The sequence below is a fragment of the Hippoglossus hippoglossus genome, chromosome 7 (genome assembly GCF_009819705.1).
Source record: "Hippoglossus hippoglossus isolate fHipHip1 chromosome 7, fHipHip1.pri, whole genome shotgun sequence".
NCBI classification, from domain to species: domain Eukaryota; kingdom Metazoa; phylum Chordata; class Actinopteri; order Pleuronectiformes; family Pleuronectidae; genus Hippoglossus; species Hippoglossus hippoglossus.
The window spans coordinates 6,622,765-6,760,241 of NC_047157.1; the positions used below are offsets into that span (position 1 = coordinate 6,622,765).

General features: G+C 40.2%; 5 protein-coding genes, 1 long non-coding RNA gene and 1 other non-coding gene across 14 annotated transcripts; 4 read left to right on the plus strand and 3 right to left on the minus strand.

Moving 5' to 3' along the window:
- Positions 1–15,180: 15,180 nt before the first annotated feature.
- Positions 15,181–15,252, plus strand: trnaq-uug. Its single transcript has one exon. It is a non-coding gene; the product is annotated as a tRNA-Gln (tRNA).
- A 266-nt stretch (positions 15,253–15,518) lies between these two features.
- On the minus strand, positions 15,519–44,369 carry calcrl2 (calcitonin receptor-like 2). Its single transcript, XM_034591754.1, has 14 exons — positions 44,232–44,369; positions 30,753–30,810; positions 29,311–29,482; positions 25,170–25,277; positions 24,737–24,849; positions 23,943–24,034; positions 23,319–23,448; positions 22,968–23,121; positions 22,622–22,682; positions 22,207–22,273; positions 20,609–20,827; positions 20,123–20,164; positions 19,245–19,572; positions 15,519–17,259 (listed from the first exon to the last, which is right to left on the minus strand). The coding sequence occupies exons 1-13, from the start codon at positions 44,279–44,281 to the stop codon at positions 19,273–19,275; spliced, it is 1,566 nt and encodes a 521-aa protein (XP_034447645.1). The 5' UTR covers positions 44,282–44,369; the 3' UTR covers positions 15,519–17,259; positions 19,245–19,272.
- Positions 44,370–47,116: 2,747 nt separating this feature from the next.
- Positions 47,117–73,156, plus strand: itchb (itchy E3 ubiquitin protein ligase b). Of its 3 annotated transcripts, XM_034591735.1 has the most exons (25): positions 47,117–47,276; positions 52,585–52,676; positions 53,317–53,458; positions 55,632–55,756; positions 57,048–57,182; positions 58,066–58,111; positions 58,212–58,393; positions 58,893–59,065; positions 59,111–59,178; positions 59,641–59,736; positions 60,030–60,204; positions 60,438–60,507; positions 61,435–61,519; positions 61,658–61,786; positions 63,204–63,276; positions 63,980–64,051; positions 65,214–65,302; positions 65,932–66,091; positions 66,212–66,345; positions 67,149–67,289; positions 67,824–67,944; positions 68,110–68,214; positions 68,918–69,014; positions 69,328–69,400; positions 70,581–73,156. In XM_034591735.1, exons 2-25 carry the CDS (start codon positions 52,607–52,609, stop codon positions 70,678–70,680), a joined length of 2,661 nt encoding a protein of 886 aa, XP_034447626.1. In that variant the 5' UTR covers positions 47,117–47,276; positions 52,585–52,606; the 3' UTR covers positions 70,681–73,156. The 3 variants fall into 3 exon arrangements, with proteins under 3 accessions (XP_034447626.1, XP_034447625.1, XP_034447627.1); XM_034591734.1 differs by having other exon boundaries at positions 58,893–59,178; XM_034591736.1 differs by lacking the exon at positions 53,317–53,458.
- Positions 73,157–74,224: 1,068 nt separating this feature from the next.
- On the minus strand, positions 74,225–84,526 carry znf341 (zinc finger protein 341). 5 transcript variants are annotated; one of them, XM_034591732.1, is made up of 17 exons: positions 83,483–83,561; positions 82,267–82,377; positions 81,608–81,798; positions 81,184–81,333; positions 80,226–80,516; positions 79,879–80,062; positions 79,342–79,435; positions 79,169–79,259; positions 78,761–78,941; positions 78,296–78,546; positions 77,552–77,760; positions 77,216–77,312; positions 76,996–77,128; positions 76,171–76,282; positions 75,909–75,979; positions 74,795–75,219; positions 74,225–74,755 (listed from the first exon to the last, which is right to left on the minus strand). In XM_034591732.1, exons 1-17 carry the CDS (start codon positions 83,511–83,513, stop codon positions 74,570–74,572), a joined length of 2,808 nt encoding a protein of 935 aa, XP_034447623.1. In that variant the 5' UTR covers positions 83,514–83,561; the 3' UTR covers positions 74,225–74,569. The 5 variants fall into 5 exon arrangements, with proteins under 5 accessions (XP_034447623.1, XP_034447620.1, XP_034447621.1 ...); XM_034591729.1 differs by having other exon boundaries at positions 74,225–74,761; XM_034591730.1 differs by lacking the exon at positions 83,483–83,561 and adding an exon at positions 84,508–84,526 and having other exon boundaries at positions 74,225–75,219.
- Positions 84,069–92,815, plus strand: e2f1 (E2F transcription factor 1). Of its 2 annotated transcripts, XM_034591759.1 has the most exons (8): positions 84,089–85,127; positions 85,169–85,467; positions 85,723–85,822; positions 86,802–87,021; positions 87,176–87,328; positions 87,693–87,807; positions 88,682–88,955; positions 90,168–92,815. In XM_034591759.1, the coding sequence occupies exons 2-8, from the start codon at positions 85,216–85,218 to the stop codon at positions 90,407–90,409; spliced, it is 1,356 nt and encodes a 451-aa protein (XP_034447650.1). In that variant the 5' UTR covers positions 84,089–85,127; positions 85,169–85,215; the 3' UTR covers positions 90,410–92,815. The 2 variants fall into 2 exon arrangements, with proteins under 2 accessions (XP_034447649.1, XP_034447650.1); XM_034591758.1 differs by having other exon boundaries at positions 84,069–85,467.
- Positions 92,816–93,056: 241 nt separating this feature from the next.
- Positions 93,057–93,524, minus strand: LOC117765309. The gene is made up of 2 exons (XR_004614546.1): positions 93,392–93,524; positions 93,057–93,344 (listed from the first exon to the last, which is right to left on the minus strand). It is a non-coding gene; the product is annotated as an uncharacterized LOC117765309 (long non-coding RNA).
- A 1,824-nt stretch (positions 93,525–95,348) lies between these two features.
- Positions 95,349–104,166, plus strand: LOC117765293 (protein-glutamine gamma-glutamyltransferase 5-like). The gene is made up of 15 exons (XM_034591744.1): positions 95,349–95,400; positions 95,926–96,120; positions 96,747–96,983; positions 97,529–97,647; positions 97,749–97,877; positions 97,981–98,158; positions 99,352–99,487; positions 99,731–99,834; positions 100,043–100,282; positions 100,487–100,522; positions 100,843–100,902; positions 101,375–101,599; positions 101,744–101,904; positions 102,622–102,761; positions 103,749–104,166. Exons 1-15 carry the CDS (start codon positions 95,364–95,366, stop codon positions 103,903–103,905), a joined length of 2,154 nt encoding a protein of 717 aa, XP_034447635.1. The 5' UTR covers positions 95,349–95,363; the 3' UTR covers positions 103,906–104,166.
- Positions 104,167–137,477: the final 33,311 nt, after the last annotated feature.

Sequence of the window (137,477 nt, forward strand, 5' to 3'; positions counted from 1 at the left end):
TCTCTTATACTACTTTTCCTCTGCAGTCCCAGGCAGGTTGATCTTAAAAAGAGAACAGACAAACAAAGAAACAGAGAACAAACAAACAGACGATAAACTTACAGATATAAAAAATTAAAAAAACATACACGCTGAGGCAGAGTCCACAATAAGCAATTAGTAAAAAATTGACAATTAAAAGGAGACAAAGAAGGCAATTAGATTAACAATAACAAGACTATTCCAGATGATGACATATTCAGTAACCATTGTTTTACAGAAGTGGAGAATGAGTTCAAGTTGTGATGTTTTTTAGTTCTATGGGTACAGTGTTCCAGGTATGTGCTGCTCGATAGGAAAAGGAACTTTCTGTGGTACTTTTTCTTAATGATATTCTACAATCCCGTTTGGTGGTAGCTCTTGTTGATGAGTCAGTTTGATGAACTTTAGTGGAGGGGAGCCAAGCCATGAAAGATTTTGAATACAAGTAAAATGTCTGCATATTTGACCATATTTCCCAACTCAAGAAACCATATTTTGTTAAAATTTTACAGTGATGAAAATAATTTGGTTTCTTATCAAAGGTTTTCAAAGCCTGCTTAAAAAGTCTTTGTATAGAATGCACAGTGGTCCCACCAGTCTGTGTCCAGCTAGTGAGACAGTATGTGTGACAGGATCATGGCATACAAGTAGAATTTTGATTCCTAAGTGGATAAGTTATTTTTTATATGTCTGAAACTTGATGAATTAAATTTGATTCTGTTTGAAACTTTTTTAACTTAAGTGAGTTGTGAATGTATTATTATACCTAAATGTTTTTGTTCATTCACTGCTTCTAATCTTCTTCCTGCCACAACATCAGGTTCTGGGTCTTCAGTAGCAGACTTTGAGAAAAACATACACACATTTTTGCTAACATTAAAGGTTCAGTGTGTAGAAATTAGGGACATCTAGTGGTAAAGTTTAATATTGCAGCTGAATTCCCCTCACCTTACACTCCCCATCCAAACATGAAAGAGAACATGTGGTATCCTTCAGTTTTCATAAAAACTCAAAAGGTGTTTAGTTTGTCCAGTTTGGGCTACTGTAAAAGAGAGGACCCGCTCCTGATGTAAATATAAAGTATTTAAATATAAAGGGCCCATTCTAGAGTAAAGAAGAAAAAAAAACTCGTAAAATTTTGATGAAACACACTAGTGAAAACATCAATAGGATAACGTTACATTTAATTTCTGCCAATAGATCCCTTTCACCTAAATCTTACACACTGGACCTTTAAGATGTAGACATGAGCTTGTTAACCAATTAGAAATATTGACCATTGCAACTGAACGCTCCTCTGCAGCAGCCTTCTTATTTTTAGCATGCAGATAAATGACAGTGTCATCAGCATACATCTGACACATTAGGTGGACAAACTTCAGGTAAGTCGTTAATATAAAAACAAAACAGAGGACGTGTGGAGCCCTGTGGTACACCAAAAATGATTGTTGACTCTTTGTGAAGTTTTATGACCCATAAGCTCACGTTGTTTTCTGTCTGTAAGGTATGATTTTATCCATCAAATAACATTTGCTGAAAAATTCCACTTTGGTAGCTTTGCAATTAAAATATCATGATTGACTGGACCAAAGGCTTTCCTGAGATCAAGGTAGACAGCCCCAACCACTCCTCCCTTGAAGAAAACAACTTGCAATATCAATGGAATCATATTTTCTGCTATTTTTGATACTGCAGGCAGGATGCTAACAGGTCTATAGTTACTAACATGCGCTCAACTGATTGGAAAACTGGTGTGATTATTGCCGTTTTCACACTGTGTCATCTAACTAGAAGGTCAGTGGTTCGATCCCAGTCTTCCCCATCTGCATGCCGAAGTGTCCTTGGGCAAGATACTGATCCCCAAATTTCCCCTCATAGAAAAAATGTGCTGCCCATAGATGCACTTTATGAATGTGTTTCATCAAGACTAGAAGAGCATTATATAAACACAATACAGACCATTAAGAAAAAAAACAGGTTCCGCTCGTTGTTAACAAGAGGCACAAGCGTATTGACGAGTCAGTGCACCCCCCCCCCCCCCCCCCCCCCCCCCCGATTGTCATGCACAGCTCTGTTTGCTGGCCTGAACATTAGTCTATTCATGAGCAGACGCATGTGACACATCACAACATCCTGAGGCACATGCTAAGCTCCAGGGGTTAAAGAGGGAACAGAGCATGTGACTGCAGGATCATACATGAGCATTAGAAAGCACGAGTGATGAGATGGGTTGTTACTGACTGTGTGTGTATATATTTTGTGACTTATACATATTGGCCTTTGGTTAGCTTTTATAATATTGATACAGCTGGTATTCATCTGCATGAGTGACACAGCCCATGGTTCATATCCATTATTTGATCTGAGTTCTTTTTAACAGAATTTTGTCTGAGCAGAGAATCTTCTGCTGTGTAATTCTTGTGTGAAAGGGAAACTCATGACCTATTTGTGCATACATTCTCCAGAGTTCATGACTGAAAATCTCATGACAGCGAAAGCTAAAGGTTTTAGTAGATTATAACAGATTATGCAGTTGATAATAATTTAGTTTTGGTAAATAACACAATAGTAAATATTTGATTCTGACATTTTTATGCTAAACCTTCCCTGCTTACACATTTTATAATGAGAGGATTTGCTGTTTTTTTCTGTATCACTGAAAAATCAGACAATTCAAAGTCCCTTGGTCTCTGGGAAATGTACTTTGCACATAATTCTGATGTTTTACTGAATCAAAAGTCAACCAAAGGATCTAATGTATATGTGTTACACCAAATGAATTCAATAGACTCTTCTCTATTGTCTTCATCCTCTGAGTTTGTGCAAGCAGATGGCTACTATAGACAGTCATATGAAGGGATTGATGGATGGATGGATGGATGGAAGGAAGGATGGTAATGTCTGTGTGTGTCTATGTCTGTGTGTGGCCGTAAATTGCCGGGACCTCCCTAAAAGTTTCCCCTGCAGTGCTGACGTATACTTCCCCTCTCATTTTTGTTCATACTCCAAAAAACTGTGGGCTGTTCTCAATGTTTTTGTTCTCTTTCCAAGACAACAGGTGCAAATCTGTCTAAGCCCAACTGCTTTCTACATTATCCTGCGTAACTTCTCCAGAGGGAGCGAGCAGCAAGGGGGAGGATTTTAAGAGGAAGGGACGACTTGAAAAAGTGTTGGTTTTCTCCAGCCAAAGCCAAATGGAAAACTATTCACTAGGTATGTGTCCCCTCAAGTCAAGGGAGCATATGTAGTGGATTTGTTCACATACATACAGTAAGTATGTGTTTCTTCTTTGTGTGGCATGTGCTCAGATCTCATGTTTAGGAAAAAAACAGAGGAAGAAGAAGAAGAAGAGGAAAAAAAACATAAGCTGGCAACCCTGAGCGTAAATGCCTCGGAGCCAGGGTTATACATAGAAAATTACACACTGCTGTGCCAAGCCCTCCTGACTCAAGCCTGCAAAACCAGCAAACACAAACATAGACATACTCCACACAGATACGCAAGCACATGAAATGACACGGGCATAAGGTATACAGTCACACACTCTTACCAAAACCAAGAAAACAATCATCACGAGCAGCACCTTTATCACATTTACACCCCGGTGAAGTTCTGCTGCTGCTATGCAACCATGCACCCAACTGCTATGTAACGAAAGACGACTCGATTTTAATTTTTCAAACGCAGAGTTTTCAGAACCTGAGAGGTAAAAGCAGGAGAGGCAGGATTCTTCAGGCAAAGCAATAAGCTCCCTGACATGCTCAACCTAAATCTTTCATGTGAGAGGGGAGAAGGGAGTTGTTTGAGTATGTGTGTGTGTGTGTGTGTGTGTGTGTGTGTGTGTGTGTGTGTGTATGTGTGTGTGACAGGCAGGGCAGAATAAAACGAGCTTGGTCATTCTGTAAATTGTCAAGTTATTAGGTAAAAGCAATCTGGAAGGAAGTAAACTACAGCATGAGCTCTTGCGTGTAAATGTTTGATGCAGACTAATTTAGCTCACATTTTAAATGTAGCACACACAATTCGACTAGGGGGAGACAGACAGAGAGAGGATAGACCGTGCTCTTAGCTCCCCAACCTGCCTTGGGTAAATGTTTGACTAAGAGTGTCCCTGCTTGTCGTATTTGTTGCACGCTAGTGTGCAGAGGAGGCCCAAGGAGGGGGGAAGAGACACTGTTGTCACTTAGAAATCAGTCAGTGGGATAAGCACGCACAGAAATAACCTAAACCGAACTCTTCACCGACACCTCAGTAATTATATCACCTTGCTGTTCATACTGTGCATACACTCCTATTTACAGGGCCGTAATCACTTTCAGTATGTCTACTTGTGTGGTTTTTTTATTTTATTTACATAATCACTCCTGTATGTACTTACTCACCAGCCCACTGCAGACATACTCTGTTATGAATTGAATTGCTTACTAATGCACTTGATGTATTGCTCACTTACACAATGTACTTACATTTAGTGGGTCTTCACAGCAATTCTAAGTCGTCTTGGTCACAAACTAATCATTTAACATGCTGATGGTGGAACTTCATTGTAATTAACAGCAGTGGTTCTTGGGACATTTCATTACGACACTGTAAAAACAAAAACTTGAAATTGCTTGCTAACTACAATTTTAAAAGTAAACAAAGAACATTTAATGGCTTTGTAAACTTGGTAGTATTTTCGTCAGCTAATGTATCATTTGTAAAGATACAATACTTCACTAATGGTGGCAAAACACAAAACTGTAAGTTTTGACCAGAGTGGAGGCCAGGGAAGTTAAAAATGAGGTCAACCGAGCAATTTTGCAGCGGTTTCTGTCCACGTGGTTATGCTGCGTGAATTTTGCCGCAGGGTCATTTTTGTCTCCTTTGTGTACTCACATGATGTTCCTGAATATTTGCCAGTTCTACTCTGAAAAAAAGAGGAGAGACTACTGGTTATAGTGCCAACAACTGCTGAGGTGTACCTGTTGTGGAAATGCCGGCGAAGCCAGCACCGTCATGTGCCGTTCCACAAGATCATCCGGAGGCGCACACAGCACGGGGAATTCCACAGTTTCCACAAGAAGCTGTGTCTGGATTGCTGTCGTTTCCAGCACTACCTGAGGCTGACCAGTGGCCAGTTTGATGACCTAGCAACATAACTCAAGCTTAGTAAGCGAATGATGACAATTTCAAGTCTATCGTGTAATTTGCACTGTTCTCTTCACTGATTCACATCTATTAAAGTCTTTGCATTGACTTTGTAGGTGAAATTTGCTTTGCGTTGGTGTGAACGCACCTTATTCCACATTCCGGAATACACCAGTGGCAAACCTATCTATCTATCTATCTATCTATCTATCTATCTATCTATCTATCTATCTATCAAATATAGCCTCAGTTGTGAAGTCTCATGTTGCAAATGTGTTTAATTATTTTATATTCTTGCAATCTTATGTGTAATTTTCCCCCTTAAAGGCCTCTACACACATAAAAAACCTCAATGTAAAGAAAATAAAAAATAATACGCATTGCTTCAGCTTTAAATGCAACCACTGACAAAGGATCAGAAGCAAAAAAAGTTTAAAAGCCCTAACATGCATAGACTTGTCAACTAACGTCCATTAGCACTGCTGGTGCTTTATATCATAAATGGTGAAACAGGATCTGGATGTAATATCTCAGATCTCTAAATATCCTGGAGTTTCCTTTGAGTGGTTGCAGGGGGTCACACACCCTGACTTAAGAACCTGCCAACCTCAAAGTAATCTCATTGTTCTGGGTTTCAGTGGAAAGTTAACATCTCATGACGGACTAAGAAACCACTAACTTCTTGTAATTTGGGAGCAGAAAAATAGAAACTCTTTAATCTCAATGGAAATTTCGGACATTGCTTGGGGGCTTTTAGTGCCTGCAGAGTCCTGCATGGACCTTTTACAAATCAACAGCATGAAGTGCAGTGGGTAGTCACACAAGTCTTAAAATGCTAAAATGAGAACATAAACACTGTTCTTCTGTCAGCAAACCCACTTAACCGTCCCTAACCTGGGATGGATTACGGCCCAAGACTTTCTAAGCCAATCAGACAAGACGAATCCCTGGAGAAACTGTTACACTAGCATTTCATCCATCCAGATTGAAAGATCAGTGTAACGGTTTTTGAGATTCAGTGACTTAAATTACTATGACTAAAAAGTGTTTTTTATATATATACAGTTTTATTTTTTGTTTAATTTAGCAAATGAATAGATTAATTGACCTTACATACAATGATCTTGTCATCTAACTTTGCAAGACACCGGCTAACTTTGGCAGTACTATCGACCTTTTCCACATTTTGGCTTGTCATGAAACGACCCAAGAATAATTGGCAACATCAGTGCGAACTTCATTCCATTTAGGTGATCTAGTTGCATACTGCTGGCATCGTGCATGCTGCCTCAGTGGCACAGTTTACTTAAACACTTAATAGAACTGATCCATCTTTAACCACAGTGGTTTCACCACTCCTCTTCAAGTCAACATTGCCTTTATCAGGCCTGTAGCCAGATATGTATTTTATTTGAAATGTCCTTGAATACGGAGGACTTTTGATGTGCTTATTGCATTTATCTGTTATTTTCATTCAGTTGAGTCTGCGCTCGACATTTCGTCTGGTAGGTACATTGCTAGAAGCTGTTTTCTAGAAACAACTGAAAACAATTTAATATTGAAAAAATTCCTCCAACACATAGCATTTATAGACTGTGTATAAAGATGAACGACATGACCGCTCCCCAAAAGTGAAGCCCAAGTGTCTTGATTGCCATTGCTATCTCCTCCATGTTAGTGGATGGGACATGGACCAAACAAAAAAGTCAATGTACAACTCAAATACATTTATCTCGAAGATGGTTTCTGTCATTTTAGGTAGTTCTTATCACACTGGTCTGTGTTCAAGTGTTCATTTTTCTGATAAGTTTGGTTTCAATTAGTTATTTGATGCTATAGCTCAGTACCGCAACTCCATCTCATGCTCACTACAGCCTCAGACTCAAAAAAACACACAAGATGGCGGCGTTCATATCCGGGATACTTTGGCTTCATTTCGTGATAGTGGAAGGAAGTGGAGACTTGTCGTCCATCTTTATTTACAGTGTATGATATCATCTCAGTCAATCTTGCATATGTTATATTTGTTAATAAATGCACTGTATAGTTTAGTTTTTTGTAAAGTATATATCAATAAAAAAAAATATTATAAAATGCACATATACATGTTTTCTTGCTTTGTATGGCTTTCCTTAAGTCTCAGTTTTATTTGTCTGACAGTCTTGCCATTTCCTTTTCACACGCAGACACAGACACACACACACACACACACTCAGCCCTTGCTTACAGTATAAGCCTGTCTGTGGGAGTTCTCCCTGGTACAGTATGCAGTCTGTGGGTTTTATCAGAGGCGTCCCACCTCGGGGGAGTCTGGGAGCGAAAAAACACAGCTTCAGACAGATTTAGAGCCCTTTCTGCTCCCCAGGAATGAATGAGCCGTGTTTGTGTTGTGTGGTGTTTGAGTAGTGCTCTTTTTCTGGAGCGAGCCTTCCATTGGTAAGTGGCTCTTTGAGTGTGAGGATGCATAATGACGCTGTTGGATAAAAGTTTGTCAGAGAACTGACCAAATATTTTCACAGTGAAGACACTGATTTGTGTATATTCTTTAAAATTATAATAATCAAAAAAGAAAAAATGAAATAGTCTATGACCCCTGTCAAAAAAACAATAACAACAATGTCCTTGTGTTTTCCCAGCAGACTACCTGCAGTATACAAAAAAACCAAAACACAGTTAGGCCCAAGTAGCTTCTTGGCACCAAGGGAAGTCCTTTTTTCCTTTTTCCATAACTTTTGTTTTCTGTTTTTTTTATAACCTCAAATTTAATTTAATGCTAAGTGATTAGGAATGAGGGCAACATTAATGTGTCAGTTACAGAATCAATATATTATATATACATACATGCATTTACAGTATATATACATACATGCATTTACAGTATATATATATATATATATATATATGCAGCATTTAAGTGGATGGATGAAGCAGCCATGTGCACAACAGCTGTCTCTGTTACAGAACAGTATGTCTTCTTAAAATATAGTTCAGGACCCAGAGTAGGTCACAGGCCTTTTCCTGGTATGTGACTCAGATTAAATTCAGTTGGGCAAGCCAAGACTCAGACGAAATTGAAAGCAGGTAGCTCATAAAAACCTCACCTTGTGTGGGTTATTTATCGTTTTTAACACATGGTTAGAATTGAATATGTTTATATACTCTATAGTCTATGTATAAGGCTTTTTTTTGGTTATTTGATAATGATGCATGTGGTTCCAATTTGCATGTAAGCTTTGTGAATCGTGAAAGATTGTAGGCCTTTGTCTAATTTTACAGTGTATTGACACATGGTTATGTATATACTGTACTTTTATACTATGACATAAACCTAAAACAGTATTTTGTCCCATTATGCATGTTTAGGATAAACACCATGCCCTTCATGCATTATACACATCAATGAGATGACATCTAGTCAAATGACTGCACAAATGCTGTAAAATAACTTATTTAGAAGTTTTAAAAAAGTGAATGATTAAATGGATTTCTCCACCAAAGAGTTGTTTGTTGGTTTGTTTGTTTTTCAGCAGGATTACGCAAAAACTACTGAATGGATTTCCACAAAACTTGGCAAAAGGATGGGACATGGGCCAAGAATGAACCAATCAAATTTCCATTTATTATTTTCCTATTTTTTTTAACATTTTAATGGAATTCATGGACCTCGATGAAAAAAAGCTGGCCCATTTAGGAGAGAGATATCTATAAATATGTGCAAATTACTCTGAATATAAATAAAAATCCAGATGAAGTGGACTTAAAGGTGATGTCATAGGCGCTGAGATTTTTATAGCTGTTGTACAGTATCAAATAGGGCTGGAAACCTCTAACTGCCTCCAATGTGTGGCTGAGATAATGTGGATCCAGTCGGTACTCAACAGTTTGTAAGTATTTCCAAAAAAACATGACGGATTTGGTGTCGAATTTAAAGGGGCTCTTGGGCCTTGGCAGAGGCTCTACTGAGTACAATTTAAATCAATGTAAGAGAATTACTGTCAGTAGGACCATGTCGGGACGCTTCCAACACATTTGAACAGTTTGAGCAATTCTATCAAATTTTTTCAACATATTAATTTAAAGATACAATGAATCTATAGCATGTATCTATATCACAGTTCAATCTATTCAATATTTGTGTTGATGTAACCACATCTCATCAATCTGTTTTATCATCAAGTTCTGAATCTGATATTAATGCTTCAGGATGCCAGATATTGATTGTGAGCAATATTACAGTGGAGAATTGTTACTTCATGCAGCCATGTCATGTTGGCTTTTAAACAATAGATACACTTTTTAAAGTTATTTGAGTCATTTTCTCCAAAGTCTGAAACATAAAAAGTTCAGTGGTCTTTGGGCTTAAAATGTGGAGACATAAAACACTTTTTCAGACTATAGTATGCACACAATGAGCAACTTTGAAGGAATGTGGCACCCTCTTGAATATGGTTTCACGTTTCCTTCCCACATTCACACTTGTGGTGAAAAAAGTGTCAAACAGAAGGAAAGTACTATTATATGTGATAATTACCTCTGATGGCAGCAGTGGCTGCTTTGTAGCAAAAGTACATGTTTGCTTTGGATAAAACAGAGGGCAACCTTCTAAATAAGCTAAAACATGTGCTAACTTGATTTTAATTTAAATGTTCCCCTTTACTAATATTTGATAGAAACTGTTTCTGAATCAAATGGTTGCTGAATCAAATTGTATTAAATACCAGGCTTGGTTGTAGCTGCCGATGTGGCAGGGTTTAGTTTCAGGTCCTGACCACAACTCACAAAGAGAAGTGTCAGGGTGGGTTCATCGTGATCCTTTCAGAGCACCGCTGCAGCCTTCTAGTTTGTACATCGATTACAGCACAGAAAGTACATATATGAGACAGCTGTAACAAAAGAGGGCAGAGGTGCTGGACAGTGGCGTGACAGCAAGGCACTGAGGCAGGAACCAAGGTCAGTCCTGAGTCAAATTAACCACAGTGATGAAGGTCACTGTTTACAAGGAAATCTACTGCACTGTTGTGTTTCCAGTGTCATGTTTGTATTAGATTATTTGATTAAAAATACTGTGTGGTCCTTGCAGAGAATTTGCTGTGATGTACAGAGATGGAGATGATACAACAATAAACTGCAAAAAAAAGCTTTCAAGTGATGGTAAGATGAGTCTCAAATTGTCAACATGAATCCAAACAGAGTAAGTTAAATACAGAGGAAAAGTTAATTCAGCTTTAATTACTCATCGATTATAACTGAATAGAATTTGTTTTGGGATATTTTCAGGTTAAATCCTTTAATAATAAGACAGACAGACAATCCCAAACTGGGAAATTCCATTTAATTTCTATTCTGTCTATTTTGCTCTCAGTTGGGTCTTTGAATGTTTGTTAGTAACATAACAAAGACAACCTGACTTTAACCCAAGATAACAGCAAAGAACATACAAAATAACAACAACCGACACATTGTCTGAGGTTGTGATCTCTGGACAGGAGGTTGATCTTTAGGTTCATTATGATTACATAATGATTGTGCTGTGATGATCAGTGTGTTGTGACCTCCACTTCTCTCTCCACCAGAGTTGAGGTCGTCACCTGACAGTTCTCCTTTGCTTTACATCGCTGCTGCAGAAGTCAGACGGGGTGAGTTGCGTGAGAAGAGTACACTGAGTGACTAGATCACATGTGACAGAAATGCAGTGAGGGAAGTTTGCATGTCAACCGGCGGTGAGGGAGAGGAACGCGGGGGGAGATGGAAAGAACAAAGAACGGTGGAGATCTGGAAAACGCTGAGGGAAAAGGGCAGTCACCGCCTGGAGGAACTGAGGACAAAATGGAAGAGCGGAGGCGGGTGTATAATTCTCATACAGGCTACTGTAAATTGCCAATAAATCATCAGAATTTAAGAGATAACAGAGGAAAAGAGACTAAAGAAAACTGATTTGACCAGGAGGTTAAAAAGAAAGAGTCATGAGACGGGTGTCGCCATGAGATTCAGCCGACTGGAATTAAAGAGAGAGCGAGAGAGCGTCAGTATGAGATCAAGAGAGATTATACAGTAAGATTGAAGGTGAGAAGGGGGCAGGGGTCCATGGGCTCTAATCTGAGGCTGTGCGTGCTACACAAGCGCTATCTCTGCCTTGCTGCCATGCTCAAGTCAGGGTGCAGGATTCAGTCAGAGCATTTACAGCATTACATTCACACCCACAGTCAGAGCCAGGTCCCAGTGTAGAGCCGAGAAGAGAAATGGCATGAGGACACACCAGTAGGCAACACTGGGGTGATGTTAATATTAGATTAATGCCCCCAGTGGATGAATCCTTCTGACTTCTCAAAGTACCAATACAAACTAATCAAGGCTTCATCTTCAGCTAGCAAATGTTAAAACATGCATGCCAATCTGCAAACGGTCGACATGACAGCCCCCGCAAAGGTGAAGCCAAATCATGTTGATCGCACCTAGTGGTTGGTCAGTAAGTTGGTTTGTTAAGTTATTCTATGCTATAAAACGCCATGATTGACAGCTGAGACCGACTCACGATTAGTCGAGTTTGTGTATCGACGAGACCTTGATATCCCGGCTCCACACCAAGATCACTGCTGTACAGACTCTGGCTCTAAATGACATAAGAACTGCAAGATGGTGGCATACGTACAGTATTCTGGATATACAGCTTGAATGGTGTAGAACGGGAGGAAGAGGAGAAGAGTCGACCATCTTTATGTACAGTCTTTGTGCGAAACCAGGATTGTGCCTGCTCGTCTTGTTTACCTTTGCTTCCACTTAACATTTGAAATCTTAAAGCAGCAACCACTGACATTGAAACAAAGCTTTTAGTTTTACATTTAATGCAACACTGATGTAAAAAACAAATGATTTAGACACGTTGAGAAGAGAATGTCCTGATTCACCTACTGCATTTAACAAGCTTTTAAAACCATTAACGCTCGCCACATCTTCTAATACGTATGTAATGGGTAAAATCACTTTTCTTTTCTCCATTTCCTCTTTCAGCGTAATTGTCTCCAGCAATAATGTTCAGGCAGGCACTATTATCTCAATGTTCCAATGGTCTATGATTAAAAATGACTGGCATGTCTCTTTCAAGCATGCACTTGATGACTTTCTTGTACTGATCTTCTTGCTCTGGTTCTCAAAATGTTGGCGCTGTTAGCTTTGACTTTTTAAAACTTCATGAGAAAAAAGGTAAAACTTCTTATACATTGCATGTGTTATGTTAGTTTGTATCGATAGTAGAATTTATGCAATATTTGTTTCCAATATTGTAAATAACAGTTCCACCCCTACACACACACACACACACACACACATACATGTACAACATATCAATTTGTTGGCTAAAGCTATATTTTCCTATACAAATATATAAAGATGTCATGACATAGAGATGTACCAAACGTTTGACTCTAGCAAACGCATTGGCCCTGACAGGTCCAAGACAGTTTGAAACACGAGTTGGCGTTATGAGCTGTGTTCAGCCTATAAAATGTAGATTATCTTAAATTTGTTAATAAATGTGACTTTAGAACCAGCTGTGTTTAATCTAATAACACATTATGTAGTTTACAGCTCAGAAACATAGTTGCGTGCAGTATCTCTTTAACCTTTAATTCAAATTTATGGATGTTAAAGAGAAGAAGCTTTAAAAAGATCATCTGGTCTATTCTGATTTGTATCTGTGCAGTGACAGGACTTGTTTATGGTTTTGTAAATCATACACTTGTCCTAACTGATTAAAAGATTTAAAGTCAACAGAATCTCGAAGTGGACCAAAGGTGAATCCAGAGTCTCACTGACCAGTGTTTTGTTTGGACTGTGCCCTGATCAGATTCTGGAAACATTTTTGTAGCAAAGACAATAAATCAGTGTCTTAGTAGGTAATTACTTTAAAAAGAGTACAACATTTTCTTTTGCGTCCTCGTGCTTCTTTGGATCTACTTATGTGTCCTGAACTGTGGCTTTACACACAATCCACCTTATCCTCCAATTAGGCAACAGTTGAGATTATCAGGAAAATAGGATTTAGGCCAAATTCAACAGACTGTGATTAGAGGGTGGAAAAGAAAACAGAGACTCGTCTACCCTGTGTGTGCTTATGTACACAGCATGTTTGTTTATATGGTTTAAAATCACTTTGCGCTCTTAATTAGTTTTCTGGTGGAAGTTTCCCCATAACACTGGTAAATATGAACTGCTATTATTATTTTCTTACACAGGATTGATTGTTTGGCATAATTTTGTGAAATGATAAGTGACATATAACTCTTGTGAGGGAGATTGAAAACTATTTTTCATTCAATATTAATTTCTCTGTGTGTGTGGTTGACCCACTTGCAGCAGCATAGGATGAGCCAGTAGTGACATTCTGTAAATCAAACAGCGTAGCATCCTACCCGATTGATTTAATTCACATTCCTACAGCCACCACATTGATTAATCACCAATCCTGTGTAGCTGGTGTGTGTGGGCGTGTGTGTGTGTGTACTGATCTTTAATGGGGCTAAAGGAGCAGCAGGCCAAGTGGATGTGGTGCGCTCACATGTTGGGGATTGTGATGACAGAGCTGAGTGTGTGTGCATTAAGCTGTGAGTATAGACTAAGCTGCAGGACATGAGGTTAACGTATCCTCACAGCACCTCTCCCCTCAGCTCGGGCAGATCGAGCTGTATGGGCCACACTAACAGTATACAGGCCGTACAGGCAGAGCGGCCGAGCCACTGGGCTCTGTCGCTTCTCTGACTGTAAGTGACAGTTGACTGTGGTTATCTAAATGTATTTCAGATGATCATAAAAATACAAATACATCCTGTAAAAAGGATGTGGTGTAAATAAAAGCAGAAGTGCTAAGCTTATAGTGTAACCAACATTTGTGGAAGTATATACACAGAATGCATTGAATTAAAGATACAATGATAATAATAACATAATAACTTTATTCATATAGCACATGTCATGCACTTTTTGAAGACCAATAACGGAAATAAATGATCTAATTCTAGATCTAGAGCTCAATTGAAAAACATCGATGATATAATGGAAATAATTATAAGATTTACCCCAATGTACCTTCACATCTCAGACGGATAGATAGACAGACAGATAGATAGATAGATAGATAGATAGATAGATAGATAGATAGATAGATAGATAGATAGATAGATAGATAGATAGATAGACAGATAGATAGATAGACAGATAGACAGATAGATAGATAGACAGATAGATAGATAGACAGACAGATAGATAGACAGACAGATAGATAGACAGACAGATAGATAGACAGATAGACAGACAGATAGATAGACAGATAGACAGATAGAGAGATAGATAGATAGACAGATAGATAGATAGACAGATAGACAGATAGATAGATAGACAGATAGATAGATAGACAGACAGATAGATAGACAGACAGATAGATAGACAGACAGATAGATAGACAGATAGACAGACAGATAGATAGACAGATAGACAGATAGAGAGATAGACAGATAGACAGATAGATAGATCCTCTGCTGCCCCCATGTGACAGTTTCTATCAGTACACCTCTGCATTAACACGACACCATATCTGTGTCGCATTTAGCCACAGTAAGAAAAAATGTAACTCCTGATGTTTTAATACTTTAAAATGCGTCGTCCATGTTGCTAATGCGGATGCTAATGTTATTGACGTTTAGCAGAGCGGAGGGGGCGACATATCTCTGCGTACTTTCATACTTACAGTTGGGCTATATTTCGTTTACAATGGCGTGTACGGTTAAAATGAACACGTACATTGACTTACGCAGCATCAACATGAGTTATCTTCGGTATCTTAACATTAGCGTGGAACCATTCATGTTTAACTTCTTTTCGAAGCCACCGAGCACCAAGCGACTCCAACGTTGCACATTTATTCTAACGTTAAGATTATACGATTGATGTCCTACGTGGTTTAACTACAGTTCCAGTAAAGAAAGACGTTGTATATTAAAGAATAAATTGTATAAACTGAACCCGATAGCACCAATTGGTCCCATGGTGTAATGGTTAGCACTCTGGACTTTGAATCCAGCGATCCGAGTTCAAATCTCGGTGGGACCTCTCCTTTTTGTGTCTACATGTGACAATTACAACCTAATACAGTTTTATAACACAGTTTTGTAAGAAAATGTATCTGCAGAGTTCCTGGAAAGAAGTAAAAAGATAATATTCTGCTGTCAAATTAAGTGTAAGAATATTAAATAGAAATGGAGCTGCAGCTGTGCTGAGGTTCAGTAAAGTGCTATTTATCAACCTTGGTAAACAAAGTGTCTCACTGTGCCAGACATTAAATGATTTCATTATGAAATACAACTCACACTGAATGCCACGGTCCAAACAACTTTATTTCCACACGTAAATAGCAATGTTAAATACAGTAAAATTCTTGAATTAAAGGTTTTTTTTGGGGACATTTTATTGGAATGTTTCTTGAATTAATTTGCAAACATGTCCGTGACAACTGTTTCTCTACTGGGCAGAAGTGTACAGGGGTACAGGGTCGGGCTTCTGTGGAGAATGTGTTGAGAACCAGTTTATTTTTTAAACAGATGCTTCTCTTCTCTACTGAGCTGATTTCTCTCCACAATTACGGTTTATTCCCCATCATCACAATACCCTGTTGGATCCACACGGGAGCATTCGTGTTCCTACAAGATTGTGCATAGAGGACATCAAAATATATGTGCTCTAGCTCTTGCTTAATAATCCAATGAATATTGAAATTGGTTCTGCACTGACCCGCAGAACTAGCCTTTTTGATCAATAATAATAATGTTGTTTATTTATGCATTTTATTTTAAACTTTATTTTACAAACTAAAATAAACAGTCAAACAGCCACAACCTAATATAAAATAATATAGAACTTCACAAAGCAATTGGAACATTATTACAATAAAGACATGACAAATCTTGGAAAGTCTCCTTCCAATGTTGACCGAAGTGGAGTTATATAGAAGAAAAAACAAATTTGGCACAGTCTTGTGTCTGTAACAGCTCTATAATCCTCAGCCAAACCTTTTAAAAATGTATTTCTTTATGTGTAGCTCTACATTTCCATCGCATTAAATCTCCATATCAGATTAAGATCCACTGTTATATTACAATAAAAATGAAAGTGTGTGAAACTATAAATATGTTAGAGGGGTATTGATGAAAAGAATATGTGCAAACACAGTTCAGAATAGATTATTCCATACATCGCTGTGTTTCTGAACCTCCTATGTATACTATGTTGTTACTATGTTTAGTGTCTTTCACACCACAGCTCCATTATTTCTCTGTACTTCTCTACTGACACTGGAAATTAGTGTTACAACTCTAATGTCTAACTATATAATCTAGTTCCAGGTAAAGTAAATAGGTTTGGAGCAGACCAGGCTTATAATTCACTACACACTACTTTACATAAACATTTGATACTTCCAAAAATGTCATTGATACATTAGGCTAAAGTCTGACAGCTGTGTAAAGAAACCATGAAAGCCCTTTCAACATAACATAATTCATATCTGCCAAAGCAAACATAGTGATCATGAACTGCTTCAGTGATAACAAGGAGATAAAAAATGTCCTCTGTTCTGTGTCCAAACTTAACATTTGACTGCCAAGAACTAGTTTTACAACTCAAAGCTGAGGTGTGAATATCTCTGTGAATATCTCTGTTCAATGTTGGTGCCTTAAAAAAACGGGTTTTCCGGTCTGCAAGAAAAAAGAGGTTGTTATAATGCCTTAATTGTATACCTTTTAAGCTTTGATTTACCCAACAAATTCATTTATAGTACTTTTGAAATTTAAATGATTGATTTATTTGTTATTATTTACAGCCCATACCTACACCCTATCTGTTTTCCTATGAGTGACTGCTGCTCTACTTAACTTTAGCTGCAGAGTTCCGCTGGGTACTTTCTTCTCTCAATCTTCAATGCTGCTGTCTAATTTAGTTGTATGCAGCTCACTGAATCGCCTGATTTTATTTAACTTAATAATTACTCAATTGATACCTTTGCCTGTTTCTTTGCTGAAAAGATGGTTGCAATCAGTAGTCAATTCTCTGAGGGCAGAGCACCTGCAAGATAAACATAGCTGATCATTTCCTTCATTCACTACTTACTGAAAACACAGTATCAACACAGAAGACACTTAGTCATCCTACACATGTCTGCTTGAATCCATTCCTACCAACCTCCTCTAAGCCATTACTCCTACCATGGTACCAGCAATCCCACATATGATAAATGCTTGACTGGCTGTATGTTTACAGGCTTTAGTAACACCTCTGCTCTAAAAGCCTTGACCCCGCTCAGGTTGAGAACTATCTGTCCGCCTTGTTGCTTAATTATTATCTATTAGGCTATTGAAAGTGTGGTTTTCCAACAGATCTGAGAATTACTCTTACTCCTCTCAATCCGAATCCATCATTCTCTAAGAGCGACTGCACCAGTGAAAGAGTTCTGTTTTCTGTGACAGAAGTCCTAAGGGCAGCTACAGCTGCGGTTCAGTCCTCAGTTCTTAGCAGCCTTTGACAAGGCAAACCACCACATCCTGCCATCCGTATTCTCTGATAATTGCATCCAGGGAAAAATTGCATTCTTTGTTTGAATCAAACTTCACCGCATGTTTTTTTCAGAGTCATGGCAAGGAAAAATGTGGGGTGCCCCAAGGCCCTGTGCTGGGCCCCCTCTCTCCACATTACACTCCAGTTCCTTGGGTCCAGTGATTTGCTCACAAGGCTGGTTACTCTCAGACATATCTACATGGATAAAGAAACACCAGCTTCAACTAAATCTCTCTAGGATAATATAGTTATCAAAATTAATCTTTGACCTCAACCAATGTTATGAGGAACCTGGGTGCCATGATTGATGACCAGTTATCCTCTTCTGATCATGTTGCATCTGTTTCCTGGTCATGCCACTTTCCACTGTACAACAACATCAAATAAATCAGGGCAGGCCCTACCTGACTCTTGGTTGAGACCATGGCTATCCCTTACCTCAACTACTGACTACTACAACGCCCTTCTAGTGGGTCTGCCTTCACGCACAGTGAAACAATAACAGATGGTCCAAGATGCAGTGGCATGTCTGTTCTTCAATCTGCCTAAAAGATGGCATGTTACTCCACCAGTCATTAACCTCCACTGGCTAGCCATGGCTGCCCAAATCAAATTCATAGCACTTCTTCTTCTGGCATTGCCATTCCTGCACGCAACCTACTCACAGTCCAGACTCTGATTGTGGAAGGAGCTATTAAATGCTTTGAGAGCAGCAGGGTCCCTCTCCACCTTCAAGAACCTATTGACAACTTGTCTAATACTCCTGACAAAAGTACCTCATCTCCTTACACCTCGAACACCTACTCACACTTACTGTGCATCCCATGTCCTGATCTCCTTGCTCTTTGTCTTATTGAACAGATTTCGTACTTAGTTTTATCCCACACAAAAGCCTCTGCCAATTGAGTTCATGTAAGTTCAATGTATCTTAATTATGTGTTAAATTGGTTTTCTTTTTCCCCCTGTTTTAGCAGACAATATTTATTTCTGTGTTGCTTTTGCTTTTGTTAACACAGTGGAATGCAGTTTTACTTCTCTGAAAACAGCTAAGAGGTGGATGCTGGGTTTCCTTCAACCGATGATTATCTTTTTTCTAAAACAGTGCGTAAAAGTATATGTGTGATAACATCAATGGAATATGACATTCATTGGTCAGAGTGGTGGATGAGCAAAGCGTTCAAAGACTTCATAAGGCAACAGATTTCCTGTGTACAGCATACAGGTCTGCATCTGTGATATCAAGACTGCTGGTTTGGGATTTGCACCTTTCTCCTTTCTACTATAAAACAAATAGTAACTTAATTACATAAATCGAGCAACAAAACATAGTCATATACTGTGATTATACGACACCGTGATATAAATCAATCTCCTCAGTTCTTACAAGTCCAAAAACAGTTGCCATAAAAATGTTTGTGCTTGTGTGTGAACACCACATGCTCTTCAGATATTATCTACACCCTCCAAATCAGTTAACCTTTATTTTGAAAATATACCTGCAACCTCAGTCATTCTCTGTCACCGTCAGATGTCGGTGGTCTCCGGGTTGTTGAGCATGTCCACCTCGCCATTGTTGGAAGTGTTGCTGTTCTTTTTCTGCCCGTTGGCTCTCTGCTGCACCTTGGACAGGGAGAGGCCGCATTCATTTTGGTCAGAAGTCGAAGCAGAAGGCTGCTCCATGCTGATGGTGGCGCGGCTCGTCTCAGTTATAGAGGAGTTGGTTTGGGAGTTAAAGTGGTTGTTGGCGATGGGTGTTTCTCCCCAGCCAGTTTTGCCCCAGGCAAACCTCCGCTGAGCCCACTTCCTCTTCAGTGCTGCCTGGGCCTGGAAGACAACAACGAGTCAGAATCAAGATCAAAATCCGAATCAGCTTTATGTGTGCACATACAGGGAATTTGACTCCGGATTAGCATTGCTCTCAATCTACTTACATAGTAAACAACAGTTAGTTAACAATAGTGCAAAAAATAAAAAAAACACAATTAATACAAAGAGTGATGAATGGGAAATGAATCCACCAGGACTCTAGTGTGTACAAATCAGCTGCTCTGTATGATTACACTGGAGGTAAGTAGTGCAATAAAGAAAGGGTTTAAATAAAATCATCAATGCAATTTTGTTTATTCTTCTTTTAACAAGTTTTTGTCATGATTCTGCCCTCTGCCTATTAACTTGTGAAGACTGTTTATGTTACTGACTTTCTGGATTTGTGTTCTGTGTTTGGTTATTGGTTTGCACTCTGAGTTCTTTGTTTCCTTTGGTTTGCAACATTTACCTTATCTGGATCAAAACAACAGATGTACCTGAAATCTACTTTAGTTTCTAGCAGTGAATATTAACTTTGAAAATATGCAGTATGACAGTTCTAACATACCTCATTATTGCAGAAACAGAATATAATCGCCACCAGGAGTCCCTGCAAAGTGAAAGTGATAATACAGAAACAGATGTCAGTAAGCATATCTGTAAATGATAACTAGAAATTAAGAAAATCATCAGGTTTATTTGACAAACATGGATGCATGTATTCATTTTTCACAGGATTCAGCTGTACGTCCAATTTCTAAACACATGTGGCACTTTCGTATTCAAATTCAAGAGCAGAGTGGTTATATCATGCTTTAGTGGAAATGGATGAAAGGGCTCTTTAGTTTGATGTAACTTACTTAAAATGAGTTTCAAGACTCCATGCCAAATACCAGCCGAGGAAAAACAAAATTGACCAAAATATGCAGCTTATTAGCGTAAAAGTAGCTGTTGTTAACTGCACAGTAAGATTTAATCTAATACCTCCTTGGTTTGAAGGGGTCTCTATGACATCAGCCCTTGGTACAAACTCTCAGTTTACTATTGACTTTACCTGGAAGTGGCTGAAGATATTTACAAAGAAATCATAGATGGCGCGGCTAATGCGACCCCCTGGCCTCCAGGGTAAAAGGATGAACTGGACTCCCAGCAGAGGGATGAGGATGAGGGTGGCTCGAACTGCCTTCATGTAGGCCGTGGACTCAGCACAGTGGGTCCCCTTCAGCTTGGTGATCAGAACTCGGACGATGTTCAGGAGAAATAAAAAGTTCACCTGGGTGAATCGATAGTGGGTGGGTGAACAGTCGGGTGGATAGATGAATGAAAAAGACACAGAGAGAAATATGTTAATACTACTGATGTATTTGACTTGATTATGCTTAAAGTGAAGGAACATCTTTTCATATTATCTAAATAATTGCAAGAACTGGCCTGATGGTGGCACTGTAACAACGCCTTCTCTTAAATCCTCTATTCCTGTTGCTCTCTATTGCAGAGGTCTTCAACAGGGGGTCCGCGACCCCTAGGGGGTCCGCAGAGGTACTGCAGGGGGGTCGCGAAATTTTTGGTTGATTAGACAATTTTTTAATTATTTTTAATAAAAAAAAAAAAGGTCCAACCAATTTTTTTCCCACAAATTTAAATGTCTTTAAATACACATTAACATGAATCTGTGAATTATTTTAATAGCTCAGTGTTGTATGCAAGATGTATGTTTATAAATGGCAGTGGCACGGCCACCCTATACCTTGCAAATGTTTAAAATAAAAACATGAATATATGAACCTGTGTATTATTTGAATAGCTTAGTATTGAATGCACAATAACAGGGTAGTTATGTTTATACATGGCACTAGGCCCAGTTTAACATAAAACACTATTTTATAGAATATATATATAGTAGGGGGTCCCTGCTCCATCTGTCCATCAGTTTGGGGGTCCTTGGCCTGAAAAACGTTGAAGACCCCTGCTCTATAGTATGGGGAAAACACAGTGTCGTCCTGGTAAGTTTTTGTTGTCATCTGCCTGGTGATAGTTTTGAGTTTAACTTTTAATGCTGGGTGTATTTAAAAAAGAATACATGTTGTGTCTTTGTTGGTTTAATCATAGGAAAATTACTCAAATGAAATACAGGCACCACAATTTATGGTGGCAATATCATCACATCTCAGCTTTCAATTCTCTTTTTTTATTTAGTTTCTGTAGAAAACTTTAAAAAGTCCACAAATTAGCAAATGACTGACAATTTCATAGTAATCTTTGTATGTTTTCACAGTAGGTGCCCCCTGGTTGGTTTATGTTAGCTGTCACATTTTGTCGGTTTAATGAGATGTCAAAGTTATAGATCTTTATAAAATGTTTTGCTGATTCTAAATGGTTCACATTCGTGCTTCATTACCCTGTGCCTATAGCGGGGTATTGCTTTCACCCCTTTCTGTCTGTGTGTGCAAAATAACTCAACAGCACAGCAGAGTGTCTCTTCAGATGATTAACTTTTGGGCCCCCCTACAGGAGAGAACTGTATGCTTGTCACATAAATGCACACAGCTTTTGGTCATGTCAGTAAAAAGGGGATAGTATACCCACTTATCCACCTACAAATCACCTACCGTGTATACACATACATAAATGATAATGTTATTGATTACATACAAACAGTGCAACTTGAATGGGCCCATGGATGATGTAGAGCAACGGAGTGTGTGAGCTGATCCAACACCTTAAAAAGAAACACAGAGAGCAGGTACTGAAACTCCTGACACCATTAATGTGAGTATTCTCCTGCACAGTGATATAAAAAGAACAAGGGGCTTAGTGAAAGCCTGAATCAGTCATCATTAGTCCTAGACTCAGCAAACACAGGGCTCACAGAAATTCCACTTGATGAGGCAAATCAATATCTCTCAATACCTTCTCGGCCTGAGAGTGACCAGAGTAAAAGAAGGTCAAAGGAAAGAGGAGGAGGAGAAGCCCTAGTCTGTAGTTATTTTACAGGAGGTGACATTCACAATCTGGATGTTTATTACCGACATACATACAGATAATTATCTTGGTAGCAACATCTTACTTGTCGTTATAGTAGAGTCCGCGAGCTACGGCATATGTTGCTGCAGGAACGATGGGAAAAACTGAGGATAAAGAAGAGAAACACAGACGGAAATATCAAATGTTTTTGTTAACTCATGTATTTCCTTCATATTGACCTGATAATTGTATTGTAATAATCAGTGTAATCTGCTGCCAGCATATCCTCATGCACAATAACGTGTCTCTGCAGATATTATTTCAATCTACCGGCCATCGAGGCCTTTGTGACGTTTTGTCCCATCACGACCACAAGATGGAAGCAGATCACACTGAAACGCCACAAGAAGCGGGAGGTGGCAGTGAACTGTCCAATCCTCCGGACTCACCCCATCCCAGCACATAGTACCAGAAGAGCTGCTGTTCCCCAACAAACACGGCCACGATGATGAGTGTGTGGAGGTAGATGCCCTGACACAGCATCCAGAAGTAGTTGGAAGTAGATGCATACTGAGTGAGCACAGCCAGGACCTTACAGCTCACCTGACGGACAGGAGAGGCAATACAATGTATCACGATGCAGTGGAGGCAGATTCAAATCCATTAAGACTAAAATTCTACTGAACACACGCTTAAATTAAGTACTAACTTAAGTGCAGGGCATTTTTAACATGGGGAAATTAGGCATGTTAACTTAAATTGATTGGTAAAATGAGATGACATATAACACAGTGTCTCACGGAGTCGCTGGTATTCATGGTTTGGTCATTGGCTGCCGTGCGTGAGAGCAACATTATGGTGACAATGGAGTTCAAGATGAAGGAGAGAAACATGTTCTTGTGGAGGGAGATTCTCTGGCAGCTGAGACTCCTAAAACATCAAGAGAGAGAGACAAGGAGTCATTAATCACTTCCATTTATTTTATTTTTTTAAATGCTTACATTATTATTCTATGATTGTTTTTACATATCAAATTAAATAACACTATTATTTTAATCAGACTAATAGAAAGTTTATTGATAACATGTAGAAATATTGATGCATGAGGAATTACATCAAATTATTTCATTACAATCCCTCATGCTAACCTTAGTATTGGTGTGTTGTACAGTACATGTGGCATAAAACTCACTCATCATATTATTTGGAACACTGACCATACCAGGTGACTTTGATATATTAGGTCATATATGATATATATGAGAAAAAGGTCAATATTATTGCCATGTATTCATTTACAAATACTCGTTTAACCATCTAACACACACTGAGGAACAAACAGGAAAGAAAAAAGTAAGTAAATCCAGATAGACTATAACAGTGTTCAGTCTGACAAGACAGGAGGAAACTTTCCCTTGACTCACTTGAAGTAGGAGAAGATGATCAGACATATAATCAGCGAGACAATGGACAAACCATGACCCACCATGGCCAGGTAGTAGAGACTGATGGCAAACTGCAGGGAAAAATAATTGCACGACTCCTTTAGAATGGTTATATAATGTATAAGTTCCAGATGTTTGCACAGTGTCGGGACAGTATGAAGGACGCAAAGGAAACATCTGCAAAGAGACTATTTTGGAAAACTTGTGTCTCCTGAATGGCCATGTATTTAGATACACTGAATAAAATAATCAGTCTGGGCCAAGTTTCATGGTAAATAACTGAGATTCTTTAAATGTCCAGGGGCCCAGACAAGTCTTTACAATGTCAATTCTTACTGAGGTATTGGTGTAAAGGGGCTGAAACAGAAAGTGAAACAAATCCTTAAATTACTGTTTTTATAGACAAGAAGTGGATTAAAAATAACACCGGAACCAAAACCAGAGAGCAACATCAAAAATGTTCATAGTAAGTTTAAACTAGAGCTATCAGAACTCATCTTTGAATTCCACAGATATCAAGCAGGGGTGGGTGGTGAGATTAGATTGTGCAGGATTCTAATCATCAATTTCAAAGTTTCTGCTGTCCATCTCTCTTAGTTTCTGACTATCAGATATCAACATCTGTCATTAGTCCCTATGGGGTTATTTCCCCTGGTCACTTCAGATTGCATTTTCAAATCATGCCCCAGAAAAAGGTGCACTGTTGACACTATATAAGGTTTAGTGCAAATGAAAGACTCCTGGCCACAGTACATTTACGTAATGTGTTTTACCTTGAATTTGTCTTTGGTGTAGGCCTGACACTGAGTGTAGTTACTCCAGACTCGGTTGCTCACTGGATGATGGAACCACTGGCCGTCAGGATGACACACTTTGGAAACTTCCTCTATTGAACACAAGGATATGATTCATTAACATGATGATCCTATGATACAAGCAATCAAAATATGACAAGAGAAGTGTTTACACTGTTTACCCCTGAGACTCCTGACACTGAAACACTTCACCCACCCCTCCATCAGCATAGTGATGAGTTGATACTGAGATAATTTTTAGTGAACTATCCCTTTGAAGTCCTGTACTTTATTTCAAATTGAACAGCTCAAAGCCAAAAGATCATTATCTGGACTCTTAACATCTGGACTGTAAATGTGTTTGCATGTGTGCACGCATGCATGCATGCATGCATGTGTGTTGAGGCCTCACCAGCTGGGTCAAAATCATGAAAGTATTCAGGACACATCTGCATTGCAGTCCCAGGAGTTGAATCCCCCCAGCACAGCCAGCCGTCCCACGTACGGTTACAGTAAGTACCTACAGAGAACAGTGCAGACATGAACTCGCAGAGCTTGACACTAGACATGACAGATGTATGTATGTATGTATGATTGGGCCTGTTACACTGAAAGATATATTGTTATAGTACAAACAAGAATTTCGAATTATGAAGATTTACGGTTCTTTCTTGGCTTTTTAAATGAAACCTTTAATGAAATGCTGCTTGCTATAAGTGCAGAGATAATGATATAGCTACTCTGCTTGGCATCCCTTGCTTCCAGGGAAACAGACAGGAAACTAGGAGTTACCCTTTATCCGGATTTGTCCTTTGATTCATATTTAAAACAAATTTCAAAGACTGTCTTTTTTCACCTATGTAACATTGCAAAAATCAGGCAAATCCTGTCTCAAAAAGATTGAGAAAAAATAGTCCACTCCTTCATTACGTCCAGACTTGATTATTGTAATTTCGTATTATCAGTCTCTACCAGTTAGTCTCTATAGACAGCAGCTTGTCCAAAATGCTGCAGCACGTGTCCTGACAAGAAGCAGGAAAAGAGATCACATTGCTCCTGTATGAGCTTCACTACACTGGCCTCCGGTTAAATCTAGAATAGAATTTAAAATACTCCTCCTAACCTACAAAGCTCAAAATAATATGGCACTGTCATACCTTAAAGAGCTCATCGGACCATATCACCCCACTGGAGCACTGCGCTCCCAGAATTCAGGCTTACCTGTCATCCCTAAGGTCTCTAAACTCTAAAGTAGAGTAGGAGGCAGAACCTTCAGATATTAAGCTCCTCTCCTGTGGAATCATCTCAGTTCAGGAGGCAGACTCCCTCTCCACGTTCAAGAGTCGGCTTCAAACCTTCATTTTTGATAAAGCTTATAGATAGAGCTGGTTCAGGTCTGCCTCGGACTAGCTCATAGTTATGCTGTTATAGGTCTAGATTGTCGGGGGAGATACGACACGTGGAGCTACTGTTTCCTCCTCTTCCTCTTCATCACAACGTGGATCATAGATCATGGTCTCAGATGATTGTGGATTATGATTACAACTAGATTGCTTAGATATACAATATGCCTGCTCACCTATACTACACTTATTGGCAATACCTCTATCATTACAATTGCCATTACTGCTCCTTTCATGTCTCTCTGACATTTTTTTAACGTATAAAATAGTTTAAACATTGATACACCTCTCCATTCATGTTAGACATTGTTGTTTCTCATGAATGTTGTAAATATCGTTATTTTGTTGATGCGCTCTGCTACACACAACATCTAGTGCACTTCTGTCTGTCCTGGGAGAGGGATCGCTCACATGTTCTCTCTGAGGTTTATGTGTTTTGTTTCCCCCCTGTTTAAAGGATTTTTTGGTCCTTTTTTTCTCACTCTTGTATTTTAATATGAAGCCACTCTATCAATTGAAATCGCAAACAGGTGGAAGGGTAGAAGTAAAGGAATGCAAAAGAGAACTGCTGTCTAACCCTCTAAATCCAAAGTGTCCATCCATGTGAGGCACCAAATCCTGTCTCGGGTTTTTAGTTGAGATTTCTGCAGGTGGTGCTGTTCCTCTGTTTAAGAGCAGAGGCTACAGAGCCACAAGGTTCTTCTATTTAAAACAATTGAAGCAAAAAAAGGCATCATATAGGTGGCAGAAGAAATTTCAGTCACTGTTTAAAACAGCAAAAATAAAAAACTGCTATCTTAAAGAGAATATGAAATCAATAATTATCAATAATAATAATCAGCTCTCACATATATGCTATATTTTAAAAGATACAGGGCAGCATTTGACTTTAAATGAAAAAGGTTGAGACATATGATGTCACATTCATCCTCAAATTTGTTCACACTCTCTTCAATTAAAGATAAGCATACTGGGGACACATAAGGAAACTATAGATTTGGATTTTAAAATAATATAAAAGCCCAAACTTAAGTTTACTGAAACGTATTATCACTCAACACATCAATACTAACAGCTATGGGATGAGTCAGTGCTGTCATATGTCAGGTAGGGAACATTTTGAATTTTGAATTAACTGTCTGACTCGTAAATTATCTATTCAACATAAATAATGTTACACTTAAACTACGTGTCTTACCTCAGCTAGCCTGTACACAGAAGTTCAACAATAGACGGAAACCTGGTCATACCAGGTTGCACAGTGGCATGTTGGGAAATGGAGCACAAAATAACATTTCAAAGGCAGTGAAGTACTGAGCGGGTAAAGAGGCACTGGTGGAGAGACAAAGGGCGAGTTTCCTTTCTTTCACACTCACTTCCTCCTCCTCCTCTCTCTCTCTATCTATCTCTCTCTCTCTCTCTCTCTCTCTCAATCTCTCTCTATATGTATCCACATACTAGAATGTGTTAATATACTGCTCAACCACTAATTCATATATTTAAATCCGCATGCGATGAAAAATGTATCTGCATTGTGCTATTTAAAAATATGTATAGAATTTTTTGATTAGTTTAGAGTCCTATCTTACACCTGGTGCCAAGCTACACCACGCACAATGCTGAATCATTTTCCATCCATGCACACACCCATCTGAGCTCCCATGGCTGTGTTGGGGTGTGGTCAGGTGCATTGTTGTTGTGTTGTAATCTTGAGGCGACACAAAGTGATTGCGCTTTTGACAAACAAAAACTTGGTGTAAAATCAATAGCACAGTAATATTACTGTCATTAAAAGACCTCTCCTCACTAAGCTAACTTATTGAAGAGAAAAGCATTGTCAAGATAGTATACATGTATCTACACAGAAAACAGCAATCATTTTTAGTTTCGGGTGATTATACAGAAGTGAGAACATCATTATGGTTACTGTATTCATTTTCTACAAATGGATCCCCCTCCATCCTACACACTGGACCTAGAGAGATATAGATATAGATAAAAATATATTGATACCATCATTTCGAACCATGTGTCTGGTTCAGTGACCTTTTTTATAGCTCTTACTGATGCAATAAACACATTTATTAACTACTCTGGAAGTATTTTTTAAAAGTTCTATGGACTGTTGAAACAATAACCAACCGCGTTCCACCTACTAATTCCACAAATGTCTTTCTCTCTGTATGTGAAACACATATCTTGCACACTTGGCATGTATATTGCTAATGGCAGTGGGGAGTGCAGAGTCGAATTTGGTGTGATTTGGACATGTGATACAATCGATATTAATAAAGATGTTATATTGAGTTGAAAAAGTGAGCTTTTGTTTTGAAAAGTTGTGAACTTGGGTCTAAAGATTGTGTCACTTTCTTAACAGACCTTTGACCTGATAGCTGACATTTAAGGTACAAAAAAAACTCCTGTTAAGTAAATCTTTCATATGTGTATGTATAACACATACATATGAACTGTAATGAAGCAAATTAAGTTCATTTCATTTTATGAAAAACATTGACTAAAAACTTAATTGCAGATAAACCAGGTAGGATGACCACACAGTATTCTAACCCTGCTCTGCTCCAGAGACTGTTTATAAAAAGGTTCTGCACACAACGCTTCAGCATGCAAAAAATAAGACTTACAGCATATTGTAAAACTGTTTGAAGAGGATTCACTAATGACAAGGAATAACTTTGATTTAGACTCCGGAGCAACAATATAGACCCAAAGAACAGAACATGACAGACAGGTTTACAACAGGTAGGCACCCTCACTAATGTAGAAAATGAAAGGTACAGCTCACAACAAAGCTTCCACCATCAACCTGTCAAACATGGTGCTGCTTCTGTTTTGAGTCTGGCATATAGGGCTGGCTTCTAAATAACGTTTTTGGTGTCTGGCTCATGCGGATCATTGACTGAAAGTGAAAATATTAGTTATATTCATATGTTTAATGGATGCCAGCACAAGAGTAGAGCTCCATCTGGAGTAATGTAATGAATCCAGCTATAATGAAAAAAGGATATAAATGATACCCTGGTTAATGTTATTTAAAGGGCCTCAGCACGACAACCCAGCCACAACATGTGATAAACGCTATCTGCCATCAACAAAATATGATGATAAGAACAATGACTACAATCTTGTCACCTTTGTCAGAAGGTGGATCATGGATGATCTTCAGGTAACACTCATACTGAGCAGCCAGGATCTGGTATCGGGACGGTCCTAGTACAGTGGATATGTCGCTGATATTCTCCTGCTGTACTGGCCCCCCTGTTTCATCAGCTGCCACAGACCCAACATCCTCACACTGGGACACCTGGGTAGTGAAAAAATACAGATATGGGGTATTATTGATATTACCATTGGAAAATTATCTCCGGATTAATTCATATTTTTCTGTTATGCTGTGGTCACAACAAACGCAAAGCAAATTTCTGCATCGCGCTACGCATCATTTGTGTGTAGGTCACGGTCACACATATGCAAATGTTGCAGTGGCGAACCTTTGCTTCTTAACCTTAATGAATTTTGACCGGTGATATTCGCAATCGCATATGTGCCTTTGCCCTAACTTCTGGTACACACGCAAGCAATGTGAGTCAACAAAACCCACTAATATTCGCCTATTCTCTGGAAAAAAGAAGAATGCCTTGTACCTGTTGTGTAAATGCAGGTACAATGCCGTTATGTGTTTTCACAAGAGCATCTGGAGGCACAGACAGCGCGGGGAATTCCACAGTCTACTCCAGGAGCTGCGTATGGATGACTGTTGGTTTTAGCGCTTTATACCATTGTTGCCTATGTGACTGACTGAAGTTACACCATGAGTTGTCTGAGCCCTGAACGATTACCTGAAGCTACACTATTGGTCAGCTGGCCAAGTTTTAGCAGGAGGACCCAGCAAGACAAACCGTGACTTCTTTTGACAAACCGTTGCTACTTTCTATCGATTAAAGTCGCCAGTGCTGTCATTTAAGTGAGAGGCTCACCTCTTTCTGCAGCTTTACTCTTTTCAGAGAAAGTCAGAAAGGTCGAAGACAGACGCTTTCAGGTCAAAAAGATGCAAAAAACATCTTGATCGCCCCCTAGTGGCAGAATGCAGTAAAGGTCTGCCTCCTCCATGTTAGTCGATGGGATATGGACCAAACTAAAGAGTTAGGAACGTTTTTTTTTTTAAATCCTCATGGTATAGGCCATCATATGAAATACCAGGAGTGAGTGAAAATGTGTGTGTGTCAGGACCCGATCAGTACATGAAGTTTACTTAGTGTTTGTTCAATTCCCTCCAGAGTTTATGAAGCTGCATTTCAACATCATGAAAAATTTGTTGTCAACATTTAGTGCTCAGTTCAATTTCGGAACTGTGAACTTAGTTCATTTTCATCTGAATGAACTGAACTTTGAACTAGTTCTTGTTAAGTGTGAACTGGCACAACACTGTTCATCAATATGTGAATTGGCACATGACCATACACAGTCCAGCCATACACTCGGTTTTGACCTAGTCTTTCATTGCCTTACATTAGATAATATTTTCTATGCTAAATGTGTGAAAAGCATCCACAGACACAGGCTGATGTACTCACCTCTGTTTCCAGCACCAGCACAACTATAAGTGAAAGTGTTAGAGTCCTCCACATGTCTCTGAAAGGGAAAAGGAACAAGAACATTGCATTAGGACATTTTTACGCTAGTTCGCTGGGCAATCATGTGTCATTACTGTGACTGCATTTCTAGAAGAGGAATCTGGGAACATGATGCATAAAGAGCTCTCGACTGTCATAGCATGTGGTCACCAAAGTATCCTGTGTATAGTGCAGTGCATAGTGCATATAGTGCATGTACAGTTGAAATTTGGATTCACTGTGCGTGTGTGACTGCATGTTTTTTGTGAGAATGTCTGTGTGTCTTTATTTACAGTATGTGTATTTTCTCATCTATCAGGACAGGAAGTTCATGCTTCAGCAGTCGTTCCTCTACACTGTCCAGTCAGGGTCACAGAAACAGATGTGTGTTTATTATTGTTTTTGGGTAAAAGGGCAGCAAGTTCCCTTTAGTGTTTACTCTGCAATGAGCCAAAAAAAGCTGAGAGAAAAATATAAAGACAGGGGGACACAGAGGTGATGGTGGCAGAGAGTCTCAATAATAATAATAATAATAATAATAATAATAAAATTAACACGTGCAAAAAAAATGTCACTTTAGTGGAAAAACATGACTGGAGGAAGGAAAAGGTATTTTAATGATTGGACGTCATGGCCACCATAATGTAACAAACATAGTATATCATAGCATACATAACATAATATAACACCTTCAGGTGTTTTTTTTTATAATAGGTTATTACTATTAACATATGAATTTTAGTCATTTCAATCCCAAGATTGTGGTACTACTTTGTTTAGTATGTAATAAGAGACATTTTACAAACATATAAAACTTTTGTACTGATGTACGTATAATGTGCGACTGAATACATCATGGTTGCTGATGAGCTGTTGGAAGGAAAAACACGACATAGCCCAGTTTAACTGAAAGAGAACATTTTAATTAATCATGTTTCATGAGCATTTAAGCATCATTTAATGTAAAGTTCAGTGATTTGATGTGAGGCTCACAGGGAGCAACGTGCAAAGGTTGTACAGAAATAAGCACTTTTGATTCACAAGACGCAAAGGTGATTATTAAAACATTTGCAGTAAATAACTTCTCAGTGTTCAAGATTTTAATATTTATGTGGACCTAACCTACTGGAGAAGCGTTAAGTTGCATAACGTTTACATGCATGGAAACACAATGTGGTGCTAATAGTGCTCGCTCCTGCTGCGTTCTATTTTTAACATTTGATAGTAAATGGTAAATATTACCATGTAGATAAAAAATGATTAGAGGAAAGTCAAAATTTGGGGGAAATAGATGGTTGCTGTGTCAATATTTTCTTTAACATTGACAGTTTTTTTTTTTTAACATTCCTCAAGAAATAATGCAGAGGTCTTTTATAAATTAAAATCAGGTATCTGCAGAGTGCTTGTAACGATGAACAGATGCAATTGGGTGTGGATCCAGGTCATGATTATCTGTACTGCTTATCCTTCAGAGGGGAGCAGGGGGAGTTGGACCCAATTCCAGCTGATATTTGGTTTGGGTCACAAGTCCAAGGCTGACATATGGAGACCAAAAAAATCACTCCTGGTTGATTTAAAGTCTCCAGTCTAACCCCAGTCTGCATGTCTTTGAACTGTGAGAGGAAACCTGAGTGCCCAGAGCGAACACAGGGAGAACATCCAAGCTCCAGCAGAGGCTTCTTGCTGAGAGGCAGCAGTGCTTCACACTGCACCACCGAGCGGCCCATCCAGATAAATGTAATCTCAATATGCAATATGGCAATCATACCTTGGACGTATAGCTCTGAGTGCTCTTCTAGTTTTAAATCTGAAGTTTTCTAGTGGAGAGTTACATGACAAAATCAACTCTCATGTCTGACCATCAAATATTAACCTACAGCCAGCAGCCACTTATCATAATCCTCTGTATGAGGATGACAAAAAACAGGCTCGTATAATATAATGTTTTAAACTAAGATGTCGTAACGTGTTCATTTTATCTATTCAAAAACTGCATGACCTCCTGTAAGCTGACAAATCGTTACACTAACGCTGTTTTCGTATGACTTAAACAAATCAAATGTAACATGTTAATTAGTGGGATCTTATCTTACAGTCCCAGGCAAATGTATCGCCATTTCCAGGCTTTGTGCAAAACTATGCTTTGGCTGCAGCTTCATGTTTAACAGTCACACTTACTCTCTCCCAACAAGCAAATAAGTGTTTATCTCCCAAAACGTGGAACTATTCTTTGGTGTATCCCTCTTTTTGCAATTAACACAATAATGTGACATCTTTCCGAGTTTCTGACAATAAACAACACAGAGACCCACAATCGCCCACCAACAGACATTCATTTGTAATTACGATTCCATTTATTAAGAACCAAACAAAGAATGCCTTGCTATCTGTTATGTACACAGTTGCCTCTAGCAATGCATTGTTCCCAATCATGATATTGTAAATCCAAGGACACACTCACTCTTGTATTATAATACGTTGGCAGTACACGGTGTGGGCCATTGTCCCAGATAGGCACTGCTTACAATCTATCTGTGAACTGTAGCCAAGTAGTTTGGGTTCTCTGCTCTGGTAACAATACAAACTGAAAGGCTGTTGCCTTTGTCACTTCCTTTGCCCCCATCTTTTTCTCCAGGGTCATCACCTCTATTAACCTAAAGGATTCAGAGCACCAGACATAAATGCACGTGAGGATCCGTGTCTGTGATTTCATCAGTGTTTGGATTAACGACTGTTTCTGTGTCCGGACAATCTCTTTCTGGGGGGTACTTGAGGAAAAGAGGAGTTTAAAGTAAGGTCAAACGAGCACATCTCTGTCTCCTCTGTTTTCTCTCTTCCTTCACCATCATATGTCAACATTTATCACAGTCACTCTATCACACGTTGACAATGTGTGTCCCTTAAGCTTCCCATTCAGGCTTTTATTGAGATTGCTCACAAGTCAACAATCTTTAAGAAAGTTGTCTCTCTCTTTTTTTGTCGCCTAGATAATAGTGTTGATGTGGCCAAGTTTACTTTAAAGGTAAAAGGCATATTCTCATGCCAGTGGATATACAGCTTTTGCAAGCACCTTAACATTGTTCTTTAGTTTGTTGACAAGGAGCTGTTGTCTGAAAATTATTAAACACACACGTGAGCCACGCTGTAGCCCTGGGCAACTGGGTTTATTTTTGATTCAATCGCACATACACTGTCCTGCTTAAAAGTGCAAAATAAGAACTCAAATTCACCACATCCATGGAATAAATTGTTTATAACCTATAATCGCACCCTGCAGTTGTGTGCCTCCGCCAACCAGTGCAGTTTCAGTCCCTCTAGGTGTTCCCTACAGATTGTATTCACAATAATATCAAATCACTGTGACCTTTGAATCCGAGTGACAGTTGGTCAAAATTTGAAGAATTTCGCTGAAGGCGGTTTTGAGATATCATGTTCAAAAGGCCAAAAAACATGTTTTGCGAGGCTATCAAGACCTTGAACTTTGACCTTTGACCACCTAAATGCAATCAGTGGAAGATTTACAAATTTCCCTCTAGGTGTTCTTGAGATGTCGCGTTCACAAGAAAGGGATGGAATCGTCCATCCGTTCCAACGCGTGACACTACCTGAAAACGTACCTGTATTATTACGTTTTCTATTTTTTTATTGGTATTTAATTTGGTGACAGTAACAACTATGCTGTCAATAAGCAAACATACTGTGAACTAAAGAGAATGTAAGTTTGGTAATTCCTCCTATATTTTCAGTTTATTCCTTTGCAAACCACCATATTTAGTTGCTTAGAGCCTATGAAGACTCTCTTCCTTACTCATAATAATAAGATATAAAAACATTGCAGCCAGTCATGTGCAAACGAGGATAGCTACTGTCTCTTAGCATAAATCCTCCAATAGCTCAGTGTATTCCTTTCATGGTGTACTCTTTCTCCGGCTTGGTGTTTAGATGGTCTGAGGAATGTGTGGTTCACTTGGTAACAGCTGTGGAAAGAACACTGAGATGTGAGTGCACCATGTGAAGGAGACTCATAACAACACAACCCAACAAGGTCATGCAGCTTCAATCATAAAAATATTAACATGTGTATCAAGCTTCAACAATCCTCATCGGTTGTTGGCAACCACGATGCTCAAGGTAAGTGATGTCTGTAATGAATGTGCCATTTATATTCATGAATCCCATACATCACAGTACACAAACAGTAATCACAGGGTTTGAACTGTTCTATTAGTTTTGGAAGCAAACAGTAATTCACTAAAAATGCTGCCAAGCTGTATAAACATTAAAAACAGCCTTCTGTGACTGGGCTAAACTTCTACTTCACAAAGGTTTGTGGGAAGGAAGCTGGACTTTCGGACACAGTTAACAAAGAATATAACAGAATATTTAATGGGGGGAGGAAGAAGGCTTACAAAGGCCTGTACGAAGCTCAACATATCCTGGATATTTCTCTGTTATACAGCTTTACTAAGGCTGCATCTGTACTACGGTACTATGCTTTCAAACTAAAACAATCTGTCCACACAAGAGTTTTGGCTCCGTGTCAGCGTTAATCCCTGTCCATACTAACACACCTGAAAACGCATATCACATGACCTCTCACGTACACTGGTCAGAATTCAACTGCACAAGAGCTGTTAGCAAAGGCAACAGGGTCACAACACTTGATTTGATTATCCATTTTAGGTTCTACACTGGTAGCCCAGGATAATGCTGGTTGTTTTCTATCAGGAGGGAGGGGCTCATATGATGAGAGCCTAATGAATCAGTGAATGTCGTGACCAAATCTGTGTGTGGATGCATTGGAAAACATATGTATGGAGCCAAAGCCTACCCCACTGCATCTCACTCTAAGGGAATCAATTCTTCATTAGAACCACCATCATAAGGCAGGGCTAAACCTGGGGTTATGTTGCTAGCCACAAAGTTTTTGTAGTACAGGCATCAGAAAGAAGGAATATGAATATGTCTGTGTCTGAGCCCTTACTTTAGATTTAGAACATTCCAGTGGAGACAAACCTCCACTGAGGAAATTGAAACACACGTTTTTTTATCCTAAAATTCATACGATGCCTTAGGATTCCAGGATTACTCAATGTCATTGGTAATATGGAAGAGCTTCTAAGTCATTAAACTTATGCAACTTCATGCAAATACAATTTCTTAGGATTCCACGATAAGCTATGAATTAAAAATTAAAAGAGAAGGCTTTCAGTAAACTCCCGTTTTCTTAGAGCAGTGTGTTACTGAGACGTGGAAGATAAATATGTACATAACATACACATTATACTTAATGTGACATAATCAGACTTACAGTAGAATGGCCACACCTGGCTGGTAACAGGGAACAACTTAGATAAAGCTTTCCTGGCTACAGGTTACCTAATTACAATAACAATCCTGAAGTGTTGCCTGGGAGAGGTTCTACACTTTCAACTCCTTCCAACGTTTAAGCATCACCACTCTGTGTTATTTGATCCATTCCTGATCAACTGCTGTCCTTTTTTTTCTACACCCATTTCTTTTCTCCGAACTGCACTCTGCCACCCTCTAAATCAATTATGCTCTCCCACAATTCCCAGAAGGCCTTTGGATCACTTCCAAGGAACCGTAATTTTCCATTTAGAATCACAGTACATCCGATTTATAAATGTGTAGGTGGGAAAAGTGGAACGTTCCAGTGTGGGGGAAATGTAAGACGCAGCAAAACTGCATTGCTTCCTGGTCTTTGGAGATAACTGTTTTGGAAAAACTGTTTTTTTCATGTATGATTCTTTGACGACAGTTCTTCACTCATCTTTTATCACATCTTATGTTTCTGATTAAGTTTTCTGTGCAACCTTTGAGCAGAATCATTTTTTTAACCCCATATCCTTGGACCTCACAGTGACTCACATTGCTCTCATGAGGCCATGGCTCATCAGATGGGATGATGGGAAATCCAAATATTGTTGTTTTCCTCCACAAGATTGAGGTTTTTATTGGCCCTTGCACCCTGCATGAAATGGCCTGCAGCTGTAAAACAGGATATTGCTGCAACCCTAGAGGCCAATACTGTTTATGAGCAGCAGAAAAGTAAAAGAAGCCATTTTAGATCAGTTCTTAACTTCTTAAGGCTTGGATATTGATATTAACTTTAGGAAAATGTACATTTGTCTTAACAAATGCAGTAAATGGGAGCACACTGTGGAAAAGTAGTGCTAATTTGATAAATACAGACATAGACATAAGCATATGTGAGAACAGAACAAAAGCATGAAATAACCCCCATCCCCCTCCAAAAAAATAAATATATATATACATACAATAAAATAAATAAGCAAATACAAAAGAAAACAATCTGAGCAAATCCGACTGGACTTTGTCTGCTGCTGTCGACAACAAAAGAGAAGATGTTTTATAATTAATGTTCTTTAAAGTACTTAAACCAATATGACTCAAAGGAACGATCGCAGAGTTGTGCTGCAGATGGGAGTGTTTGCCTGAGATAAGATAAAATACCAGAAAAAACAACACCAGGGAGAAGCAGAGGGAGCAAAAACACACAGCCAATTACTCCAGAGTTGGACGACATAAAAAAAAAAACAGTGGCTTAACCTCTCGTCTCTTTCACACAGTTCACATATGATAAAGAACAACTGTGTGTGGCAACAAGTCTGTAGACACACAAACTAGGGCTAGAGCTCATAATATAACAATCAATCATCAGCTCATCTGCTGATATTCATTCAAAGGGGGTGACTTCACGGTGCTTTTTCAAAACCCAAAGAGTTTATTATCAAAGACAACCTATCACCACCATATAGTCCCATGTGGGAAGCTATAGCCAGAATATTTCGGCATTTCTGCTCAAAAATGTTGGATCAGGAATTGATGATTAATAAATAATTTCAATTGTTGCAGATCTTTTTTCTGTATATCCACTTAACAATGTAATTGAACTCTACAAGCTACAATGCAAATGATCAGTGTTGAATTAAGATGTGTTCAGAAACATAACTTAAATCGAAGTACCAATTCAAATGAATTTTCTGACCAGAGATTTTGATTATCAGCCATAATATTGTAATCATCCAAGCTACGAGACTGTGAGACGGTGTTATGTGTTTCTGTAGAAGTCACAAGTCAACATGTTGTATTGGCAATGTGAAGGAGAAGTACACTACCCACAAACCTCACGTCTAATAGCAACGTCTCTGATTGCTGAAGCTCACTGTTACCATGGAAATGTTTACCACAACCGTGAATACAAGCGGATGGTTCAGTGTTACATTACGTTTACCACAGAGCGACCATGCAATCTCTTCCTAACATGCTGCGATTTTTTAGATATGAGGAAAAGAGTAAGTGCACTGGAAGTCGTTGGAAAGTACAACTAAATTAACTGGTAGTTCTGTTGGTGCTTTCACACAAAACACAGTTAAAAAGAGAATAAGAAATGAACAAATATGAACATGTGAAAATATGGTATAAATAAAATCCAACAGTGTAACAGTGAGAGCTTATTGCTGTAAACTACTCAACTGGATATTGAATTAAAGTGGGAGCTGTGTTTCTCATCTGCTCAGTGATTCTCCTTCAGTTCAGTCTTAGATGGTTCCTTCCAATAAGCTGCTCTGGGTGACTGTCTCATAGGTCGATCTGTCAGAGCTCTATCTGGAAAGTGTGTGTGTGTGTGTGTGTGTGTGTGTGTGTGTGTGTGTGTGTGTGTGTGTGTGTGTGTGTGTGTGTGTGTGTGTGTGTGTGTGTGTGTGTGTGTGTGCGTGTGTGATGTGTGTGTGTGAGTTTCATGTCTGTGTGCTCCCGTACTATTCCTATTTATTTTGTATTCCAGCGGGGTATCCTGAGTATCACAGAGAAGCTACGCAAACACCAAGCATATGCATGTGAGTGTGTATGTCTGTATGTGAGGGAAGGCAGAGGAAGGATGGTGGCTGAGGAGGACGGTATTATCTTCCTCTGTCATCCGGCAACCACTTCCTCCCCTCACCCCCCTCTCCACATTAAAAGAGGCCAACAGGTTAAAAATAAGCCATTGTTACACACACACAAAGGGACGTGGAGGGGACTCTCATAGTGGGGGGACACGGCTTACATCCTCGTGGCCTTATAACACAAAGTCACTGGGAGGTGAGGACGTTCATGTTTACAGATTTTTTACAGGGTGAAAATGGGAAAAGTCTCTGATTTGAGAAGCTGTGACCATTTTTTGCCACATTAGTGGTGCTGCTGGCTGTGTGAACCGAAGTAACACAAATTACAAACTTTCACTGACACTGAAATCTACTCAAAACTGTTGAGTAAATCAAAGCATATGAAACCACAAATATCTTTGAATTTATATAAAAATTTAAAAATATTTCTTAATAATTCCCAATGATTCTACAATACAAATAGCACCAATGATATGAATCATTCAATATGAAGTACAGATGCCATCATCATTTATCTGTAGTGCAAAGTTTAAAAACATACATATAAACATATCATTCAGTCCAGCGTTCAACATAATAACACACATAAACTGTATGTTGGATATAAAGAAAGGCCAAATATTGCCTCTCTTAAAAAGTTGAGGAAAAAGTAGAACCTACTTTCTTTCCAATTTGACTTCATGGCATCATCTTCCTGAAGATTTGATCCTTTTGACTTTTTATGAACTGACACAGTGCTAAACCCTACTCTCAACATAAGAGAACCGAAGACATCACTTTATATTTTCACTCCTCTCTTGGGTTCTTTGTGTATCACATGGTTGGTCTCAGCTTGTAGCTTCTTCAGATATATTCATTCATGAGCCCAAAGATATTGCGAACATATCAGAGAAACCTGGTTTTCTCTTTGCTCTGGGTCATTTAAAAAAATGCATGAATCTGTTACAATCAGCAGAAGAATCAAAACCACAGGACTCGAGCTCAGACACACACAGAGACTAGAGTGGTGCATACCACCGCCAAGGCCCAATAGACAGACAACTATCCCAGTTATGTGATGATGGCTAATGTGTTAAAGGTTTCAGTAAGCTTATATCGAGATAGGTTGTATGATGTATCGTATGAAGGCTAAAGTGTTGGTTCCTCATTTTAACGCAGAAGACAGTCTGATCTTCTGATATCCTCCCTCTACAATAACATGTAGCCAAAACCACACTGAATTGTGCAAATCAGGACAGAAGTGCATACTGTCTGGCGGGGGTTTCCTCAAAAGTGTTTAAGTATTTTAAAGGAAAAGTTAAAACAAATCTAATCAATCAATTGGTGTGAACAGGGGGCCTGACTGTGGGATAGTCTGCTGACAAGCCCTTGTTTTACCCATGGTGAGGCCTTTGGCAAACCACGGCTAATTTGCACATCCAGCAGACAGAGTTACATCTGTGTTCATTTTGAGTCATGTTGAATATAAATTGCTTCTCTAGATGTTCGACTTTCTTCACTAGTGAGGCCTTCCACTAAAATCAGCTGCCCTGCTGCTGGAAAATAGACTGATGAGAGTCCACACACAACACTGTGTTATGCAATGACCACAAAGAAGTTCAGTTCCAGGTCAAACAGGGTAACCAGCAGGCAGGGGGTGACTGGAGAAGAATAGATGTACTAAGCCTTCACTGAACAAATGTTTTGGATGCTTGACAGAGATGCTTGTAACATGAGTTGATCTTCAGAGAATATAATGTTTTTTGCACACCCCTCATTTTGTTCTGGGTCAGTGTTTCCTGCTATGACTAAACGCACGTCTTCTGACCCCACTTTTAAAGTTTTGTGGAAAGTGGCCTAAAAACACCATCTGATCCTGTAAAATAACTGCTGTTGTGGTGACTTCTTACAGCAACGGAGCTGTCCATGTGAGTTGGTTATTTTCCCATAGCTGGACCCAAGAATAGCTCCACCAGCTTGAAACTGAACCATGTGGTGTCTTTTTATTTTCACATTTTGAATATTTTATGTCCCAGGGTCGTAAAAGCTGCGCAGACAGTACAGACCAGAGAATAGAGCCCGAGTCCATGGACGGGATGGTCCAGCTACGACATGTAGAAGAAAATCCTTTTACTTTATCTCTTTCTCTTGATATTTTCCTAATGCACCTAGATCAAACTATTTTGCATTAATTAACAGATACCTGTGTAAAATTCATAATGTATTGTTCTACTTGTGAATTCAATTGACCAGAACCCTCCTCATGCAGACAGAGATTTCACGAGCTGTTGAACGGATTGACCAAACAGGTTACTGGAAGATTGGACCACACTTTATTGTAAATTAGCCTCTTCAGGACTTCCTGAGGCTACATCTATGTTTACGTTTGAGAACGCATCGACTGGGTTACGAATACGCCTGGCGTCCACACTACTTCAGTTTTAGAGTCGCTAAAACAGAGAAGTTTGCTGGCCACTGTTTTAGTTCGAAAACTCAGGGGCTGCATTTTAGTCCAGACGGGCAGAAACGGAAATGTTTGTAAACGATGACGTAGACACTCTCAACCACTTGATTATTGGGTCTTTTTGACGAAGCCTTCCCTGATTCGTCAGGCTCCCATCACATGACCCTCTTCATAAAAACAACCTGCATTTGCCTCAGCTACCAGTGTAGAACACAACATGGCTAATCAATTACAAACGTTGCTGACCCTGTTGTCTTTGCTAACAGCTGTTGGGCAGTTAAATTCAGCGTTTTACAATAATACAACTGCAATAATGAACATGCGTAGGAGATGCACTTTTATTGGAGCAATCTGTGTACACCAGCACATACAGTCAGGTGTACGTGAGTGGTCACGTGATATGCGTGTGTGACCAGAGATTGTAGAAACGTAGAAGTATGAATTTAGCCAGAGATTTCACTAGGTCTTCAAGATTGGAGCACATTATATTGTATTGTAAATGAGCCTGTTCAAGACTTTCTGAGCAATATTCTCCTATTCAGACGCCTTGATTAGCCCTGCCCACAACCTATTGTTTTCAGACTTGCCTTCATGTAATGGTATAAAAGCTCAACCCTGAATGTTGACAATCAGACAGACATGTACCGCCTTGTTGTGATGTCCGTCTCCACTGTGCAGGGAATAAAACTCATCTGTACCAGCCACAGAATTTGAACCCGGATGAATTTGTATTCTTCTACATATATAACCCCCCAATCGTCACCAGTACAGCAATAACCATGTCCGCCTCAGACGTCTCCCACCACCTATCAGTTGACGTGGGTCTCTGCCAGCACATGCAGTTCTCAGATACGGTCAGGCTGACACCACGTTCACCAGCACAAAGCATCTGCGCTGATTCTTTGTTCATCTCGTTTCATTAGTCACTGAGGTCTTTCCTTAGTTTCCCCCTGAGAGTAAACAAACTCTGTCGCGTTCCCTTCTCTGACTCACTGTCCTTGAAATGTCACAAAAAAGTCCCACATATTCTTATACTTTTATAGCATAAGATAAACATAATGAAGGAGTTGGAAGTGTTCAGGAATACCAGTTACTAAGTGAGGGGAGTTGTGGCTTTATGTCTTATGCCTATGGTCCCATTATTTCTTCAGCAAAACTCTTGTGAAAATCTTCGTCACTCTAACTTCAACCCCTGCAGCTATTATTTACAATAATATTATTTATATGATACAACTCTGACATGACACTTATCTACAACAGAGCCTAAAATAAGCACAAGCTTTTTTTTCTGGTACTTGAAGGTTGGGTGTCTTGTTTGTGATATGAAAAGGGGGCAGGGGGGGGGGACTGAAGGGTGAGTTGGGGGTTGGGACCAAACTCGCAGCTCAAACACCTATTAATACATTGATAGCTGTCTGGCAAGAGCAGGCTGTTCCAGTCAAAGACACACTGCGACACAGGGGTGGGTGTGGGGGGGTGGAAAGTTTCCCACGGGCAGATGCACGGTCAGACCATAGAGACGGGAATCAGCCAAGCGAAGAGCGGCTGGTCTGCGATCGATGTCTTGGGTGTGAGGATTACAACTTGGCAACACTCTAGCACAAAGGGGGCAGAGGCTATTCCTGAAGACACTTTTGCATGTGAAATAAAAAGCTGCCTGGCAAATTTAAGGGGATGGTACGGATAGTGTGTCTGGCTCAGGAGGTCGAGCATTGACCAGAGGGTTGGTGGTTCAAACCCAGCCCCCCCCCCCCCATTCCACGTGCCGAAGTGTCCTTGGGCAAGACAATGAAAATGACCCAAATTGTGAGTGATGTATGCTAAAGTGGTGTATGGGTGAAAGAGCCTAAGTGGTCATCTATAAATATAGACCATTTACCATATTTGAACAATATCTAACTCTACTAAACACAGGAATAAGAATTAATGAAAACACTAAATAGGCATCTTTTCTTTATGAATCAGGCAAAAGGAATTATATCCCCACAGAGAGCAACTCCTGTGAGTCTGTAGAGTTTTCTGGTGATTGCTAATGTGCATGTAAAAGCGAATGAAAATGATCTTGGTGAAATGCAAATGCTCAGAGAAAAAAACAAAGCATTTGTCAGTGCATGCAGCCTGCTGGGAACAGGTTCGAGGTAGACGTGAGGATTTGAGTGTCTGCACCTCCACGCTGCCCTACACACGTTTTCCTCCCCATTGATGCTTTGGAAGTGGACTGAACGACAAATGGAGAAGTTTATGTTTCAATGGAGTGTGGACGAGCGTGTGAGATGAAATGTTTTAGCTTCTTTTGTATTGTTTTGAGTGGATTCAAAGCAAAACCCCTCAGTCATAAATAATACATAAGTCATTTCTTGGCAATGACAGAACAGGTACACCTCAGTTTAAAAAAAACCTACTGTCTAGCTGATTATAGCTCGTGGGAGTCTCGGCTAATGACAGGAAACGCTTTGACATGACAGTAAATGACCACATCACAGCAATGTCCATCTTTACTGTCCCCGACTCACTGTATGAGCTACCTTATGTTGACCAAGGACCCATCGGGCATCCATTTTATTCTACTCTATTCTACTTATGTTTCTATTTCTATTCACATGCTATTTAAACATTTGCAACTGAAGAAGCAGGCGAGTGTCCAGCTGAGGGTGTGACCTTCCTTCAACCTGCATTCATCCTCAGTGATGTACTTTATCCCATGCAGGAAAACCCACAGTGATGTGCATGTGCAATACTGCAGAACGGTATGCCTCCTCTGCAGCTTCATGATAAACTCAGTCCTATAGCATTATAGTGTATCTACGGGGATTAACTTTGAAAAGTATCGATTTGCATTGTACATGTATCACAATCTTCCCACTGTCAATATATTTTTTAACTGTGTGTTTCATTGCTCCAGCTATATATGTTGCCTTTCTTTTTCAAGAAGGCTAAACAGCATTGCATCCTGAGTTTTATGTGTGATCATAAATGTAACACAACCTTATTCAACAACACCACTACAATAAGTCATATGCCAGGAAGCCAGGCTTTGTAAAAAAGCAGAGACTTGTGCTCCCTTACCTTCTCAGTGAGTGAGCTGTCAAACTGACTTTTCCTCCAAATATCCCCATGCTTGCATGTCCCGAGCAGAGAAGTGTCTCATGCTGCCCCTCTGTCAACACTGACAAAGCCCCAGCACTCAAGAGCAACTGCAGTCAAGCCAGGCACAATACCAAATATATGGTTTCCTGTCATCACTTCCAAAATAAAGCTCTGATGTCATTATTATTATTTAGTTTTTAATAAAGAAGGGAAGACATTTCTCCTCTATTTTTATAAGATTATATCGAGTAGAGTTACAATTTTTATTTTTTATTTTGGTCATGTATTGTTACCATACCCTCCTCTTCTGTCAGTCCTTAGCACACTATTTGGAGTTTTAGCATTAGGAGTGACCGACAGATTATTATTTTTTTCATATATATCTAAGTCGATTGTCCGAATCAGTTTCCAAGTGAGTATATTTTTAAAGAGCTTGACTGTGTCACTAAATATCGTAAAACACCAAAGGCGTAGAAACACTATTATTTTCCATATCACAACTGCTCACCATTGTTTGAACAATTTTTGATGAAAATGACTTTTTGTACATTATTGTCCTCTTCACAATACATGACTTTCTAACCATGTAACATATAACAATACTGCGTAAAATAATTGGTGAATATAGTATATTATTTTATTACATGTGTTTTTTATATTCATGTCATGTAGTATTTTGAATTTAAACCTAATTATACATATATGTTTATAAAGCACATAGAATTGTATTCATTTCATATACCATATATAACAGTCTATAAATGCATAAATATATATTTGTCTGTTTCAATACCTCCCTATACGAATCATCCTGTACCACTGCACTTTACTGAAGTAAATGTATCTATAAATACTATTTCCAACCGTAGTTATAGGTGAATGTTATGTACATATTCTATCTCTACTTTTTATTTTTCATTTTCTATTTTATTGCCTATTTCATTCTATGTTTATACTTTCACATGTTCTCCTTTGTCTAACTTATTCTGACTGCTGCTGTAACAAATACATTATTTGAGGTCATTTTGTGAGTTGAGGACATTTTCTGTTAAGAGAGCACACATTGATTTACATTATGGTCTGTGGCAGCGACCTGGTACAACAGCGCCATCTGGGGTTTGAAGTTGTTTGCACCAAGGGAATCGTCTACAAATGCAGTAAAGAAAGACAGAAAAACAGCAGGAATATTATATAATTACCATATTGTCATAGAAAAATGTTTTATATGTATATAACATTATAACATAAATAACCATTTTAGGAGTTGGATATTCCTAAATAGCCAACATGAGACCAGTGAGTCTTTGTCAATGATGCCTGTGGACGGCACATAAATATTAATAACGGCACAATAAATAATACAAGTCTATTTTTATAGCACTTATCTAAAAAAAGTGCTTTACAAAACACATTTTATAAAACAACACTGGACAACACAATAAATAGAGATAACATAAAAGAAAAGATTAAATACCAAACAATATTGAATAAAAGGTTAAAAAGCGGACATAAAAAGACTTTCCTTTCCTTTCGTTAGTTAGACTGGGCCCCAAGATGCTAGAGACACACACCCTTGACTGATCAGCCGGAGGTGGGTCTGATTTGCAGAAGATGTTTTGTGATTAAAAGGCTGAAACACTTGATGATGCTAAAGTACACAGCTTAATGATATGTCCCAAATCCAATTTTTCATGACTAAAAACAACAACAAAAACATCACAATATGTTGTAAAAGAAATACGACTGTTCTCAGATTGTGCAAACATTTTTAAACAAGTCAAAGCCTGTTGACATTTTCTTTGTTTTGATTTGTTTAAAGAAATTAAAATTATATGGACTAGCCTAAATAATTTACTTAGGACTGTAAGTAAAGTGCACTGGATGTAATCGAGCTAGCAGTGTAACGTTAACTGTCTTCATCTGACCGCAGACATATTCTACTGTCAGTCAAGTTATGTCACATTATGCTCACTGGAACATATTTCTGTGTTATGTTCATATACAGTTTACATCAACAGCAGCTTATTTCAAGTTCTTTAGCATTGGATTGAGCATTTAGCATTTAACATTAGATTAAAAGCTTGATTTTAGTGCATTTTACTTGTTTAATACCTGATTGAATCTTCCGCTCCAACTCTTTCACTGCTGCTGTGTTTTTTAAATGTGCTGTGTGTCATACATCCGTGTCTCTGCCTCCACTGGATCAAAAAGGACGTGCTTCTCTACCACTTGTCAGAGTAAACAGTCTCACAGCTTCACACGTGAACTTTAACGCAAACGAGTTTTACCATCTCAGTGTTGCAGTTTGTTCATCATGTTCTCTGGAGTCAGAATTGTACACATATGTATATATACACTCAAACACACACACACACACACACACACACACACACACACACACACACACACACACACACACACACACACACACACTATCAACAATCGGCACAATCAATATATAATAAGAGTAAATAAATAAATGTTGAGTAGTGTCATATCTGGAGAGATAAAGAGAGAGAGAGAGAGAGAGAGAGAGAGAGAGAGAGAGAGAGAGAGAGAGAGAGAGCTTGAACTGTGGAAGAGAGAAAAAAACTAAAACTAATATATAAATAAAGTAAATAAAGTAAGTAAATGAGCTGATTCTGTTTGCCCGGCACATTATTCATAGATGCAAATATTTAAAAGTCAATATGAACAGATAGAACAATGAACTGAAGACATGAACAAAAGAACACAATACGTCACACGACAAAAATGTTGAAATGTCATGTTGATGCCCGCCTCAAAGGATGGTGGCAACCATTGTTTACAATAAAGTTGGGGAAAAAAACATGAACAACTTTCCTGCCAGCGTGCGCGCGCCCCACCTTGTTTCGGTCACGTGACGTGAGCTCGCGAAGATGGTGGAAGTTTCTTCTTCCGTGAAGTGAAACCCGGAGTGAAACCCAAACAAGCCTCACACCGAGGGCTGGGACTTGGCTTCAGCGGCACCGGCTCGGTTGTACAGCCTCTCTCGGGACCAGGGTAAGTGGTGTCGGTTAGTGGAGCGTCCCCTCAGCGGTGCTGTTTGTGTTTCTGTCCGCTCAGCCGCTGGACTTTGGGATTTCCAGCCAGCCATGATGATGACATTAGCTAGCATGCTAGCGGTTAGCCGGGGCTGGGATGGCAGCAGCAGAGTGTCAGAAGGGACATTCAACACGTACTCAGCAAGTCCCTGCGACAACAACACCTCTGTAAATACACACAGGGTTTCATAGCAGCGTAGCTAACACGCTAATACAGATATGCTGTCCATTACTGCGGCTAAAACCAGTTAGCGTTAGCTCGTTATCCACTGCTAGTTGGATTAAATTATGTAATCTTCACTAACGTGTGTTATATTGTTATACAAGCCAAAGCCTGCGGAGGGGTCAAGATGACAAGGAAGTGATCTCTGTCGATGATTATTGGACGTGCTGGTTAGCACAGTTAAAGGGATTCATATGAACAGACATCAAACTAATCTAATATCTGCTTGCTTGTTGTTGCTTTCATGCTTTGCACAAACCAAAACATATGGAAACTATTAGGAGCCATCCCTCAATATAGTGTCTCCTCTTCGAGGTAATAATTTAATCTACATTTGAATTAGACGTATTGATTCTTCAGGTGAACTGAGGAAACCAGTTGTTATATTTTCTAATATATCAGCAGAACAGTGTATATCCATCAAACCAGCTGTCTAACAGTGTCCCTCTGAATGTATCGGTTTAGGTTTGACTCTTTGGATAGTTGTACTTTTGTGGGAGAAACAGAGACATATAGAGGGAAATAGACAATCATTTGTTTGGTTTGGTTTATTAGTCACTGGCAGCTTGGCAACTTTGTGTCTTCATCAGCCACTGCCGTCCTCTGTAGTTTTAACTGATCAGAGAGGCCCTGCGGTTTTATCTGTTTTCTTTGGTGTTTCTCCTTTGATGAGATAATGTATATCTACATATAACCTATCCAATGCGATCCCCTGGCTTTAGTGACATACAAAATAATGTTTCATTTTCACTAGAGATTTTCCGATACCATTTTTCCTTCCCTGATAAGGATTCTGATACCTGGACTTTGATATCGGTTGATACAGAGTACAATTCGATACCGGTGCCTTTTTAAAAGCAATAACAACTTAGTCAACCTTTTCCACCGGTCAAGAAACCCAGTAACATCTGGCTTTTGTCTGCAATGGGAATGGATACAATCAGCAATCACTCCCGGGTCATATGACTGCAGTAGACACAGGATTTTGTTGGCTCCAGCTAAGATCGGCACAAAAACCCTGGGTGAACTCGCTGATAGTTTCTTAGTTTTCAGTGCATTTGTAACATTGAACATGATGCACTACACTACTGTAACAGTATTACTACATTCTCATTCATTAATTCCACTCAGTAATATATTTAATTTTAGTTTATAATTAAATTTTAGGTGTATATTGTATTATATTACATTTTTTCCCTCTAGTTTTATTTTAATTTATTTTAACATAAAACTTTGTATATTACATTTTTTATTTTTTGCTTGTGTGGTTCAAATATGTTTGAGTATGGCTAGAAGGGACTCTTTGACCCAACAATTTCATTGCCAGCGACTGCTGTATGTAATTGTTGTGCATATGACAATAAAGTCTTGAAGATGCACTGGAGAAAAAATACAAAGAGACAAACTCCCCTAGTGTCAATGGGAATGGAGTCAATCGCCTTTTTTAGCGGTTTTATCCAGATTTGAATAACCTGCGTTTACCTGCTAATTTCTGTGCAAATGCCATGGAACCTCTTTGGTTAATTTTGCTGTTTCAAATAGTAAATATTGGAAAGCACTTCTTCACTGCTCTAGAAACAGTACTTGAACCTTACTTGGTCCAGGAGTGATTTCTGGGAAAAGAAAATTGTAGCTTTATCCAGGTGAAACTAACATATTTTAAAGACCTGGTATCAGATTAGAAAATAGATTGGCTAACTCGCAGTGACCAAGCATTTCCGTCAGTATCAGCAGAACATCTCAAATTTTTACTGGAAACATAGTTTGTGATCTTTCTAGATTACCAATCTAATCCATGACATTATAAAACAACACATACATTAATTATTTCAGCTTTTAAAGTTCAGTTTTTAGATATCAGGTAAAAAGACAATTTGGTGAACACTGTGCTCAGTTTTCTAATGGTGAACATGTAATATCAAATACAGGACTCTTGAGTGTTGTGGCCAGATAACAAAATAACCTGATTGTCCTTTTACAACCATACTGAGTTGGTCAGTATGAAGTTGTTTTGGAAATGTGCACCACTGTTTTGTACCCTAAATAATGTATGTCTATGGTTTAACATGGTCAAGGAGTTTATGTAAGACCAAATTCTGGTAATATTGTTTGAAGTTGGCTGTTCAGGTGCTCTAAATTCATACATATACAGAGCTCTATAGCCAAAGAAAGAGACATATTTGACCTCAAATTTAATTTGCCCACAAACACATCAAGAAGTTATTGGCTCGTGGATGATGTTATTGAGCTGGTTAGAAAAATCCAAGACAAGGAGGTCATTTTAGAGTTTAATATTCTGTGAGTACTCTCATCTACAAAATGTGGTCAGCCCGCTCATGAGGCTGCAAAGTCAGCAGTTGCAATGAATTATTGACAGAGACTAAAGCAGCAGCCAAAGTGAAAATTTACCCAGGAGCTCCCCACTTTCTCCCGCTCTGCCATGTGAATCCTGGACGAGATAGACAGAGGAACATGCATTATTCAGCGACACATCAGACCTGATTCTCGGAGAGATCACAGCAACGGATTTCCCTTTTGATTGACACATTTGTAGGCGGTGCAGCTTAGGTTGTCACTGGATATTCATTCTGGAGCTCATAACTGTTGATACACTGTCAAGGAGACAACCGTCCTTTACTTATTTAAGATGGAAATGTATCTCCTAAACCAAGTAGCTTCTCTTTTGAAATTATGTTTCCATTGCTGCTTCAGTGAAGTTGAAGAAAATGTTCCAGTGGTTAAAAGCAGAAAGTTAAAATATTATGTCGGCCTTCAAAGGCTTCTCTGTAGAGCGGCGCGTTGACAGTTATGTTTCTAAAATTGTACCAGGACCCATCCATCACAGAAGAGGCAAACACACAGTAAACAGTTCTCCACAAGTTTCATCATCAGTCTTTAGCTTTGTCAACCTTGTTTGATGGTCTTTGTTGATGTTTTGTTTTTGCTGTTAATGCTGTTAAGTATGAACGATAAATTCCAGCATTTCATTCCATTAAAATAAACACTCCAGGTGATCATCACTATATTTCATTATATTCATTTGGCAGCTGCTTTTGTACTTGCAACAATTCATGCACTTAAACTCTTTCCCACCTTTTATCATGTTCCAGCCTCACACTAAAAAGTAATATTTTCCTCATCAATCTACATTCAATACCCCATAATGGCAAGGGATTTATTTTAGAAAATGTATTCACAAGGAAAAAGTGAAATAACGTGTTTCTGTGCTCAGCTGAATAAGTGTTCAGTTTAGCTTGAGTCATCTTGGGTGTGAAGTGATCACTTTGCTCACCTGGATTTGGTAATTTTTCCACAAATCCACCCAAGCTCTGTCAGGTTTGATGGGAATGATCAGTGGACTGTCATTATCAGGTCTCTCCAGGGATGTTTGATTGGGTTCGAGTCAGGGCGTCTGGCTGGGCCACAAATAGACATTCACAGAGTTGTCTCGACCGTGTTGTCTTGGCTGTGTGCTTTGGGTCATTGTCTAGTTTGGAAGGTGAAACTTTGTCCCAGTCGGAGGTTCTGAGAACTCTGGATCAGTTTTTCATTAAGGATATCTTTGTACTTTGCTCTGTTCAGCGTTCCTTCAAGCCTGACCAATAGCAATGCGCATGTCCAGTCTACCTGACCCACTATGAGAGGCAACCCACACTAAAAAACAAGCCCTATCTATGAACCAAACCTGACCCGACTCATTACCCCACTGCAGGGTCGACTTAACTGTGGTATTCCTAAATCTGCAATAACATTTATAACAATTCTTTTTATAAATGTATATTAATGTTTTCTCACAATACACTGCACTGCTGAGTGAAGTAAAACAAGTCAGTTGTTCAAATTCCACAGAGTTTGAAGTAAGTCATGAATGAAACGAGTGGAGCATATTGTTCTTTAGTTTTGAGGAAAAACCACATCATGAAAAATTATTGCTGACTATAGTATTGCTCATCATACCCCCCCAAACTTACCAGACCATATAAAGAATGACTTCCTTAAATTGGGAAATTGGAACGAGTGGAGGGGTTGATGATGCTTCTAACACCAGACAGACACAAAAATATAAAACAAATATCTCCGGTGAAGAAAAAGAGGTTTCGCACATCTAGAGGACAACGACGAAGAGAGTTTGTGGTGACAATAGTCGACGCCGTTGTCGATGACTCTAAACAAAATCATGTGATCTCCGCACCTCCGTAGTTACTTCCTGCACCACCCCTCACCTCAATCATGCCGAGAATTTATTGCTGCTGTGAATGCATCTGAGCAGAGGATATCCTGCTGTGTTGTGCATGTGTGAAAGGCAAACGTGGAATGTGAGGTGCCTGAGCCAAATTCCAAGTGTCATCGTAGAAGTTAATATTACGTTTTATTTTTTTTATTTAAAGTTTTTTTTTAAATATTAAGTTGCAAACCTCATTATGAGGTATTGAGTGTAGATTGATGAAGGAAAAAGTAATTTATTTTTATTTGAGCACAATAAGAAATGAAGTGCATTTTATTTATATAGCACTCTAACAATGCTCGAAGACACTCAAATAGGATTACAAAAACAGAATGTAGATAAAAGTAAATAGCTAAAATATAAAATGCACATAATCAAACATGGAAGTACAAGATGTATACAACAATACAATGACAATACTTTATGAATGCACTGTAGCTGGCATCAGAAATTGTAGTATACGTAACACTTCAGTTGGCTGAGGGCTACATGGGGTAATATGGAGGCTCAGCAGACTGTGTTTAACCCTTGACAACAGATAATTTACTGCCTGTCATGTTGTTTTTTCTACTGTGAATACAGTCAGGAAACAGAAAAAAAGGGAATTGTAGCAACATACAATACAGTCCTTATTATTGAGATATGGTTATACGATGCGTGTTTTTTATGTGTTGATAGTTTAAAGTATTTTTTTTTTTTAAGCCTTTCATATTATGGGCTAAATATACCTGGTCTAAATGATCCCATCTGTCTGCTGCAAGTTTGCAGCAGCAAGAAACGATTTGTCACCACCCTAATGATGCGTTGTCTGTTCTGCAGGCCTACATCCCAGCCCTATGTCATGGCTAGTGGAGTCACCAAGTCGGGCACTTCCAATGGTTACCCTATGAAGGCACAGCTGCAAATCATTGGTAAGTGCTCCGTTTTGATCCAAGTGCACCAAGTACGGTTCAAGTAAAAAAAGGTTGACTTCTTTTATATATTTGCATTTTTTTCCACATAAGTACATTTTGAAATGCTGCACTCTAAACTTTACACTATAAATTCAATTTAGCTGCTTAATTTTCAGGATCCTAATTCTGTGTGTGTTGGCTTCACTCTCACAATGTCACAACACAGTGGGACAATTCAATAGGACAGGATTATCATCTGCCTTGTCTTCATTGCCTTATGTGTTAAATCATGTACTGATGTCCAACAATCATTGAGTAATCTCAGTGATAGAAATTCAATGTAGATCCTGCATTGATATATTTATTATAAAGAAATATAATACTCAAAACTGTTATATTTTGGGATTGTGAATGCACTGATTCTCTAGCCAAATATATATCACCTACTTTGTAGCTTTTAAAATGCTGGTTATCTTGCAGCACTGTTCCAATTTAAAAAAATATATGCTACACACAGGATTTCATGTTTTTATGTCCATGTATTATGTCATTCCATGTTTCTGCATTTTTATTATTTCCACCAACAATGTGTTTTTTTCTCTCTCTGGCACAATTCACCACTAACTGTCCGCTACATGGTCTCGTCTTGCTGTTTCAGTGCTATCAGCAAAACTCAAAGAGAACAAGAAAAACTGGTTTGGCCCCAGTCCTTACGTGGAAGTGACAGTCGAAGGCCAGTCCAAAAAAACTGAGAAATGCAACAACACCCACAGCCCCAAATGGAAGCAGCCGCTCACTGTGTGAGTCAAAGTCTTTCCAATAATACCAGAACCATTTAATGTTTGATCACATGTATGATCATCAGAATGTAACTATTCTGTTGCTACACATAAAACAGATAATTCCGGTGTAACCTGTGTGGAATAATATTTAAAATGCAAAACACATAGAACACACAGTGAAGGTTGATATTTGAATCTTCACAGAAAACATCTAAGAGTCAATTTTACTTAGCTTTTGAGAGACACCTTTCCTTTATGTTTTTATTTTTATTTTTTTTATTTTTTTTTATCTTATCTAATTTATCTGTTAATTGTTTTTTATTGTTGATCCTTTGATATGTCTGCAGAGAAACAGTACCCCACATTTTTCACTGCATGTATCTCTGTGCATGTGACAAATAAAAATCTTAATTGTCTGCCCCTTAAAAGTGAGAAGATGCTTTAGTTGAGCAGACCCTGAGTTGACTCACATTTTGTGAGTTAATTTACTGCCCTTATTTTTTTAACTGCCTCTGCATAGGGAAATGCAGGAGCAACATCATGGCATGCTTTAAACTTGATAAACTGTGTCTCAAACTAAAGTCACCGAACCACAAAGCTAACTCTGATAGAAGTAGAGACAGGTGATGGTGAACAAGGGCAGCATAGGGTGGACTATGCGAGCCAGGGCAGCGTGACTAGTTTCTGTTGGCCGCTGCGATTCCTGAAGCTCCGGTGTCTGGCGCTGTCAGCAGCCTGGCAGGAGAGACAGCGGGGGGGGTTAGGATTTCATATCTGAGCTGTGGCCAAGATGCCAACTTTTACTTTCTCTGACTGCCTGGATGTCTTTCAAGGAAATCTTAGGACACTAAAAATCACAGTTTAGCACTTGTTGAATAACAGTCTATGAAGTCATCTGAAACTATTGTCCTCCGGTCTATGTTACAAATTGAACAAGACAGAAAATATTTTCTTTGTCATAAGAGTTTGATTAACAACATCTTTGAAATCATTGCCAATCACTGCTCGTCTCTGTAGCTCTACACACACAAATTGACATTTATTAAGTTATTAATCAATAGTGTTGGATCATGAATCTGGATCTGACAATCTGATAATAATTTAGCAACTGCGGGCCACAGTGTGGAAACCCTGAATGTAACATAAATATGTATATGTTACATATGTATATTGGCCCCCAAAAATCCAAATCTCTCTCTAGAAAAAATTCCACCTTTAAATTGAATGGTTGGTGTAAGATATGAACTTTATCAAGATGTATTCCTGCGGCAGCCCTGAATTACCAGCGTTTAGTTTTGGGACGTGTAACTCTGAGTGGAGGATAATGGTGCACAGAGTAAAGAAAATATATGCTATCTCCAGGGGGTGGTAATATGCTGCATTTTAATGTAGAATGCCCTTAGCGGTGAGAGAGTTTGTCCTGTTCATTGACATGAATTGTATTTCAACACAAATACTGTACACTTGGTGCACTCACACCTTTTGACTCCCTACAGTCCAACATATTCACACATCTGATGTCCACTTAATTTTAGCCTGTGCGGGACCTTCTGCCGTGCACAGTGACCTTCTTAATATAGAGTTCTCCTACAGTTTCTCTTGTACCCAGAGGGCAGAGTTATTATATGTCAAGTGTTTACTATGGGGTGAAATCAGACCTGAGCCCATGTGTCCACAAATGTCTTTTGCTGGAGGCTCTGAGGGAACGAGATAAACAACCGTCATAGTGATGGTTACAGACACTTATTGTCCCTGAATACCTTCTGAATCTCATTGTTCATGTTTTCCTCTCACCAAAAGACAACGATGTATGAGTTGCCCTCACAGACACTGTGGCCTTCACCTCTTTACCAGCTTATTAGGTTTTTCACTACACCGTCTAAACAGTGAATTATCAGCATTTATAGTTGAGGACAGTGATGTGTCTCAGGATATCCAGTGTGTGGCTTTACTTATTCTTGTTGCTGTCAACCATTCCAATTCATGACACAATATCATTTAGACCAATTCTTCATGAATTGACGGTGTTAGAGCTTAAACTTGTGATGAATAAAATGTTGGGAAAGAGAGTGAGTCCCTCGAGGGTGTTTTGAAATCAGAGGCTCAGCAGACAAAAGGACGTCATCACTCTGTTTTTCATTTAAAAGTACAAACGCACTGCATGAATCAACTGAGCTGTTTGTTTCACCAGGATTGTGACTCCATTCAGCAAACTGTCATTTCGCGTGTGGAGCCACCAGACCCTGAAGTCAGACGTGTTGCTGGGCATTGCCACGCTGGACATCAGTGACACGCTCAAAGCTAATGACATGAAAAGTGAGTGTATGCGACCCAGACACACACACTACACTCATTGACTTTTCATGCCTGTGTGTATGTGTGTGTGCTTGCACAGATACCTTTGTGAGGACTATTATTAGCCTGTATTAGCCTAGAACTTTTTACTCAACCTTCATGAAGTGAAGACATATTGGCTTCTTCTCACAATGGGCTGTTTGAGGGTTAAGACTTGGTTTTAGGGTTAGGGTTATGGTTAGGTTTATGGAATTTGTAGTAAGGCATACTTTGATCATTATAATATATTTAGTTAACTGTTAACAATCAGTAACCTGATTTATGTTAATTTAATTTTCCTGTATGATTGTGAGCCAGCCTTTGCTGTGAGATGCACAGTTGTTAAGACTAACCAAACCAATACTGACTCTTCTCTTAAAACCAAACTGTAAACAGGGTAAATGTGGTACAATGGTACAGGGAGCCACCTGTTTGATCTGCATTACGAAAATGTCATCATGTCATTTTAGGTCAGTAGATCAGGACCTTTTGTCTCAGAGCTGGGGGTCTAAGTACAAGTGTATGGTATTAATCCAATTAATTTAAACAAATTTGGTGGGAAATCTATGTTGTCCATTTTTTTTGTAAAAAATGTCACAAAGATTTTTTTTTTGTGACATTAAATCAGTACGTGATTAGTTTTTTTCTAGTATTGTCGGGCTACTTCCTAAGTTTTCTTATTGAGGATCTTGTGGCTGTTCTGATGTTGGATCTTTTGTCAGTTCAGCAGTTCTGACCTTTACTCCCCCAAATGCCTGTTCTCCTTTTTATTTATTTCAAACTGCTCTTGAAGCAGCCAGAAAATTGCATCACTTCCTGCACCCCAGAGCTTTTGGAAAATATTTTGTTGTTGTCATTCAGGTGCTGTGTTACAGAAGTGAAACCAAAAAAAGGGAATTAAAACTGTTATTTTAAAAGTTTGAGACAGTTGTGGCCTTTGTAAGAACATCACTACACTACAGAAATTATTTCAGTGGCGGCTTATCAAACTTTTTCCAGAGTAAATAATACATAATTGGTGTGCTAGTCTTTACATTTCTGAAGGGAGTGTGTTTGCATACATGTCCCATTATGATGCATACACCTCTTAATTATACAAGATTTCACCCATTTGTAATAGTGAAAAAAAGATTTAAAAAAATAAATACGTGGCAGTCAGTGGTGTTGTTGGAGCTGGCCACCAGAATTAAATCAATGTGTGGGAAACACTGCGGTGACATATTTCAGTTGTTACTGTTTTCCTCTGACCATCTTGCCTTTTGTCTCACTGTAGTCTCTGAGGTGGTGCAGACCTTACAGCTGTGTGCAGACAGAGAACAGACAGATGTGGTGGGAGATCTGTCTGTCTGCCTCGACGGCATGACCGTTGACCCCGAGATGTTCGCCCTGTCCGAGGCTGACCATCACAGTGAGTCACAGAAGAGCCCCAAGCTGTATAAAAGCCTATTGAATATTTTTCAGGTTTATTTGTCGTAACATCTGTAAAGGATACAGTGAATGGAGGCCCTTGTCTCGTTAGAGAAAACTTGGAAGCCAGTAAACAAGCTGATTTATTGATGGTTTCAACTGAGATTATGCAATTTTAGATCCTTGAAGGAAATTAAAGCCGGGTTATCACTACACTACTTTCAAAATGGGCAGATTATTCTGCGGTGCACACTACAAGTCTTCCTGACGTGCGATCGGGAGTGTTGCAGTCTTTGTGATCTCACACTGTACGACTGAGTGGGAGAAACCCCCGACTGGTCTCCAAACTACGTTGAATTGCAAAATCACACAACAGAGAGTCAGAGGGATCCTCCTGCTCTTCTGTGTCATCCTGCTACAGAATGACTCTTAGAGCTGGAGGAGACATAAAACGCCTCAGTTTACATCAGAGTTGTAAAGAGAAGAGTGCATCTCAGGGTTCAGAGAGAAAACTAACCGAGCCTGACCCAAACCTGACAGGTATTATGTTGTTTCTGTCCAAACCAGACATGAACCCGATGCAGTCAATGTAGCTGCACTGAGTCTCATACCCTGTCCCTCACACACAGGATTTTTGGCTTGATTTCCCCCATTACTGATATGTGTAGTGTAAAAAACCATGGGACACCTCACCACTATATGCACCTTCACCACCCTCACCCCGTGCTGCACTCAGATTGGCTGGAGTTATCGCTGAGTGCAACTAGATTTCCAGCAGGGTTTAGTATTGTAACATTAGATTTTCTTTTGGTTGGCTGGTTGTGTTATATGTGAATAGGAACTCCTTTTTTTAGCTTCATTCATCTTGTGTGTTTGTATTTCAGGTACATCAAATGGGGAATCACAACCTAACGGGGATCATGCCCAAAGGTACAGTACCTATCCTCATATTCACTCCAATTTTACTTCAGTCTCATTTCTAGCTTTTTTCCCTGTTTTGTGTATCTACATCCACTCTCACTCTTCACAGGCCGAGTCGAGACAGCTCTCCAGCTGTGGATGGCGTGGAGCACAGGTCCTCTCCCAGTGCCCGGAGGTCAGTGAGCGCCTCCGGGTCTCCCTTAGTGTCATCAGGGGGCTCAAAGCCTCTACGACCACCCAGGCCCTCTAGACCTCCTCCTCCGACTCCCCGCAGACCCACCTCTTCACCAGGTCAGACATTTACTGAAGGAAGGTTCTGATCTGTTGTAAACACTTTTCTGCTGAGAACTAAGAACAGGAGAGAAACTAGTTCAAGTGCGCTTCTTCTTACACTGACTTTGTGTCACAATTTAATTAATTTCAAAAATGTACCCCAAAGGCTAAATTGGGCCAACACTCTCTCTGAGTGACATTGTTTGAACGATCAGTTTACTGTAATATGAGCCATAATCACGTACAGCAATGTCGTTTGGAAACGGAAATAGTGAGGCTGAAATGTGTTGTGTTATGTCTGGGAAGTTAAAACATTGGTTTTGGGTTCAGGGTCAAGTTTAATGTTATTACTTTGCCAACTTGAGCTGCAAATCTGGTCTACCTTGACAAAGGGAATTAGTATTCTTGTAATGTGTCTTACACGTGTTTCCTACCAACATAACGACAACCTGTGATCATCTGGTCCTGGTCTGAGGATCTACACTTAACTTTTCACTGATTCTGATTCTTTCCTCAGCGTCTTCCAGCAACGGCTCTGCACCACCTGATGGTAGTGATGCCCAGTCAGGTTCAGACACACCAGTACGAACACCTGCATCAGGACCCTCATTGACCCCAGAATCCAGTCCATCGGCAGGCTCAGACAGGAACTCCACACCGGCCTCCAGCGCAGGAGCGACAGCAACCAGACCGCCAACCACCAACCCACCAACCACCAACCCGCCAACCACCAACCCGCCAACCACCAACCCAGTGGTCACACCCAGGGTCCCTGCTGTCAATACCGGCCCACTGCCCCTGGGGTTGGCTCTCATTTTGTTATCTTTGCTATAGAGCTTATGGTACAGTACAGTGGATGGAGTAGTGTCATGCTGAGCAATATTGATTATTATTATAATGTCCAGCAGATGATTATATACTTATTTAAATGTTTTCGCTCTGCTAGCAAATCAGTATTAATATGATGGTTTTAGTATCATGTTACCTGTTTGTAGAACACCACACAGATGTGTCTGCACATTCATTACATCAGTGAGTTTGTCACTCGGAGCATTTCACATTTTTCCTGGGGTTGTAACTAAACGCCTTAAATTCCCTTTTTGAGTTATTCCAGTGTCGTCATTGTCATCAACACTGCGACCTTCACTGGCTTTTTGCTGCTTTTGCAGCAGGATGAGTCATCGCTTCAAAGCTCCTTTAAATCTCTACTTATGTCATGCACCACTACCTAATGTCCTGAAGTTTACTGTCGATGTTTCATCTAGGTGGGAACAGAGGGTGGATCCGAATGGGAGGATGTATTTTGTCGATCATGTGGAAAAGAGAACGACGTGGGAACGCCCTGAACCATTGGCTTCTGGGTAAAAAGTCCTCCTTTGATCTGTCTCCTCTCAGATGCAGATAGTAGGTTAATAGGACTGTAAAATAGTAAGTAAAATAAGACGGCCTTTCCATCTTTAAAGATATGATTACTGGTACAGTACATGCAGTTGACATTTTCTCACACAAATCCTGTAGCTAGTGATGTGTGTGAGCTCCACCTGCACATGACCATCTTCAGGCCTCGGCGGCCAGGGACTGCAACAGATAAACAAAAGGAACCATTGTAGATTTCTACACCAGGAATTTTCATATTCATTCATTTTGTCTTTAGCTGGGAGCGTCGTGTCGACCAGATGGGGCGAGTCTACTTTGTCGACCACATCACAAGAACCACCACATGGCAGCGCCCCACAATGGAGACGGTGCGGAACTACGAGCAGTGGCAGCACCAGCGCAGCCAGCTGCAGGGTGCCATGCAGCAGTTCAACCAGAGGTTCATCTTCGGGGTGAGACATCCTCTTTGTAAAGTCGTACTGTTGTGGTGATGTGGGCATCTGGAAGTGTTTTACCTCCGTAAGATTATAATGTTAGGAAAGATCAAGGTTATAGTCCAGTTACAGTATTTACAGTGTGAAGTAAACTGTTTTTGTTTGTGATATGACTGTTAATGTCAAACTCTACAGATTCTCAAACAGCCATGATTTATTAATGTGAACTATTCTGCTTTTCTGCTGTGTAGCTACAAGACCAGGTCACAGCCACTCAGAATAAGGAGTTTGATCCTCTTGGGCCTCTGCCGCATGGATGGGGTAAGATCATTAAGTCCTGCTGTCCACACTACTCCAGAGTTTGAGCAGCTAAAACACAGAAGTTTGAAAACGCTGCTGGCCACCGTTTTAGTCTGGACGGGCAAAAAAAAGAGAGGTTTGGAAACAAATATCTCGCTGATTGGATCTTCAGTCATGACGTAGCCTTCACTGATTTGTCAGGCCCCTGGGCGTAGGAGACAAGTCATCCAGCTGCATTTTCAGCCTTACATGGCACTCGCATGCCTCCCCAGTAGACGGGGATAAAAACTGTTCCAAAGCTAAAATGCTTGTGTGGATGAAAATCGATTAGTTTGGATATAGCCTTGGTTATAGTTGAATTTCTTTTTGGTTAGGCAAACCACTTGGGCAGTTGAGAAAAGGTTTTAAAACTTTTGAATACTGTGCTGATGAGAAATGACACATCTGTATTTAACTGGAGGGCTGCATCTAATGTTTCTTCCTGTGCACCAAAAACAGAAACACCAAACATTTCTTATTTTATTGCCATTCCTTGATTTGACCAAGGACCATTGGAGACGGAGTGTGTTTATCTTATCTGAGCTTATTATTACCCAAGTTCATTATACACTCCTGGGACCTTTTTCTTCTTAGACTGGGCCTTGATGTACTCCAGGGAGTGTTTGCTATCAGCAGCAGCAAGTTTGTCTCTGTCTTACAGCCATGTTAATGTACAGTGGATGTTTGCCACAGGACTCATTTGCATTGTTCAATATGAATTTGTTAAACACCAGCATTAGTGCTTATCTTTGTTTATGGCGACACATTTACTTTGTATTCCACAAACATACCACAGGAACCAACTATTAAATTAACCTTAAAGTTTAAAGTTTGTCATGTGCTCACTATTGAGTTTCCACCTCTCTGCATTGGACTTAATAATCCACCAATTGTTACTGTGTTTTTCAGAGAAGAGAACAGACTCCAATGGCAGAGTTTATTTTGTACATCACCCCACACGCTCAACACAGTGGGAGGACCCACGTACACAGGGGTGAGTTTGTGTGTGCGTGTGAATGTCCCTTTGCTGTCACATCAGATAACATACTATAATTTTGTATGATGTCATTTTTAAAAAGACGTTTTCTGAAATAATCCATCACTGAATATTGACCTGATCTCATTATTGTAGGTTGCTCAATGAGAAGCCACTTCCAGAGGGATGGGAGATGAGGTTCACCGTCGATGGCATTCCCTACTTCGTAGACCACAACAGGAGATCCACCACCTACATCGACCCTCGCACTGGAAAGTCCTCACTGTACGTCCTCCACCATATTGTTTTCCACCTACTCAAAATCTGAAAAAAAAAAGAATCTGTATGATTTCTCGAATTAAAGAGGAATCAAGTCATTGGTAGGCTGTGCTTACTGTGGTTACAAAGTACACAGCTTCACACTAGAAGAAGTTTTAAGATTTATCGATCTGGATCAATGTATAGATATTAAAGTAAGAACATAGATAAACATCGATTCATACTTCCATATTCCACATCAATGAGCCTTTATTTGAGATGTGTGTTGCAGTGAACTTTTGCGCCTCCCTCGCGCTCAAGGTGGTGCAGCCTTCTCCCGTGTAGCAGCTGAGAAAAATACAAAAACAACACTGCCGGAAAAAAGCAAAGAAACACACAAACAAAATAACACAATCACCGGCTTGCTTCCTCCAGCAGCACCACTTCGGGCATGTGTGCACCCCTTTGGCCCGACAAACCGGTTGTTTTACCATAGTTTCCTTCAGAATTAGTCACGACCAGCCAGCGGACTGCGGAATTACACCCTTACTCACTGTTAGAAAGCTAGTGCAGATACTCAACAACCAATGAAAAGTCAGTGTATTCAAATATAATAGACTGTAATAATAATACTGCCTTGTAAGTTCTTTGCTTTAGAGCAAGGCCTTTAGGCGTTAAACGTTTGTAATGGTAGAAGCAAAATCTTACTCATAGCACCAGTGTTTCTATAACATGAACATGTTTCCTGTTTTTAAATGACATTATGAGAAATGATGATTGACACAACAAACGTGATTTATCTGCTTCAACCCGATGGGGATCTCCTCTGAAACTAGAAGCTCCTTCATACCTATTCTCTAAACTATACCTATGATACATGTTTCCTGGAGCCACTGACGGTGACTATCTGGCTTAAGTATTTTCGGTACTTTCCGTGCCAGAAATGAATGAGTCATGTTTCTCCTGCCAGAGAGAATACCAGACTGTCAAGAAAGAAATAATTAGCTGAACTAATAAAGCTAATATTAAGATATAATAATATATAGATAGTTTTCTGTTTCTTAGTGTAGTCTGAATTAGAAGGTTTCATTGTTTAATATATATCCCTTTCCTCTGTCGTACCAAGTCATTGTCTGTGAAATCCCTCTCTATTTTTAGAACCAGAGACACGTTACCTTGATGTGACGAATAGGTCACCTCGTCACACCTCAGTTGACATATGATAATAACCTGGGAGCGTAACATAACTTGAGAGTAATTTTTTAGGTTTGGTCACAGCGGAAGTGGAAAAACCAGTTGGGTGACTGGGGATGAGAATGTGACAGTAACTTCCTGGAAACAAATATCAGCTTCAGATAAGATTAAAAAAAACAAAACCTGTATAAGTATCTGTTTATATGTTTTAAAACACATTAAGAGTCTGTGTGTTTCTTTTCCTTCACAGTGAAAATGGACCTCAGATCACATACGTGCGTGACTTCAAGGCCAAAGTACAGTACTTCAGATTCTGGTGCCAGGTAGGGCTCGCTGTTTGTCAGGGTTCTCTGAATGATTTTTCAGTTACACCATTCAAAGTTGCGTCGTACTGCAGTTGTTTCACAGTGGCTATGTTCAAAGCACAAATACACATGCCCCCCCACATCTATACAAACTTGCAGGAATTTAGCTGAAGCGCACTCTTAGTCCAGTCTGGTCTGGCCTTCCTGCTCTTTATACGTGTTTGTACCAACCTTAAACACACACAGACCTGCAGCACTTCATACATCCTTGAATTGGCATACAACCCTCTCTTGGATTCACATCACTGAAAAGAGAGTAAAGAGAGAGTCTTAAGGTCTTTGCACACCAAGTCCGTATTTTTCATCTGAAATTATCACACGTTTAAAAAAGAAAAATACCACCTCATGTTTTGTCAATAACATTTGCACACTGAAATTCTCCTTGTTCCTGACAGCTTCCTAGGATTGATGGACCCAATGTTGTAATTTTCTTTTTTCAAGAAGAGAAAACTGCTCGACTCCATTTAATGCAAATTTTCAGAACAAATACAATAACGCATTAGACTTGGTCTGCAAGGTTTCAGCGCACAAGGATTTTTGTTGGATGATGGGTTAAAAAAAAAATACAGTTGAAAATACAGACTTGGTGTCCAAAGATGTTTATTCTAAATTAATTTACTCATCATAATAAACACTGACCCTTGCAATCTCTTTTCTGCAGCAACTGTCAATGCCTCAACACATCAAGATAACAGTAACCAGAAAAACCCTCTTCGAGGACTCCTTCCAGCAGGTGAGGTCAGACACTCGGTTCACAGAACTCCAGCCAGATGTGCTTTTACTGAGCCTGTGGCTTTGTTTGCTGCTCAGAAAATATGCCTCAGTAGCTCAAGGGCTGTTGTCCTGGTCACTGCCCTTTTCTAGTGCACTTTAAAATCAGTACAATAACCACAAACAGTAGGGTGTGTGCTGAAAAACATCTTAAGTTACGCAACTTCATAATTTTAGTAGTAATGATAATAATAATAACAGTACATTTTCCACAGGCACAGGGCCACAGCCTCATGTCTCTTATTACCTCTGCACTGCACTTATCAACCTGCCCATTTGTAGTTTGACAACTTTCAATTGGGCCTATTTTACCAAGAATTATGTCTTATCATTATTACTATTGTTACTATTACTATTGTATTTATAAGGTTTATTAAAAGTGCATTTAGCAGTAGTATATTTTAAGTGTCAAGTAAGTAAATTAATGCAGGTCGTCATTTTAAGATAAAGAAGCAGATATAATTAAAAGTAAGACGTTGAGGCAGAACAGTGCTCAGCCGGGGGCTTGGGAGTATCCCCCACTCCTGCCAGGTAACTATGACCCTGGGCAACTCCGGATAAGGAGAGTTTGGATCTAGAACCCATGCTGTGCGTTGATGTGAGCTGGTATTGCTCTACCTCCCGCTCCAGCTCATGTTTGTTCCCTGTCAGAGATGGGACATTCCATGTCTCTAAAGCTTGTTTGCGATGCCAGGGGTCCATCATTGAATGGAAATCATGATAATCAAAAATTCGAATCTATAGTTTACATGTGAAACCTCTCAACTTGTATTAACACATGTTCTATTTACGCAATTACTTTAATTCTTATCTCTTAAACTTAAAAAGCATTGTGTAATTGAGTTATTGGGTCATTATATGTAAGCAATGGGATTTTTGTCAGACTGATGACTTGATGTTTGACAGTCTCAGGTTAAGCATTGATAAATTCATGAAGTCATTTTGGCAGCAGTGTTGAACTCATTGATTTACTTTTGCTGTTCAGTATTAAATGGTGTGGTGATGGATTTTAGAGTAATTCCTTGTAGCAGTTGTGAGAAAAAAAGTAATATCCTCGACAAAGGTACTGTTGTGTGATACAGTGAGTGAGCCACATGTCTATCATCACATTGTCTCTGCTTTAGATTATGAGTTTCAACGCTCAGGATCTACGAAGGAGACTATGGATCATCTTCCCTGGTGAAGAGGGCCTGGATTATGGAGGCGTTGCCAGGTAAGTTAGAAAATGACTGAGTATGATATGATGATATGTGTGCAATGTGTTGTTGTGTTTCATGGATTTTCTTATTTGAAGCTACTCAAATTTGAATGCTCCTGATTCTTTAATATGTCAGCTAGTTAGTGACATCAGCTGTGTCCCAATTCAGGGGCCGCTTCAGAGGCTGAACCGAAAAGAGACTTCTGGTCTAGAGAGACTTTCCGTGATCAGCATCACCAGCTTGTCCTTATTGCTGTTGCCTAGCAGCAGAGCTGCAGTTGGACATGACAAGAAAGTTTTAATGCCCCATGGTTTTTAAAAATGTATACCGTTAGCTGTTTGGTTGAGATGAAGCATGATACTCACAAGCATCGGATGTCTCATCGCTTGCCGGCTCCATTACCTTTTTGAAAAACAGTTTCTCTCTGAAACACAGCAAATCTTTGTATAGCTTGGGCCGGGAAGGATCCACCCATTGGAACCTTTGTTTCTTGGGATGAAAGGACACATTTGTTGGCCGCATTTGAAGGAGCCTACAAAAATCTGTCTAGTTGCGCAGGTGTGACGCAATCGGTCTTCAAATGCAGCCTCTGAAGGATACGGTCTGTGGTCTTTTCTCATTTGTGTTGTCTCTTCTTGTGCAGGGAGTGGTTCTTCCTGTTGTCCCACGAGGTCTTGAACCCCATGTACTGCCTGTTTGAATACGCCGGTAAAGATAACTACTGTCTCCAGATCAACCCCGCCTCCTACATCAACCCTGACCACCTCAAGTATTTCAAGTTCATTGGACGCTTCATCGCCATGGTTTGTCCTTTTATCATTTGCTAGTTATAGGTTTTTGTATTGTAAAGAGACAAATTCCAAAATAGAAACATGTGAAAGAAGTGTTATCAGACAATTTAACAGCTTGTGTTCCTCTATCAGGCTCTTTTCCATGGCAAGTTCATCGACACTGGTTTCTCGCTGCCATTTTACAAGCGCATCCTAAACAAGCCATTGGCCCTGAAAGACCTGGAGTCAGTAGACCCTGAGTTCTACAACTCCCTCATTTGGATCAAGTGAGTACACAGATCACTGTGTGGTCAGAAGAGGTTGCATAATACATTTGTTTAAAGACTTCATGAAACAGAGCTATCAAAGCTATTTGATCCTGCATTTATGTGTCCTGGAAAAAGATATGATTATATATGCAGATATTGATTGGCGTTAACAGTAACTCACAGCGCTAAATCTGAATCACACCACCCTCAGTAACTGGTACCTCAACAGATATGTATTAGGCAGATAACAAAAGATAGATGAACTATTAACACAGAGACACAGGATTAAAAATGGGGAAATGTATTTGTCCTTTCATGGGGGCTTTAAGTTATGAGTTGAAGGTTGAAGTGAAGCAGGGTTTTCGCAAGGTCTTAAAAAGTCTTAAAAAACCTAAATCACCAGAGATTTAGTTCTTAATAGGTCATAGATATGTTAAAATATTAGGTACTAGGTCTTAATTATTTTGCTGTTCATTTAACGCGACTTTCGTAACACTTTAAAATTTGTGAATATTTTGGCAGCATTCAAAAGTTTGTAATGTCTTTGGGTGTAGTTCTTTCTCAGCGATACAGATATTAGCACGCTGTTATAAAACTACAAACAAAACCAACTTGGAACTGATAACTGATACAAACATCCTGGTCAGAATTGATGTCAGTACACTCGGCTTGGGTGTTAAAAAGAATTTGGATACCTACGGTCTCTGCCTGTAGTTTGAGAGATAATGTTGCATTTTGAGGATTATTTTCTACTTGGCTACTTCACCTTATCTTCAATTTTGATGAAGATGAGTTGTGTAACTGTCTGTGCTGCTGTAAAGGGACAACGACATTGAGGAGTGCGGGCTGGAGATGTTCTTCTCTGTTGACAAGGAGATCCTGGGGGAAATCACCACCCATGACCTGAAAGAAGGAGGTGGAGACATGCTGGTCACAGAGGAGAACAAGGAGGAGTACATCAGGTGGGTTTTTATTTGATATGAATTTGAATTCAATGCATTATAAATCACACTGTAGAATCTATGTTAGGTTGGTTTCTAAGGTCACATGAGCCCATGTGAGAAAAAAGCAGGAAATTCTCCAGAGAATTCATCGTGAGTGACTGGGCGCATTGATGACCTTTCAAATTTTCGACAGATGCAAAAAAAACTAAAAGAATTCACATACCTCCGGATGATAGAACGAGATTCAAGAGTTTTTGGTGATAAGGGTGGATGCTGGTGTCAAAGTGCTGAAAACAAAAACATGTGATCTCTGCAGTGGAATTTATCCACTGCCTCCAAAATGCTGTGCCACCCCTCACCGGAACACTCCGGAGATTCCTGTGTTGTTGTGAATGCGTCTGCTGCATTGTTCATATGTGAAAGACAAACTCTGGAGAAAGTCCGGACCCAGTTTTGTTGACATTCTGTGGAGTTCATGTCTGAAAACAGCTTTAGTCAACATGCTGTCCTCTGATGTCATGGAGACTGTGTGTTTGTGGTCGTCCCACACAGGCTGGTAGCAGAGTGGAGGCTGTCCAGAGGAGTGGAGGAGCAGACACAGGCCTTTTTTGAAGGCTTCAACGAGGTCCTCCCTCAGCAGTACCTGCAGTACTTTGATGCTAAAGAGTTGGAGGTATGAACCTGACAACTCTGTCATTCACACGATTCATGATGTGCTATGAGATGCACTAAAGAGACCTGACGAACACCTGGATTGCACATACTGGACGGTAACAGCTTCATGAGGTGAATACAATGATGCACATGAAATATGTAAATAACTTGCATCCTGTCACAGGTGATGCTGTGTGGCATGCAGGAGATCGACCTCGCAGACTGGCAACGAAACACCATCTACAGACATTACGCTCGCAGTAGCAAACAGATCGTCTGGTTCTGGCAGGTCAGTGAGCTGCAGCACTAGTGACATGTTCAAACGTTTTTCTACTGGATCATAGGAGTAAGGTTGGATATATTGTTGGAGTTAAACCAATTTGACAAGTTAAACCCATTGAGACCTGAAAAAAACTGCACTAGGACCTTTATTTCTCAGCCTCTGAAGCAGATTGAAATATTAAGTAAAAACCATTTGAGAGCTTAAACATTTGACCTTTATTGGAAGTCAATGTCGTTGCCTTTACAACTGGATATAACTGGTAAAAACAACAATTATAAACCTTTCTAGCTAATGAAAGATATAAGCATTTCACCCTCCCTACGTGAATTTCAGAGAATCATGATGATTGTTGTTCACGTTTTTAAAATGCTGTCTTTAACAGCTCTAAAGGGTGACGCAAGCAGACATCACACCTCGTCTCAATGGGTTCAATTAATATTCAGAGTTGTAGACAGATGGTATTGTCTGTGGTAGGGAATGGGGCTTCTCTTCAGCTTGGAGGAGTACATTGTAGAACTGTTTGAGGATTCACGGATGACACGGAATAATTCTGAAGTAGCACCACAGCATTAACACAGACCAACACAGTCAATATAAACGTTTCCCCGCTTGTGGTTCTTAACCTATGACTGATTTAATCAATTGTATATAATCTGTGACCAGGTGATATGAAAGTGTTTCTAAATGTTGTTGTCGCTTTTCCCTGCAGTTTATCAAGGAGATGGACAATGAGAAGAGAATGAGGCTGCTGCAGTTCGTCACCGGTACCTGTCGCCTGCCTGTAGGAGGCTACGCTGACCTTATGGGTAATTACAGCTGAATAAATGATATATAAATCCAAAAAATGCATCTAAAACCTGTGTCTGGTTATGCTCTCTTCTGTTCTTATTTTTGTGGAAAACAATGTGTATTTTATATGACTGATTCATTAATGTATGAAACCATCCCCAGTCGTAAGCAGGTTGGAGAATATTTTTGATACTTAACATTGTAACACAAAACACTGGTCACCTTTTTTTACAGCACTTCTTTTGTTTGTCCCAGTTTTGTTGATGATCATGTTGTGTTCAATCCACCACGATCTCTCACTGTCCCACTGACCTGTGCCTCATTTTACAGGAAGCAATGGTCCTCAGAAGTTCTGTATCGAGAAGGTGGGAAAAGAAAACTGGCTTCCCAGAAGTCACACGTGGTGAGTTCATGCGAACGACTGTAGATTCAAAAGGATGTTAAATCATCGTCGATCAGAACGCTGAAGGTGACATTGTTTCTGAATCGACTACACTGGGGTCTAACCAGGCATGTTTGAAGCAGGTTATTGCTATTTTCTTATTGGCTTGTTGGTTAAAGTCAGTACAAGTGCAGAATCATGGTCTTGTTAGCTGGGGTAGTCTGTGTTACCGGTGTTTGCACAGTGGTCAGGCACATACAGATTATATTACTTGCCGATCGGCCACACCTTCTCTTTCATTTTTAAACTTGCTTTTTCATTTTTGTTTATCAGTGGTAGCACGTACGTCACCAGTTATCAAACTAAGTCTGACGCTGCAGTTGTACAGCGAGTGTCTGCTCCAGGCTGTCACATCACAGAGTATCAGTCTTATCACGTGATGAGAGAAGAGTTGACTGACGAGTATGATGAGGATTTGATGTTAAAAGAAGTTTTGATATCGGACATGTCAGTGCGTTTGAGACAGAGTGTGCCAGGAACGCATTTTTCTGTCTGAACTTGCTTGAGAGAAAAAAGTCTGAGCCCGATCCCAACTTAACAGTCATTCGTTTTCTTTGTGTCCGGATCGACCAGAGTCTGACACAGTTAATATTAGCTGCTCTGAGTTTGTGTTACATTGTCCCTGACACACGTGGTAATTGCTTGTTTTCTCCTATTTAGTGTAAAAATTCTGCCAAGCCAACGTGAATAGCATTTCAAAAATTGTCCAACCCCTTGGTATCCACACTCTAGTTTGAGAGAGAGAGAGCGAGCGATGCAGAGCACTGCGCACTGCGCACTTTACAATGAAGCAGCACAAAACAATGCAAAGAGAAGGGGACCATCATGGACAGTCTGGGTAATTAAACAATGCACACAGCTTCAAGTGCAGCAGAAGAGTGAAGCAGCTCACAGTGAAATCTACCAATACAGATCTCACTCAGTAAACACTGTACAGACACTGAGCCAACACGCTTCTCCTCCTGTTAAATGTTTGGTGTAATTTGTAACACCAGTGTTGTCACAGGTTTATTACCCAGTGGGAAAAATTCCACACCATGGCATCCCTGTTTCTCAAATCATATTCACAGAGGTATCTAGAATAAACACCAGAGCAAAGGGGGTCTGATGTTGATCTAATTTTATTATCTTACTTTCTCAGCTTTAACAGACTGGACCTGCCGCCCTACAAGAGCTACGAGCAACTAAAGGAGAAGCTGATGTTCGCCATCGAGGAGACCGAGGGCTTCGGACAGGAGTGAGAGAACCCAGGAGAGGTTTAAGAGTGGGTGCAGGAGTCTGAAGGAATAAACGCCACCAGTGTTCAAATCAGGGAGTCTCGTTAGAGTCGGGGAAGGGTTGTTTTCTGTGTTCATGCTCATGCATGCATGCACCTGTACGCTACTTGTACGGGTGCATCAGCAAGACTGCATGTAGTACCACAGCAGGATTTGGGAAGTGGCTGTCGACCGTTCATACCACGTTCATGGCAGATGTGAAAATGTTATATGTCTTCTAAACCAAAACACGGAAGCTGCTCCTGTCTCTCTGAATGTGTGGCAGTTTATGCATGGGATCCTGAAAGCCCGACCCCTGCGACACCTGTCTGATGGGACCGCAGTAGTTTCCCCTTCCACACACGTGATCATGTAACGGCATGCAGTCAAGTTCTCAGATCTCATAAGCAGCAACCTGATTTTTTTTCTTTTAAAGTAGCTCGGCTTTAAGACGAATTTTAAAGCAAAAATTGTGAGGGTGCACTTCTTCTTTTAAACTGGATTACGTTTCACCAAAAAGTTAATTCTGTTGCTCTAAGATTGTTTGGATTTTTCCTTCATGAATGACATTTCTCTTCAACCCCTTTAATCTCTCACATGTTTATTTGTATGTCTCATGATTGAAGTGGATCATGATTTTATAAGAGTGCTCCAAATTAACACTTAAATAACAACGTTCGCGCTTCAGAAATTATGAGTTGGGAGAGAAACAGATTTGTGTTCCTGCTTCTACAGTGTTGTATCTGTGAATGACTTGATTGTGAAAAGTGTTGTAACCTCCATTATTTATAGTGGTGGAAGACTTGAGCAGAATTTAAACTGACCCTAGTTTTATAGGGCCAGAGGCTGGACCGGGCGAGACGTCCTAGATTAGAGCGCTCTGGGAGAATCTTCTAGATTATTCATCTTGAGATCAGCTGCAGATATTTTACACCATCCTCCCGTTGTGTTCTTGTGAACCAACCAGGGTGAAGAAAGTATTTTTAGACACAATGTGAGTTCAAGATCAGAACATTAAAGCTTTCAAAAACACAAGTGAAAACACCAAATTCAAGTCAAACCAAATCAAAATGAACATTTTGATTCATGCTTTACAAGCAGAAACTTCATGTGGCTCTTCACACACGTGTAGCATTTGAAGGTTAGTGATGGAGATGTTTGCTTATTTTAACTGTTTGTCTCATATCAAACCACAAAATTAACAGGAGCAATAAATGGTATTTTAAAACCATTGTCTTCCAATCTGAGTATTTTCACATCTAACAGACAGAATTCCTCTTAAGTCAAAAATTAATATCTGACACGTGTGAAATGATAAGATTATGTGGTTATGCTTTTATTTTGATTTTAATAGTTAATAGTTTAGGGTTGTCAGTCCTGTTCTTGCGAACGCGATATTTCGGGAACTCCCTGAGGGAATTTCTCACGGTGACCTTGCAAAGCGTCTTTTTGGCCTCTTTAACCTGATATCGTGAGTCCCCCTTTAAATAATTTGTCCAAATTTCGACGAGTGATCACTTGGACTCAAAGATGATTGGATTCGACTTCCGTGGTCTAGGTCATGGGGACCTCATGAGTGAGGAAGAACAATGTATGTACACTAAAACTGGAGTGGTTGGTGGAGGGATACAACCACAGTGGAACATGTGACGATTTTTGATAAAGATTGTTTCTCAACACCCAACACTGTGTGTACAGAACAGTGTTTATGATATAATAACTGTGAATACTGGTTCCTTTTGGCAAACGTTGAACAGCGTCTATCAACAGTACCAGTGGTGTGCTTGCTCATTTTGGAGTTTCCTCTTGAATTATTTGTTCGACCAAGAACACAGGTTTGGTTACTCTCAGCCTTTAGGACGCTTTATTTCCACCCTCAGGCATCACATGTCTTGTTTTAGCAGCTTGATGCGAGATGGTGATGATGAACCACTTCAGGTTTATGGACAAAAATAATTGTTCTCATGAAGAAACTGCACTAGTGAGGAGAAGCTGATGACGTGACCTGATTCTCTGGCTTATCGTGACTTTATGGACGATAATGAAGTCAGAGACAAAGATGTGATATAACGAATGTATCCTGATGAAAAGATGATTGGTAATCTCATTAACATTTTTTCTTGCCTCCCCTAACACAGAGTGTTGGTTTAAACTTGTTCTGGGTCGATGACATAATAACATCCTGAGTATATAGTAGTTAAGTGAATATGTAAATATGATAATTCACTTTTTTATTTATCTGTTCTGCAGAATGCTCCATGCACAACTCAACCACTGTCTCTCTCCTGTATATTGAAAACAAGTTGTAAATGGTGTCAATAACAACAATTTCTTTTGTAAAAGAATGGTTTTAATAAGAGGTTTACGGTTACTCTATTTTCTTTTCCCTGTTTAATTTCTGATGTACATGAAAGATGTGTAATATAGAAATTGTCACCTTAATAAATTAAATCAAAATAAACTGTTTGTTGCTTGGATGAATAAAATAATTTGTCATTTACTCTTATATCAAGATATGAAATTTTGTATTGGTATTAAATGATCGCACAATAATGGGTTGGGGAAGTGAACAATCCCAAATAGTTAAGGCTGACAGCAGCCTATTATTATGAATCCCTATTATTATATCGTGTGTATTAACACATTGTTGAGAATATGTAAGGGGACATGCAGGGGGAATGATTAGCGGCTGCTAAATCTGACGTGTTTGCTGTGCCACATTTTCTTTTGTTTGAGTCTAATCGGGTTCAGTGTGCAGTGCGAGCATGAGGACAGTCCCACAGGAGAAGGTGGAGCGAAGGACCCCTCCCCAGAACAGGAGTCGGGTATTTTCAATCTATAATCAAAAACTGATTAGTGGCTGTCACTATAAAGATAAAAGAGCAGAGCTGCCTCGGCCTCTTTACCTTCCCAGCGCTGAGCAGAGTGGATCACTGGACGGACTGGAGGCCGCTGGTCCAGGTAACCGGACCTGGAGAGTTTCTGTGAGACAAGGAAAATAATCCTTGTTCTTTTAGGAATAGCTTCATCAACCACAAAGAGCTCCTCCTCCTCAGCGTGGATTCAGCTGATGTAAAGATGTAACATTCAGTGATTCTCTAAATTCACACAGGATTATTACAGTTGTCTTGATATATTCTGTAGCCATTAAAATGCTTAACATGTTCACTTAAATGATCATAAATACAGTTGATGTTGCCTCATAATAGAAATACTGCACTGGGGTTGTATGTCTCCACAAACCAGTGCAGCTTCACATAAGGTCACTGTGACCTTTGACCACCAAAATCAAATCAGTTCATCCTTGAGTCCAAGAATGGGACATACAGACGGACAGTGCAAAATACATAATGCCTCCAGCCACTGGCCGTCATCAGCACAGAGGCATTAATAGACTTTATAAATGAATTATAACTATTAGAATTGTAATCTGATCTGGAATAATATGCAATAAACTACTAATGATGATGCATATTTGGATATAGCCCTTGTTTAGGGGTTTGGAGCGATTGATCATTCACAACAGTACAAGAGTCAGAGTGGAACTTTACCTAAAATAAATACATGTCACAAATATTCTTTCAGACACTAATGAACTTGAAATAATTTAATTTTTGCTTCATAAAAGTAGAGAACGACCACTTTTGTGCCAAAGAACATAGACGTGGTCAACTGGTTGTCTTGGCGATACAGATTTACAAGGTAACATATTCCACATGTTAACATAAAATAAGTAAAATTTCTGCATAAAGTTTAAATAGCGTTTTAATTTAAAACAAATCTTTTCCCAGACTCAGTTTTTATATTAAATAATGTAGAACTGTGTTTTTTGGATTGTCCGTGTCCAGGAAACGTTCAAAGACGATGCTTCAAACTACAAACACGGCTGCTGCAAACCGTTCTGTCCATTGCTCTGAATCTGCTCCAGTGCAACGCTGCCATGTTCCATTCCGTCATCGTCCTCCTCCTCTTCTCTTTCTGTCTGTGCTTCGATGGTGGTGAGAGACATGGCAGCCTGACAACCCTCGTCAGTCCTCTCCTCATCATCCTCCTCCTCCTCCTCATCATCCTCATCCTCCTCCTCCTCCTCCTCCTCATCCTCCTCCTCCTCATCGTGTCTTTCCACCTGCTCGTCGCTGTCCTTTAAGCTTCCATCTTCTTCCTCTTCTTCGTCGTCGTCCTCATCCTCGTCCTCGTCGTCTTCGTCTCCCCCAGCATCGCCTGGCCTCTCCACATCTGTTAGGAACCCACTACACCTCCCATCATCCTCCTCGTCCTTCTCCTCCTCCATCGACGCTCCTCCGAGCTCGCCTCCCTCTGCCTCTCCGGCCCCTCCTTCGCTTCCTGTCCCGTTCCCCGCCGCCGGACATTTGTGATCCCTGTAGTAGCTGTGCCTGGTGAAGCCCTTGTTGCAGGTGGAGCATCTGAAGCGGTAGTTGTCGGTGTGGGACTGCTGGTGCTCGAGCATGTGAGCCCGGCGGCTGAACGCCTTTTGACAGAAGAGACACTTGTAGGGTTTGATACCTGGAGAAGAGGAGTTTATACGAATAAAGAGGGTTAACCTACACTGGAAAAGATTTTTTTTTTTTTACTTATTTCACACTATCAGGTTGATTCAACTCTTGTAATGTAGGTTGTGTATGCGTTTTGCCTAAAACGGTTATAAAACTGCATTCACAGGAGTAAACTGGACTTGTGTTCCTGGAGTCAATGAGGCTACATCCATACAACAAGGTTTTCATTTGAAAACGCATCAACTCTTCTACATATAGGGCGTCCTCACTACTCCAGCTAAAACTGAAAAGTTGGAAAACACTGCTGGACCCATTTTAGTTTGAAAACTCCAGGAGATGTTTGGAAACAATGATGGAGACCCACACAGCTGATTGGGTCTTTTCTTGTCATGATGCAGCGTATTCATCAGGCTCCTATCGCATTTAACTGTTGTGCAGTTACATTTTGCATTTGATTTTTTGCCATTGCTACTCCTGGTTTGTAGCTTAGCTCTTTCTGCGAATAACCAAATATTTCCTGTTTACACTGGGATGCTCAGTGGTCATGTGATGTGCATTTGTAGGCTTGTTGGTATGGACACATATATACAAAACGCTTGTGTAGACAGATAATTTTAGAATGTAGTAGTAATAGTAGTAGTAGTAGTATGGATGTATCCTCTGTTTAAGTGTAAATAATTAGCAGCTTTATTCACTCACCAGAGTGTGACAGAATATGAGCTTTGAGTTTGTCTGGTCTGTTGAATTCTTTGGTGCAGCCAACATGTGTTCTGGTGAGAGAGCACAAACGTTAGTACGACATTTAATGGAAAAGCCTGTTATTAAAGTAAGACGGTCTGAAACAAAAACAAAACAGGGACACACGTGAGGAGGAAAAGGCAGAACAGACAGATGTAGGAAAAGTTTAAAAAGGCGGAGAGAGGATTGAGTTAAACAAGAGCGACTGTTTCCGTGACTTCACCTGAAGGGACACTTGTATTTCTTGAAAGGTTCGTGGATGAGCATGTGTCGCTTCACTTTGTCCTTCCTGTTGAACGTGGCCTCACAGAGGGAGCACTTGTACGGCTTCTCACCTGGGAAATGGAGGAGATCTGCTGTGATGAATGATTTATACAGACACACTTAAGAATATTTGATGTACAAATGATGACAAACTGCGAAATTCATCAACTTACTATTATATTAACTATAAGTAAGTACATTTTTCATATATTTTCACTTTTACTCTACTACATTTTTTACAAAGCATTACTTTACATGGTCAGTTTTTGTAATTCAAAAGTAATCAATCATGAGAGGGGAACTGGTCCCCTGATCCAATCAGAGTGAGAAGGTAACATTAGGCCCCGCCTCTCCATCAGTTGTGAGGAATAACTACTGTAAAATGGATTCGGAAGAGGCCGAGAATCAGGGATAATGCTGTAGTAGAGCTTTGCATTGGGGGGTAAGCTACACTGAGCAAGTACTTCAATACTTCAAGTGCATTTAAAAAACGTACTTCCTTTTACTGAAGTAGAGTGTCCATTTATTCATTTAAAGTAGAATGTTTGCGTACTTCCTCCACCACTGATTTTAACACTTGGTCCTTGTTACTGAGCAGAACTGGCCTGAGCAGCCAATGAGGCCACAGTGTTTACACACACTAACACTAGTGTTACCTGCCAACACTTATCAACACACAATCTACTGCAATGTAACATTAACTATAGCAACACATCTGCCCCTGTTTGAGCTCAGTAACTAAGAAAATGTGTTCCTACAAATGAATGTGACGTTTATTTCCAACCTGAGTGAATACGAGTGTGGAGTTTGAGGTAGTGCTCCGTCTTGAAGGCCTTTTTACAGATCTGACACTTGAACCTCCCGCCAGCGCCGTGAGTGGGGAGGTGGCGTCGGAAGTACCTTTCACACGGAAACACCTGACGGCCGCAGAGAGAGCAGATCAGATCAGACACTACACTGGGATTTGTATAGTTTGTGTTTGTTCACATCAGTGTGTGTTGTACCTTCTGACAGTGTGGGCAGGGGAAGTTGTGTGAGGCGGTCATTAGATGTTGTTCCAGTGCCTCCTGGGTAGAATATCTGCTTTGACACTTCACACACCTGAGGTGAAAGACAAAAACAAAGAGAAGCGTGGTGGGTTTAGTTGAGATTAATAATGATTTATTGTAGCAACCGACCACATTCACATACAAACAGACATTTTTCGATAAAAGGTAAAGACAGCTGGGCGCGGTACCTTTGAGTAGATGTTACTCCCCCAGGGGTAAAACGTGTGAATTCCCTGTGTTCTGCTATAACTGATATGGAATCAATAGTTATGGATGAGTGGTTGAGCTGACCTGTAGATGGTGGTTTCTTTGCGTGTGTTCTGCTGTGGGCAGAAGCAGTGGGAGTACTGGTGGACCCCCAGTTCAAACAGCGAGGGGAACACTTTGCTGCAGAGGTGGCAGCGGTAGGTCAGCTGCTCCTGGTGCGTCCTGATGTGCTCCAAGAACTGATCCAGCTTCTGGAAAGTCTGCGAGCAGGACTTTAACACGCACTTGTAAACCTGCAGGGAAGCAAACACAAAGTACAGTTCACTGAACCAGTTTTTCCTGGATGTTTTCTATCGTTTACTCCCACCAGTAACCAAGACATGTGTAATTCACTTTACTGCCCACCAGTTCAGAATGCCTACCCCCACCATGTACTTTTACACCTTCCTGTCGGCCACTGCTTTCTATACGACTGAAAGGAAACCTGCAGATACATGAAACGACTGAACTGGACATTTTCCAGACAATAACGATAATGAATGAGTTTAAGTGTATGAACATGTGGATGTGGGGACAGAGATCATCTGAAGTCAGCAGCTTCCTGTAGTTAACAGGCTGCTGTTTAGCACGCCCAGTGTAAGTGGTCACGTGATCTGCGTTTTCAGGTGTGTTAGTATGGACAGGGTTTAAAACTGATTCAGAGCCAGAAACGCTTGTGTGGACAGATCATAACAGTACAGATGTAACTATACAGTACATGACTGTCAGAAACAGAGGCAGCCTATTTACCCTCTGACCACTCGCCACAAACACCACACATGCACTCACCTGCTCCCCCTTGTGCAGGGTCAGGTGGGACTTGAGCTGGAAGTAGGTCTTGAACTTGCTGGCGCAGAACTGGCACTGGTAGGAGCTGTCAATCACCACGATCTGTTTGGTCTGAGCTTGGCACTGTTGGATCTGGTCGGACTGCGTCTGCATCTGAGCCTGAGTGTGCCCGTTCCGTGCCGCCTCCCCCCGGCAGCCCTCCGGATCGGCCCGGGCCTCAGGCACACTCTCCTCCAGATCCACTGGAGCTTCTGTGATCAATCATCGTATTGACATTGAGATGCTGGAGCCACAGATCTGACACAATCACCTATAGCTGCTTCAGGAACTGTGTGTTTCAGGTTCATCCTCACTCATCATCCTTCATCTAATCTGAACTGTGTGATCGTGCTGAGAAGCTCCACAGCTTTTAGTGATATATATAGCAATATAATGTTACACAGCGTATGATTTAACTGATGTTACCTGTTTGTGCCGCCTCTTCCTCTGCTTGTGTTTGACACGGCGTCTGTTGCTGAGGCCCCTCCTCCTCCTGCTCCCCTCGCTGCTGCTCCCCGCCCCTCTCCTGCTCACTGGACGACACCGGCACCACCTTCACTGTGACGGGTAACCTGGACACCGTGCTGGCCACGCCCATAGGCCACACCTGCAGGGGGAGGACAGCTTCTGTTACAGAGGAATCTCTTCATGGCTAATAATCAAAGTGTTTTCTAAACCAGATACTGCTGCATATTCCACTGAGTCAACAGCTGTGTCAGTGACAGTTCATTACATTTGAAAGGAGAGTATAACTCACACACTATACTGCAGGTATTCTTTCGGGTGTGCAGAATTAGTGCATAAGGTTAAAGAAACTGTCAGGGCTGTGCGAACCTTGTGTGTCTGCATGTGTTTCTTCACGTTCGACTTTTGGGCGAAGGCTCGGCCGCAGACGATGCACTGGAAGGGTTTCTCTCCGGTGTGGCTGGAAAAGGAAAATGACAATAAGTCACTAAGTCGTCAGTAGAACAAGGACGTCTGTTCTTAGATGTTGGCCAGTAACTCACCTTCTGATGTGCTGCTGAAGGTCAAAGTTTTTCGAGAAGATTTTGTCACAGAAGTTACACTTCAACTTCGGACCCTTTCCCTTCAGCTGCTCTGCTGTGGAGGGACATTTATTGACTGAATATGTATCATGTGATCCTTTTCAAAATCATTGTCTTGATATGCAGTATCATTGATTAATAACTTTCAGTTTAAAACTGATCAGTATTTATTCATCTTGAATAGTTTTGACAGAAGTCAGAACAGAACAAACAAAAGAATTCATTACTCTTTTGGTGGAAGCTGTGACACGAGCAGCAGTAGATTAAAAAAATTGTATTGAGATGTGTTGAGTATTTTGGGCAGATTGAAGAAAATAAGATACTGAGATTTCAAGAATAAAGTCTTAACATTGCGAGAATAAAGTTGTGATTTAATGAGAAGGTTTTTTTTCTATCGTGATGCTTTTGTCTTTTGGTCAAATGTAAGTTTAGGCAACAGAACCTGTGAACAGCTTTGGTGCAAAAGAACCATTATCAGCATTTCATTCCCTCACAGACCTGTTGCTTCGTCGGGGCTCTTCTTGCTGCACCTGGGCCGTTTGGGAATGATGACCTTTTCAAAGTCGGCCAGCTCCGTCAGGTTGCTGGTGATGCTGCACGTCTTGGTTTTGGTGCACTGTTTCCCGGGGCTGTAGACGGGAGGGGTGGTGAATGACTGACTCTCTACACACTGACTGGGCACCTGGGGGATGGACACACACACACAAACACACTCTTTGTACTATATTGTTTTTAAACACATTTATTGTTTTAAATTTAATTCCTGCAGAACTTTTTACTTTTGATTTTCTTGTGCATGACAAGTAGTGTTGAGGGATGCAAAGCAAACAGCCGACTTTACTCACTTGCACAGGATGGAAAGGCTGCAGACCCAGGGTGTGGATCTCTGCACCACCAACTCCGGCCATGTGAGGCAGTGTGCTGTACACCTGGACCACTGAGTTGCTGTGGCTCGCTGCGACTTGAGAGGAGAGCGGCTGCTGGGCGGACTGGCCGGCCGGCAGCGGGTGGGCCGGTGTTTGGCCAGGGGGGAGCGGGTGGGAGGACTGAGGCTGTTGCTGCTGATGATGATGATGATGATGGTGGTGATGGTGCTGAAGGTAAGATACTCCAGCTGTGTGCATGCTCAGGTTACTCTGTGAAATAAACAGATTTGAAGAGAGATCAGCATTAGTGAATTATTTCAGATTTATTCTATATTCAGACTCAAAACGGACATTTTCAGTTAAATAGAAAGTAGGGCGGCACAATTCATGTTAAAGTCATATTGCGACTATTGTGGACAATATGGTGATATATGACACAAATTGTGTTTTGAGTATGAGTGCTTGGTTATTAAAGAAAATTCACAGATTACTTAACTTTTGTTCAAGTATATTTCTGAAAAATACTTCTCTTGAACTTAAACATACAAACTTATAAACTTCAAAAATGACTAAATAATAATCTCTTTCAAAATAAAGGCATTTGCGTAAATGTCAGTATTTTAATAGAATAATTAAATGAAATTAATTAATAAATAAATTAAAAAAATTAAAAAAGTGAGACCTTTTGAATGCCCAAACAAACAAGACCATTTAAGCACAGTGTAACAAAACATTTGTCATGCAGTTACAAATGAACAGTGAGAGATGTTTATATTTGTACAGACTGTCTGTTTGTTCATAGGAGTGAACACTGAGTATAGAGCAGAGCGATGTTTGCAGAATGAGCTGTGAGGAGCGAGTGTGGTTCGTAGTGAGTGGACTTGACTGGTGCGTTATAGGGTTAAAACAATGTGTAATGTCGCCCCCTGCTGTTTACCTGTATAGGCGTCTGCATGGTGGCCATGGGCTGGTCGATGGAGGTGAAGGCTGAGATGGCTGACATGAGAACGTCATCACTGACCAACACGTTGCCTTGGACCAGGGTGTGTGTTAGAGGCGAGGGAGGGACTGTGATGTAGGTGGAAATCTGGTGTATGAAAGAACAGTAATACACAAACATCGAATACAAGTTTAATGTCTTGATACTGAAACGATACAATCCAGTATATCTTCATTATTTATTTTCAGAGCACAGCGTCTTTAAGCAGCTTCAGCGACGACTTAGTTTTTAACTCTTTAGAAATTCTTGTTTTGATATTTTCTGTCACTATCGACATCTTTTCATTATTTGTTTCCTCTACCAGTTATTTATTTTTTGCCTTCACTAACTGATCCATGTAATGAAACATGTCTACCCTCACCTGTCTGTTGGGAGGGGTCTGTGGTCCAGAGCTGATTGAGGGGACAGCTGAGTAGGCGTTGGTGGAGGCCAAGGACACTGTGGACAGGGAGGGGGCGCTAGACTGGCACTGCTCCCTCTTGTGTGTCATGAAGGCTGGCAGAGAGTTGAACTGTTTCTTACACTTCCCGCACAGGAACACGTCCTCGTCGTCTGCAGTAAGGACAAACGCCGAGAGATTGAGGCCAACACAACAGGAAACGATGGAGATGGAGAGACACATCTACACTGCAATACAACGCAGTCATAACCTCCAGTATTTACATAAAGAATGTCAGTTTTGATAATATCCACCTATGGTCATGAGCTCTGGGGAGTGACCGAGAGAACAAGGTTGCAAATACAAGTGAGAAATGAGTTTTCTCTGTCGGGTGTCTGGGCTCAGCCTTAGAGATAGGGTGAGGAGTTCAGACATCCGGAAAGAGCTCGGGGTAGGACCACTGCTCCTCCATGTCGACAGGGGACAGTTGAGGGGGTTTGGGCATCTAGTCAAGAGGCCTCCAGGGTGCCTTCCTTTGGAGGTTTACTGGGTACACCCAACCGTGAAGAGACCCTGGGATAGACCCAGAACTCTAATATTTGACCGTCTGATGTCACATATATTGTATTTGTTGCGCGTACCCATAGACTGGATGGTGGGCGTCCCTGAGACGTTCTGGTTGTTTTGGTCGGGAACTCCGCCTTGGCCGTCCAGCAGAGACTGGACCGCTAACACAGTCTGGTTGTCCATCCCTGAAGAGGACAAGGAAGAAGAAGATGATGGCGGAGGAACAGAGAAACAAACCCACACAGGTCTGACAGTATAAGTGTAGTTAGGTCTCTTTAGGGGCGGCTGTGGATCAGGAGACAGAGCTGTGAGTGGAGTGAGTGACATAGATGCACTGTGAATGAATGTGTCTGAGAATTGGTGAATAGCAAATATTGTACTGTAAAGCACAGTTAATGTAAATATAAATACAGACCATTTACCATGTGAGGGTCTGTGTCAATGAACTAAGAGGGGAGATCAGTGTGTGACCCTGAAGATGATGGAGACACTGAATCTTGTTGAAGGACAAGAAAATGACATTGTGTGATTTAATTGAAGATTGTAAGTTTTGTATAAGGTCATGCAGTCACTGCGACTCTATAGTTATCTTGTAACACATGAGAGGTCACCTGTGTCTTCTGAGCAGGGGCTTACTAGTTAAACCATTAAAAACAAAGAGTGATCTTGCATTTGAAACCATGACTCGGACATTATGGATTCCACTTGCGATTGAAAAGAGGCTAAAAACTCATTTAATGCAAACTGGCCTTTGCCTAGTTTTCCAGATTTTTCTTCTTTCTTTTATGTGTGAGAAAATGTTTTGTCTGTTTCTTATATTTGTGACCTGCTCTATGAAAGGTGCCATTTCAAATCGACTTGATTTATTAGTGAAAGAAAAAGAATAAGAAGGATGACTCAGGAGAATGAAAACAATGGGTCGCTGTGGATCCACACACTATATGTGTATTATACATATATAGTGTGTGTTACCTGATGCAGAGAAACATGGAGTGTGAACAGCAGGAGGAAGCGCACATCATGTCACTGCCTGACTGCGTCACACGATCATCGCAGTCTGTCCATAAGCTCTAACCCACAATCAAGAATCAATCTGTTGGTTTGTTTACAGTACAGACACCCAGCCTGCATGGGATGTTTTGATTGTTGTCCCTCATATTAACGGATTTACGCGGTTTGTGGTGAGTCTCCTGTGCACCAACATTGACCCGGTACATTGGCGTTGATTCAAATATACATTCAGGTTTGATTCTCGCTGCGGTGACGCGGTTAATAAGAAAACATTCCCACCTTCAAGCACTTCAAATATTGCCTGCGCCATCTTGTCGCTCTCCTGCTGCGCGATAGGCGCTCGATTAGCAGAGGCTGCCGGTTCACGTGCACCGCCAATAGAACGTAAATATATCCAGCTGAGAGGAAACAACGATGAAGACGAGTAAAGCCACGAAGAAGACACTTCATCGATCGACATTCACAATACACAGCTGAGGGTGTGGAGATATGAACCAGCTGAACCTACACTGTGTTTGTCTGACGCCTCGACATAGAAGAACTGAAGTTACAGTTTCTCATATAAAAAAACCCATTTAAAACTCAGAAAGAACACAGTAAGATGTGGAGTAGCGTCAAGCTGTGTATTAATAACTTAACATAATCTAATGTAATAAAGCCCATGTCCATAGATGAAGTAAGTTAACAGAATGAAAATGATAGTAGTAATTCCAATTTAACCGTGTAACTTGAACGCATCTTTGAATCGACAACTCTGCGCTCGGTAGAGTAAATGACAGGCGTTTGCACCAATCACAGAGCGTCTCCGCAGCCCGGCGGAAGCTGCTGCTTTCTGCCCAATGGTAGCCCTCCAATAGGCACACGTGCCCGTTTCGCGGTAAAAAAGATTTCGCGCGAAAACCGTCCGAGCCTTGTTTAGATGTAGATCAGCTGGGACAATAACAACAATAACAGCCGAAAACGGGGTCGGGTCGGCGCTTGTCGGACGCGGACCACACCCGGTGTGAACAACCGAAGCACCGGCGGCTGCTCCCCGAGAGGATGCGTGTGTTTTCCGCCGCTTTATCTCCTGTTTGCTCCAGTTTTGTCGGACTGCTTCCTGCGTGCCCCAGACAAAACGAGGGGGTAGACGACCTGCGGCTAATAACTTTGCTAACATGCTAACCTGCCACACAACACCTGAGTAAACCGAGCCGTGGGCTCTCCGCTGGGCTGAGTGGCGCTTTCACACGCGAGCTCTCAACTGGACCTGTGAGACATGGCGACGGCTTGTGTACAGTAGCTATCTTACGTCGATAGCTCACTTCTGGAAAGCTGCGACAAAGTTTGACCAGCCTGTAAAATAAGCGGTCAGCGCACAGGACCCAGCCGGGAGCCGTACAGGTGTGACCCGGAGGCGGCTGCGGGTTGCGGGTGAACTTGTGTCGGTGTGTTGTTGGACAGTAGCTAGCTCGTTAGCCGGGCTGTGGTGGCTGTGAGGAGGGGACAGAGGGGCCGAGGCCTCGCGGCTCTACTGTACTGACAGATGAAAACAAAAGATTAGCACGCTAGCTGCTAACCTCCAGCGTTTATTACCCTCACGGCCAAAGAGCATCTCTTTACCCTGATAGTCACACGAGCCGCTGAGCCTCGAGGCGAAGGCTTAGTGTACATTTAGCAACACTATTTTATTTGCCTAATTTCCTGTTTGGCAGAACATCCTGTCTTTACTGTTACAACACAGACCTGATTTAGCACGTTTCCTGTAAGAGGGATAACTTTGTTGAAGTAGGTTATAATGTGTTTATAGGATGTTTTGTATGAACGGTAGCTGGGGCCCACAGAGAGGAAGCCACCTTGTATAGAGATGTTGGAGCTTCCTGTGATCACCTGCATGAAAACCTCCAGCAGCTTTCACCATCCTTCCCTAAATTCATAGAGCGCAGCCAATGCAAAGCGACGTGGATCCTCTGTCTAACCACCGCATCGCAGTTTGAGTCCAGCACAGGGGGCCACTCGGTGACGCCACTGCCATGTCAGAGACTCTGATCACGGGCCACACGTCCGAGGACCTGTTGGCCGACTTCGAGACGCTGCTGAACTCTGGCAGCATTGACCTGGGCGGGGACCACCAGATAGTGATCATCACCACCCCGGGCACTGAGGGGCTCCACCAGGCCATCGCCCCCACCAGCACAGGGGAGATCCTGCTGTTCGCCACACCCCAGGGCCCAGCTGATGTTGGGGTCCAGGACAAGAGGAGGCCGGCTCTGGGGAGGCCTCCGGTGAGGAGATGGGGGGGGGCAGATGTGGGAGGAAGTGAAAGAATGAGAGGGGAAGTGGTGAAATGAGGTATATATGTATACATATATACATAGCAGAATGCTTGGAAATGTTAACACGGAGCAGACCTGTACACGTCCGTCCACCTGTTGCTTATAGACATTTAGTTTTGCTCTTGGTTCATCATTATACTAACATGTAGTTTATAGTTATGCATGAGGTGGTGTTTTGAAGTCTGTGCATTTGGATCCGTTTAGGTAAAGAGGAAGTTGGACCTGGATAGTGACCATCAGTATGTCAGCACCACTCGGGCGTCCATTGGCCAAGCACCACCCTCAACACCTGCCCCTCCCAGAGGTACACACACACACACACACAGACACAGACACACCAGAGTGTGGCTTGGGTCACAACCTTAACCTGACCAAACCCGAAAGAAAATAAGCTGACCCTTGACAGGTGTTCTATTTTCTTTGTGTGTCTGCACCTGGCACGAATTGGATGTTTCCCCAATTACAGGCACGTATTGCACTTATTGTAAGTCGCTTTGGATAAAAGCATCAGCTAAATGTAATGTAATTAGTCCACCCACCATGAATGAATATAATTTCAAAGTTTTTTGTACTCGACCCCACTAGTCCCAACAGCCTCGGGCCATGTATCCCCACTGTAACACACTCGCACAGCTCAACAGCTCTGTGAGTGAATGCTCCATCCATCCTCCATCCCTCCCTCCCTCCCTCCCTCCCTCCCTCCCTCCCTCCCCACTGACTTCTTTTAATTGTTGTCCAAACATAAGGTCAGAAATGTGAATGTTTGCTTTTTCGGGTTACACTGTACTTCATGCACCAAAAGGCAACAATGAGCTGGACATTAAAAGAGTGTAGTGCTGCGGCTAGCGATTCATTTCAGTATCAATTAATCTGTAGAATAAATCTTCAATTAATGGTCGATGGAGCTTTAGAAAACAGCTAAAAATAATAACTCCTAGAGCACATGGGGAAAATGAAGGAAAAATCGTATTTTTGCTTTAAAAAACAATAATTTTATTATTAAAGAAATTGGTGGTTAATTTTCTTTTGATTGACTAATTGCTGCAGCTTTAAAAAGTGCGTGGTATCACAATAATTAACTGACATAAGCAAAGACCTCTGGTCAGTTCACCAATGATGCGATGTAGTTTCTAATTAATCAGATTAGCACAGGTCATATAGCATATGTAACTGTCCTCTGTGAAAAGGCTTGTCGTGGTTCACTGAGACAGACCCGGGTCCGGTTGTTTAAAAACGTATCTGGAACAAAATAATCCTGATTTGGAAATCCCACAATTTTCCAGTTCCTCGAACTACAACGGAGAAGTCGCGGTATGACACTTCTTTGAATTTGACCACCAAGCGCTTTCTGAGCCTGTTGTCCCAGTCAGTTGACGGCGTGGTGGATCTGAACTGGGCCTCTCAGGTCCTGGACGTCCAGAAGAGACGCATCTACGACATAACCAACGTCCTGGAGGGAATCCAGCTCATCTCCAAGAAATCCAAGAACAACATCCAATGGCTGTGAGTGTAAAACAAGCCTGTTATTTAAAGTAATGCTACCGTCAGGCAGCGGAAGAAGAGATAATTATGTTCACACCAAAGTCCTGTATTACTACGATAAAATACTGCGGCTGGTATTTGTGTTTAGAGTTTTCTGTGCCCTCTTCACCTGCAGTGGCAACCGAATCGATGCAACGTTGGTTTCCCGCCATAAGGAGTTGCAGCAGGAGGTGTGTGACCTCACTGAGGCCGAGGAGCAGCTGGACCAGCTTATTTCCAAATGCAACCTGCAGCTCCGGCTGCTCACAGAGGACCCACAGAACAAGAAATATCCTTTTAATCTCGATGACCCATGATGGGATGAATGCAACGTGATTTCAGCAGCACCAGTGAAGCCTGATCGAATGTCCCGGGGTCATAAACTTTTTTGACCCAAAGGTCTCTGGTCCAATCCACGGCAGTCCAGACAAATCTGTCACTGAAAGAAAGAGGTGGACATTGTACTTGAGTTAGGGACTCAAAGTTTACCAGCCACGATGGAATCGTAGCTGCTCAGTGACGAGTAGAGGAGGCTGGTCTGCCAGTGTTGTGTTCTGTTGTGTCTGTTCTTGTTCATATATTTAGCCCTGGACAACATCTTAGTTTTCTCATTCCCTTGCAGCTGTGTTGTCCTTAACTGTTGTGTTCATCACGTTGGGCTATGTGCGCTGCCAGGACTTGAGGAAGTCATTTGATTCCCCAGACCAGCTGGTGATGGTGATCAGAGCTCCACCTGAGACCCAGATGCAAGTTTCAGAACCCAGCGAGGTACGGGCCTAATAAAAGTTGAACCCATTGAGACCTATGGCTACGCTCACACGGCGGGCTCAGGTGGCCAGAATCTAGCCAGGGCTTGCACTGTGAACATCCTCTTAGATGCTGAGTAGAAACACACCCAAAAACCTAAGTGTTGTCTGAAAACAACACCTAAAACCTGAGGGTTTTATGAAGAGCAGACAGAATTGCCAATGTTTACAAAAACTTTTAACTTCCCGGCCTTTGAAGCAGATAGTGATTAGAAATTCAAAACACATTTGATACTGTAAACATTTGGCTTTAATTGAAAGTCATTACATTTTCCCTATACTTTGTAAATTGTGTTTTAAAAAACCAACAAACCCAGCATATTCAGGGAGATCCCCCTTTCCTTTCAAACATGTCTCGTACTGACCGAGTCTTAGTCAGTGGATCTGCAGGAACATCATCTGGGTCTCAATCTCCTTCATTGTTGTTTTCATTTTCAGCGTTCAGCTGTACTCTGCTGAAATATTGCTCCCCTTGATAAGTTTGCCAAACTATGTCTAAAACACTACTTTGAAAACATTTTTGCCCACTAAAAGCGCTAAAAAAACTACATTTCCCATTATGCATTTCACCTTTCCCCACACGTATTTCAGTGAATCCCGATGCATTTCATCAATCACATGTCTTTCAAATGATGATACCATATAAAATGCAAACACATCTCATCCAGCTTCAAACAGAGAAGCACTCAAACATCGCTCTTAGTCATAAAGGTGTATACACTCGTATAGAGCATCAGGTCTGAATGGGTGAAATCACACTCATATTTATTTAAATATATTTGTTTCAAGATTATGAGGTTTTGACTTGACGGTGTGTGTTTGTCAACATCCCTCAGGGTTACCAGGTGTCACTGAAGAGCACGCACGGTCCAATCGACGTCTTCCTCTGTCCAGACGACAGCTCTGGCGTGTGTAGCCCCATGACAGGAAGTAGTCCCACAAAACCCAACGCTGACCCCTCCCTGGTCCCGCCTCACACACAACCCACAGACCAATCCCTATCCACAAACTCTCTGGAGGTGGGTTTATCGTCCCCAGTGTCGACGTCTTCCACAGTGACAGCAGTCTCCCAGCAGGACCCCTCATCACTGGTGTTAGGTGGAGACACGGGTGAGTATTCACATTTTTCCGTGACATGCACAAGGCAGCGGGAGATTCTCTGCTCAGACACGTCCACAACAGTAACCAATTATCTGCGGGATTCAGGTGAGGTGTGGTGCAGAGGCCTGATGCATGGAAGCATGTGAAAACAAAAATAGGACAAGAATAGAACCCTGTGGTACCTCACACGTCAGTGGAGATGACGATGAATTATGATTACCAATAGAGACACAACATTCTCTATCTGACTTAAACCATTTAAGGTCAGCTCGTAATATATCAACACAATGATTTAATCTATTGAGAAGGATGTTTTGATCGACAGTGTAACTAGCGGCACTGAGGATGAGCAGCAGTAAAATATAGCTCTCACCAGTGTCAGAACTCATCAGTAAATCATCTGTGTCCTTAATGACAGCTGTTTCAAAACTGTCGCTTGTGAACCCAGACTAGAACTAGCTTAGTAGAATATGAGAATGTTGAATCACAGATGGGTGTGGGTGTTGGCTAAATCTTAATGTCACAGGCCATAATGCAATACGGGTATTACTAATATTCTTAAGAAGGCTTTTGTTTTGTTCTTGTTGTAAGTGTTGAAGCCATGAAGGTGACACACCTGACTTGAATGCAGTAACATCTCTGCTCTCCCTGGTATGACATGTCAAAAATGTCTGCTGTGAAAAAGGCCTTAATGAAAATAATCTCTCATTTGTACTTTTTCAAATACAAAACCAGAAGGGCGATCACAGAGCTTTAAAGAAAGTGAAAAGAAAATTCCTGGCTCTGTCAATTTATCCGGATCACTCTAAAATGTAAAGGGTTATTCCTCCGGTCATGCACCACTACTCTACAGATTCCCATGACATTTTGTGGAAGGGTAGGTCATGCCCCAGCTGCAGTTTTTGCTAACTAACAAACTCAGTTGAAAAGATGACTTCTTTGGTGCAAGTAATGAAGACGATGAACTTAATAAATCTGTTATTTACTGAAATAACTAATTGATTGGTTTGGACTGAAGGACAAGTTGATTAAACATAAAAAAATCTGAGGCCAATTTATTATCTTCAATCATTTTGGTTTGATGAAATATTAGGTTTAGCACTGCACACGACCAGTCCCATCTGTGGAGTCATTGGTATAGTTGTCTCTTTGTAAGACATAATATAAATATATGTATATGTACATATATGCATATTTTTCACATCTTACTTTGTGTGACAGAATCGCTACTGGGAGGTGATCCGTTCTCCAGCCTCGGAGACATGCCCGACTTTGACCTCTCACCCCTCTCTTCCTCGGACTTCCTGAACGGAGAAGGCCTCCCTCTCCCATTGGACGGTTTCATCAACCTGTCCCCCCCTCACAGTCATGATTACCATTTTGGTCTGGAGGACCACGAAGGCATCAGTGAACTGTTTGACTGTGACTTCGGTGACCTGTCACAGGTTTTGGGGGACAGTTAGATGAAAAAGGAGGAGGAGAAACGTGGCGAAATAATTCAAAATTTAGGACATTATCCTCTGTCCCCTGCGGCTTCTAAAGGAAGGATGGAAACCAACCTTTTATGGATGAATATTTGTAAAAAAAAAAATGAATGTTAATGTTTTAATTGTGGGGGGAACGGAAATAATTTGCACAGCAATTGCCTGTGATCCCTAAAATTACACAATCTTGAAGTCCCCCAAATTATGCAGCACATTATTAGCAGTTCTCTTTGGCCATTTAAACATTTTAGACCAAGACTTCAGCTTTAGAATAGCTATTTAAATTATTTATATGAATGTTATTTTGATACTTTGTACCAAGTGAGGTTTTTGTTGTTATTGATAGTGTTTTATCCAAGTGGATTGTGCAGGTGTTTGTGTATGATTGAGTATGGATTCATTCGGGCTGGTTTCCTTAACACGAATTAACTACAACTCATAAGGCTGGTTTCTTACACGGCTGCGCCTGGTGTGTTTTCAGTGGGAAAAGTTTGCATCCCACAGCTTTAGACTGTTTTTAATAAACAAAAAAAATATTTTGTGTGTGAAACACTGCAATCCTGAAAAACTGGATCCACTAACGTCTCTGTAACTGACAATTAAATCCCAGGCCCAAGATTTCCACAGTCTCTCTGTAATAAATGACTGATGGTCTCGTTCCATTCTGCCTTCGGTGGATTTGAACTCATTTACAGTGGGCTAAACGCTCACTTAGAGCTAAGATGCTTTTGGAGAACTGGACCTCTCAATCCTTCTACATGTAAATGCTTACATTACGTTTTCAACAGTGGTAATTTTACTTCATTAGAAACCTTTCACGTTGCCTCAATCAAAAGCCATTTTAGAGAATCAAAACAACAATGTTTGACAAATAATTAGGTCCTGTAGGATAAATAAGGAATTAATATTCATGTGTAGGAAACCAGGTGATGATAGACTGCTGCAGTTATGCTAGCGGGTAAAAACTAATACTGAATATATTGTTCTCTATTAGTTAGCTAGGCGTTTAGCCATAGTCTCAGGTGTTCAGAGCAGAGCAAAGTCTTAAATCAAATGTTTGTGATGCAACATGAGAGTGACCGTTTTAGATGTTTCATGGGTGATGCGTAGGTTGACAGTAGATTTTCACAGGTTTAGAAAATGTATGACGTGGGTGATCAGTTCAGGAAGTTAATATTCATGCCTTAAGTCATCATCCCATATACCAAGTAAAGGGATGCACATCTTGTCTTGGCCCCAAAACAATCAATTCCTCCTTGTTTTCCTGCTGCAATGGAATCAGGTGTCATCTCCACATGCCACAACACACCCTGGTTGTGTTTCTGTTAAAACCACATTTAAAATTTAGCAGCAATAACCGATGTTTTTACATCAGTGTCAGATGGGAAAACTGTCCTGCTACATGTTGTGTGTTGTAGTTAGAAATGTCTGCATCAAACGTTTTCTTGTTCTGAGTTATGTAAGCTAACATGTTTTTTTGTGTTCCTTGTGTATACGGTTTTAATGTGTGCTGGTTTATGTGTGTGGAAAAAACTAATTGTTTTGTTTAATTTCATATTTATTTAAAAAAAAAGAATTAATAGAAAAAAATGGTACAAAAATTTTCCATTAATTTTCTGGCAGGAAGGGACTGAACCCCCACACTGAAACTTGTTAAATCCAAACAAGTTGTGCTTTTGTAAATGTGTCTATAGTGGTGAGAAGAAGTATTTTGTTTGTAATGTAGCTTCTCTTTAGTCGCACATTTATTTTTCCTGCTCGTGGGGAAAGAAAATTACTGTCTTACCTTATGTTCATTTGCAACCTTTGATTTGGATCATGATGCCAAAAAATCGATGTCCTCTTCATTTACGGCCTTCTCAGTCAGACCAGTTCAAATCATAAATATTGCAGGTTCGGGCTACATAGCTATTCTAAGGTTGTACAGGGATTATCATGTAGCCTGTGTGTGCCTCAGACTGTCGTGTGAATGTGTGAAAAACTTGTAACCAGTCAACCTTTTTTATTTCTTTTGTTTTAATCTTCAGATCTGTGGAAACGTAAAGGTGCTATATGAATGTTTTTGCCATCGCTTCATGGCTAACATTAGCATTAGTAGCTGTTTATTTACCAATCTGCTGATATCGCTGCAAGTTCATCATCAAACTTCATCCCTTTCCATTGTGATCCATTGTGATGGAAAGGGATGAGTCCAGTCCAGATGCTTTTATTTCCTTCTTTTATTGAAGTTATCATGCTAACAGGCTAGCTCCAGCCGGGTCAGCCAACAGTCTGGAGGCAAAAAACACTTGCATATAGCACCTTTTAAAATCCAGCAAACAATTTCAATACGATCTGCCAGATTTCCAGCTGACAGGGTTGGCACAAGCCACTGAAATGTTCTTAGAATTGATCTTTTTATTTCTGTCTGGCCTCCATTAGCGGCTGAGCTGTTCAACGTTGTTCGCCAAAAGTGAGCAGTTTAGGTCGTCCTGTGTGGAAGTCGTGCCATGTTCTGGTTCTCTGCAGGACAAATGCAGTGCCTTGTTAGGGTTAAATATCAATTATTCATTAAATGTTGAATCAGGGTTTGTTTTCTGTGCGATCTTGGCAAAAAAATGCAGTGTTTCGGGGTTATATTTTTTTTTGTGTGTTTGCGTTTGGGGAAAAAAAATCAAGTCAGCATTGCACCTGGGTTGAAATCAAATCACGTTCAGTCCGAATGACCAGAAGGCCAGCTGGATTTTAGGAAATAATGTGTCCGAGTTTTAAGGAATCATGAAATACAACATTTGATCCAGACTGTATAACATTGTCAACACCTATACAAGGTGTTCATTTTATAAGGTGTATGTCCATTTGTTGGACACAGAAATGTCAAAATGAAAGTGAATTGACTCCAACCCTGATATAGTCAAAGTGCTTTTAAGGGAAACTGTGGCTTATCCAGCAACTTCAAAATCAACCACATTTTTTGTTAACAAATGTTTATTATTTGTTGATACATTCTGGGTTTAGAAAAAATACAGGTTTGTACTTGTCAATTATTAATAGCCTCCAATATGCCCTTTTGTATCACCCTTTCTTTGACAAAAATAAAAAGTTAACTATTTTGATTCAACTATTTGCTTGTCTTTCTGTAATACAAAAAAGAAACACCTATGTGTCACTGCAAATTATCCAGCAATTTTCGAAATGAAGGACTGACACTAAACGATATCAAAGCTAGAAATAACGGGACAAAATGCATTTCGAGGTTTTTGCTCGTTTTCCAGCCGTGTTTGTCATAGAGAAGTGAAAAGTATCTCACCTATGCAGCTAGAGGGAGCTTTTTACAAAAGATAGAAAACCAGCTGAGAAACCCAACCAGTCGTTCATCGAATAGTAAATGATCTGTTTTTATTCAGCACTTTCTTAGTCTTGATGAATATTCAAAGCGATTTGCCATTCACCCGTTCACATTCATTCAGTGCGTCTATGTGCAGCACTTTCTCTATGACACATCAATCACACACTGTCTATCATAGAGCATGTTTGGGTCATTATTTCCAATTGGATCTAATTCTTGGTCAGTTAATTGAGTGTTGTGGGTAAGAGCTAATATAGTATAACGCATCAGGGTCGTCTTAAAACTCTTATAAAGAATACAAATGATATGGCCAACATTGTAATTTCATAATGACAAAATGTGTTGTAAAGTTGGTTTAAGGAGCTTTTTGTAAGGGTAACTTTCCATTTGAGACAAACCATGTTGCACATTTATGGCTTAATAATTGTTGAATCCATTGTTCCTCGGCCTTGACTTGCAACTGTGGGTCACAGAAGAAAAATGTAATTTTCTGGATCAAAGCCAACAAGAAGACAGCCTGGTATGTATGTATGGGTGGTTCCTAGCAGTCATTCTCTTAGCCACTTCAGTTTTCCAGAGAAATGTGTTCTTAGGGCGTGTGAATGAATATAAAGGAAGAAACTGACGCTTTCCATTTTCAAATTTCAATGTCAATCCTTAACTCCGTCACCTGCCGTGGTGAGTTCATGGCTTTCTTTCTAGAGAAAGGCGTGTGTCGCATGACAAGATGTTTCTCTTGACATTTTACCTTTGATTCATCACTTCCTGATCACATAGACCATTATTATTATCATCACCATCATTGACTCATTATATCCATAGGGGAAGTGACAGGTCTCTAAGTAATTTTGCAGCAGTATTATCTGCATCACATACAAGTAAATTAAGTAAATGGTCTGTGTTTATATATAACTTTTCTAGTCTTAATAATCACTCAAAGCACTTCACAGTACAGTTTTGCCGTTCACCCATTCACACATATTCATATATCTATGTGCATCACTCACATACTGCCGATGTAACCATCAGGGGCAATTTGGCGTTCAGAATCTTTACAGAGATTTCTAAAATGTAATATCATGGCCAGTGACCATCGTTTGGCAAACAACCACTTCTTGCACAAACCTGAATGTAAAACTGAATTACTAATGAGAGAATAAAACTACAGTGACCTTTGGGGGGCTCCCACAGGCTCATTAATCAATAAATTCTGATCTGTGTTGAAACTGTTCTGTGGTGTCTTGTTAAATAAGCTTTGAATTATTACATATTATTGGATTATGTTATATTTAAAATGTAATAAATGCTGTATTTTTGACACAAATGTAAAAACTATTTATTTCACGGCACCTATGGACACCTTACAATATATAGTAAATTAACACAAGAAAAATGCAATTCAAAGAATAGTTCAACAAAGAAATCTGCTGCTGCTCAACAAGCTCGTCTTGATTGGTTTAACGATTGTTTTAAAAAAAATGGTGAATACTTTGCCACTTCACTGCAGAGAGCAGGATATGTAAAAACAATTAAGATGGTTATCAGTGGGGAGGTGGAACATGCTTCTCATTCCTTCAGTCACTCGCAACTCACTTCTGTCAAACCATGGACTGCATGCAACAGACAACACACTACATCAGCGGTGAGTTCACGCTGTAACTCAGGCTCATTTTTAACTTCTTCTGCTCCAGACAAAGACGCGTGCAAGCTTCATAAAAAAGAATGGTATTAATGTAATTTATCATAATTTGACACAAACTTATCACCACCCAGTTATCTAATTTCTGGTTTGGCAAGACGCCTAGAGAGAAATCATGACAACCTCTCTATCAGAATCTCTATAGCTCTTTTATTTCTTAGTTGAAACGATGTCTGTATGTATTTTAATAAGTTCAGTTAATAAATGCACAAACAGGCTGATAAGGTGTGAAGGTAAAAAAGCATAGTTGGAATGTGACTAAATGATTTTGCCAAATTATGTGACATGTGGTTTCTCAATAACACTTATTTACTTCAGTATTTTTCTGGCACTAAATGTCGTATTGTTTTGTATTTGACATTGTTTTACCTTTACCTTTATTTCCCAAACTGCCCTCTCTCCTTGTTTCCTTCTACAGTCTTTCCAGCAACGCTTCTTTCACAATACCTGATCTGGGTTTTTTTTCAGGCACTGACGATGGCCATTGCCAACTGAGGTTAGTCGACTTTGAGGTTCATGAAAACCACATTTCCCATGAGACTCAGGGTCTGAGCAAAAAACACCTGGTGTTGCGGCGAGGGAAACCGTTCAAGCTGACTCTGCGGTTCCGTGGCCGGTCATGGAATCCTCACAGCGAGGCCCTGGTCCTGGAGGTGTGGCTAGGTAACACAGACAGGAAAACATCTGCTCATGTTTAAAACAAGACTGTGAGAGAAAAAACATAACATAGCCTTACTCTTAGAAGTTATAGTCATTCACGATAATAGCCATCCTCGCTTAGTGCACTGAGGACTGTTGTTTCTCCAGCCTCTGGGTTTAAAGATGGATGATGCATGTCCACTTCCTCCCACTATCCAGAAATGAAGCCAAAATATTCTGGATACAAATGCTGCCATGTTGCACATTTGGAGCCCCAGTCCATTTTACATGTTCACACGGATACACAGTAGAGTTTTTGAAAATCTGCACTTTGGTAGGTGTTTGTAAAAGTCATTTTTCTTATGTGGACGAGAGGCTGGAACACAGAGGAAAAAGTCTGTTTTGCAAAATATCTGCATTAGTGTAGGAAGGGTCTTAGGCTGTGTTCGGTTAAAATAATCTCCCTCCCCAACCTAACCTTATAAGTTAGGGAAAGAAGAACACAATGTGGAGAAAATCGGACTCCATTTCCAATTCAATTCTGAGCGCATTGAATTTAGAAATGGTGTTTTATTGTTATAAGGGAATATGTGTATATCATTCAAATGTTGCATCGTCCTGCTTTAAGTAACTTCTCCTTCACCGTGCAGGGAGTCTGTCAGAGAGAATCCCAGTCCAGTTCTCTGACAAGTGGCCCAACCCGCAGCACTGGTCAGCCAAGATCCACCCAGGCAGCGTGCACTCAGAGTCAGTCACCATCCACATCTGCTCCCCTGTTCAATCCTCCGTGGCCCTGTATAGCCTCCTGTTGCACACAGAGACCAGGCAGACCATTAGGAGCTTCGCAGTGGGATCATTTGTGCTGCTCTGCAACCCCTGGCTGAAAGGTGGGTCCATGAAGGAAAACTCTATCTTGTAACTGTTTTATGCTCCTGTCTCTTGGTTCGTTTGTTTGTTTAAATTTTTCTGCAGATCTGGATGAGGGGGGCAGATCCAGGAATGTTTTATCACTTTCTTTAACAATGTGGGATAAGGTGCTTTCACCGTTTTCCAAGGGAATATTTGATTCAATGAAATATCTTTGAGATGGTGACAATCTGGTGCAGCTTGATTGCATTTCGGGAGACTGTTGGGCCTTGGCTACTGAGTGCCATTCTAACAGATTACAGATCTTTTTGTGCAAATAAGACGATAGCTATTTTTTGCCTCGCTAATGCGATATCTCCGCATCTCCATTATTCCTTCAGGTAATTTCTTTAACCAGTTGTCAATTGGAGTCAAAGATTTGATTTCAAAGGTCATGGTGACCTTATAGGAATCTTGGGGGGAAAATTAAACGGCACTTGTTGACGTGACATACAACGGCAGTGTGGGATTTGTAGTTGTTATTGTTTCGTTCCAGTCATCCCACACCACTTCTATTACTTTTCAGATGATCCAGTGTACATGCCACACGAGGCCCAACTACAAGAGTACATCAAGAGCGATTATGGCTTGGTGTTCATGGGCACCAATCTAAATGTTTGTCAGCGTCCGTGGTCGTTTGGTCAGGTATGTAACAATCGGCAACATGCAACTATCATGAATGGCTCGTGTATAATCACAGCAGCTAAAAATACAGCAGGCTTCAGTTTGTGTTTCATCATGTGCAGTATGAGCCCGGGGTCCTGGAAGCATGTCTGAAGCTGCTGGAGGTCAGCCCTCAGCACCTCAGCAACGAAAACAGGGATAACATACTGCGAGCAGACCCCGTTTACCTCAGCAGGGTGGTCTGTGCCATGGTGAGAGACAGCACTCACAACAACATGGGCGATAAAAGTACACAAACTCTCCCTCTAATGCCAAATCTGTGACTCTTGAGTAACGTATGTCCTCCTGTTCCAGGTGAACTGTAATGATGACCTGGGTATTCTGCACGGGAAGTGGCAGGGCGGCTACGAAGGTGGTGTTAATCCTACAGAGTGGAGCGGCAGTGCTGACATCCTGCGCCGCTGGGTCTCATCCAACTTTAGCCCCGTGCGCTACGGACAGTGCTGGGTCTTTGCATCTGTCCTCTGCACAGGTATGAACAACTGAATCATTTAAATTATAGGCCTATCATTTTTAGTGATACTTATATCTACTTTATATTATAATATGGCTTTATTCCAGTTATTAGCCACTCATCCATCCAGAGGATTAACGCTTAGGATGATTATATGAATAGTTCATGTGGAGCTTTGAAATACTCTTTACCTAATTTAATTACACTGAATGAACTGGCATCTGTATTTGTGTTGTTCGGGTTAGTAAATTCCAAATCTGATATGGGGCTGTCAGAAATAAACAAGTTTTCTAGCTATAATTACAACTTGTGACTCACTATGAATATTTCTTTACTCATTTATTTAATTTATACTTTCAGAAATTGGTAATTACAATAACTCAAATAATATGTAAAATGAATGTGGCATCAGGCAATGGAAATTTGAAAACCCCAACAGAGGGTTACAACAGAACGCCTTTGTTAGGAACTTGTGTACCAGGTAGAGAGGGGCTAATGAGAAGAAGATATCAAGTTGAATTATGAGAATTGTGGGATACAGTGACCATTCCATTTTTGAATTCAATTTCTTGATAGTCCCAACGTACAATCTTATTAATTATGCAATATTTGTCTTTTTATGTTTGCTACCTTTTGATATTGTGTCAGTCGGTGATGGAAAAAGAAAAAAAGTCCGAACTCACTTTTACATATACTTAAAGTATAAAAGTATAATTATTACTATTCCCTCATGCCACACAACATTATTACGGCAGAGTCTTGGCCTCTAAAAAAAATGATGTACACATTTAACGCAATGCTTTGAAAAATTGTAGAGGTATTGCTGATATATGTGGTGGAATAAAAGTGAAAAGTACCTGAAAATAAATCTACTCAAGTAAAGTATAGATACATGATAAATGTACTTGAGTACAGTAACAGAGTAAATGTTACATCCCAGCACTGGTGTCAGTTTATTCTAAATGTGAATTGGATCATATTCGGTCTTTCACAGAAGGGGCAAATTGTTCACATTACAATAGATAAACAAATTATTAGTCAATAATTAATTAACTAAATATAGTAACCACTTGCATGACTGGATACTATTAGAAGTAGAAATGATTTACTCAAAACATCTTACGTCCTTTATATTTCTACTAAGATGGGTTTAATACTTCAGGACTTTGGTTTTACAAGTGATGGCTGATTTATGTTTATTTTTGTTCCAGTAATGAGAGTGCTGGGGATTCCCTCCAGGGTGGTGACGGTCTTTAACGCAGGTCATGACACTAATGCCAGCAGGACGATTGAAGAGTTTTACTCGAGCACAGGGGAGAAGCTCAACCTGTCCAAGGACAGTCTCTGGTTGGTGTCACTAACTCTAAAGATGATATTCGGTATTTGAATTGCTTAGTCATCAGTGTGATCTCACAATTTACACTCAAAGTAAAAGCAGCATTGACTGTTGTGCCCTGAACTTAGTGAGCATATGAATCAGGAGAAGAGTAGCTACCTATGTGTCTGTGATCATCTATTTTATTCATCTCACACTTCATATTGATTTTCTATGTGTGTGTGTGTGTGTGTTAATCCCTGTATGTCCTGCAGGAACTTCCATGTGTGGGTTGAGTGCTGGATGAGAAGACCAGATCTCGGTGCAGGGTTTGATGGCTGGCAGGTAGTGGACCCCACACCCCAAGAGAAAAGTGCTGGTGGGTCCCTGCTCCACATTGTCCTCAATACATTGTTGGTATTTAGTGTGATTGGAATAAAAGTTTCTGTAGGAAGGCGACTGACCTCTGAGTGTTAATGAGCTGATATGTGACAATAAACTGTTATTTTACGACAAATACTGCTATTTTTCTACATCTGCTGCTATTTTACTGAAATTGACCTTGACTTTTGATCTTGTCTCTGCAGGTATATTCTGTTGTGGCCCATGCCCTGTAGCTGCTGTTCAGCAACGCTGCCTCAGTGCCCCATACGACACCTCGTTCATCTTTGCCTCTGTTGACGCTGACGTCATACGGTTAATTGTACGCAATGGAGTGGTGGTGGAGAGGATGGTGGACTCTGAGTTGGTGGGGCAGGTGATCTACACCAAGAGAATTGGTTCAGACACCCCAGAGAATCTGACCCCTGCTTATAAGAGGAAGAAAAGTAAGACAGGGTCCTGTGGCTGTGAGGCTTTCTAGAGAGGGATTTATTGAGATACAATAAACAGATACAGTACAATTGTGTGTTTTGAGAAGAGTCTGCATGATGCAAATGCAAAATGTGGAGACAGCTGAAGTAAGATATGCTCTGTCTTTGTTTTCCATATGTTCAATAAAGATTATCCTCCTATTTTCTTTCCCTTTTCAGGGGCGCAACCTGGATTTGGAAGAATGACAACACAAGGTCAGTGGCTTTGTTAACAAAGCATCTTCACCCTCATCTCCCCATGCAAGAATAAATATGTGCAAACAAATACCTCAGCATGACTTTGTTTGGCAAATGTAATGTTTAGTTTAAGGATCAAAGATTGAGAAATGGAGCAGAACGGAAAAAAGACAAAAACAAAAGTTAATGTTGTGACAATTTGAGTTTGAAACTATATGATGGCCTCTGTCATTCTATTTGCACAAAGTCTAATTTGAAGAGTGGGCTCACAGCATGTAGTCCAGCTATTTCCCTTGGGGAACAACAATCTCACGAGTAACAAAATCTCCCTTTTACAGCAGGGTCTCTCTGCTTCATGCATTCTGCTGTGATGACGAAGGGACTGGGAGAAGAAGCAGGTAAGCTTTGATTCATCTCAGTGTCAAAAATCAAACACTCTTCTGGCTTCTAGGCGACTGTAACTCAGGCTGTGGCCCCAAATGTCCCCTGTGTGGGCAGCGTGTGTGGTGTACAATAGAAAAAGTGCTGCACTGTATGAATGTGTGTGTGACTGGGTGAAACTGCTGTAAAGGGCTTTGAGTGGTCATCAAGACTAGAAAAGCTCTATAAAAACACAGAACCTTTTTTTTACATTGTCCCAATTGTGTATGTTTTTCAAAGTTTTAACAATGTCAGAGTCAGGGGTCCGATACCCATTGAACTGCTCTGCTAAAAAGGTACATACTAATTAGTTGTAATAAATGAGTAATATGAGTTTGCGCAAATAAGTAACTGTGGATACCAATAGTAATAGCACATCTTTTAAAGTATTACAAATGCAGTCTTTTCTTAATTGGTTTATCTGTTTAACACAATGTACACGTCTCCCAGCTTCATATACAGGACAAACGTCATCTGGTTTGGAGGTGTCCCTAAACATAATAGGGAAGCCATCAGTTGGTGAGAGCATTCGCATGAGTGTAAAGGTCACTAATAGCTTGAGCGAACCCAGGGTCCTGGTGGAACATGTCGACGCTCAGATTAAAAAGTACAACAGCAGCCCACAGGAGAGCTTCTGGAAAATGCACAAAGAGGTGCACATACTCGCGCATGAAGGTAAAGAGTCCTGTAACAAATACTTGGATGTACCCCCTGGCAATGTTGTTGGATAACCTTACTTTTTAATTTGAACACTTTTTATTTTATTTGCTTGCTTAATCAAACCTCTGGAGAATCTTAACTCCTTTACGTTCTCTGCAGCTTTGACTCTGCAGCACACCATCCCTGCGTCTGAGTACGAGTCGGTCCTGGCGACTGACGGAATTGTGAATATTGCAGTGGTGATAAAGGACGTTCGGACTAAAGAAAGAGTCCTGGATTCACAGGAATTCAACATAAGCTCACCACAGATAAGTTTTGAGGTAAACAGCAGCCAGTCTCCCCACTCTTCAGTTCACTTAAGTATAAGGAATAAATTATGTTCACTTTGATTTCTTTTATAGTTGTCACTGTCCAACACAATTCAACCCCAGCTCCAGTGTTCCCTTTGACCTAAACTCAAAAACCTGTGAGCAGAAAATACAAATTCTGCTCCCTTTGCTGAGTCCTGACGTTTGATAGACGGCACATAAAAAGTAAAGATCATATTTTTCACTCTGATCAACACCTGAACAACTACACCATTTTTGATATATAGTGATGACCTCTGCTATACATTCTATCTATCAAACCATTATCTATACTGCTTATCCTTTTGAGGGTCGTGGGAGAGCTGGGGCCAAACAGTGGGCAGGTCACAAGGCCAACATACAGAGGTAAACACTCACATTCACATCTATGGTCAATTTCGAGTCTCAAATTAACCTGATGTGTCTGCATGTGTTTGGACTGTGGGAGGAAGTCGGATTACCCAGAGAAAACCCACAAAGACACAGGGAGAACCTGGCAACTCTACAAAAAAAGACCCGGCCCATATTAATAAAAAGCTAAATAGAAGTGGACCAAATCAACGTTAATGCAAAGTGACTCATATCAATAGTCTTTATGTTTATCAGCCCCCTCCGGGGATAATGGAGTGATCACAAGTCTCTGGCAATGTTAATTTTGAGCCTCTGATCCTGTAACCTGCTGCTCTGCAGATCGAAGGAGGGGACAGCATCCAGATAAACAAGGAGCACACGGTCCAGGTGTCCTTCACCAACGAGTTTACAAAAACTCTGACTGGAGCTGTGCTGACAGTGGAGGGATCTGGCTTGTTGAAAGGAAAACACGAGGCCAGGTATGTGTGTTTGAATGTTGTTTTAAAAAGAAACAATCAATCTTCATTCTATGTCGTAAAAACACGGTTTGAGGAAGGTGCGGTGGGGAATGTGGTCAGGTGTGTTTTTGTGTAAGCTGAAACATGATGTTGCATCCAAGTGTGTGTGTGTGTGTGTGTGTGTGTGTGTGTGTGTGTGTGTGTGTGTGTGTGTGTGTGTGTGTTCTTAGGGCCCTTTGCAATGCACATGCCAAGTGTGAAGGGGATACGATTATATATATCATCATTGTTAAGGTTAGGGTTGTTTTTGGTTACCACCTCAACCTCCTCTCGCTCTTCCTCTACTTTTCCTCATCCTCCAGCTCTTTTATGGCTTCAACAAACTTTGTTAATAAAAGAGTGAACTTTTGAGTCCAACTTTTCCTGGCTTGGTCCCATTCCTCTATTATCCCAGTCCCCTGCAGCCATTGTGGCTTTTTATTGGCCCAGACGATAAAGCCAAAGTTTCAACCCAGAGAGGAATAATAAGCGAGAAGAGCTTCAGTGGAGATATTAAAAGGTGATAAATCATCAAGCTAAATAGTGGAACAATAAAACTGCTCTGGCATTTGTTTCATGAAAAAGGGCAAGAAGTCAATTCTGGTAGTCGGTAGCTGGCAAACGACTGGTTGTATAATTGGTCGGATTAATCAACCCTCACGTCACCCATGTACTTACATTATAATTGTTTTGTGCTGTGGGACCACAAACCTCTCATCACCTCTTTTACTCGCTGTCAAATATGATCTTTTTTTTTACAAAATATCGGCTCTTTAGATTTGAGAAATGTGCTGTAGGGAATGTGGCCATGTGTGTTTTTGTAACAGCTGAAAGATGATGTTGCATCCAAGTGTGTGTGTGTGTGTGTGTGTGTGTTTGTGTGTTTGTTTGTTTGTGTGTTTGTGTGTTTGTTTGTTTGTTTGAGTTAAAATTTGACAACATTTGGTTTCTCTCCTCCTTCTCTGCCAGGCTGGCTCATCTAAAGCAAGGCGAGAAGATGGAGAAGACTGTCTCCATCATGGCCTCTTCACCGGGCACCAAAGTGCTGATGGCCACGTTCTCGCACAGCAACAGCCCCAACGTCGTGTCCAGGAGCTTCCACAAAGTCTCCATCATTGAAGCATAGGGAACGGTGCATCCTCCTAAAAGCTTCAGCAACTTCCTGAACCCTATGTGTACAGTCAGATAGCACACACTCGTTTGATCGCACTTAGATATACGGATGGTATGTTTTTTTTAACACTTCCTTATAATGATTAGTATTATTCTTATGTTGTGGCTTAAATCTCCATCAGCTAAAATGAGCTACAAGCATGAAACTCAGCCTGATTTGAACATTTGAACAAACCATGTTGATGTCATATTTGGTTCTAGGTGACACTACAATCCAAAGCGTACTTTTACAGTGCATGATTATTGTATAAACATATATTTTATTTTACAGATTATACTTATACAACATGTTTTGTGCTAAATATGTTCACATCAGTTGGGTATCTATCAGTGGTGGGATGTAACTAAGTATATTTACTTAAGAAAATGTTTCATTCATTTGTACTTTACTAAAGTAGATGTATTTTCCAGTACTTTTTACTTTTACTCCACTACATATATCAGTAGATATCTGTACTCTTTACTACATTTTTTTCTACAAACTGTTTTCAATGTATTGTGATACACGTTCACGTTGTTTTTTTATGTTATTTAAAAGTAATCAATAACATAAGGGGAATTGATCCACTGATCCAATCAGAGCAGACAGGTAACATCAGACCCCACCTCCCTCAGCAGCTGTATCACTGGCTGAGCACTCTTAAACACACTCTTAAACACACTCGGTGAGCTGGTGTCAGTGTCATTGCAAAACTTGTTTCACCTTAACCTTTCCTGCCATGACAAGTCAAAATCTCTGCTGTGAAAAAACACTTTCCTAGGGTTTAATTTCACAGAGTCACAAACTGACATGTACACAGGAAATGAGAAGAAAATCCAATTGCAATACATGAACCATACATTTTCTCCCATATCAGAAGGAATAAAATAAAAAAAGAGCCAACCAGTAGTGTAAAAATATCATCTTAAAAGCTAAATGCATTTTTCATGAAAATACAAACATACAACTCTATCCCCTGATGAAGACTGTGAGATAAGGTTGAAAGATCTAGAACAAGAGGACTTTGCATATACAGCTATTTTCTCAAACTAGTATTTGCTAAGGAAGGTTTCACACTCATGTTATCTGGTTGGTTGTAGCCACACCTGATGATAAAGTCAAATTCTTTCTATCTGGGCTCATACTTATCTAATTAAGGAGGGGCCCTGGTGACAGTGTATTTCCTCCCACTGATTATTCATTCATAAAGAATACATATTGTAAATAGTACAATAAGCCTTATATAAGAATGAAAAAAGGCAAGTATCTGAAATGTGTCAGAAATGCATACACATATATTGTGTATATATATATATTTATTTTTTCAACTGACACATGACTAAAATGTAATCACAATGACCATTGTTGTCTTGTCATTTAAATCTTGTAAGTTAAGATTCTCACCTTCCATTGACCAATATACGTTACATCTGATTTCCTGCTTGTCTGGTTACTGAGACAACACCCTATGTTCAACACCCTAAAATTTACCATGCAAGTAAAAGTCACATAACTACGGTGGCCCTGAAGGGCAAATAAGAAAACACTATGGCAAAACACAAAATCCAACAACAAATCTTCTAATCTGCCCTTGTGTTTTGTGATTTATTGTTGTTAATAATAATAATACAAATAATAACAATATTAATAATAATAAACTTTGTTTGTATAGAAACTTTTATAAGAAATGCAGCTCAAAGTGCTTTACATATATAGATACTAATAATTGTGATGGGTTTTTTTTGTCATTGTGAATTTCACTTTAAGGGACAGTGTACATTTATGTCTCTGCACTCATCAAGTTGTGGAATTTAATTGAGAAAAGGACACGGACATTTTAGTTGTAAAATTCAAGCTCTAATTTGATCCCAAGTTTTCTCTTTACATTGGGAGATTTGAAAAAGGTGAAATGAAAACGGTAGAGAGCCAACAGCAACTTCCCATAATGCAACTCAGTGGCATCTTTTGTTGGACCCATATTTCCTTGTACATGGCTGCTCTTTCAAATTAATATATTGACCTACCAATGAAAATACTCAAGTGAAGTCATCTGACAAATTTTATCTGATGTTATCAAACCTCTCCAGCGTCTTTTTTTTTCACAGACATGACTTTGACTTGCAAAAATGGTGGGAAGCCTCTTTACAGGTTATAGGATGGATTGTGTTTTATTGCTAAACCACAAAAACACCACCAGGTGGCGGCATTGGAGCATCCAATAAATGTATATCTGCTGTTTTCTTACTGCATTTCACGAAAATTTTCCATGTTTTTTATTTTATTTTATTTCAGTCAACCCAGCCGGGTCATGGGATCTTACTCGGGGAATTAAAGGATTTACTATAAGGCTAAAAGAAAAATGCAGGGACCAACTTGTTTGTGTCTTTGTGTTTTCATAACAAGATAAGAGAAGATAAGGTAAGATAAGATATTCATTTTTTAGTCACACTGGGAGATAGTCGAAGACAATACAATGTAAACACAAGTAACTATGAAAAATATGCACAATGTAAACAAAATACAAGCCAGAGATACGAGTCTGCAAATGTGAGGTTGGGAGTTTGAACTATTAACCCCCCACTGGTGACAGCAAAAATCGATTTAAAGTCAATATTAGAAGCTTCCATTGAACTTACCACTGTGACATTTTGAGAGTGGAATAGTAGCAAGCTTAACATATAACTCATTTTTATTTTTGTTGTCCTGATTTCATTTAAGAAGATTCAGTGTATTTTCTGTGGAGCCTATTTGGAGCACAAATGTGACATAGATGACATTAGACGTGAACGGAAAGGATTGTGGATATTTGTTGGTTAAAGATGTCTCAAAAAAGAATCACTGAAGCACTAAAGCCAAGTTTGCTGATTGTTTGCTTTTCTAAAACTGTTATAAATAATGTTGTTCATTCAGATTAGTAGGAACTAGCAGTGCCCGTTCTAAACCTGCCTGTTTGTAATGTTCTGTTCACTTGTCCTGTGTTAATGCTCCTAAGCTACTTCAGAATGATTCCTTGAAATTAGTGAGTCCTCCTCAAACAGTTCTACAATATACTGTCACTTTTTTAAATGAACTTATTGTTTGTGTGCTGGACGTTGTGTGCAGAGATTTTTATAAACAGTCTATGGTGCAGAGTGAGGTTAGAAAACTTTGTGTTCGTCCTACCTGGTTTATCTGCAATTAAGATTTTTATTGTCAATGTTTTCCATTAGCTAGTAATGGTACAGTAATGTGTGTGTCAGTCTGATATGTTGAAATAAAAATAATCAGAGTACTACCGACCACTGCTGTAGTTTATATGAGGATGTAGAAGAAGACACATTAGTCCACTGCCCTGCCTCCACTGACTGCTACAGGGGTCTCATGTTCAAATGTTATTGAACATATTGTGTCTAAAAGGCCCCAAATTTGACACTGCATTTCCCTGGACCATAAAGATTAAACATGGCAAGTGTGAGGCTAATAAGATGAGCGGTTCACAAGATATGTGTTCCACATACAGAAAAAAAATTCTGTCCCCTGTTCAGACCCAAGCCCATCAGACAGTCTGTAAACCAAACTGACAAACCTCAGACAAGGGCACATTACTGCACATCTCACACTTCTCCCTGTCAATATATCCGCCTCATACATAAAGAATATCTCGGGTCAGAGTGAGGGTATTCAGTTTCAGGCTGTTCTGAGAGGTTCAGAGATGCATCACGACAGACACGTCCTGTATATACTGTTTGTGTATAGGTGCTGCTCACAGGTTTTTACCTAAACGATTCCAGGCTGACGCTCAGCACAGCTTGTGATCCTATACCTTGGTGTCAGGGAGACTGAGGCGGAGGCGTTGGCAGACGGAGACGATAATCAGGCTCCACGCTCGCTGATTTTCAGACAAATTAAACGTCAGGGGAAAGCAGAGAGCGGGACCGCTGGGCCGCTTTGAAAAGCTGAGGCCATCATAAATTATTAATGGATCCACGTCACCGCCTCCCTTTCGTCATCCCTCGCTCTTTACAGCCATCCCCTGCTCCATCCATCCCTCTCTCCTGGTTCCTGAGCATTGATTGCATTTCTTTCTTTCTTTTATCCATCCATCCATCTTCCCTGGTTACTTGGTGTTGATTGAATTTCTTTCTTTCTTTCCTTCCACCCTCTATTAATTCTCTCCTTCCTTTTGACTCCACTGATTTCCCTCCCTCCCATCCATCTGCTCTTCATTATCTTTTCCTCTTATCCATCTTGATCATCTGTCTTTCCCCCTGTTTCGTCATTGTTTCTCCTTCACCTCTTACACCCCCTCCCCTCCCTCATCCCTTCATGTCCTAACTCATCTATAGCACACTCCTGGGTTGTGAAGTTACTGGACTTCTTTCTTTGACTAGTTTTAATGGACCCATATGTTATTTTAATCACAGCAAGACTGACTTTTTACATCTTTTCTTTGAAATAAGAAATGTGTCGGAATTATTTCGGCCCACAAGACTTGCATAGCGGACTATTTTCAACGTTGTAGACCAGTGTGAGGTCTACAGGCACTGAAGGGGTTCTGCAGACATGCAATCAATGCTGTTGTGATGTTTAAATTGCTGAACAAAGCTTTGACTCCCAATTGTAGAATTTATGTAAAGATGGACGATGTCTCTCAACTTCCTCCCACTGTACAAAATTGCAGCCAAAGTTTCCCGGATACAGGTGCTGCCACTTGGAGCTGGTCACGTCATTTGGAACCAAAGTCCTGCGGATGCACACTTTCAACCAATCATGACCAATCATGACGTTTCACCTTGTTTTTATATAATTAAATAACTACTTAGAACCAAATTTACCTAAAATTACAGAAACCATCTTTAATTTAATTTTTGTTTGGTCCATGTCGGAGGTGGGGTTTATGACCTGAACTGCAGCCAGCCACTTGGGGGCAATCCAGATGATTTGGCTTCGCTTTTTTAGGGGCTGTCATGTCATCCATCTTCATGTACAGTCTATGGTCCAAATATAGAGGACTGTAATGTTGACACAAAAGCTGAGTCAGCTTGTGGGTCAGGAGGTAGAGAAGGTTGACCAGTAACCAGAAGGTCAGTAGTTTGATCCCCAGCACCTCGTGTCTGCATTCTGAAGTGTCCTTGGGCAAGATACTGATGTCCGAGCCAACAGTGTATGAATGGTGTGTGATAGAAAAAGTGTTGTGTATAGAAGCACTGTATACATATGTGTGTGAATGGCTGAATGCGACTTGTACTGTAAAGCACTTTGAGTGGTCAATAAGACTGGAAAAGCTTCATATAAATAGAGTGATTTACTTCCTTCATCTGCAGAAAGATCCTCTGAAACAAATTTGATCCTTTATATTCAACAGAAATGCAAAATGTATGTGTGTGTGTGTGTGGCTTCCCACCTGGTTCCTTCTCAGGCCGTTTCCACTCGTACACCTTGATCTTACAATCATCTCAACCGTCTCCTGCAGTACAAAGCCAAAGCTGATTCAAGTCCTCATCCGTCTGCAAGTTCGTTTTATGTTCTTCACTAATCCTTTGCTCCGATTGTGCCTCAGAATCATTACGTCTGTTTCCCTCCAAACCTGTTACATTCAGCAACGTCCTCGTTGACAAACAGCCCATTTGGATCTCAGTGCCCAGTCCGTCCTGCCCAGTCTCTTGTCCCACAGGTTGCTCAGACCCACCGCTCTGCTCTCCTGCCTGCCCGGCTCCACCATTCCTTTCCTTCAGCCAAATCAGAGTCTGACAACCTGCCAGCTAAGCCACCAAACCCATCTGCATGCCTCTTAGAATGAAGCATTTTCACCTTGTTCCCCCTGCCCCCCTGCCTGTGATTGATTGTTGTAAACAGGAAAACATTACATGAAATATAAACTACAGTATAAAAAAATCAATTTGGATTAATCTTAAAATACTAAAATAGGATAAAAATGTATTTGGTCAAAAATTCACCTGTTAAATCTCACCTCACCCTGTACGAGTACATTTTCTGAGGTGTGATGCCAAAGCTCATGATTTATGTGCTCACACTGTACGTTGTGTTAGCTCCTCCAGACCAGCTCCAGAGAGGTGTTTTAGTCAAAGTTTGTCTGCTAAGAATGCTAACAAGGGAGAAACATGCTGCCTCGATTCTGTACCGAAGAGTAAAAAAAAAGAGGCATCGGCATATAGACACACAGGTTGCTTGGAAGACGTGAGCTTTTTGGTTCAGCTGTAACTACATTACGTTATAATACATTGATATCTGTAACAGTCTGTAAGAACCCCTGAGTTTGGGAAAGCAACTCCTGACTTTGCTTCAACTGTGCGAGAGCCTGATGATGGGTCAAAATGTATGACCTGTCACAACTTCTGTCTGACGGAAGTTGTGACAGAACTTCCATCAGACAGATGACTTGAGGACCACCCGACCATCGGGTGACCATTGAGGACCTCCCGACCATCATCCCGACTCGGTTCTGTCCCACTCTTCAATGAGTCAGGCGTTTTAAAAAAACTAGTCAAATACGAGCTCAAATCGCATGATGTTTTCAGGCCAAGGCTACAATGTGAACAAAAGCTTTTATAACGACTCAAACAGCAACGATGCATCAAGTCACATCAATTGTAAAGTTAATATAATTTTTTTTGATGCACTCAGTGCTGCTTATCTCACCCTCATTGTCTTGCGGCCTAAGAAACAGAAGTTTGCAAACTTCCTGCTGCAAGTCAACAGAGTGATGGATCGGCATTTGATGGATTTTCATGAACAGATGGAACAGCTGCAACGCCCTGAAGCTGCCGTCCATCCTCAAACCCCTGTGAACTGACTGAGACAGGATTTCTAATGGGCATGTTCTCCAGAGTTAGAGCTGGAGCTTTAACACGTTATGGTGAAAAATAAAAAAAACACTTGAAACTTCATTCCTCATTGTTGAGGATATCGTACGCGAGAATTCAATCAAAATGCTCCGAGCTATCAAGGAGATAATTCTTCACAGTAGTGTAATGGTCTATACCTGCTGCTAACACTCGCATTCTTGTGCTTACACACACACGCACATACACTGGCATGCACCTCAACAAGCGACCCCAACGAGCTGCAATAAAGGCGGCGCTGATAATTATGATAATGAATCTAGCTTCTGTCTGCTGTCTATTGTCACTGGGTAATGGGTTTGTCCCGAAGGTCACTGGTGTAATAGCTCATTTGCAACATTGGCTAATGCTGCTCTGTGATTCAGCCCCCAATAGCCGGAGGTGCAGTGGTCAGCGAGGCTATTTGTTTGCTGTAGCGGCTAAACAGCCGCCTGACTGGCCTGTCTTTCACCATCGATCAGTGTGGATTTCATTAACACTGACGGACAATGAAACTGTGTAGCTGTGTGGGACTGTGAGTGCCTGCACGTGTTGTAGAGTACACTGGCATGAATGTTTGCATACCCGCAGTAATTTACATGTGTAAAGACTTCAGTTTTTGTTCTGTGCGTAGGTTTACATTCAAGCAAAAACATGTGTTTGTGTACACAAAAATTACACAAGACATAACATTTCAGAAAATGTACACTATATTTCACAAGAAGTTCCAAAATTTCATGAAAAACACGTTTTAGAAAATATGATATTTAACAAATCACAGTGTTTAAATGTTTCTCAAAACAAGTCATTTCACAAAAAAACTGATGCGTCAGAAACGCCAACATTTCACTAATCACGTTTCAGAATAGACAATGAGTTGTAAGAATACAGAAATGCTGCAACATTTCAGAAAGACATTTCAAATTTCACGATGATGTCTCAAAAAGACATTTCAGAAAACACATCATTAAATAAGATAATTTAGGAAATACGCTGGGTAAATTTTTCTTCAAATTTGATATTTCGGGAAAAAAGCTTTTCAGAAAACATAGCATTAAAGAAATTACGACATTTTAGACATGACAGAAAACACAAAGCATTTCTAAAATAATGATATGTTTTGCATGTCTAGGGCCACAGTAATTTTGCCTGTTTTTGTCTCTTGTGTGCCTGAATAAGAATGTGTGTGTGATCCAATATGAACAATATTCAAAAACTCAGCGCTGCCTCATTAGCTCGGTGCAGATGGATGTCCCCGGTCAGCGCATTTTCCCGTAGACAAACTCTACGGGGTATCCTAATATAAATGGATTGGCCCCAGCAGGTTCTTGCACAGGCACTTGGCAGCCCACAGAAAACACATTTTCTCTCTAATATAGGCCTTATTTTTCAGTCCGGGACCCAGATGACAAATTCATCCTCATTGAAGGACCAAGTCTCATGAAAACATCGCTAATTTTGACATAGAAGTATAGGTCATTTAAAGTTCCTTCATAGTTTATATACACTTTATAGAAGCCAGAGATTTCAATGAAAGCTTGTAAAAAGTCATTCAATGTAATTTGTGGATTTAGTTTTGAACTGGAAAATAATCAAGACACCTCCTTTTGCTGGAAGCCTGCATTGAAGATAAAATGATTTGGTTACTAAGTGTTTGGAGACTACAGTACATTGGATCAAATTTCCCAGTTAATGTACAGTAAACTACAGTTGCCAACAAGATTCTGTCATTCTAACATTCTCAATCTAACATTGCTAGAGGCTAAATGATCAAAAAGATTTATGTTTCACAATTTTAACCTAAAAGCAGAAAAAAATGGTTCAAACAAGAAATGGCCGTGAACCATACATTCAGGTTTTGTTGAATAATTTCAGGGTAACTTTCCTCACGTTACGATTGTTGGTCCATCCTGCAGCAAAAAGACTGCAGCGCTAGCAGGTTAGCAACACAGGATAGCATCTACCTTAGCTCCTTAGCCTGAGTAGGTATAGTTGAGCTTTGAGGGCATGGTTCGGACACCAGTCTTCATTCGCCCCAACCCAAGATGGCGACAGTTTGAGCTTCAAAACCACTTTCAGAAACCAATGGGAGAGACTACTTCTATCTTCATCAACAGTTTTTGACTTCAATCTTTAGGTTTTTATTAGAGTCAATTCTGTCTCAAACATGATGTCATTGGTCAGCGTCATAATGTCAGTTCTATTGATTGGGGAATTTTGACCGGGTCATCTCATCAAATTTCTAAAGCTTTATTTCAGACTCAAAGGTCCATATCAGCATTAAAATAAAACATATAAGTAACAAAATGCAGCACAACATATAGAATACAACTATCAAAATGTACAATTACATAAAGATTAAAACACATACAGAGTTTTCTTCCAGTGTTTCCAAAAACAAGATTAGCACCTTGTATCTCTCAGTGTCGTCTCGGTTATGGCCCTTATGATCATGTTTTTTGAGTCAGTTAATGGAAACTTAAAATTATACAATTCATCAGCACAGCATGAAAAGTGACTGTCACAAATGTGTGGCTTGCACTTGTTTGTCTTGGATGCTTGAGCAAAATTCAGAATGCGTCATTATTACCTGCTACATGATACTTTTTCAGTTTTCTATGACTACAACTGCACCACAGGTGTGCTGTGTAAAGTGGAGTACAGTACAGCGGGCTCTAAAAAGGGCTTTTCTGACTTCATCTGTACCCATAGAAAATTGAAAAAAATCTCTGCCAGATTTCTAAGCACTTTTTAAGCACTTTATCACCCCCCCCATTTGTGTGTCAAATATCAACAAGCACACTAAATGACAACCATCAGACAGAAAGACAATCAGGTGACTGTGAAATATATTCAGATTTGACTTCGAGCCTCATGCAATAAAATATTTCAGTGGAATTACAGTTGCTAAAAGATGAAGCTGTTATACTCTATGTGCATTGTTTGAATTCTAAAGCAACAGTTCTTTCGACAAAAATCTTTTTTGTGCATTTATTATTTTTTGGTAGAAATTTATTTTTAGATCCCTGTCAGAAGAATCAGAAGTTTTAGCGGCACGAGAAAAGGCAGCATCACTGATTCTCGCTGTATTCAACTGTCCTCACGGCTCGCAGGTGATGGTCTGGTCTAAGCTCTTTTCCCTAATTCCCTCCTGTGAATCACTGGCATCGATCACATTCCTATAAATGACCAATACAGCATCACTTCCCCTCCAAGACCGACACAAAAACTTCACAAGCAACAAGTAGCAGTTTCAGTCACAGTTTGCAAATATTACTGGATAAATATTAGCTAGCAAATATTACTATTTACACAACTCCACTGCGTGTTATTAACATAATTTATGGTTCTGCAAGTAAAAAGGGCTCACTGTGGTTGACGTCTTCACTTGACGTTGTTGAACAAGAGGCAGCATCTCTGTAACCATCAGCATCTTCTTTGACGGTGGTGGGGAACGCTGGGGACGCTGCAGGCGCTGAACTACCGTCACTGCCTGAGCTGCTGGCTAGCAGCACCAATGTCACTGCACAAGGTCGGTTTTGCTAAAACGAAATTTTTGTTTGGGGAGTTCGCATCATTATTGAATTTCCTCGGAAGGCAAACACAGGCATGAACCGCCCTACTCTGCCTGTGATTAGCTTACTATGATATTTGTATCCAAACTTACTATTAACCACTAATCATACCTGAACTACCCAGCAAAGGCAACAAGGACTAACCAGTCAGAGGCAGTCAGAGGGTCATGCATACGCTATGCTGATTGACAAATAAGTGGGTACATCGTATACCTAATTATACCCTGCACTACAACACTGGCAATATGCTCATTATTTCAATTAGCTAATATCTGTCCAAAAATTTATTAATTAAAAAAATTCAGCCAACCAATGATGTTACTTGATCACTAACTAAACTCCATCACTCCATCACTCAAATTGTCAATCAGGGATGTAGTGCCCCAGTGTGAAAACAAAAAAAGCATCCTACTGCCCATAAAAGTCAGATATAATGGATTGCAGCCAGCCATTTTGCACCTATAGTTTGTAGTTTAATGAGTCAGTCAGCCATTTTGGCTTCTGGAGACATGACTTAATCAGTCAATTAGAGTGGCGGTTGATTAATATGACTGAACTGGGAGCAACCTGCAGCCAGGAGAGAAATGGGCCGGTGAATGAATAATCAGCCCCAGAGTGTTGGAGCACTGCTGCCTGAGTTATAATCATCAAAGATTAAAGGGGAAATAAACTCAAATTTGAAATATGGTCCTGGCTCTCAGCCTCTGAGGACGATGATACATGGGCAATTTTTCTGGATGAGTGGAGAAGGAGAAACAGTTGCAAGACGGTTATTTGCCAATTGAACAATAATGATACCCCTGGGGCTATGAGGAAAAAAGTAATGAATAAAACGGGACTGGCTGTAATTCTCAACACTCGTCGTCTTCACTCTCAAAAGGCTGAGAAGCTCTTATATGAAAGAAAACGGAACTGTATGTTTTAATAATCAATATTTTATTAGATGGAGTAATTCTCATTTCCTTTTCAGCTCCCTTTTCGCTCATGTTTGAACCAGCATATATCTTCGTTGAGCTGCTGCAGTAGAAGGTGCTATTGGGCTATCAAAGCTGATCGATTGCCAAGGCAGCAGTGCTGGAAACCCCATGCATAAAATTTAATGCCGCAACTTTCATACCTTTCAAACAACAAGTTATTGTATATGGTGCTGAAATCACATCCATTGCTCCCCTGTGTGAGCTGGAGTCATTTAAAGGAGCAGTGCTAAAATAATTAGTTCTTTCTACTGTTTCAGTTCTATTCACATCAGTATTAATGTTATCTACTTACTGATTCCACAAACCACTGTCTGTCTGTATGTGGAAAACATATCTCAGGAACCGTTCATCTTATCGACTTCCCACTTTGCATGTGTATTGTTAATTAAATATTGTTAAGTAATAAAAACTGAATAACAGGTGACCAGCTCTCTGTAGCAGTTAGTGGGGGTTGATGCAGCAAGCCTTCAGTCTGCCGACTGAGGTGAACATGTTTTCTTCTACATCCTCAGATAAACTACAGCTGTGATCTGCAAATGGGTCAAACAGCAGGTCAATTGTTAAGATCAAGCTGAATTACAGAGCTTTTATTTTGAATAGTTTTACACTTGATTAACAGACCTGTGAAAATAGCTGACATGCAGCAGTTGAGTCAATCACTCAAACTTTTATAGATATATAAACCACACACAGTAATAGAGCAAATTTTGTTTAATTTTATGAAAAACATTTTTCTAACTTCACAGCAGCTCTGGAGCATTAACACAGGCCAAGAAAACAGTCCAGAACAGTTCCAAACAGGCAGGTTAATACAGGGCACTGTTAATACGGGCAGTATTACAGATGCCATTCATTTAGCCACAGAGCATACAATAATCTTTTTTATATATTGTATTTTAAATCATAATTTGAATACAGATTCTTGAAATATATTAGTAGCAGAAGGCAAAATATCCCCTGTGTATAGAGTAGATCGGCAATTTAGGAGAGCAAATGTTTGCAGATGACAGAATAATGAATGTAGCTGCAGAAATTCCCTATCAGGCATCAGACTGTTAACATGGCACTTGGTCAGTGTAGCTGGTTTCAGACATGACCTCTGGGTAAAATCCGAAGAATTGGCTATGGAGTTTACCCACAGTTACACGTTTCACACATGCAGGGTGCAGCAGACAGAGACAGGAAGTGACGTATTAACTCCGCTGCATAAATAGCGTGATCATGTTTACATCACACCGTCATCGGCTCTTATCCCCACAAAGTCTTTTGACATCTTCGTTGGTGTCTTCCACATGTGTCACTGCTTTTTCACCGGGAGATACTTTCCTTTTGTTTTTAAATTTTTGCGTTTGTCGTATGTTAGTGTCATCGGTAGATCAGACATCATTACCTCTATGCCTTTTTAAACCAAACACTTCCCCATTTTAAAACATAGGACATGATGGAGTATATTTATTGTACGTACTGCACAAATTAATGCCTACCGCCAGTTGATGTTAACGGATGTTAGTGACCACCAGCCAATGTTAGGGACATGTCTTCAGTTGTGTACCTAAGTGTCATCAGGTGTTTCGGCCTTTTAATCACAAGACACCCTCTTCTAAGGCCGGCCCACCACAGGTCGATCAGACCTGGGTGCATGTCCCTAGCATCTTCCTCCTGATCCAGAGCCATTAGCTGCAGTGTTCTGCAGTCTGTCTTATTCATCAACATTATCCTCCCAGGGTTCTTTCAAGTCTACCAAGTAGATGACATGCATGTTGTTGGACTAGAGTTTCAGGTTCGGTCTTAGGGCGGTAGTGACGATATGTGATGGGACTGTAAGCCGCTGGCTCACGTCCATCAACATCTCCCAGTCTCGGGCTTGCTTCAACCTATGTGGTCAAATTAAATACTTCTCCCCTTCATGGAAGAATTGGTCAAAATTCAAAAGAAAAACAAGGATCCTCTAAGACACAAACAGAAAAGGAATCAATCGTGAGAGAAAGCGGCTAGCTCTGCATTCCCAGAGGAGAGAGTCTTGTATGCCAGACAATAATAAGCAGTGGATAATTCCACCATGAAGGAAAATAAGTGTAAAAAGTGTTTTCATCGCAGAGCCTTGGACCAACTCCAACCTCATCAGAGGGGTAAATTTATTTCAGAGTCAGAAATGCATTGGCTTTAATTTCACGCTGCACGCATTTCGATAGCAGCAAGAGGGTGGAAAAAGAGAGGGAGCGAGAGACAAAGAGGAAGCGAGAGAAAATATGAAGTTTAATTTTCTGCCAAAAGTCACCATACCAGAGAGAATTAAAGTTGATACACTTACAAACAAAGGAGGGAGAGAGGGAAAATAAGATAAGGTGACAGGGGGAATGGTTTACATCGAGGTTATGTAAATTCAGCGAAGGTAATTGGAATTTAGGTTGAGAAATAATTAAATTCATTCAGTGTTTGATTGTCTTTATAGCTTTGTTCAACTGATCATCAAGAATGCCACAGTGCTTTTAAAATGCTTTCATTTTGTGGCTGGGAGCAGCGTCAAAGAAAGCTTATGAACACAGGGAAATGGAAGCAAATTAAAATGAAACAAATGTTGTTGTGGAGGCTCCTTGTGTAATGGAACTTTATGTAAAATACTCATGGTTGAAAATTCAATGTTTACGTTCAAGTTTTTTAAAATATGTTTGAAATGTAATGTTTGCACTATCTCTTTGAATTTCATGAGATTGATGAGAGTCAAAGAGGCAATATTCACATTACGGCCATGGATGAAAACTTCCATTAATTAGTATTTTTTCTTTTGCAGATTTTATGGAAATTCTGTTAAAACCTGCACTACAGTTGGATGAAAGCTGGACCTGTGTGTGTCTGCGTCCAGCATCTGATGTTAGCATGTATGTGTTGTGTGGGTGCAGCAGGCTGTCTCTTGTACATCAGTGCTGAAAGTTGACTGGTTTTCATTGGGTATTGTTGCTGCTGCTTCAGCTCGTTCATCATGTGGGCTGATACATAATGTCATCATTTACCACCTCGGTTCACAAACATGGAGGTATAGGCCTTGTCAGTGCATTAGGATGAATGAGGGAGAAGATGCCCTATACTCTGTGGGTGTGCGTGTGTGTGTGTGTGTGTGTGTGTGCGTGTGTGCTCTTGTACAGCTATCTATGTGAGGACCAGTTGAGTGAGGACATTTTGGGAAAGTGAGAACCTTTTGGCTGGTCCTCACGTTGTGACCCCCCTTTAATGCACTGTTTAGGGGGTTAAGACTTGGTTTTAGGCTTAGGATTAGAATTAGGTTTAGGTTATGGGTAAGGGTTAGGGTTATGGTTATGGTTATGGTTAGGTTAAGGCATTTAGTTTGGATGGTTAGGGTTAGGGTAAGGGGCTAGGGAATGTATTATGCCAATGATTGTCCTCACTAAAATAGCTGTACAAACGTGTGTGTGTGTGTGTGTGTGTGTGTGTGTGTGTGTGTGTGTGTGTGTGTGTGTGTGTGTGTGTGTGTGTGTGCGTGCGTGCGTGCGTGCGTGCATGCGTGTGTGTGTGTGTGTGTGTGTGTGAAAATGTCTCATGTACAATGGAATAAAAGAAAACAAAGCTGTTGGGTGTCACTGTTTGCAGATGGTCTCTTAATCCTGGTTTTTACTGGATTTGCCTTTTCTGCATATTTATGGTTATGGTGGTTAATTTCACTGTCAACAGAGAAAGGACCATGTGTAACTAGTGATCAACTGAATGTTCAGAGCTGATTCAATAAATCAATCAACAGCCGTCTTTCTCTGCAAAATAGTCCCTAATTTTGTCGTTTTGAAGAGAACGCCACAGAAAGAGCAATCTGTAATTATTTCCTCATACTAAATATATCCTCAATGACTCTTATCCATCTATTATTTTCATCACAACTGCATTCATCCTGGCGTCTTCACAAACTAGAATCCCCCCCCCAAAATCTCCACTACTCCTCTCACCAGCTCTGTCACAAGACTGCCTGCTCTACTGTACCTGCCAGGAGCTGCTTCTATTTATGGAGCTGATAAGCTTCTGCAGGAGCCCCTTGATACAACATGCATGACAATGCATACACACAGGTAATCACACAAAGGCACTGGCTTTATGGGATTAGTGTTGTGCAGAAACAGAAGTGAACAAAAAAACTCACAAAAAATATTTAAAACAGTAAATGTATCAAAGCTCATATATGCTCATATATATTTTTTGTTTCAGACAAACTCATGCCAAGTTAAAAATGAAGTTCTTTTATTAGTTAACATATAACAAAAAAATTATATATATATACATAACACCAACAGTGACTAACACTACACAGGGTGTGACTGTGAATAATAGTAAACCAGAATGCAATGTCCCTAATGAAAATAAGTAAATTAGATTGAAATTATAATATATTGTGAAACTAAGAATATACTTTGATTCTCAGATCATGAACACCATGGAAGCAGCCCTATGAATGTGTAGTTTCTGATACAAATCAGCCCAGACACTCGTGGTAGTGATGAGGAATAGAACAGGATGTTAGGACGTCTGATGAACACTCTTGGTTGAAGGGAGATGACCACGTATCCAGCATTAAGGTGGTGTATGGGTGGAGGGGAACTCAGTGGTTACGGTACTAAACTGTCAGCTGAATGACAGCAGGGAGAGAGAACACTGTAAACTTAATTTGTCTCATAGGTTTGACTCAACAAGAGTTAGGAAAAACTACAAAAACAAAACTATCAACAGGGGGAACAGAAAGTAGAAAACTCAGAGAGAGGCACATGTGAGGGATCCCTCTCCCATGATGGACGTCAGGACAAAAGGACTGCAGGGAAGAAGTCAAGTCAGTAACATATATTGATGAGACATTAATGTGATAAAGAGGGAGAAGAGGAAAGAGAAGCTTGACTTGACGTGTGTCCCCCAACATCCTAGACCTATAGCAGCATAACTAAGAGCAGGTCCAAGACAGACCCTGCACCAGTTCTAACTACAGATATAAGCTTTATCTATAAGGAAGGTTTTAAGCCTGCTCTTAAACAAAGAGATGGTGTCAAACTGAAACTGGGAGATGATTCCACAGGAGAGGAGCTTGACAGCTGAAGGCTCTGGCTCAATAGGAGACAATTGCGGGTCATCCAGCAATTAAGGACAGTTTGTATGTCCTTAAAACATGCTTAAAGTTTAGTTAATTGATTACATTGTTCTGGTTTTATTGTTTTATTGATAATTTGGTGTCATCCGCATAGCAGTGGAAATTTACGGAGTGTGTCCTAATAATGTTTACTTATGGAAGCATATATATGGTGAATAAAATTGGGCTGAGCACAAAACTCGGAGGAACACCGTGATTAACTTTTGTATGCACAGATGACTCATCATTAATTTGCACAAATTGAAATCGGTCTAATAAATAGAATTCAAACCAGCTTAGGGCGGTTCCTTTAACTTCGACAGCTTACAGGTGATTAGCTCAAGGTGTGTGTGTCAGGTTGTGATTGGATGAAAAGAGAAAATGAGCTGATGGAGCTTAGAGATAGCGACTTAGGAGGCATACGCAAGAAGACAGTCTTCCTGACAGAACTTTCGCTTAGATTCATATAGACAAGAGTCTGAACAAGCATATCATATTATAAATGCAATCAATATACAACCAAATCTATCGAATAATTCCAGCAATCTGTCTGTATTTATGTGGAATGCATATTTAGAGAATCGTTCATCTTATCGCTTTCCCACTTTGCATGTGTATTGTTTAGCACCCAAGGAAGTGCAGTGTTGAATTTGGTGTGATTTGGACATGAGAGTTTTTCAATATCATCTTTATTATACTTTGAATAAACAGGCCAGTGCTCTGTGGCAGCGTAGGCTGGAACTCATTAACCCAAGTGACGTTGTTGATCATGACATGGGTTCTACATATTGAAATGAGCTTCACTGAACTTTGAATGAATAGGTGAACAGCTCTCTGCACAGCAGCGGTAGCTTCAAGGTCCCACATGCAGTCGATTCAATTACTGCAGGTCACTTCTACAGTTTCAGAGAGAAAGCTGCAACCAGCATCACCACAGTCAAAGCAAACAACCCATTCCAGACAGGCTGGTTGACAATGGGCATTGCACTAGTATAATTATAATGAAAAGATTCTGGATTCTTCAATGAGGGAGAAGGAGTAAATGGTGGAGTAAATTTTGATATTTGAAAGAAAAAGATAAGAAAAAAAAAAACACAATTATTACAAAAAATCTTTATTCTAAATGTTGTCGTGGTTGAAGGGTATCTTTAAGGTAATGGATGTAGCACCAACTTGTCCTAAGCAGAGATTTGATCTGATGTAAAGCAATGATGATATTTGAATAATGTCTTATTAAATATTTAATAGGCATTTTCTTGTTGTATCTCTCCCATCAGAAATGATGCAGTGATATGAAAGGCAAGATCAAAGACACAGTCAGAATGCAAATTTTACAGCTACATTTTACATTATAGATACCATCTGAGCCATCAGCACTTCAGTTAGCCAGAGGAGACAGCCTGTCAGAATGTGAATGCGGCATATTATACAAGCAGTTAAACACACTGCCCCCCCCCCCCCCCCCCCCCCCACACACACACACACACACACACACACACACACACACACACACACACACACACACACAGACACACACACACACACACACACATACACAGACACACAAACACTCTGGTATCCATCGTGACCCATGCAGGAGGAAATTGTAACCATCAGAACATAATGTGCATCTATCTTTACCACATGCTCATTTTAAAATGTAATATGTTCCTCAAACTGTGTGATGAGACACAGACAATGATGGATGACTTTATAAACTGAGTCCAGCACGAAGAAACATGCTCTACATGCACAAGTGAGAAAGCAATTACAGCACAGATAATTCTCATATATACACAAATGTCAACTCACTGGTTTTCCATCTTCCAACCTCACAACCTCACAACGCCTTTTTCAAATATCTGAACCATTGAGCTGCACTGCCTGTATTTGATGTAAATATTCAGTGAGCTATGAAATTAGATTCATCTTTATATGACAGGAAATCACAGGCTTTGACCGTATTTCAGGTATTTAAAGCCCACCGACAAATTAATTATGTCGAGCTTTTAAACCATGAAGACGCCCAGTGATTGTTGCGGATGTCACACTGGCAGACAAATAGATTTTCACCAAGTGGAAGCATAATGAGTTTTTCTCAGGCGAAGAAAGTGGCCGCTCTGAACGCATATTTTATTACCCTTAAATTCACAAGGTCATAGAATGTTTAACCCACCTTTATTCAATGCACAGTTGAATTTTGAATATGTTTGAATCTGTTCTTCATTTTGCTGTAGTTTTCATTGTGACTGCATAAAGTTGGAGGACTACATCTGTTATTCTGATGATAATAATCCAGTAGTTTATCCTTAATTTAACTTAACATTGTATCTTAACCTAGAGGGTCTTTGTGTGTTGGCCCTGCGTTACACTGGCAACCTGTTTGAGGTCTGCCCCACCTCACGTCTAATAACAGCTGGAACTGGCCCCAGACCCCTCAAAACCTTAACATGATAAGCAGTCTACATCATGGATAGATTCCCTTATAGGGAAGATCACACAATAAAATAAAAACTGCAATCTTGGAAATTTGCAAATTCTGGATTCTTCCAAAATTACTCTTTCCTTCGTCTTATTAATTTAATCAGGGGGAGAATGTCCAATTCAGTTTAAAGCTGCTGATTTTATGTATGTGAATTAGTATTTAATTTGGGTATTAAGCTGGAAAGGAGCCATTTTGGAGCAATTTTTTGTAGGGGATGGAATGACGCATTTGTCGACCGCATTTGAAGGAGCCTTCGAAATGGGACAGTCTCACGCTCCTGTGACGCAAGCAGTCTTCAAATGCAGTCTGCAAAAATTAGTGCGAGGCCTAAATCACAAACACACCAGACTCTGTACACACGTGGTCTTAAAAGTCCATTTACTACCTGCTTAAACTTCAGATGTGAACAAACCCTAAATGAATGAAAATAGGAAAGCCTGATGACTCATCGCTCACCAGGCATTATCTCGAGACCTGTAATTAATTTGGACAGAAATGTACAATTTAGATAATTCATGCATATGTGATTCATGATCCCCTTTACCTGTTACACATTAGATTTGAATACATAATTTTGACCTCACATCTATTGAATATTTCAATAATTTAATCATTCATTGCTTGAAATTATATTGTTGCTTTGGATTTGTCAAAGTATCATGAACTCCCTAACCCTAACTCAAAATCTAAGAGCCAACCATCCAGCCACTGCTATTTAATTCTTGAAGTTGAATAACACTAAGTCCTGTGTGCAGCATCTTGGTTTCTGCCAAGAAGGTTCGGATTTCACCCTTGTCTGTTTGTTTTATTGCCAGCAAGAATACTCCAAAACCCCGGAACATATTTTGATGATACCTAATAGAAGGATAGGACGTGCCGAAAGAACCTGTGGGGGGTTGGATACAGACAAGGGGTGAGATAGTTTTTTCCCCCAGTTTCCCTGTGAATAATTTATGGTTCTTGATTTTTTTCATCCGAAGGCTGCGGCCCCTGAATTGAGACACAGCTTTCAACTTAAGGGGACTTTTGGGCCTTGTAGTTTGCTACTGTCCAAACCTGTCAAGCATCCACTCACATACCCATTGATTCCACTGACTGATACAATCCATGCTATTTCTGATTTCTTTTTAATTAAATGAATTGAAATTGTGGTTGTACGAACAGGAACACTGGAACAGAACACATCGGAGTGTAACTTCTTTCTCTCCAGCTCTGTTTTCTCTTTTCCTTTACTACTTTTGTTCCTCCTCTCCTCCCTTTTCTTCCTCACAGTGCAGGATCCAGCAGCACCAGCACAGCAACAGGACATCCACTACTTGACACACACACACACACACACACTCCCTCTCTTGTCCCATTCTTACTGTCAGAGTCGCAGTGGGGAGAAATTTCCAAATACTGACAGTTGTGAGATGTTCATTCACACAGCACCAGGACTCTAAAACCACACACAAACACACACACACACACACACACACACACACACACACACACACACACACACACACACACACACACACACACACACAAAAACATCCACACACTGCATAAACACTGCAGCAAGATGCCCCACAGTTCTGCGTGAACCCATGTAGGCAGACATAGGAAATGCATGCTGACAAGAGATGCACATGCACACACTGTGCATAGGACTGGGTTGCTATAGTGACATCATTGGAGAGAAACATGGAGCATCTTGTTTCGTCAGTGCCCTTTTGAAGTTATCATCCCCTGAGACACTTTTATGAAAGGATGAGGGTGCAGGCTAAATATTGTGACTACAAGGTATTTAAAGAAAATACAATTTTTGACTTGTTTTATTTCTACACTTTATTTATGCCATTAATTCTGTATTACCAGCTAAAAGTAATGAAGCCGATACAAACGCTATAAATCTGACCTTCATGAAGCCCTGATTGTTCAGTTTGTGTTGAAATTGTAATATAGACATGTGTTGATTACGCTCATGATCATTTAGGTAACTGCAGTTTATGGTGCTGATGAACTGTATTTAATCAAACAGACATTAAACATTAAAATGAGAAAACCCTTACGGACACAATGGTAACATCAATTGAATCAACTGAAAACTGAACCTTACACACACACACACACACACACACACACACACACACACACACACACACACATACACACACACACACACACACACACACACACAGCAAAACTTATCATCCTCTTCGATGACTGACATTTTTTCTAATTGTAAAGTCATACTCACCAAGTTTATTGATGAGATATTGGAAGCAGCATCTGATAGATAGATAGATAGATAGATAGATAGATAGATAGATAGATAGATAGATAGATAGATAGATAGATAGATAGATAGATAGATAGATAAATAAATAAATACTTACATTGAGGTTATGCAGAAATCCTTACTTATAACAATGGCAAGTTGTTCAAAGTTGGACCAGGAAGTTGGTCTTTGACAACATTAAGATATTTAAAATGCACACATTAGATTATTTACATTCTTTGCCTCAGTGTGGAACTACAACAGTTGTAAAAAGAAAGAGAAAGTGAGACAGAGATGTAAATGAAGACCGATAAAAAGGATTAGAATCCTTGAAAACAGGAATTGTGCACCGGGCTCTACAACTCAATAAAGACGGTGTTGCTGTGGCACCGTGCTCTCGGTGTATAGCCAGCAGATCTTTAGGGATGCCAGCTGAGTAGGTGGTGATGCACTGTGGTCGATTCACACCGGGCCTTCAATATCACAGCATCACACAGTCTCTTCAGCTCAAAGCTCCATCTTAACAGAGGTAATCATTTATCCTCTGTGGATCCACTGAAATGACTGCCTGCCACACACACACACACACACACACACACACGTATTAGTCAATTCTCGTTCCCTCCACTGACACCATCACAGATAGAGTGATGAAATGATTTTCTCCTCCAGTGCTTTCCAATTCACATTAAAGGGAATATTGTGCTCCCCGTTTAAAACGAACGCAGATAAATCAAACTATATTGGGTCCACTGAAAGCCGACCCTTGTCTCTTTATCAGCGTGATCTAAAGACCGCCATATATGTGATTGCATATCCAGCTTTTTTAAAGCGGCGAGCAATTCTTATTATATAGTATAAGTGCAATGGGATTTTTATGTGAAGCCTAAATGAAGTGAAGCTTATAGTAATTTTTCAAGGTATATCTATTTAAATATTGATTTTACAGCATGAACTATTTTAAAATGTCCCTGTAAGGGTGTCAAACGGCATTTGCCACCTATAAACCATGGACACCACTGCAATATTAAGACTTAATAGAAGCTAGATATTGTTATGGAAGTGTTCTGGAGGCTGGTAAAAGGAGAAGGCAGCAGCTGATGTCTTATGCAGAAGATTTGAATGGATACTTGATGCATCAAGGAGACCAGAAGGTGAAACAATATACCACCGCTAACAGAGTAACATGAGCAATTGTCACCCCCAAGTCTGACCATGTCTCCCCCAGCTTCCACATATATCTCCCTCTACTTGCGTCACCCATTCTAACAGCACATCCATGAATGGCTAGAATTGCTGTCACTCTCTATGTTACATGTAGGTGTTTGCATCCTATTGGATAGTTAAGTCGAAATATGCATTCCTAAATCACATTGTGTCCTTACATCTTGCCACTGGTGAATTACGCAAAAGAGTTGAAGTTTGTGAGAATTGAATTTGGTGCATCTGAGTTAGATATGAAAGTCCCTCAACGTAGACACTACAATGTACTGTTGGTTGGCCCTTTATCTATAACCTGGCCTTGGGTACTGTTTAGAGAGAGAAGGGAGTATCTGTGGAATTAGACAGGCACTATTCTCCTGTACAGATATAATGTAATATACAATATACATAATATAAAGTGTCATATACAGTAATGTTTGAGGATGGTCAAAAATTCCTCAACAGATATTAAGACAGAAATCAAGTCTATACAGCCACTGCATGCCTATTTTTTAAATATCCTCAGGTCTGGAACTGCTTCAACTTTGTTAGTGTTTGTAAACTTACTTACTCACACACGCAAAGTCAAAGTAAACAGATTTCTGTTAAATATTACTAAAAAAGAAATCACCCTGAACAAGAGCAAAGCACTACAAAGCAAATCAACACAGCCAGCGTAATTACTTCGGGGAATTAAATCACTTTGGAGAGCTGCAGTCAGGTACTACCATCCTGCACTAACTCCAAAAAAAACACAACAACAAACTCTGGAATTCGATCTGACACCACAGAGTCAAAACATTTTTTTCTCTTTCCGTCTGGCAGCGTGTTGATCTCCTGACAGCTGTTTTTACTGCTCATACTAGCTGGCAATTTGTTTCACTGGCTCGGTTTTGCCCTAGTGATTATCTCAAAACACGTAGTTTTGATTATCTCAAAACACGTAGTTTAGCACTAGCAATTCCATAAGACAACTATGTGTGCTCTGTTGTCCGCTGCTTGTAGCTTGACTGCAAAAGAAAAGTCAGCCACGGCAAATAGGAGGATTTCCTACATGGATTAAACTGTGCTGGATTCTTACATAGGGAGGATTTGGTTAAATGGGAGCAGAGCGGTGACAGCACTTGACCCTTTGGAACTGCAACATCCACATCATGTCACCTTTTATTGATGGGATGATAACAAGAAGCCATGGCCACATCACACTTCCTGCTGTTTGATTTACCACTGAATGTAACACCCACTGGCTGCTGGACTTTGTGACTTTATCACTCTCCACACGCTTTTCCAGTTCATTCATCTATAGGTTGAACTGTGAGACAGTGATTGTGTTCTTGTAGACATGTTCAACATCTGTAAGAGAAGAGGATTGCAGCCGCTGTGGTAGCACAGATACGGTACATAGATGAAGTGAGGATCACTACACAGGAGGGTCAGGCTTCAAAAACAAGATTTCGATCATTGAAATGCACTGATAACTGATCATCTACACCCCAAACATTAACATAACTAAGATTTCCCTGTTTTCTGTATTGTTTGTTTCATTGTCATCCCAATGGTTTGTTCAGAGACGTTGTGGCTTGAGCAGCTCGCAAAATAACGACACAGAATATTTACTTGATGTGATCAAATCATACTGATAGGATTATTCACATCAATTCATCTGTCATAACATAAGACTGTTTCAAGTGTTTCTCCTTACTTCATAATGCACACACACACACACACACACACACACACACACACACACACACACACACACACACACACAGACACACACACACACACACACAGACACACACACACACACACACACACACACACACACACAGAGGTGACAGGAATGATGAGAGTTGTGGGCCCAGTGTAATTACCCATAGTCCTCTGTGGGACATCAGTTTGTCTGATAAGACTAAGGTTCATCTATCTCTCTTAAAAATCTGTTGGCTTCGAGAAATTGTTGTGGACTGATGAAAAGACCTGGTGCGTGTGAACGAGTGTGTGTGTTTGTGTGTGTGTGTGTGAGTGAGTGAGTGCATGTGTCTACCACAACACCAGGATGTATTGCCAAGGACAGAAATAACAAATATCATAATGATATTGATATTAATAATACATTCACATAGCACCTTTCAAAACAGAGTTACATTTTGTTAAAAATGAAAAATTTAAGGAAAACAATGGGAAACAATTAGGAGAAATGTGAAGATCACACAGCATCAAAGCACATTTGCAAGAATACAAATGTTGTAGATGAGAAAAGAGTAAAAACAAAATTAAATAAAACATGAATAAAATTATTAAAATACAATAAATTAATTCAGATGAAAGCACACCTATAAAAATGTTTCTTAAAGAGAGATTTCTTAAAGATAGTCGTTTTTAAAAGGGGATATTGATCAAGTTTATATCACAAGTTTATACGTCTAAAACAATCCAAGTGTAAGAAATATGTAAAATTCATCACAGAGATTTCTCAGGGCGAATCCAGCGTTGCAGCTGCAGTCTCCTGTCTGAGAACCTTCTGTGTGATGTGATCCACGTGCCTCTGAGTCTGAATTTTCACAAAGCTATGCAAACATTGTGAGTCTATACGAACACAGACAACAAAGAGCGGACAAGGAAGAAATACCATTTCTGCAAATTCATTTCCACTGCACACATTTAAAAAAACTGTAAGTGAAATAAAGCTGTTAGAGCATTTACTGATGTATTTAATGCAGTGAAATTAGTTATTAAGATACTTTATTCTTATTCAAAACAGACATTATGAATCCAAAGCAGCATGAAGAGGAAATAGTGTGATATATTGCAGCATTATGAGCAGGAGCTCTTACTGTGGTGGTTAAAATAAACAAATTCATGGCAATATATCTGTTTTACATCCAGGGCAGTGAGCTGTTAGGCACAGTGAGAAGCAGAGAAAATAAAGAAAAGAATGCTGTGCAGAAAAGACAGGCAAGTTAAGAGAAAGAGAGATTGCCACCTTCAATTTTCTGCCCAGGGATAAAGAGATCGCTATCCTCCATTTCACAAGTCTGTCCCTGATGAGCTGGTTTAGTCGGTTCTGCTTAGAGGTGGGCCAGCCACAATTACTGGCAATCCACTTAACTGGTGACAGCATCCCTAAACGTGATAAATTACACTGGTGGGGCAGAAATAACATTCTAAACTTTTGTTTGATGAATTTGGTCTCTGTTTTGTTCCAAAACTTTGCAAGCTAATGAGCAGAGTCCCACAACTGCAGAGCTTCTAATTGGTGTGTTTTACTGTGATTGGTTTTTTAGAGGAGTGTGCGAGAGACTCTATCTATCTATCTATCTATCTATCTATCTATCTATCTATCTATCTATCTATCTATCTATCTATCTGTCTGTCTATCTGTCTATCTGTCTATATGTCTATATGTCTATCTATCTCTCTCTCTGTCTGTCTGTCTGTCTGTCTGTCTGTCTGTCTATATATATCCATTTACATTACCATATGTCCAAAACACACAAAATGTACTTCCACTGTGTAATTCCACAAATTATTTTACAACCAGCCAAGATACGGTAATGTGAGGATCCATGTTGTCTCCTTACAGGCTCCACATTTTCATGGAAAAATGTCAGCTTACATGTTCATAACGTCAGTGAGTAGCCTTTTGAAAAAGGTTTAAAGGACAATCTTAATTAATGTTTGTAGGTTATGGCGTTCGTCAGTCAGTGATGTACACCACCTAAGTACAGTTAGCAGCAGTGAGGAGCCAAGTAATACTGGTCTCTTGGCAGCGAGGCCTGGAAAAATGAAAAGCCTTGACACCTCATTGCTCATGCAGCAGCAGCAGCAACAGCAGACTCTTGATTTCGCTCTCTGAATACTAAAGACTTCATTAATACAAGTGTACACTCATTATCAGCAGTGGGTTTAAAATACAGACAGGCATCACATTCATATAATAAATAAAACAAGTCACTCTCTCTCTTTATCTGCCTCTCGGCTCTCATCCATCCATCCATCCATCTGGCCCGCACCATCCCAAACACTGTTGATCAGATTCTGAGGACACTGGGGAAGTGATGCATATCACTACAGCTCTGGCAGAACTGGATAAGGACGGAATACAGGAAATCCCAAACTTGGGAAATGTGCTCACTTTTTTCTTATCAACTGTCAGACAGTAAGATTGATATGAATCTCATGTCTGTGTGTTGAGTACAGAGCTGAGTTGGGAGCTCAGTTGAGTAGGCCTAGCTCTGCACTGTGAAAAGAGGGAAGCAGTTATCCAGACTCTGCCCACAGTAGCTAGCACGTCTACTGGAGGATTCCAATCAATTTTTCAGTCAATCATAAAAATAATCAAAAGTGGTAACTAGAATGTCAGTCAGAGAGTGCTTACATCTGTCAAGGCCCACCAGTCAAATGGGAAGGGGTGAATACGGAACCTCCTTGCATGGTGGAGGTAATAACCCAGGAGCGGTGAGCATATAGGCTACTTCTATTCTATCTTTCAGCATTGTGCCGCCATCTGACTTGTTAATATGCTGATCACCTTCCTTCTTTAGCTCAGCAGTGACTTCACATAAAGGGAAATGTAGCATGAAATACAATTACCATGCAAATAAGTCATGTAAATGACACCACTGCTTAGAAGCTGCAGTCTCTATCTCTACTGTCTAATCTCTGTGATCCATTCAGTAACTGTTTTAAACTCAACTACTGAACCTGCATCTGCTTTGCTCCTACTCAAAGTCAAATATATCCATCAGATGTGGAGAATGAAGATCTTGTCTTTCATGACTCTTTATCATTCCATCTTTCTTTCCCTCCTCCACTTATCAATTCCCCCTCTCCTCTAAATCTGGATCCTCACTTCTTGCCTTTCCTCTTTCAGCTCATTTTTCATCTATCTCTAAGCCTTCTTCTTTCCCTTTATCCTTCTTTTCTCGTCTTTCCTTTTCATCCTCCTCATTCTCTTCCATTACTTGTTTTTCCTCTCTCTCAATTCCTCCCTCAGTCTTTCCCAGGCCTGACTGATGGTGTGTTGAGGCAAGGTGGACGGACGGTGGGTGAGGGATTGCCCCTGCCAGCCTCTGACATTGGGCCCCATTCAGGCTGAGGAAATGATCGATGTTAAATGCAATTCTAAACACCCCCACTTTAACTCCAACAGACAGACAGAGAGTGTAGGCCAGCGTCTGGCAACACAGCTGGGGCAGCCTGATAAGACCTGTGGTTCAAGTCTAACTGCAGGTGTGTTTGTGCACGTGCATGTGTTTGAGACTGGTGCCTTCCTACTTGAGACAGCTTACCTGACACAGCAGCCATCTGTCCTGTACTTAAAGGGGAGTTGGAGGGCACTACTTGAAAGACGGACATGAGGATTTCTGTGCACTTAATGCTAAATCCACTCATATTACCCAATCAAACGAGAAGGTGCTGACATACAGCGAGAGGAAAGTTAATACATGTGATAATTTAATGACCCTTGAAATGTGCGATGCAAACCCTTTTGTCTTGACTTGCTTCATTCATTTAATACACGAACAAGGCAAGATTTCTGTGGTGGCATATTTCAAATATCAAAGCAGTAGCAGATTCCTTCCTGTGGAAATTTAAGTGGCCAACAAGTGGTAAAGTACCGAAAATTTATGGCGGTACAGGCAGGGGTGGCTTCTGTGCTGTTTGCCTGTTGAGTGTGATGTCAAATGTTTTGGGTTTCAAGTATCTCCAATCATTACAGACATGCACAGACAAGTCTATCTGAAGTCATTTACACCAAGTTTTTAGCCTAAAAGTCCATTACCGGAGTTACCTATACTTTTTCTCCTTAGACTTTAATTGAAGCTGAAATGTGACAAATTGATGCAAAAAAAATTAAATGGGCTCACAGACAGCAGCAGATCAACAGCCCCCATTTGTCTCATAAAGGAGCCAGCTCATAAAGTCCAATCATTCATGACAGACTCATGACTAAGTCATACGTCATCAAATCTTTGGGTAGGTATTCACAGCGGTCGACTGACATTGCGCAAAGTATGCTGAATGTTGATCTGAGAATGCCATAGATTACAAACATTAATATAAGATCCTTTTTTCACCCTTTTCAACATCTATATACCATAGAAGACGCTTATTCCTATACAACACACTCAGGAAGTGGACGCTAGCAAGCTAGTTTACTCATGTTAGCACTGATTCCTGCTAGGTATGATTCATGTTTAGTATTTCAACACATGAAATTGTGGCTTACTCTAATTTCACTTCTGTAGCCTTAGCACTCCATACACTACACTGTGATTTTAATGACATCACAAAGTAACATATTTAGTCATGGAGTTAGAGGGTAAATCACAGTGACTAATTAACAGTTAACAAAGTTACAGTGTGACCTTTGGAATTTAAGTGATAATACAAACTACTTTCAGGACCCACACATCAAATTGCAGGTCCACACTGCAAGTCAATGTCAAAAACTGATTTTAGTCCGATTTTTTTGCGTCAATACTGGATAAAATACATAGACGTTAAATTCTTGATGACAACCAGTTTCCCAACCATGGACCATATAATTATTCTATCACGAAAATTATTTAAAGTCAACTACAGAAGTCCAGGCAACAAGTTTTTCCTTAAACAAAAGTGACATGAATTCTGGAGTTTGCTGGTGTCTCCCTTTAAAGCTTTTGTAACTCATCCTGATGATGATTTATGGCTGGCTGGGTGAGCTGATTAAATCACTGAACAGAGCGCCAGGTAGCATTACCCTGGCCATCACCACTTTATGTGGCCCGTCGCATGGCAACCATTACGTTCCTATCTGCTTGTCTTTCATTTGAACCGCCTGACTACGTCTCACACTTCCACCCTTGTTTTTTCCTGCTCCATCTTATACTATCTTTTTTTCTTTCACTTAGTGCAAAAAGGGTCTGGAGAGAGAACAAGAAAGAGCACACCATGAATCTAATTAATCTCCATGATACAGCACTACAAGCTGTTATTTTGCACGGCTCAACAAAGGACAGCAAAGACGTGTGAGGGCTCTATAATGGGGTTTAAACATCTCAATCATTCTAACACGCAGGTCCGGTGCAAATACAACCATATATATTAGAGTTAAACTATAATGTTGCATCACACTGAAATGTAATTCCCCACAGAGTAATATGTTAGCAATTTGTTCAATGTGTTGCTGTGTTGTTGTTGCATGTTTAACATTTTCACATGTTTATCTCTTTGCCTTGATTTTTCTGTGTGTCCATGTTGTCAAAGTTGAAACCAGAATTCTGACTTGCAACCAAAACCCTTGGCTGATCATCTGCATCTCTAAATATGTCAATTACAAAAAACATTCTCCAAAATCTCAACACTGTCTGCAGCAGAGCATTGAGCATCGATTCAATCTAGTCTGGTCCCAAAAAGGCAGCATGTCAGTGAACAATAGATTGACCGATTGCAGGTAATGAAAAAAAGATGTAGATTACATGCAAATGTGCAAAAAACGTGCAACTAAATTTTAAATAAATTCATTACATGTTGCATCATTTGACTTTAAAGCGAAAGCAGGGACTATGGCCACTGTAAATGCTCTGTCATGTCAGACACCTAATATAACAGTTAAACAGCCTCCCAGTAGTCCCAGCAGTTGATGGCCTGTAAATTGTTGATCAGTGGCTTGGCACAGGTAGGGTAAATTGATTCCAGGAGAATCCTCAGGAGCTAGGCTGTCGCCACAAAGGCCAAATATACAGCCATGAATCCCAATGAGATGGTGGAGTAGAGGGTAGAGAGAGAATGGGTACATGTGAGAAAGAAAGAGAGGGAGAGAGCAAGAGAGAGCGCCAAAAAGGTGAGGTGAAAATGTCAGTGATTGTGTCAGAAAGGAGATGTGTACAAGAGACACAATGGAGGGAGAGAGAACAACTAGTGAGAGAGAGAGAGAGAGAGAGAGAGAGAGAGAGAGAGAGAGAGAGAGAGTGGGAGAGAGAGAGAGAGAGAGAGAGAGAGGGGGTGCGTGTGCGTGTGCGTGTGCGTGTGCGTGTGTGTGTGTGTGTTGACTTATTTTTGTGTTCTCCTTAAGACCCTTTCCAGTATAAACATGGACCTTGCCAGGACCAGTAGACCTTATGGGGACCATGGCCCTGTCCTAATGAGGCTAAACATAATTTCCGAGGTCCTGGTTAGGGTTTGTGGTCAGATGTGAAATATGGTTAAGTTAAGGTTAAGGCTAGGCCTACATGGCCATGGTTCGGGTTAGGATTAACGTTTTGGTTGGTGCACAAAGAATGGAAGTCAAAGCAAAATTCCATTAAGGACAGCTGCGTGTGTGTGTGTGTGTGTGTGTGTGTGTGTGTGTGTGTGTGTGTGTGTGTGTGTGTGTGTGTGTAGCTGTGCTTGAAGGAGAGATTAAGGTGCTTTGAGAGCTGAGGAAATGTGGTTAATTCCATCCATCCGTCCATCCATCAATCCATATGTTATACCGCTTATCCTATGAGGGTCTCATGGGAAACTGGAGCCAATCCCTTGCAGCTGACATTGGGCGCGTGATGTGGAAAACCCTGCATAGATCAATGTGTTTAGAGCCATGTGTAAATGTTACATGGAACATACTTCATTTCTCTGTCTGACTAAATGTAATCTGAGACATGCTCATCTCCCAGAGCAGCAGCGCCCCACCACGCTGAGTCCAAACAGCATTCCCTGCATCGTTTCTATTTGCTTTATAATGCCTCTAAATCATAAGGGTTTCCTGCTTAAGTAACAGCTGCCGTGTTTGTTTGTGTCAAGGTAAAGAGAAACACCTGGAGAAATAAGATAAAAATTCTACTTAAACTAAACAACAGGGATTTTCTTCTTTCCTCTAAAGTTTGAGAAAGCTCCTACAGATTAGGGATGTGTCTTAAAAAAAATTCTTCTTGAGATTTTTTACTTTTATATATTTATTTACTTAAAACCACATTTCTGCCACTTAAACATAATCTTCAACACACAGAGTCTCAAACACAAAAGAATAAATTATAAAATACAAGACAACTAACATTAACTTGACAGTAAAAACTGTAAATCAGATGTGTTCTAAACAGTTAGTTTATGAGATATTCGGCTGGACCTTAGCCTAAATGAATCATATATCGATCCATGTATGATAAAATGATTTGTTCCCAGTCAACAGATAACCGCAGATAAACTAAACATGGCTCAAAGGACAAAACAATGTGTAATGTACTACAATTAGCTGTTAACAGCTATTGAGACTATGTCTGAAATCACTTTATATTTACATTGCGATACAGTTTGTCCTTTTATCTGTGTTTTGAGTGTGTAAGAAGTAACTGTGTCGCCTAACAATAATAATGATGAGTTGACATGAGTTTATTTTGACAAGGGTTAGACATCACTTCCTGTTAAACATTTTAAGGAAGCTGGCTGAATCTGTCCATTTGCTTTTCTTTATCCATTGCCATCCACACTGTCGCGACAGATGCAATGTCCTAAGTCAAATTATTAATTGTTGTAAATACTAAATAATAGTTAATGTTATAAAACATTATTTACATGAAAGAACATTTGATTATTTGTAATCAGAAGGGTTCCTTTAAATGTATTTACATTGGAAAAACACAGACAAAATGGTAATTGTTTATTCTGTTTTTGTTCCCATTTACTCTCTTCTGGCTGGCTAAGATGGTGTAAAGAGCAATGGTAAAACAGCATTCAAAGCTTACTACGACTAAGTCATCTCTTTGTAAGCAAGGGTTTAGCTAGTTGGATATCTGCAGCTATCACACAGTAGTCAGGACAACATCCTCTCATTTCCTCTCACTCTCTGTGTTTCGTTTTTACATGTTAGATGTTATGACCAAACTGACCAAGAGAATGTTGGTGAGTTTTATGGACACTAATATAACCTAAGTTAACAACATAAGTTGTACCCAACCTCATGTATCTCAATGCAATCTCTCATTTAGTGTTTCTTTCATTGTCTTTCTGAGAAACTGAAGCTATTTTCAAATATGATTTCATATTGTAAGATAATTCCTCTGCAGCACTTGGTAAAGGAAATTTAAATCGTGATGATGCAAAAATTACCGTTGTGTCTATAGTTGTAAACAATGATGAAAAATGATGATGAGTCGTTGGGGTCCATTTCCTTCTTACTGAGTGCTGAGTAGTGGATGATTGAGTGATTTCAGACACAGCCTGTGGATCATCAACATCGTCGCCAGAGGGTTTCCATGGTGTCCATCTTTTGAAAGCTTTTTTACACCTTCATCATTTCATCTTGGTCAGGTGTTGAGTTGGTTGCAGTGAGGAATTGATCACCTCACCTTGGAGTTCCCCTCAACACACTTTTTTTTATCTGTAGTCGTTTTGGTTCACTTCCATAATTACTAATTAACACCAAGGAAAGTGTTTAATTATTTAAAAGTGACAAAGAAAACCTGACTGAATATGCAGTTGATGGAACACGTACAGGCACTACAGCTAAAATAATACATTCTGACCCTGCAGCTCTGCTCCCCTTCTCCTTTTCTCTAATGGAAAAGTCAGATTACAATAATTCCTGGTTTGTAGGTCTATCGACATTGTGCCAGGTCTCAGGGTGTGTCTGTGCCATAGATAGTCTGATCATGATCAGTCTGATCAACCACACAAATGTAGACAGTTAACTGAATCAATGTAGTGTCCCTGCCTTGAAAATCTCGTTTTATGACACATCACTGTTTACACCTGGCGACCACACTAATCCGTAGTTTTCAAGGCCCTTGCTGCTGGCCTCTTTTAATTTGAAAACTCTAGGTTGCGTCTGTATGGACAGAAATACAAATATACAAAGAAACTATAGAATTACACTCAGTAGAGCACATACCTCCACCAAGGCCCAACTGTCCCCTTAAATCCAATCATGCTGCACCACATTTCACACTATCAGCGATATCAATTCCCCAAATATGCCAGATTTTTTTCATCTGGATTTTGTTTAAATTATTCCCTCGGAAATCTTGGAAAATCTCACTAGGTTAAAGAATGTAAAAAAAAAAAAACTCACTACAATTTAATTTGGGGTATTCCATTCATAGGTTTCTTTGTAATGCTTCTTAATTTAAGACCATTTTCCACTG

Coding starts and splice junctions, on each gene's coding strand:
- calcrl2 (XM_034591754.1), bottom strand. CDS start 44,281: ATGGGGATATTTGGAGGAAAAGTCAGTTTGACAGCTCACTCACTGAGA. Junction 29,483..30,752: donor TGCTGGTGCTGGAAACAGAG/GTGAGTACATCA, acceptor TTCACTACCCAG/GTGTCCCAGTGTGAGGATGT. Junction 23,449..23,942: donor ATCATCTTCTCCTACTTCAA/GTGAGTCAAGGG, acceptor TTGATGTTTTAG/GAGTCTCAGCTGCCAGAGAA.
- itchb (XM_034591734.1), top strand. CDS start 52,607: ATGGCTAGTGGAGTCACCAAGTCGGGCACTTCCAATGGTTACCCTATG. Junction 60,205..60,437: donor ACCAGAGGTTCATCTTCGGG/GTGAGACATCCT, acceptor TCTGCTGTGTAG/CTACAAGACCAGGTCACAGC. Junction 61,787..63,203: donor CGCACTGGAAAGTCCTCACT/GTACGTCCTCCA, acceptor TTTCCTTCACAG/TGAAAATGGACCTCAGATCA.
- znf341 (XM_034591728.1), bottom strand. CDS start 83,513: ATGGCGCAGGCAATATTTGAAGTGCTTGAAG. Junction 77,129..77,215: donor CCTGCCCACACTGTCAGAAG/GTACAACACACA, acceptor TGCGGCCGTCAG/GTGTTTCCGTGTGAAAGGTA. Junction 75,980..76,170: donor AAATACAAGTGTCCCTTCAG/GTGAAGTCACGG, acceptor CTCTCTCACCAG/AACACATGTTGGCTGCACCA.
- e2f1 (XM_034591758.1), top strand. CDS start 85,216: ATGTCAGAGACTCTGATCACGGGCCACACGTCCGAGGACCTGTTGGCC. Junction 85,468..85,722: donor CGGCTCTGGGGAGGCCTCCG/GTGAGGAGATGG, acceptor GGATCCGTTTAG/GTAAAGAGGAAGTTGGACCT. Junction 87,808..88,681: donor AAGTTTCAGAACCCAGCGAG/GTACGGGCCTAA, acceptor AACATCCCTCAG/GGTTACCAGGTGTCACTGAA.
- LOC117765293 (XM_034591744.1), top strand. CDS start 95,364: ATGGACTGCATGCAACAGACAACACACTACATCAGCG. Junction 99,488..99,730: donor CTGTCCAAGGACAGTCTCTG/GTTGGTGTCACT, acceptor TATGTCCTGCAG/GAACTTCCATGTGTGGGTTG. Junction 101,600..101,743: donor GCACATACTCGCGCATGAAG/GTAAAGAGTCCT, acceptor CGTTCTCTGCAG/CTTTGACTCTGCAGCACACC.